Raw genomic sequence first — 119643 nt, 5'->3', positions numbered from 1 at the left:
AATCAGGACTCTCTGGATATTGATCAAAATGGAAATGGAAAAGAGGTTCCTTCAATTCAAATCATCATCTATGGACCAAGAGAACTTAGGAGCTAACACTGGGCTTGAGAAAGGACCTAAAATCATCTCTGCCCTTGAAGAAGATTCCTCTGCTGTATTCAAAGTACTAATCATGAATTAGTAAGGAAATTATCCACTTTTTGGTCTCCATTTCTGGATGGTCTGATCTCCAAACTGGTTATGGGTATTAAAATCGTTGAATGATTGTGGCTTGGGGAGTTGATCTTCGATTTGGAAAAAATTGCTTACATTCCAGTCAGAATTGGGAAAATAAACGGAGCAAATATTAACCTCAAATGATGTATATGTACAGCGACTACCTGATGATGTGTATTAAGATCAATTATCTGAGTAGCGCTTCTTTCATCAGACAGGTTTGTTACTCCTCTTGATCTTGTATTAGGTAATTGATCTGTCTGATATATATATATATATATATATAAAATACTATTACTAACAATTTATCTTGATGGATATGGGTATTCTATAAGCAGATGACAGTGCCTCCAGCCTTTCATTCAGGACCTTCGGATGATAGGCAGAGAAGCTACCATTTGCACCATGGAGGCTGGTGAGGTAGATACCTAAGTCTGTGAATACTGTTATTGACAAATTTTTCTGCTGACTTCTCAAATTTCTTCCAAATCGTTCTGAGTCTTTGCTTCTCTTTCATTCCGCTTCTGGCGAATCACATGGTTCTAAATGAGGGTGTTTACATGAACCTTCTGTCACTTCTAATTTTTGAGAAGTGTTTCTGCAAAAATGATCCCTTTGCAATAAGACTAGCTGGGCTAGTCTTATTGTACTACACCAGGGCTACCACTCCTTGAGGTATGATTCAGTATTCCAAAGGAACTGACATGAGTCATATATGGACTGAGAGCGGATATGCAGCCTCTGCACTGCCTGCAGGTTACTACTCACCGAAGCTTTCAGGGCCCCCATGTATGATCACCTCACTACATGCTTACCATCACCAGGAACATATGGACAACAAAAAGCTCTCTGTGACACCTGGTATCCCTTCGAACCAGATCGCCACATCACCAGCTCAAAAGGTATTGTATATCCGTATCCAAAAACGTTCTCAGGAAATATCTACAGATTAAGTGAAAATCCAGTCCATGTTTTGACCTGATGTTGGAAGGTTGGTCAATATCATTAAAACAAACACTACTACTTTTGAGAGGAAACTCATAGCTCCATTGGTTGTATGTATTGTACGTAAGTACAGCCATTACCACTCAGGACATGGAATGTAAATAGTATATTCTGGACACGGGGATAATATACCTCAAGGGATTGTCATTATTTTTTTTTGTGGATTGTATAGCCATTGATTTAGCCATTAGCCATTAGCACTCATCACATGTTAAAAATATGGAAAAATCACCAATAGGATTGTCAGATGAAAGGATGTCTGACGTTTAAATAAAGCACATCATTAAAAGACTTAAGTGATATACATAAATTTTAAGACAACAGCAAAAAGAAATGCTATGTTCAGGTTTAAAGGTCTTTCTCACAGGGGATCAGGGTTAAGCCTAACTCAAATTCTTATTTTGCCAATGGCTTACTACAATACAAATGCGCAAGTAATTTGATAGTATAAAGGAAACACCAACTATTGTTTCTTCTTTGCCATTTTTTCAAATCATTAAGCAATACCACTTCTTAATTGGTACCTCTTCTGATGATGTCATACGTGTATGTTTTTCAATAGATGCTTAACTGTAAATGGTTTGTCACATACAATACTCATTAGTTTTTGTTCGTTAACGTTTAAAAATGAGCTCTGCCAATAATAACTGGCCATATCTAGCAGACTTCAAGAATAAGCTTCACCATTAACGTTTATATCATATTCATCATCATATTCAGTTTTAGAACCATCAGTATAATTTATGATTTATTCTTCATCACTACTGAAGATTGATGAAAATTCCTGTTGGATGATCACTGCTGGTTTCTCTTTTATTTTTCCATAAGAGAGATCTAATTCTTTTGTCATATTTCACAAAAGCAATGGAGTTATTTCTTTTGCAGAAATTGTTAATATATCAGATAAAGAAATTTTGTGTTTAATTGCTAACTTACTGTATCATGTTCCAACTGGTCTAAAATAGGTAGCAAAATGTTCATATAAAGCAGCCAATGTATTATTTTTTTTAATTTATTATTTATATGGGTAAGATGGATGCATATTTTTGCTATACATCTTAACAGTACATCTCTATTCTATAACATTGCATGATGCCAGCTTTAGTCATTAGACTAGTCGCCAGACTTGTTTGGAAAGCACCTGAGGGATACTTAATTCAGTTATTGTGTATGAAGTCTAACAACTTTCTTAGAAATGACTTCCTAGTGTATGATAAGCAATACACCCACTCTTAATTGAACTTCGATTGAACCAATCTTTATTTAACCTCAGTAATATCTTTTATCTGAGACTTTTTTTTCTGTTTATCCTTCGGGAATCACCGTCAGGTATTACTTCAGATAATGAATGAGGATGATATGTATGAGTGATATGTACAAGTGTAGTCTTGTATAGTCTCAGGTTGACCATTCCTGAGATGTGTGGTTAATTGAAACCCAACCACCAAAGAACACCAGTATCCACGATCTAGTTTTCAAATCCATATAAAAATAACTGCCTTTACTATTTGAGACCTTATTGATATTTTATAAACGTTTAATAATATTGAGGATTTCTTGTATCAAATTCTGCATGGGCAATCCCTAAGTAAGGGATTTATCTAATTATATGCCTAAAATTCATACGTTATCTTTGCACTGAATCAAATAGGCATTAGTAGTCAAAACAGTACTAGGATTTGAGTTTCTCTTCCCGCAGAAGTGTACTTAGCAGTACACTTCTCTCTGAAATTTTGAATTAATTATTGTTTGCATCTTCACTGAGAGTGTTTATCGCTCATTGAAATTTAAACTTCATCATTTTTATATTGTTAATGAAAAATATGATTTAAGCTTACAGATCACTGTAACTGCTTTTGCTGATTTCTTCTGTAATGGCTAATATCAGTTAATTAATGGCGGTTGCGAACAAGGTACCACGTAACAACGAGTCTTGTGGTTTTATAAGGCTTTTTCAGATCATTTCAGTCCTTGTATGCAGAATGTAATTTTTAGAATAAGGTATATGTGTGCCAAAAACTATAACTGTAAGGTTTGAGAATGAAATGTGATAAATTCTTCTTTATATATAACCTTCAGATAATGACAACAATCTGCAAACTAATAATACAAATTTCAATAAATTCAATATAAGATATTTCGGAAATTGTAGGAAAGTGAATGCAAATTAAACTGATCGCAATTTGTTTCCAATTGAAACTGGGCAGATTTGAAACTATTTTTTCCAAAGGAGTTTTTATAAAAGTTATAAATGTGGGACTTAATAGTTTGCAAATTTCCAGTTTTAATGCTACGTTTAAGTTGAGTACAAAATCTTGCCACTGCCTAATGCATAAGTAACTATAAAACAATCTGGCTGTGGATGTTAATATAAACAGAGCTGGTCCTTTAGGTTAGGATAAACTGCGATTTATCTACGTATTTTACCGGGACTTGCAAGCGTGTTTGGTGGCTGACAATTTATTTTAGTTGATCAGAAGAATTACTTACAGCTTGAAAAAGAAATTAGATGATATTTGTGGTCTGTAATTATTTAAAATCCATATTCGTTGATTGTTTGAACTTGACTAGTACTAATATTCATATAAACAAGTTTTAGGTACAATATCGTCATGATGTGATATTATTTCAACATTTTCATTGGTGTTTATTATTAATTGTGCGCATTTGTTTCAATTTTCCGTGAAATAGGTATGTACGATGTTTTTCTAACATAATTATAAATATCTTAACTGTAACCTTTAATGAGAATTTTGAATTCACGATTCCATACGTGGATTTGTAAATGTAATTATAATGGCAGACTGATTTTGTAATGTTCATTCACATTATTTAAACAGAGATATTATGTTCCAGCAACTTAGGTACTTTCAAAGGAAAGTTCTGAAAGCGTAAATTAGGTTTTTTAAGAGAAAATTGTGTCTGTCATCAACGAAGTATAGCTTAGTAAGCATTCTTATTTTGCCATTCAATACTGGAATTACCGCTTTATTTTATAAAATTATTCTTGTATTAAACTGACAGGTGGAAAATAAAAGATTAATAAGACATCAATAATAACACATTTTACCCAGACAAATTTGTGGTGGAAATTTTTGAAACTAAAAACTGAACCAAATTTAATTATTAAATCTTTGTAGTAATTTGTTTTAGTGAATTTTCAGTTGCTCTCGTTCAGCCTTAAGTGACTGAATGTTCAAGTGTGTTAAGATGTAATATTTCTACGTGTCTTTTTTTTCTTGTCTTCAGTCATTTGACTGCTTTGATGCAGCTCTTCAAGATTCCCTATCTAGCGCTAGTCGTTTCATTTTGGTATATTCCCTACATTCTACATCCCTAAAAATTTGTTTTACATATTCCAAACGTGGCCTGCCTACACTATTTTTTCCTTCTACCTGCCCTTCCAATATTAAAGCAACTATTCCTGGATGCCTTAATATGTGGCCTATAAGTCTGTCTCTTCGTTTAGCTATATTTTCCAAATGCTTCTTTCTTCATCTATTTGTCGCAATACCTCTTCATTTGTCACTTTATCCACCCATCTGATTTTTAACATTCTCCTATAGCACCACATTTCAAAAGCTTCTAATCTTTTCTTCTCAGATACTCCGATTGTCCAAGTTTCACTTCCATATAAAGCGACACTACAAACATAATTTCAGAAATCTTTTCCTGATATTTAAATTAATTTTTGATGTAAACAAATTATATTTCTGACTGAAGGCTTGTTTCACCTGTGCTATTCTGCCTTTTATATCGCTCCTGCTTCGTCCATCTTTAGTAATTCTACTTCCCAAATAACAAAATTCATCTACCTCTATAATCTTTTCTCCTCATATTTTCACATTCAGTGGTCCATCTTTGTTATTTCTACTCCCAGCTAGAAGTACCATATCATCAGCAAATCGTAGCATATTTATCTTTTCACCTTGTACTGTTACTCTGAATTTAAATTGTTCTTTAAAATCATTAACTGCTAGTTCCACGTAAAGATTAAAAAGTAATGGGGATAGGGAACATCCTTGTCCGACTCCCTTTCTTATTACGGCTTCTTTCGTATGTTCTTCAATTATTACTGTTGCTGTTTGGTTCCTGTAAATGTTAGCAATTGTTTTATTTCTGTATTTGAATCCTAATTTTTTTTAAATGCTGAACATTTTATTCCAGTCTACGTTATCGAATGCCTTTTCTAGGTCTATAAATGCCAAGTATGTTGGTTTGTTTTTCTTTAATCTTCCTTCTACTATTAATCTGAGGCCTAAAATTGCTTCCCTTGTCCCTATACTTTTCCTGAAACCAAATTGGTCTTCTCCTAACACTTCTTCCACTCTCCTCTCAATTCTTCTGTATAGAATTCTGGTTAAGATTTTTGATGCATGACTAGTTAAACTAATTGTTCTGTATTCTTCACATTTATCTGCCCCTGCTTTCTTTGGTATCATGACTATAACACTTTTTTTGAAGTCTGACGGAACTTCCCTTTTTCATAAATATTACACACCAGTTTGTATAATCTATCAATCGCTTCCTCACCTGCACTGCGCAGTAATTCTACAGGTATTCCGTCTATTCCAGGAGCCTTTCTGCCATTTAAATCTTTTAATGCTCTCTTAAATTCAGATCTCAGTATTGTTTCTCCCATTTCATCCTATTCAACTTCCTCTTCTTCCTCTATAACACCATTTTCTAATTCATTTCCTCCGTATAACTCTTCGATATATTCCACCCATCTATCGACTTTACCTTTCGTATTTTAAATCGGTGTACCATCTTTGTTTAACACATTGTTAGATTTTAATTTATGTACCCCAAAATTTTCCTTAACTTTCCTGTATGCTCCGTCTATTTTACCAAGGTTCATTTCTCTTTCCACTTCTGAACACTTTTCTTTAGCTAGTTTGCACTTCCTGTTTATAGTATTTCTTAATTGTTGGTAGTTCCTTTTACTTTTTTCATCATTAGCATTCTTATATTTTCTACGTTCATCCATCATCTGCAATATATCGTCTCAAACCCAAGGTTTTCTACCAGTTCTCTTTTTTCCGCCTAAGTTCACTTCTGCTGATTTAAGAATTTCCTTTTTTACATTCTCCCATTCTTCTTCTACATTTTCTACCTTATCTTTTTTACTCAGACCTCTTGCGATGTCCTCCTCAAAAATCTTCTTTACCTCCTCTTCCTCAAGCTTCTCTAAATTCCACCGATTCATCTGACACCTTTTCTTCAGGTTTTTAAACCCCAATCTACATTTCATTATCACCAAATTATGGTCGCTATCAATGTCTGCTCCAGGGTAAGTTTTGCAGTCAACGAGTTATTTCTAAATCTTTGCTTAACCATGATATAATCTATCTGATACCTTGCAGTATCGCCTGGTTTTTTCCAAGTGTATATTCTTCTATTATGATTTTTAAATTGGGTGTTGGCAGTTACTAAATTATACTTCGTGCAAAACTCTATAAGACGGTCCCCTCTTTCATTCCTTTTGCACAGCCTGTATTCACCCACTATATTTTCTTCCTTGCCCTTTCCATTGCTTGCATTCCAATCTCCAACTATTATTAAATCTTCATCTCCCTTTATGTGTTTAATTGCTTCATCAATTTCTTTGTATACACAGTCTATCTCATCATCATCATCATCATGGGCGCTTGTAGGCATATAGACATTAACAATCATTAACAATTGTCGGTTTAGGTTTTGATTTTATCCTTATTACAATGATTCTATCGCTATGCATTTTGAAATACTCTACTCTCTTCCCTATCTTCTTATTCATTACAAAACCTACTCCTGCCTGCCCATTATTTGAAGCTGAGTTAATTATTCTAAAATCACCTGACCAAAAGTCTCCTTCCTCTTTCCACCAAACCTTACTAATTCCCACTACATCTACATTTATTAAGTAAGGAACTACCCACTACATCTACATTTTTAGTTCGTAAAAGGAAGTAATAGAAAAAATGCTTGAATTTACGTTCTTCTTGCTATTAAATGTCTTTTACATTTTGTTTTGACTTTTCATTTTATGGATTCATTGATAATGACTAAATTGGTGTACTTCATTTATTTTAGTTTTGATTACTTGATTATGAAAATAAAATTTTTATCAAAAAGAACATAAAGTTAAAATCAATCACATTTCTTTTATTTAGCATGGATCGTGGTAAGAGTGTTCAGGGGCGTGGTGGTAAAAGCAAAACACCTCAGTATCCTGCAGATATATTTGCACTTGGTTCGAAATCATCGGGGGAAGGAAAAAGGTCTGGAACAACAGTTCATGGAAAACCTGGAACATCTAGTCATTCTATTACAAGTGAGTTATAGTTATATAAAGCCATATGTATGAAGTTATAGTTATATAATTTTTTATGTTTTTTTAAAAATTTTTATTATGTTTCTTGCCCCTTGTTCATTTTCACCTAATCCCTGAGGTTTTTATTAGTTCTTTAAAATCTATATCAGTTTTTTCCATTGTAATCTTTTGTTGTTAATTTTTAATTATTTGTCTTAGCTTTAATCATACATTCATAAGATTGAAATTCATAAGGTGAAATTTACACCTCACCAGGAACTGCTCTTGGTAATTTTTATATAATAATTCACAAGCCCTCTCCATCTAATGATATTGAAATTGGTTACTATATTTTTAAAGTACCTTCTTTACTTTGAGAGCATTCATGTGCAAATTTTTTTTATCCTGTTATTAATCAGTTAATGTTTGAACACTGACAGAGTAGGCCGTGATCCTATATACTTCTTGTTGAATTGGTGTAATTTCCCAAACATGTAATGATACATAACTCTTTCTGTATACTGTTGTTATCAAATTTAACAAGTCCAACAAACTTTTACTTTTGAATCTCTGGAAAAGCTTATGGGTTGACTTAAAAGGTAGAAACTGAATTTAGGAAATTAAATATTATTTAATGTTAATTATAATTTAATTGTGTTATTATAATTTAATGTTAATTTTAATGATAAAATTAATGACCTAACCAAGTTATTTTATGATGAAGCAGGTTTAATGAAAAATCAGTGTCATAAAAGAGATTACATTCTCATAAATTATGCATGTGAAACAACAACATAGAATTTGTTAAACACTATGGAATTCTAGTAGAAATTAATAATCTACCTTGCAACAAATAAAATCTAAAGAAGCTCATTTTAATTATATTAAGACTCCTTTATCACTTAAAGCAATTTACTACTGCTATCTTATGACAGTTTTTTTTGCATTTATTAACTTAAAATTAAATTATGGTATTTTATTCTGGGGTACCTCTTTTAAATTTCATTACAGAAATTTGTGGTTCGTTAAATTATGGGTTAAGAAAACAAACCATTCCTTTAAATTTTTTACTGGTATGTTTATCCTTATGATAAATATTACATCTGATTATCATAGTATCCTTATGTTTATATAAAAAGCCCTTTTGCTGTTATATAAAGTGAATGGAAATTTTGGTTGTGTGATTATAATAATAAAATGATATATAGTACTAGATAGATGACTAATAATTTAAATAATCTATCCAAGTCCTTTAAGAATACTTTCCAGAAGACAGTTGTATTTCTTATCCCTATATTGTACTGTATGGTGGCTTTAAATTAAACAGTTAAAGTTGGTAAATATCTTCCAAAGTAATTTAAGAAAGTGGTTGCTCTCTTATCACCTTCTAAGTTAAATTATATATTTAATGTAAACTACTTGATAATGGTTGTGTGATTAAATTGCTGCTTTAAAGCAGCAATCACAAAGTTAGTTCACTGCTTAAAATAAAATTTTTATGGACTGTTGAAAAACATGAAATTATTTGTGAGTTTCTCTTGTGTTGTGTGTGCATGCGCACGCGGGTGTACATGAGCATGGACATGCTTGACTGCCAGTGTGAGGGTTCAACTCTCATTCTGTTTGTTTTGTATTCTTTCATGAAGAATCTTTTTCAAAAATTTAACTTTAAAAATTGTGCTAATCCTCTTATATTTAAGAAGTTCATACATCTTTGTATATAGTACTTTGTAGTTTTATTTGCCTAAATGTGATGAACATTGTATTGTAAACCTGTGTATTTAGAGTACATATGTAATTCTTGTTTGTGAATAAAATTAAAGAAATTCCAGAACCCTGGTTTTTTTCTGTGAGTGTTTTGAGCTTAGCAGTTCAGCTCATTTGACTGTTTTAAAGCGCATTAATTGTTTTAAAAAAAACTTTGAAATTATGAACAAAAAGATAGAATGAAAAATTTGTAATTATTAGGTGATAATTGGTTCTTCTGTAGTCTACACATTTTCAACACAAATTATGTTAGGTAATTGCAGAAGTGGTGAATATTAGTAATACTTTAGATGAAATCTTGCATTATGGGGCAAAAAAAGTTTGTTTTACCAGCACAAGTTGTATTCCATACTCGTGAATACCAATATTATACACTTATCCATAGGTTATAGTATCTGCAGACCATACCAGAAGATGAATTCTTATAGAAGCTTTTAATGTTATGCAATGGCTGAATGAAATGAAATGAGAAAATGGCTTTTAAAACTTAATTGGATGTAATTACAAATTTTGAGTTTTAATGGGTTAATTCAGCAGGTAAGTTTAAAGCTTTGTGTAGATTTATTTTGTAAAATACTATTTTGTGCAGAAAACTGGAATTATAGAACTTTCTGTTAAATATAACTGTTGAAATTTCATTTTACCATTTTAATTTATAAATATTATAAAACTCATTTTGCCATTTTGCTTTTTAATGATTTACTTCCTGTAACAACATTTTTTTCTAACAGTTATTAACATAATGGTGAAAATCATAACAGCTATTTTCCTGTTACTTTGTGATGACTGTTAAATTTTCAATTTCTAGGAAAGAAAAATGGAGACTAAAAGAGTAGAACAAATTACATCAGCAGGGTTATGTAACATTTGGCATTTGGCAACAGCAGTACTAGTTTGGATATATGTGGCTTATTATAGGTTGCACATATAGTAGTTGTGATCTTAAGTTCATGTTTCATGGTTTTTTAAACATAAATTAGATGGTCAAATAAATGGCAGGATGATTTATTTTCTCTATAATATATATTATTTGCAGTACACATATATAAGTATGTACCTTCTTAACAATTTACAATATTAATACTTATCTAACCAGATGATTAAGGTAAATATTTATTTGACTTGAAATTTCCTTTTTGAGCATTCGAATATAAAAAAATAAACAAAGAAATACATGGAACAGATAGTGAACACTTTTATATTTGCTAGTTTAAAATATCTAAAAACTAGGCAGTAAACTGTAGTTTACTTTCCATATCAGAATAAAATATCATAATATTTTCATTAAAATAAAACATGATGACAAAAGATATGTGAAGCTAAATATCTAGCTTCCAATCACATTGCTGATTGACTAGTAAGCATTATATTATTGTTCAATAACAATTACTAGTATCTTAAGTGTAAGATACAACTTAATCTGTATACATGTTTGCACATTTGAAATTATATGTCTTGAAATAATTTTGTTCCCCATTAAATTTTATGGTAACTTTTATAAAGAAATGATTGTGTAATTAAGTTCCATTGACTCAGGTTTAATGTTTCAAAAATTTTTGAGGCAGATTTTACATTGTAATAAAAATATTAATTCTAATTAGCATCTGTGCTCTCTTGATTACAACTGCTGATTTCCTGGTTAGCATTAAGTTTTAAGTCATGAACTTTGAAAATGATATTATTTTCATTTCTCAAGAAACCGATTCAAATCTTAAATTGTTTCATTGTATGTAACAAAATGATCTGTCTTATGAAGTTAATATTAAAATAAAATTTGTTTACTTAATTTTAAGTGCTACCTAGCTAATCGCTAAATTATTGTTATTTGTTTCCTAATGTGATTACTCTATAAATTAAAGTTTGTCAATATTGTATTTAATTTTTCCTGATCTGTTATTAAAAAAATAAAATAATATGTAAATTACATTAATATTAACGTGATTGTTAAATGTACTTTACGATTTCAACAAATTTGTTCTTTTATATAAAGTTTTAATTTATTCGCAGGTACAGATAGAAAAAGAGAGAATGTTTCTGCCCCTATTATACCTTCGAAAAAATCTAAATTATCTGCATCAGGTACTTCATCATCTTCTAGCTCATCAAGGAGTGTTACCAGTAGCAGCGCTGATGCATGGGAGACTTTAGCACTTGATGTTGAGCCCCCTGATCTTGTTCCATTTGTGTTAGATGCTAGTGATCTGGATGAAGCCGATAAAGTGGTGAGTTTATTTTAATAAAAGAATCAGATTAAGTACAATGGAGTAACAGTTGTACTGTATATTCTAGATTTTAATGTAGCTTTTTATTGATATATAAACAGTTGATCAATAAATTTTAACTTATTTTACATATAATACCTGCTTGCTCTATATCTAATCTAACAAGTTGTAAATAAACAAAAACATCTCTTCTTAAGTTAACAATTACATCATCAATAAGCTTCACTGAATGGATGATAAAATTTGGTGGTTTACAATTATCCTACTAAAGCATAGATAAATTAGATTTGATATCACATTAGGAGTCAGTGTTAGTTTGCTGGATACTTTAATTCTTATTTCTTCCCTTCAGAGTCATCTATCTTCAAAGAAATGGAATGTCTTTTTTGAACAAACTAAAACAATTAATATGCTTCTATTACAAAACTTCTAAAAAATAAATTAATGATGTTATTGCCCTCTCTTATAAATTGAATTAATGAATCTTTCAACAAGGATTATTTTCCAGGTTCCTCAAGTATGATGTACTTTCCTTAAGAAAGGTTGAGTTTTTTACAAAATATTAATTAGACCAGTTTTGATACTGACTGAATTTTCTAAAATATTTAAAAACAAATATTATAATATAGGCAATTACATTTATTAAAAAGCATAACATACTGTCAAACTTTCAGCATGGTTTTTAGAAAAAAATGGTCTAACAAAACAGCAATTTCCCAGTACTTGGATAATATTTGTAATGGCTAGATAACAAAAAGATTCTATTTTCAGTTTTTGTAATCTCAATAAAGTATTTGATGTAGTTAGACATTTCTTACTAATGAAGAAAATTAGTAGCTATATTACCAGAGGAGCTGCTTATAGTTGATTAAAGCCATATCTTACCAGTTGTAAAAAAATAATTGAAATTTCAGCTTTTGATAATAATATCCATGTAAAATTTAGATCCTCACTTCAAGAATTTAGAATGCAAAGTGCCACAGGGAAATGTTCTCAGATACTTATTTTTCTTATTGTTTATTAATGGCCTGCCTCAAACTCTTAAACTATTCATTGTTTTCATCACTGCAAATAAGAACTCTATCTATATCTGAAAATAATTATTTAAAAGGAATTAAAAATTCATTAGGCAGACTGTAACCATGTAACTTTAAATATGGATAAACTGTGCATCTCAGAAGGTATAGACATATCCACTGTTGTTCATATGGATAGAATTCATATTAATTATGAACAGCATCATTTCTGTTGCCCATAAAGCAAAATTTCTGGTTATTTTATTAAATGACAAATTCTCTTGGCATTATCAAAGTGATTCTGTTTGCAATGAAGTCAGATCTTGCTGGTTTGCTTTGATACGCTATAATAAATTGTTAAGCTTGTCATTATTATTAAATATTTATTATGCTTATGTATATTTCCATCTAAATTATAATATCATCTCTTGAAGCTCCCTCAAAAAATGAGGGAGTTTTCAAAGTAAAAAAATGGCCTGTCAGATCATTGTTTGGTGCCCATAAGAAACATAGATTTGGAAATTTAAAAATGTTAACTTAGCCTTGTGTTTACATTTATTAATGTACAATCTTTACTAAAACAAGTAGTTACTTATTCTTAAAAAAAATCTATATTCATATCTACTAAATCAGAAAAACTGAGGTTGTGTGGCTGAGCATAATATTTGTCTGTGAGAGAGGCCTTGTTTGGTATCTGGTTCTGTATTCAACTATACATTATTATTAATCAGGCAGTAACTTGGTCTGAGGAAAGTATTGAACTTTAATTGTGGATTTGCTATAATCTGAAATTTATGTCTGTTTTATCTTTATGTGATTTGTCTTTACGATAAATAATTTGTTAGTATTGTGTTTTAGTTAGCTGTTACTTTTAATTAGTTTACTTTATATACATACTTTAAAAAAAGAAAAATTGTGATAACTACTTACTTAGATAACTACATTTTTACATACATTTTCTTCCTCTGTTAGTAGTATAATATTGTTGATAAGAAGAAACATTAATTAGATGTATACAGCATATGCAGGTGATCCTAACATTATATACAAAACATTTCATTTATTTTACTGTTTTATGCAATATTAATTGAGTCAGTATTATTTTTTATTAACGTTTGCTTTTCTTTTTTTTATAGATAGGTTTATTATGTGGTGCTGTAAGAGCTCTAAAAGCACAAAAGTTGAAGCCTGATGCTGTTTTGTGCCAAGGTCTTCTATATTTAGCAAAAAGTCGTCCTTCATTATTTGCCACGGATTGTGTAGTAAGTGCTCTATGTTCTCTTCTTCGTAGAGAACCAGCTCATGCATTTAAAGTTAAAGGTGCAAGTACCTGTATTCTTGCTGCAAGTGTTCTGTATAAGGCATACCAAGATATAAAGAGGTGGCCAGAAGTATTTATAAAGGTAACCATTAATTTAATTTTAATTTTATGAACTCTTCTTAAGTTAGGTAAAGTAAATTTAAAAAAAATATATATATATATAAATAAAAATAAAATGATTGGAAAGTAAGGAAAAACATGTAAAGGGTCACAAAGTACTAAAAATCATTAAGCAAGTAACATTGGTAAATATGTGAAAGTTAAGAATATAAATCATGTGGAACTAAAAATGATTGAAAGGTTTTTATTAGGTTTTATTTAATTTAATTACTGATCTCTTTCAACATAATCTCCTCTGATATAATACCTTTGTCCTAACATTTTTTCCACTGCTGAAAAGTGAGTGGAAGTTTTCAGCTTTCATTTATGTAGTGGTTTCTTTTTCTAGTGGTATTTTATTGGTTTTATTTTTTTAGTGATTTTTTTATGGTTGTTAGCAAACTGAGTATTCCTTTCATGTGAGAAAAATAAAAAAGTTACAGTGTGAGGTTGGATGAATAAGAAGGATAAAGGAAACTTCTTTTTTTTTCTTTCTTTTTTTGCCTAAAATTGATACACTAAAGGTTGTCAGGATAAAAACATTGTGGTGAAGAATCCAGTCACCACATAATTGGTCATGTAATTTTTTTGACATGTCCAATTAAAATTGGTGTTAGAATTTGTTCATGTGGAACAAGTGTTCGGCATTAAAGAATTTTGTTAACCTAAAAACAACAAATAAATATGGTATCAACATAAGGTCACTCCTGTTTTTTTTTTTAATGAATTTAATGTTTTCTAAGAGCTTGATACTTGTTTTGTTGATAGGTCATAATCATAAAATTAAGCCTCCTCTTGGATAACTTTTGAAAGAACAATGAGCTGTTTCAAACGTTTCCTCAAATTTTGACAATCAAATGATTATTATTTTAATCTCTGTCAGAAAATAAGGAACAAACTTTGGAGGAGCGTATTTCACTTTCAAAATTTTCATGTTGATATGAACTCCAAGACAAACTACTCATCTCTCAGAAATCTCATCAGTGTTCCTATATCTTCATTTGCTGTGCTAAAATATTTTTAAAGTTTAGTCATTTTGTTAAGACCTTCAGTTTCATTTCATATGATATGTGAATAGCATGTCTGCATTGTCTCTTACTTAAGTTTCTTTAAAACCTTTTTGAAATATTAAAACAGTTTTAGCATTTATTTCTCTGAAAGAAAGCAAAACTCTACACTTAATCTTTGGTGTTTTCTTATCTATTCTTACAGAATTTACCTTCCTTGCAGACACATGAAAAACCCATAACATTTATATACAACCCATGCATGATGATGCTATATAGTCGACTACTGGAGATCTCTGTCATTTGGCAACACCTAGCAGTGTTTTACACAGCTATAATTATTTTGTTGCTATCAGTTATTTTTTTGAATTAGTATGTTTCTAATTATTTTTAGATTCAAATAATAGTTAGTTATTACTATAATAGTTACAATAATAGTTATTTACTATAGTGCTGTTTGTGTGTAAAGTTAATTGACATTGCACCGAATAATGAAAAGATTCTTATAAAAGATCTCACTAAATTAGTAGTTCTTGGAACTATTAGCATCTATTTTGTGAAAAAAAATTGACAATTAATTTTCAGTAATTAATAATCTGATATCATTTTGTCAGAACAAGTTTTACTATATTGTAGATTGTCCGTTAGTTTTGAATAATGACTGTTAACTTAATATTAAAAAATAACCATTGATTTAGTTAACAGTTGTTTTGTAAATTGTCAGTAATGGACTTAATATAAATAATTTTATTTTTATAACTTAATATACAAAGGACACTAGGAAAGTTTTGTATTACGACAGAACTGATCATCACAGGCAGTTACAAATTAGCACATGTTTAGACAGGTCTCAACCTACACTGTAACCACTCTAGTCACTATCTCAGTGTCATTTACTTTTTAACTATGTAAGTGAAAAGAGGTAGTGATTTAGGTTAGGTTGATCAGTGTTTAGAAGAAATGACTCTTGTGCTTGAAGAGGATTGTTCTCATTGCACAGTAACATTTAGATGGTACCAAGAGTTTAAAAGAGGAAATTTTGGGCTTGTGGATGCTCCAAGGTTAGGTCAACCATTTTTGTGTATGACTGAGGGAAACATTTCTGCAGTATGAAAAATGCTGAGACAAACAGGCATGTGACCTGCCACCAAATAGAGGTGTCCTAGGGCATTAATGCACATCCAGTTTGTGCTATTCTGCAATATCACCTTCAAGTTAAAAAGCTTTGTACCTCCTATAGGGTGCTGCACAACTTGATCAACTATGAAATTGTACATCATGTCTCATAGTGTTGTGAAATGCTGAAATAGTATGAAAATGGGATATCTCCCTACATCAACAATAATGTGACAGGTGATGAAACTTGGCTGTCTCTAATGAAACATGGCTGGGTTTCTTTGAAAACTGGTTTCAAAGGATGGAGAGGTGTAAATATTTTGCCAAAATGTGTATTGATAAAATGTAATTTTAAAAAATTATAAAAAATAAAGTTGTATTGTAAATTTTTCCTAGTGCCCTTTGTACGTATTGCATAAAGTTAAATTTCTAGCTGTCTGATCTGTTGCTTTAAGAGTTTATTTAGTCTTACAATCAGTAATAGTAATATATTCTTTTAAATTGATGTTTTTATTTTTGTGTTCTTGAGTTCCAGTGTTTAAATTAATTAAACATTCCTTAAAATTATTATTATTAACACATATTGTTCATAATATAACTTTTATAGTTATTAGTGGAGGATTCACTGGGAGAAAGATTGTGGGTAGACCATGAAGACTGTAAAGGATTTGTAGAAAATGTTTTATGTGGGGTGAATACCAAACCACCACCTTCTATTGAACCTGATGGACCAGCCCGATCAGAATCATCAACAACTGAAGAAGATCCATTACCTGTTCCAAGCCGTAGTAAAGAAAATACAGATTTAATAGTTTATCCTAGGTGTGTTTTTTTATAAATTAGATTTATATGATTTTATACAGTTGCAGATAAATTCACAACCCATCAAAAATTGTAAAATGTGTAATTAGTAATTTATTGTAAATCATTCTGTCAGTAGAGTAACATAACTCATCTTATTGTTTTTCAATTTTTTTGCTTGTGAGTGCTTTTGTAAAAATTGTTTATTAAAAATTATTACATTAAAAATTTAGGTAAAAAACATCTGTTTTCTTCCAGTCATTTAATAAAACTGATTATCTATTTACTACTAATATTGCAATTGCAGAAATTGAATTATTAATTTTGTTTTTATAAAAAAAATTAATTTAATAAAGTTCTTAGCAGTAAATAAAAATTATAATATAAATGTTAAAAATAAATAAATACATAATGTTAAAACTACCACTAAGTTAAAGTGAATCGTTTACACAAATGGGTTATGTATTATTGTGTATTACAATTAAATATATTGCATAATGTAATGATGTTATGATGACATATAACAGCATTGTGTTATATTAATGTAATGTGAATTAGAATAATATACAAGGGTTGTCTGAAAAGTTTTGAGCCTCAACATGAAGATGGCAGCACTTGTGAACGAAAACTTAGGGAATGCTTTCGCACATGCATTGAAAGGTACTCACTAAAATTTCAGCCATTTTGGATGCTCAGTTGTTGTTTAATAATTGTTTGAGTGTCATTATGAGTTTTTGTGAAAATGGAAAAATCAGATATTGTACCATGATTAAATACTTGCATTTGAAAGGCAGTACGCCTACACAAATTAAAACTGAGGTGGATGCTGTTTACGGGGACTCTGTCCCAGTGGAATTTAAACATGGTCATACCAAATTAGTTGATGATGAGCATTTGGGACAGCCAAAAACTGCAACCACCACCGATATCATCGAAAAAGTTCACCAAATGGTACTGGACGAATTAAGGTTAGAGAGATAGCAGAGGCTATGGGCATACTGAAAGAATGTGTTTGTCATATATTAACTGAAGAATTGCATATGTGTAAGCTATCCGCACATTGGGTGCTGCGTTTGCTCACTTTGGACCAAAAAGTCATTCGAATGAACATTTTCTAGGCCCTGCTGAAGCAGTTTAAGCAAAATGAGTCAGATTTTTTGCATCGATTCATAACTGCAGTTGAAACATGGATCCGCCACTACACTTCTGAGATGAAAAACAGTGAACTGCAAAGCTGAACCTCTCCAAAAAAAATGAAGATGGTTTCATCAGCCGGGAAGGTGATAGCAACTGTTTTTTTGGGATACTAATAGAATTTTGTTTATTCATTATCTTCAGAAATGTAAAGCAATAATGGGACAGTATTACGCATCGATAATTTATTGACTGATTTTAGGGTTAAGTTTGAAATCCTGGGGGAGTAAGACTTAAATTCTACGACTGAGTCAATTATTTTAAGATTGATTGCAAATCCTGTTCCGAACTCTGGGCAATTCTTCATCACACGTTTCCCGGGGATTCCTTTGTAAATTCTGTAACCCTGAGATTCAAACGGCTCTCGATCGGTGTTTCTCATTTCTTGAAGTCCTGCGATTAGGATTTTTTGTTTGTCCATTATGTCTGTTAGAGTTTTTAGTTTGCCGGGTTGAGTTAGAGAATTAATGTTGTGAGTGGCAATGTAGTTTATTTGCTTGTGTTTTATCCTCAATTTTGAAGTTGTGTTGTTTTTGGGTGTTTCCATACGCTCCGATTCATTGTTATCTTTTAAGCAGCTGCCCACCGGATCCGAGTGCAGCCTTCTCTGGTATTTACCAGACGGTGGATTTTTTCTTAAAAGACCTTCCATATTTGACTTTCAAAGGCAAGTCAGCCTTGGGTGGGAATAAATTCCCGAGTTATAACTCTGGATGTGACCCAGAGAGGTGATTCCGATTTAGTTCACCAGTGGAAATCTCCACATTTCTAACTGGTTATCCAGACGAACCAACGTGGAGGCGCAAACCGATTTTCTTAATTGAGATTTTAAGTATGGAGAAAGTTTAAATCTGTTCCGGAATCATTTCGTCCTATACATGCTTAATTAGGCTAGAAAATTTAAAAAGGGAAATGGATAGGGTGAATGTGGATATAGTAGGAATTAGTGAGGTTCGGTGGGAAGAGGAAGGCGACTTTTGGTCAGGTGATTTTAGAGTAATTAACTCAGCGTCAAATAATGGGCAGGCAGGAGTAGGTTTCGTGATGAACAAGAAGATAGGGAGGAGAGTGGAGTATTTCAAAACGCATAGCGATAGAATCATTGTAATAAGGATAAAATCAAAACCTAAACCGACAACGATTGTTAACGTTTATATGCCTACAAGCGCCCATGATGATGATGAGGTAGAGTGTGTATACGAAGAGATTGATGAAGCAATTAAACACGTAAAGGGAGATGAAAATTTAATAATAGTTGGAGATTGGAATGCAAGCATTGGAAAAGGCAAGGAAGGAAATATAGTGGGTGAATACGGGCTGGGCAAAAGGAATGAAAGAGGGGACCGACTTATAGAGTTTTGCACGAAGTATAATTTAGTAATTGCCAACACCCAATTTAAAAATCATAATAGAAGAATATACACTTGGAAAAAGCCAGGCGATACTGGAAGGTATCAGATAGATTATATCATGGTTAAGCAAAGATTTAGAAATCAACTCGTTGACTGCAAAACTTACCCTGGAGCAGACATTGATAGCGACCATAATTTGGTGATAATGAAATGTAGATTGGGGTTTAAAAACCTGAAGAAAAGTTGTCAGATGAATCGGTGGAATTTAGAGAAGCTTGAGGAAGAGGAGGTAAAGAAGATTTTTGAGGAGGACATCGCAAGAGGTCTGAGTAAAAAAGATATGGTAGAAAATGTAGAAGAAGAATGGGAGAATGTTAAAAAGGAAATTCTTAAATCAGCAGAAGCAAACTTAGGCGGAATAAAGAGAACTGGTAGAAAACCTTGGGTTTCAGACGATATATTGCAGCTGATGGATGAACGTAGAAAATATAAGAATGCTAATGATGAAGAAAGTAAAAGGAACTATCGGCAATTAAGAAATGCTATAAATAGGAAATGCAAACTGGCGAAAGAAGAGTGGATTAAAGAAAAGTGTTCAGAAGTGGAAAGAGAAATGAACATTGGTAAAATTGACGGAGCATACAGGAAAGTTAAGGAAAATTTTGGGGTACATAAATTAAAATCTAATAATGTGTTAAACAAAGATGGTACACCAATATATAATACGAAAGGTAAAGTCGATAGATGGGTGGAATATATTGAAGAGTTATACGGAGGAAATGAATTAGAAAATGGTGTTATAGAGGAAGAAGAGGAAGTTGAGGAGGATGAAATGGGAGAAACAATACTGAGATCTGAATTTAAGAGAGCATTAAAAGATTTAAATGGCAGAAAGGCTCCTGGAATAGACGGAATACCTGTAGAATTACTGCGCAGTGCAGGTGAGGAAGCGATTGATAGATTATACAAACTGGTGTGTAATATTTATGAAAAAGGGGAATTTCCGTCAGACTTCAAAAAAAGTGTTATAGTTATGATACCAAAGAAAGCAGGGGCAGATAAATGTGAAGAATACAGAACAATTAGTTTAACTAGTCATGCATCAAAAATCTTAACTAGAATTTTATACAGAAGAATTGAGAGGAGAGTGGAAGAAGTGTTAGGAGAAGACCAATTTGGTTTCAGGAAAAGTATAGGGACAAGGGAAGCAATTTTAGGCCTCAGATTAATAGTAGAAGGAAGATTAAAGAAAAACAAACCAACATACTTGGCGTTTATAGACCTAGAAAAGGCTTTCGATAACGTAGATTGGAATAAAATGTTCAGCATTTTAAAAAAATTAGGGTTCAAATACAGAGATAGAAGAACAATTGCTAACATGTACAGGAACCAAACAGCAACAATAACAATTGAAGAACATAAGAAAGAAGCCCTAATAAGAAAGGGAGTCCGACAAGGATGTTCCCTATCTCCGTTACTTTTTAATCTTTACATGGAACTAGCAGTTAATGATGTTAAAGAACAATTTAGATTCGGAGTAACAGTACAAGGTGAAAAGATAAAGATGCTACGATTTGCTGATGATATAGTAATTCTAGCCGAGAGTAAAAAGGATTTAGAAGAAACAATGAACGGCATAGATGAAGTCCTACGCAAGAACTATCGCATGAAAATAAACAAGAACAAAACAAAAGTAATGAAATGTAGTAGAAATAACAAAGATGGACCACTGAATGTGAAAATAGGAGGAGAAAAGATTATGGAGGTAGAAGAATTTTGTTATTTGGGAAGTAAAATTACTAAAGATGGACGAAGCAGGAGCGATATAAAATGCCGAATAGCACAAGCTAAACGAGCCTTCAGTAAGAAATATAATTTGTTTACATCAAAAATTAATTTAAATCTCAGGAAAAGATTTTTGAAAGTGTATGTTTGGAGTGTCGCTTTATATGGAAGTGAAACTTGGACAATCGGAGTATCTGAGAAGAAAAGATTAGAAGCTTTTGAAATGTGGTGCTATAGGAGAATGTTAAAAATCAGATGGGTGGATAAAGTGACAAATGAAGAGGTATTGCGGCAAATAGATGAAGAAAGAAGCATTTGGAAGAATATAGTTAAAAGAAGAGACAGACTTATAGGCCACATACTAAGGCATCCTGGAATAGTCGCTTTAATATTGGAAGGACAGGTAGAAGGGAAAAATTGTGTAGGCAGGCCACGTTTGGAGTATGTAAAACAAATTGTTGGGGATGTAGGATGTAGAGGGTATACTGAAATGAAACGACTAGCACTAGATAGGGAATCTTGGAGAGCTGCATCAAACCAGTCAAATGACTGAAGACAAAAAAAAAAAACATGCTTAATATTACTATTTTGTAGAATAATAATAATAATTTATGTATGTTGAAAACATTACACATTTTGTTTATCCAAGTGTCTGTCCACTTTACATTTTTGAACTTATGATGAATATTTAGATTTTGAATAAGTCATAGCATGCTAACTGAATTTTCTACAAAAATATGAAGCTGATTTGATGTGTGGATTGTAGTTATTCCTATTTCTTAAAGATAAATAAAAAAAACTTATCTTGGTGTGAATCCTTCATTCTAGTTATGTTTTAAACATAGCTTAAAATATAGTTTATGATTTTTTCAAGCAAAATATTTGTTTAAGATAATTTATCATATTAAAAATCTGATCATCAAAAAATGTTGCTATAATAGATAAAATAAGTCTCTATTGGCCAAAATGAATAGCAGAAAATTATTATTGTTATGAAATTAAATTATTAAAACAAGATCTTTATATTCTGCTATTTAATCAAGATATGTTTGACATCTTGTTTTATAACTTTTTCAAAACAGTACCTCCTACTTATGTGCTATTGTCTTTACCTTTAATGTCTTGATTTCTCTCCATAAGAGTTTTGAGTAATTGTTCAAATCCCCTCATTAATGGCAGCTACCAAATCTAAACCAGATTTGAATTTTGTCTCAAAACATGCTCTTTCCAAAAAAAGTTACTTAAAAGTTAAGTCTGGTCATTAGATTATAAAAGTATAAAACCTGTATAAAAGTAAAAGTATAAAACTTTGGTGGAGTGGATGCTTGGGAAGTTTTAAACATTATTTTGGAGGTAAAGAATACTTTTGGCATCTTTGTCTTTGTCTTTTTCTTTTGGTTATTTCATGAAGCTTGGTGAACAGTTTGCATTGTATAATTTTATTTTTGTATGACATTTTTCTTGGTATTTTGTTCCTGTGATCCATATCCGAAAGTATCCTTCCAACAAACAGACCATACAAACTTTCTTGGTAGTAGGGGAAATCATTGTTTTTTTAGGGTGGGCTTTACTTTTTTCCTGAAATCAAAGTGGTTGTCTCAAGTTTCAGTTTTAGTCAGAATCCAGAGCTCTTTTGCATTCTCATTAGGATTTTTCTAACAGCAACTCCTTATACCATGATTCTTATGTAGATCATCTCAGGGTGTCTTTTCCTTATGTTTGGATCATACCCTTATGAATCTACAACAGCCGATGCCTGTGATGAATAATGTGTATGATTCCTCTACCTAATTTTTGTTTATTTTTCTCCTTCTGATACTTAGAACACTTACTTAAAAAGTAAAATTAAATTGCTTTGGCTGAGATTTTACAGAAATATAGAAACAGTGTATTCTAAATACCACTATTTTTAAGTCTGAATCTAGCCCACAAGTGGTTGAGAATGTGAACTTTTTGCATCACCTTCTCCACTCCTACACAAGGTAAGATGTTAAGCTATTCTGAAACAAACAAAAATGTAGTCTTTGTAGTCACTTAATCCTAGTGTGAGACTGAAAATTAATATTTATTTAATTTATTTTTTTCAGTCAGTACGAATTATTTTTTTTGTTTAAAAAATAAAATAAATTTTTTTCAGTTAAAAGTAATAATAACAAAATGAATATAAAATTCAGGATCTTTGCATTAAAAGGCAGCATTTCTACGACTACTTGAAAACATAAATGTGCCTGGCCAGCCACACAATAGGTGCGAGGTGCTTCTTACACTTCAGCAGTGCAATGGAGAACTTACAAACTGAATGATTGATTCCTTCTTGGTTGAATTTATGTAGACTCAATTTTATATTGTTTAATATGTGTACTGTTGTAATGATACAATAATTAACATACAGTAATACAGAATTCATGTCTCTTTAGTGAATTTATGCATTTCAGAATATATAGTATTTTAAATGTAATATCTTATTCTAACAGAATTATAATCCAAAGAAATATGTAAATAATGATTTATTAAAATTGGTAAAGTTAATTTTTTTTTTTAAATTAATTTTATTAAATTAAAAAAAATGATTGTAATTAAAATAAACACAAAAAATTATTGTTACTAAAATAATAAATAAAGATAAATTAAAAACAAAATAGAGAAAAGTTAGTAAATCAAGCTATTAGTTGCACTGTTGAACTTTGTTTAATCCATAATTACAAGAATCTCAGCCAAAAGACACATTTTCAGTAATTAAAAACTACTACTTATAAATGAGATATATAGAAAATGTGTTCGATTAAATATGCTCATTTAATCGAACACATCGATTAAAATCTCAATGTGTGATTAAAATGAGCATACTGTGTGCTCACATTAAATGAGCAAATTTAATGTACTCATTTAAATCACATTAAAATGAGCATAGTTTTCCCTAACTAAAATTAGGGTTGTATTACAAAGTTAAAAATTTACCTTATAAAGTTTTACAATTTTGGAATTTTTGGCATTTTTGAAGGTGTATTTTTTCTTAATCTTTTTATACAGGTATTCTTCTACTATGGAAACTGTTGAGGCAACTATACTGGATTCTGTGAAGGAACAACTGAATAGGCGAACAAGTCTTGATAATATTACTAGGAATTTTTTGAAGTTCTTATCATCTACTTGTGGCCTTGTTGAGGTGGGTGTTATTCTTCTATTTTAATTTAAAATCTATTTAACATTTCTTTCAATCCAAAATTAATTTATTGAACAGGTGCAATACATTGATATTGTCTCCTATAAATCCACTGGAACCTCAGATATTGTAACAAAGAAACTTATAATAGTTATTTAGCACATCTGCTGGTTATTTATATTTTCTTGTAAAAAGTAAATTATTAAACAAAAAAATTGTTCACAAAAGTTGATATTAGACATTGTTGTTAATTTAGCAAGAAAATATCAAGAAAGTATTTTGAAAACTAGGAAAATATTGAACACAAATATTCCGATTCTGTTTTTCTTGAAAACTTTTGAGTTTGGTGTGCCAGGAGTTAAAATTATTTGATATGCCTATATTTTAAGATCCCTTTCTGCAAGTGGGAAAAGATAAATAATGGTTAAAAATAATTTTACAAAGTGTTCTGTATGTGTTTTTTTAAATTTATATATTTTAATAATGTTATTATTCTACTTTAATTTTAAATTGATGGTCAGCCTCTATAGCTAAATTTATGGTGATGCTGACTTGTTACCATATTTGATTCTTAGTGTACCTTTGAAATTAATTTTTTACAACTTTTCTGGAAAAATTGCTCATACCAGTTCTTTGGAATTTTTGTCTTTAAAACAAATAAGTATTTATTTCATGTTGCTTTCATAAACATTCTTGCAGCTAAAAATATTTTTATACAAGTTCTCAGTTATATAGGTATTATTTCTCTCCAAAGCTTAACAAATATTTTTATCTTGATTTCAGATAAGAGTTATTGTAGCACCAAGGTTGGAGGTTTGGCTACAGAATCCTAAATTAATGAAACCAGCACAAGAGTTATTGATGTCTCTCTGTGTTAATTGTACTGGCCATACTCAACGTGATGTTGAGGTTATGAGTGCTTTGGTGAAGATAAGACTTAAAACAAAAAATCTTATTAATTATTATCTTGCATGTATACGGTAAGTTGTGATTGTTAATTTAATTGCTTTATTTTTATAAATATATATTTTTTCATATGTTTTAAAAATAGATTAGTTTTATCATTTTATTGTCATATTTAATTAATGTATTTTATTTTATTTCATCCTACCTATAATTTTTTTCCTTGATTAAAATTTCTCATTATATATTAATATAAAACATTCTTCAATGATTACCAAGTGTATTTATTCATCTCATTTCATTTCTGAGTTGTGGAAATCGTAATAATTGATATTCTAATTGATCTTGGAGAATGATGAGTTCATTGAATTTTATATTAGCCAGTCTCATGTTGATCAATTTACACTTTACAGTTAATTGAATTCTAACAAGTTAAGTGCAATGCAATGGTGTTATGGGTGTACCATTTAAGTTAAAAAAAAGGAATCACTTTTATTTTTTAGCATTACAACTGTACTTGTTCTTGAAGGAGGTTGACTTGATTTATTCTTTGTTTTCATTTGCATCTCTTGCAGAATTTCTTGACATTTATTAATCTCAATCTTAACAAGTAATAATGTTTTTTAACTGTTTCACTTTTTTCCAAATTGGCCATTTCTGGGCCGTGTGAACAAACTTTATTTTTTCCTTTGAGGCTTTAATCTTTTGCATCTTTCATTTATCATCTTTCTTAGTCTTTCTGTGTGTTCTTCTGTGATTCTCTTGTTGTTTCCTTTTTCATCTTGAGCTACTTTAAATCTTAAACTAATAAACTTTTTTCTTCAGAATTTCCCTGTCTTCAGAAAAATTTTTTTCCTTTCTATTAATATCTTGAAGACCCTTTTCTACCTCTAGAAGCCAATTGCTTTTACTTTTGATATTATCAAATAACTTGAAAAACTATCTTCTCAACCTTTGTTATTCATTCATTCTCTATAAATGGCCATAAAACATTTTTACATTAGATTTTTAATTGTGTCGATTATGTTTTCACATTTTCTATAAACTTCATCGTTTAATCTTAAAACATTTTTTATTATTTTCACACATCATTATATAATTTAATTATTTCATTTAAGTTATTTAAATTGTTTTTAATTTAATTCATTCTATTGATGATGCAACCTTTTGTAGGTGATGTTCCCTGTAAAGGTGAATGTTAAAACTAATTTTTGAGACTCTTTTTTGATGTTTTAATTCTTCTCATTTTGGCATTTTTTTTAGTCTTTTTCACCATGCATATTACATTAATTTGTTCGATTAATACACTGCAATTACATTATTGCTTATAATGTTTTATTAAAAGTAATTGAAATAAATTATATTACAATTAGCTTATTCGTAATAGCTTTATTAAAAATATCTGTTTTTATTTTTTAGTGAATTAATATCTGCACATTCTGATAATTTGGCTACTGTTTTAAAACACACTATCTACAATGAATTATCAACATCACGAAATCCAAATAACATGCCGATGCTTGGTGTTATGTTCCAGTATAATCCTGATCAATCTGCAGCTCTGCTTGCTGATATTTTTCAGGTATAAATGTTTTTTGTACTCATCATTTTAAAAAAAAATAATCGGTTGATTTTTTTCTCTGTAAGAGTATGGATTGTTTTGAGAAAAACTCAGGAGGGGTAACGGTGAAACTGGTTGAGCTGTCTCTTGGTATGTTCATGTTATTGTTACTGATGAATTTTATTTAATTAATATACCTATGTGGTTATAATTTTTATTTCTGTGGTAAGATTCATTAGCCTAATTATATCAAAATGTATAAGGCTTCTATTTTATAGGATTTTCCCTCCACTTTTAGGCTTCTCAGTATTAGGCTTTTATTTAATTGTATCTTGTCATTTTATCTTTTGTTGCTTAATTGAGAGTTATTTGTGAATTTTTCTTTTATTTTCTAGGAATTATTATTGAATCGTGATGATTATCTTCGACCCTTAAGAGCACTGCTTAGAGAAATATGGAGAGTTCTAAGAGCTGAATTAAATCTTTCTGCATTATGTCGTGGATTAATGAGTCAGACAGAACCTTTACCACGTGATTGTGAAAATAATCATCGAGCTTTTTCTGCTATAACAGATCTTATAACATTATGTATATTTTTGGCTGTCGCTCATCATGCTCGACAAGATAAGAAAGATCCTACTCAGGTAAAAGAATATGAAATATTGAAGCTTTATAATTGATTTATAAATTTTTTTTTTTTTAAGTAATACAGATAATCCTGCTTGCCGAGTTATCCTGTTATTAAACAAATTGGTTTAATAAGAAGTGATAGTATGGTTTGCTGTAATGTGATCAAGGTTTGCTAATTTCTTCATTGATGTACCTGAATTTAAAGGTTTTATTTAGAAGTTTCATTGACTTTTTTAAAAAATGATTAATCTTGTTCTTATCTTATTCATGTACCATAGAATGATAATGTAATGCTTAGATTCAAAAGAGGTAAAATATGTTTATCCTTAATTTGTTAGGCAGCTTTGTTTTGTTAGGGAATTTACCCAGAAGTAGATTTATTTAATACTAATACTTATTTAGGCTGCTTATTTAGAAGGTTTAACTCCTGTTTATGAACAAATTTACTGTAATTTAATTTGTTTAGTTGCTGTTTTCTTTTAAAAACATAATTTTAAACTTTTACAGTTCATTTAGTTTAAAACTGTATTTGGGTGTATGTTTAGTGGAATTTTGAAAAAAATCAGTCTGAATTGAACTGCAGCAATGGTAAGTACATTGCATAGTAGACCTTGAAATTTAATACATTTTTGTAAATATTGTACAAGTGTTATCTTAAATTATGCATGCACTATTTATATTTAATATCATTTACATAATTTTTTGAAAAAAAAATTGAATCAGTGAAATTCAAATTGAATCGGTAAAATTATTAATAAAAAAAAGGTGTGTATGTACATGTGCGGGCACGCATGTGTGTTTAAAAATATATTAAAACTACACTAAATCCTAAAAAAGATCTTTTACAGTCGTTAAAATAATGTAGATCTTGCATAATTAAAAATAAAAGGGTAGCTCATATTATTGACTGAGACTTTGCTTTGTTTTTCCCAATTTCTGTGTGCATTCATTTAAGTTTTTCTTTTAATATTTTTTGAACTATTTATAATGATGAGGATGTATGCTATTATTTTTGTGTGTGTGCTAGAAATAATTTCTCTTATTTAAAAGCAACTTGTTGATTATTTAATAATTTTAAAACTATTATTTTCCGTATTAACAAATAATAGATTATTTTTTGTTAATATTTTTTAAGTGCTCTATAATGCCTTTTGTGTGTGAATTCATTGTTTTTAAGACTCTAGTTTTTGTGATTATGTTTAGTTGTGTTTTTGTTGTGTATAAGACAAATATAAGATCAAATCAAGTTTTGATAAAAATCATACTTTTCAAGAATTCAAAACTGTTTTAACAATTTTTATATAAACCGTGTATGGAAAGTGAAATGCATAATAGAAGAAAAATTACAAAAATTAGGCTTTTCTTGAATTTATAAGGTAGATCTATAAAATTATTTTTAAATATGTTCATTATTTAATGTTTCATAATCTTTTTCATAGTGTTGGAAATAATAAATTAATTCACTTATTTCAGACAAAATTTTATAACAAAAAATGATGTACAATACAAGACTACTTTTAGTATTGTATTATATAACTCAGTTTTTAGTATGCAAAATATGACTTTAATTATAAATAAAACATTTTCTTACAACTTGATTTTCCTGCAACACCTCAAATGAGGATATCTCAAGTTACTTTTGAAAATTTTTCAGGAGTGCATGCTGTAAACTTTTACTGAATATTAATGACTATTGTGAACAATTCATTCACAAAAACTCAAAAAAATATTCACTTATCCAAAATATCCAATATTTAAGCAAAAGTATATGTATATTTTAGTACATGATGGTTGACTGTGAAAAACTATAAACTTTCATAATGACTAACAGAACCAAATTTTATAAATATATAATTTTTAATAACTTAGTTGTTTTCAGTCTTCGATGTGACCATCTTCGTTGACTATCTCATCCTAGTGTCTGCTAGTTTTGTTGTTGATGGGGTTTTTTTTTTTGGTGAGGCAGATATGTGTAACATGTAGTCACAACATATTCCAAATGTGGTCATAAGTGTGTTGATTTAAATTGTGTTGATACATTTTATATGTCTTTATTGAGTGTTTGTGAGTTTTCTAATGTTGAAATAATTGTTGAGTTTTATAATAATGAACATAATGTTGAAGTATGTTAAGATCAGTTTGAGTGTATGTAGAATATTTAGGTTGCTGTAATTATTGGAGGATTTGTAATTTGTGTCCAGTGGACACATTTATGCCTATGTTAACTATGTTGTTATGGAGAGCTTTTATAATATTCTTATATCTTTGAAGCCTGCTAACCTCTTTGTCTCTTCATTGTCATCCTCATCTCATTGGGCCGTAGGGTGGGTTGCTTATTAATCACTAGTTGAACAGATTGCAAAATACACTAAAAAAATAAATAAATATTATGTTTTAATTTTTAGGCTGAAAAGATGCAAATGACAATTGCTGGAATTCAAAGTGATGCTGTGTGGTGGCTTCAAGAAACAGCTCTTCGGGTCTACAGGCCTAATCCATCTGATTTTGTACATGCTCTTCATAAGGTCTGTTTATATTAAATTTCTCACATTTTTTTTTTATGAGCATATTGTTTCACAGTAATGCAACTTTTAGCGTGTGCTAAAAATATATGTAAGTTTGTTTTTTATATATATATAAAATATGTATATATTTGTTTCACTGCATACATATTGTGGGTTTCTGCAAAATAATATTTTTATTTTTATGTAAGTTTTTTTTGTTTTAGTCATGTTTTGTAGCATTATTGAATTTATTATCCATTAAACATTTAAGTATTGTACTATCAATTTCTAAATATTTCTTGGGGGCTAGTAAATCTAGTACTGTGACTGACACCTTTACTTCACTGATGGATGTATTCCAAATGGATTTTTTCCAAATTAAGTCTGGCATTGTTAAACTAACTATGCATTGTTACCACATATATGCCTAATTTAATTTCAGTGGGCAAAAATGGTAGCAACGATGTGAGCAGACGCACAGTATATAGACACGTTCATATAAGCATTACTCCCACCACGCACTTCTCTCACCATAGTGGCACTGTAGCCCCACCACTGTCTGGCTCCTATAAAATAGCGTGCACAAGAATGAATTGGCAATATATCGTCGACCATCACCTGAACAAGAAGTTGGAAGAAGAAGAAGTCGCCTGGCTGGCTCAACGTGGGACCTGCTGGCAGATGCCAATATTCCTGCCGAAGCAGCAGGCCTGGCCGACTCACCGAGGGAACCGCTGTCGCAGACGCTACCTTTTCGCTCCAGTTCCAGCTCACCGGGCTTCAATCGCCCTGGCCATGGTGGACTCAACAACAGGAGCTGGCCCAGCGTGGAGAACCACGCGGAGAACCAGGTGGTTCTTAGGGAGAACCACCTTGGTCGTGCCGGTGAAGGACGACCGACGTTGACCTGACCCTGCCACGCTCTGTAGAGGAGACCCAGCTGCCCGTTGTAGTGGGGAAAGCTCGGTCAGACTTAAATGGATGAGCTGCAACTCCCCGACTTCACCGGAGACCAGCTTGACCCAACAACTCTTCTCAGAGCTAACACAAAAAACAGCCCATTTCAGGGCCACCACGAGGTTTATGAATTACGTGCCGTCAAAGCCATTCGATGACAGCATATAGACTTGATTAATCTGCAATATTTAAATTGTTAGATCCATCTGGAATTGTGTACGTAAATTTATATTTTGATTTTTGTTAATAGATATTTTCTAACTTAGAAATTTCTGTTAGTGCCCTTCATAAAATTATACAAATACTTAATATTTAATATTAAATAATTATTTTATATTTTAATATTAAGTACATTAATATGGCTTTTATTTTATTGCTTTATAGCTATATACTATTATTTTTAATACAGACTTTTAATATTTTAATTTATTCTGTGCTAACATATCATATTCTAGCTGTTACATTTCTACATTTGGTAGTATCCATTGCATTTTTGTAATTTTCTTCATCCCTTTTAATGAAGTTAAAGGTGAAGTTGGATCTTCAAATGAGGATCTGGTGTCTAAAGATGATGAAAATTGTAAGATGACTGGTGTTTTTAAACATAGAATTTAAGATGTTTACGGTATTTATGATTTTAAGATTACCATCGTAATTTTAGTGTAATTCTTATAGAGTAAAAAGTATTATAGAAGAAAGAAAAGATGATAATGCTAGATTTACTTTGCATTTTTTTTTTGTAAGAAATATCTTTAAATCTGTACCTGTTTTTTTTCTCTCTCCTTCAATTGTAAATGCAAGTGTATCAGTGATGTTCAAATAATTTATATCAGATGACAGATTTAGATTTTGGGAGGAAAAGAGAATCAATTCTACATAGAAATCTTACTTCAAGAAGTTTGGCTTCTTGTGTAGCTACTGGATACGAAAGATTCCTTATAGATTGTTTAGCTTACATTGTAGCCATATTGTAGAATCTTAACAAAGAAGTGAAGCATTGTGTACTAATTTAAAAAAGGTGCATTTGGTGTCAGTATGGTACCATGGATGAAGACTGGATGGTGGTCATGCAATTTCTATAATAAATCTCATCAAGAAGAGATAAAATGAAGAAAAGCTGGTATTAGAGGAGGGAACAGTCTACCTGCAGAGCCTTGATTCAGAAAGACTGCCTGCAGTTGTGTAAATCATTTTTATATGCTTCATAATGATTGATTTAGTTGCATAGTTTTTAGTATATAAATAATTTATTATTTTAACATCTATATTTATTAAACTAATGATTTATTTTTATTGCAGGTATTATTGATGGAACCAGCAGAACAATATTATAAAACTGACATGTGGCCTCAAGAGCAAGATAGAGCATTGTTTTTGAGACTGGCATCTGAAGTACCTCTTGAACAGACAACACTTCTTAGAGTGCTTCTTATAGGTCTATCAAAAGAGCATCCTCTTACAGCTCCTGATGCTCTTGAACTTGCTGACCAGTTAGTAAAGAGAGCTGCCGCTATTCCACCTAATGAAAATCTTCCAGTTCTCAGAGGTATGATTGCAATTGAAATTGCTATGGTTTTTATTCTTTAATGTTATAGCCTTAATGATAAATTTTTTTTATTTTCACTTTGGCATCAAGTTTGTGCAATACTGCCACACTTATTATCTGCTTCCAAATAGTTTTCTGTTTGGGAGATTGTAAAATATTATAATTAATTTTTCTTCATTTCATTCTTTTTATTAGTCTTACTTTCAACTGTGAAAGTAAAGTACATATGAATCTGTTAACAATTAAAAATTATTATAAAAAAAGGATATGAAAAATCCATATCTCTCTCCAGGAAAAGCATTCCGTTTTTGATAAAATAGAAAATTGTATATTTTAATTAGATAAGACTTGTAGAATTAGAATACCTTCATATTGGAATGATAAGACTTAGTCAATTGGTACTGTGATTTAGTTTATCTTTAAAATATAGGTGTTAACAGTAAAATCTATTGTTGATATATATGATACACAAGTGTGGTGCTTCATAGAAGAGAGAATTGTTGCTTGCTTTATTAGTTTTGATTGAATTGTTGCTTGCTTTATTAGTTTTGATTGAATATATTGTACAGATTGTTTTGAATACAAATAAATTTGGGTATGAAATTATTGGGTGTTAAGAATTTAGAATCTTCCACAGACATTTAGTTTGTAATTAATTGCCATTAATTTAAACTCTCACTGGCGTTGTTAAATAACTAAGGATACCTATATGTAACCAAGTAAGTTATAATGTGAGAGTAGTCAATCCTCAATTAATTTTTAAATTTGGCTAAGTTTCTGTATAAACTTATTTGACTGATATAATAAAATTCATACAATTGAGAATTCTAAAATATAGGAAACATTTTCATGAATTTTGTATTCCTGTCATAAAATTACATATTAGGGAAACACACATGGATTTTTGCAAGGATGAAAACACAGTACTAAATCAAAACTTCACTTTGTTAAAAAAATGAAAAAAAAAATTTTTTTTCTAATATAGAATACTGTTCAGCAGACTAGTGACATATGAACTGAAGTAAAAAAAATAAAACAAAAAAACACTGTGTGTAATATTCACATTTTGTTGACACATAACTTCCAAAATAATTTAAATTTCATGCGTGAACTTAATTTCTTTAGCATTATTCATGATTTTAAGCTTTCTGTACTTAATTTCATGCATATTTGGTTAAATAAATGTTCTGATAATTATATTTATGTACTAAATTTTCAGTATAATCTTTATGAATCACATTGTCATTTATGAATCATTTGCTACTTAATTTGTTTCCTCTATCTTAACAGTTAGCGTAATATAAAATAGTAATTCTTAAAAATTTCATTCTTCATAAATAAGCTTTTCCATATTGCTTATTTTCATTCATTAATCTGTTGAGATGTTTGAGGTTAGCATTTGGGTTGTATTTATTTTTATCATCATTATTGAGATTCTTTTCGTTGAGATATGGCACTACTTTGCAATTTATCCCTCTTCATTGTCTTCTATTTCCTGCTAAATTCTTGAGAATTTTGTAGTTACCATTTCTTCTGAAGTTTTCTATAATTTTTAATCTTTTACAAATTTTCTTCTTTTTCCCTTGTAATTCTGTTTTAATTATTTTTTTCTCTCATATTTTCCAGTAAGTTAGCTTTTTTATTCTATTTTACTCTTCTATTCTCTTTATATTCTGTATATATATATATATATATTCTTTTTTATTTTAATCTTGTTCATGCCCTCATTCTATTGTTATTTTTCATCTTGACTTTTTATCTTCTCCAATCTTATATCCATGCCCAAATTTCAAATGCCTCCAACCTTTCTTTTTCCCTTTTCATAGTATCTAAATCTAACTCCTTTCATGCTTCTTAATCTGTTTATGTAAGCTACATAATCTGTTTCTTTCTATTAAAAGCTCTTTAACCATTGTTGTTCTTTCTTTTTTTAATTTAATTTTCATGTGCACAATTTTACTGTTTAACTTTGTAGAAATTTGTTCACTTACTATCTTTTACCCTCATTGCTTTGGTTTTCATTCCACTGACTATCACATTGCCTTTTAATTCTGAAATCATTTGTTAAACATATTTTCCTTCATTTACACTGGATCGTCCCATCCCCTCTTCCTCTTCTACATCATTTTTGGGATGTATATTGAACAAAGTTGTGAGTAAGGAACACCCTTGCTTTACTCCTCTTTATAGGTCAAACTATTCAATTTGTACATCCTATTTTCGTAACTGCTTTCTGATGAATATAATTCCTAAATTAATTAACTTTTATCTCTCTGTTCTTCTCATTGGATTTTCTAATATTTTTATTAGTTTATCTCTTTGACAGTCGAATGATTTTTTTTGTTTTTGTTTTATTAAACATTCACTTACTTCTTAACCTCTTTCTGTGTCTCTTAATATTTTTTTACAGTGTAATAACATCGTTTGTGAAACTTCCTATTCATGACTCCATATAAGGGATATTTACGAAGATCCCTTCATCAATCTCCCGTCTCTTGGTCCATCTTTTTACTATAGTCTTCTGTTCAGAATTCTAATTCAGAATATTTAAAATAAAAAAAATTTGTTTTTTGTCACCAAACCTTTCTTTTTAGATTAGATATGGTGAAAACTACAGGAGATACAGTTCTAGGATCTGTTTTATTAATTTTTTTCAGGTCAAAAAACATAACATAATATAAAATAGAGTAAAATCAAGTTTACTCTTTATATAATGTCTTTAAAATTTCAGTACTGAAATTTGGGTGAAATTTTTTGCTAGCTGTAATTCGATACAAAGCGTTTTCAGACATTTATTTGTATAAACGTTTTTCTCTATTCGAGCTCTAGAATCAGTTCCAAAATTATTTCCCTTTTCACCTGAATCACTCTGTATTATTTTTTACGTATCATAAAAAAAAACTGTTTGGATTAATTAGGATGAAAAGTATTTATTAGTAGCTCAAGCCCAAAATTATTAAATTTTCATAATTTTTTCTGTAAATACGAGGGCAGAAAGTGCTTGAATTTAAATGGCAACTGTGTTGAAAAATAGTTAAAAGCTCTAGCATTAATTTTTATATAATAAAATAATTTTATCTATGCAGGATTTTTATTTTTAGTCAAACGAAGAACCGCCCTCATATATACTCTAAGCTTTTGAAATATTTTCCTCTTTGAAATTGTTCATTCAGTATGTTCTAAGTTAACTTAAAGTGTACATTGTTTGAAAACAAATATGATATGATTAATATATATATATATATATATATATATATATATATATATATATATATATATATATATATATATATATATAATTATTTATGGATAAACTTCATGTTGATAGTAAATTTTAATAAAAATTTTTATAAATTGTCTTGTATAAAACAACTGTAAGTTGCCCAGATTGCATTGATTGTCAGTGTAGACTAAACTGGATGTATGTTAACACTTCTGTCAATTTTTATTGTTTAAAGTGATAAAGTAAAATTCTATCCAGTTAATGTTTTTTTTATTTCCAATTTAATATCAGAGGCATTTACCTTACCTTAATAAGTGCTAATTAGTTTGTTGGCTTTACCATTTATTTTCATTTCACTAAATGCTGTATTATTTTTTTTTTTGCAAATCATTTCTGCTCAAATTCTAAAATATACTTAAAAAAGTAACAATTTTTTTTTAATACTCCAACTTAACAGAATTGTATATTAGTAAATTTATTTATTTACATATTAGGTTCACATATTTTCTTGCCCTGTTAAAGTAAAATAATTTATTATTACTGTAAAATTGGTTAATTCTTTAAACAAGCACAAGTTGAATGAAATTTTTTGTTCAATAATTGTTAAATAAATTTTCAGTTGAAAAATACAATTACTTTTTGGTTTGTTTTACAGTTGATAAATTAGACTTGATGGATTTGGTCTTTAATCTTTGTGCCTATCATCATCCTGAAAACATCGATCTACCGCAGGGTTATACACCTCCTACTTTGGCTATTACAAATTTATACTGGAAAGGATGGACACTACTTTTAATTCTTGCTGCTCATAATCCTTCAACATTTGGTGCTGTTGCTTGGGAAAAATATCCAACACTTCGTGTCCTTATGGAGATGTGCATTACTAATCATTTCATTTTTCCACCTACAGCTGATGATCTTCAGTTAGTTGCTTTGGAAAAGGAAGCTATTTTGCAGTTTGAATCACATTTAGCTGCTGCTTCCACAAAAGTGAGTTTTCTTTTTTGGATAACACTATCTAGGAGGGAACCATTTTTTGAATGTCAATTAAATCTCTGTGTTTACAGCAATAACTTAATGCTTTAGTTTGTCCATAACTTTGAAGCAGCACTGTGTCTAAGTAGTATAGATTAATTTTTTGTTTTAATTTTATGAAAGCATACACCAGTAGCCAGTTTTAAGGATATTGAACCTTAACGTATATGTTTGGTCTATCTGGTATTAAGAGTGTTTTTACTGCTGAACTATATGCTATAATATATAACATTATATCATTAACCCTAAATACTCTCATATCCTTATTTTTAGCGACTCGTGTAGTGCTCACCAAGCCTTGGAAACGTTTTATTCCAGACATCCTATCGTCACCGAAATCTACAATACAATAACCGAGTTGAACCATCGCAACACACAAAAGAGTTTCTGCTAGATCCCTAATCATGTGGGGATTCCAGGTAATAAACATGCAGATTCCGGTGCTAAAGACCATCCTTCATTACCCGTGTTACTATATCCAACTCTTAACTATGTAACACTCACACTTCGCGCGAGGTGGCAAGATGACTGGATTGTCACAGTAAATAGCAAACTTTGACATGTCAAAGATACTGTGTTGCCATGGGATTCCTACCACAGGAAAATTTGCCGAGAGGAAGTGGTCCTCTACTGACTGTGAATAGGACATATATGAGCTATTCATGGGTACCTGATGTCAGCAGAAAGTGCACCTATATGTATACGATACAACTCCCGCTTGACTATGCGCCACATCCTCATGGATTGCATATGTTATGTGGCCTTGCGTCTTAAATTGAAATTGCAGAGGAATTTTTCTCAAATCCTGGGCAATAATATAGAAGTTTTGGACCAGTGTTTTTATTTCTCTGAAGTGTTAGTATTTTACATACTTTTTTATAGTGTTGTTAAATTTTTTTTTTGTACAGTAGTTGTATGTTTTATGTTTACATTTTAGTTTGTTTTAATTTTATGTTTAAATTTCTATTTTAAGTTTTTATTTTGTTTTAATTTTTGTTGTTTTATTATATTTTATATTTTTTTGTTTTCCGAGCAATAAAAAAAATGTCCCCTCTCCCAAAAAAAAAAAAAGAAAAAATGTTTTAAGGAACTTCTTTATAAGGAGTACCAGAGGAGCTTTCTTTAAAAATATTTATGTATCATTGACTTTTTACCCTTTACTTCTGAAACTGGTGATCCAGTTTAGCTGTACTTGAATTATACTCTAAAAAATTACAACTGCTTTTAACCAGTTTCAAGGAAACTCTACTGCGACTGGTAAATTAGTCAAATCAGGTAGGCAGGAGTTGTGTTTCTTGGATATTCCTTGGGATTTTGTGCTAGTTCATGAAAATCTAAATTTTTTCCAAATTTCTTACTACATGAAAAATGTCTTTTGATGTTAATCTATGTGAATGAGGTCTGCACGTTCATCTTGTTTAAAGGGAGTCGTACCCAAAAAAAATTATTTTTTTCTTGCACAATCTTGTTATTCATATTTTTCTGGTTACTTTGATATAATATTTATTCTTGTATGATAATTATAAATACGTTTAATAAAATATAGAAAATTATTAAAAGTAAAAGTTTTGAAAATAAATGTGCTTCATAATTTGTGTTTGACATAGTTTTGAAATGTTGGGTTAGCATTACGATCTACAGCTGGTCATTTTGTAGAGAAAAGAGCTGTTTTGTTGTATCTTTATTCGGTGCTGTGATAATTTAGTGAGTTGTTTGCTGTTTTGTGTGTGTGTGTGTGTGTATGTGTGCGCGCGCGCACCTTGTATTTACTTTGTTACTGTTTTGATAATAATTTCAAACATGCTTAGGTGACAAAATGTTTTTAAAAAGTGTAAAACACAACATAATTTCTGTACAAAAAAATTATCAAAACATAACCTCAACTAGTGAAAAGGGAAATATATCAACTCCTCTTCAATCTGATGAAAGTAAAAGTTTCAGTAGAAGCTCTTCAAATAAAAAAATTTCAGAATCTCTGCACAAGTATAATGAATTCATGAATGTAGATGATAGAAAAATAATTATTTCATTATCATTACTTTAAAATATGTTTAAAATATGTTATCAGAAGTAGGGTCATGCCAGGGTTGTGGTGGTAATTTGAAAGTAAATTTATCCAAAAGAATTGGTCTTGCATCATTGATAAGTGTTTCCTGTGATAACTGTAATGCTGATAAAAGCTTTTTCTCCTCATCTTCTATTAAAATCAATTGTGATGATAAAGATCATACTTTATATGATATAAATGTGAGGCTTGTTTATGGACTTCATGTGATGGGTAGATGATGTACTTCTGCTCTTACATTGAGTGGGATTTTAAATCTTCCTAAACCCCCTCAATTCAATATATAAATTGAAATTATTAAACATGCTGTTCAATCAATTTTGAAGATGTAATGTTGGAAGCTGTAGATGAAGCAGTTCAAGTGAATGAAGGGCATACAGATTTAAGTATAGTGCTTAACAGTACATGGCAGTAACGTGGTTTCACATTGCTCAGTGGTATCATTACAGCCACAAGCATGGACACAAGTAAAGTGATTGATATGGCCATCATGACCAAACACTATAGGTGCAAAAATAGACTGACCAATGAACACACAATTTCTTGTCAGGTGAACTACAGCTGTGTGAGTGGGGGGATGGAGACCAATGGAGCAAAGGAGACCTATGAGCAGTCACTTACCTGAAATGTGCGATACATGAACTGTCTATGAGATAGGTATTCAAAAGCTTTTTCATGTGTAGAGGAAATGAAACTGTATGGAGATGATTGGAGAATAAAGAAGTTGGAATGCATAGGCCATGTGCAAAAAGTATTCAAAATGTGAAATTAAAGTACAGAGGGATGAAATTAAGTGATGGCAGTTTTGTGAGTGGACATTATCGGCTGATAATAGACACAGTTATAATTAATATTCAAAATTATTATGAATTAACCAATAGGAGAAATACTGAAAGTTGATATTCTATGTACAAAGCAGTGTGGGCTGAGTTTTTCCATTTGAGTTCAACCCAAAAAACCTCAACATAGAGTATGTCCTCCTGGTGCTGATAGCTAGTGTGTAAGTTTCAAAAAGCCAAGGCAGAAAGTAAACTATACACTCAAAGCACTTTCATTTACTTGCTGTTGTCAAGAGTGAAATAAAAGGAATTTTTAGAGACCTATCAGCTATCTGATTAAGACCTATCTTTTGATAAGATGAATAAAAAGTAAAACACAGGACCCTAATAAATCACTCAATAGCGTAATTTGGGCACGACTGTCAAAACCAGTCTTTGTTGGGTTTCAAACACTTCAGTTTGGTGTGTATGAATCCATAAGTACTTTTAATAAAGGGAATATTATCAAATGCTTAGTTTTGAAAAGACCAGCAATCACTCCCAGTGTCAATTGTGCCCAGGTGATGTCATTTGATTCAGGAAGGAACGCTAGAGCTGATCTGAACTGAATGAACTAACAAAAAAGGTTTCAAAAGAAATAAACCACGACTTAAAAGCGTGTTAGAAGAAGAGGATCAAGCTGTAGGCCCATTATATCCTTCAGGAGTGTACTGACAGGTAAAAAACTATGTATTTAAAATTAAGCTTTGTTTTCCGATAACTTCATTTGTCTTGCTCTATGTATCTTTTTCTCAACTTCTAAGTAAGATACAGGAATGATTTTTTTTGTGTATTCTCACTTACATACATATTGTTTAAGGAAAGCAGAATTAAAAGTAATCATGTAAAAAAAAATTAAAAATTGAAAATCATGTTTCTTTTAGCATTTTTTAGCCTTTTTCTAAAAAATTATAACTTCACTCTATACAAAATTTCAAAAAAACATTTCCCTCAAATTGTTCCAAAAACCATGATATATAAGCTGAATAAATTTCAAATCAGTTGAATTACAGGATGCTGAGAAAAAGGAACATAAAATCTAATTTAACATTACAGGGATAGGGCTGTATGACGATCTCCTAGAAAGATGCAGTGTAGCAACACTGAACACTAGGATCTATACTTTTAGGAAAGCTGAAGTTGGCACAGATGATGTAAAAATGAAACAAGTAACATTATTTCGAGATTCATCCTCTTATGCATTATTTGGTAACAGAATGACATAAAATTGGCAGTTGAATGTGGACTCACTCTTATCACATTAATTTTTAATAACTTTAAAAGACTGACTGACAAGAAATAAGTATTTAGTTATTATTAAATAAGTATTATTTTAATGATTATTTCATCTAAGTTTAAATTTGGTATAAGAATTTGCTGGAACATTTTATTTATTTAAACAAGTTAATAACGTAACATAATTAGATCTATTTAATATTTCATTCTATTCTAATATGTATTTTTATTTTATTTTTAATTTCTAGGTTGCCATCACACAGCAAACAAGCCTTCTTTTGTCACAGTTGATGAGTATGGAACCAGCAGGAGCTGCAAGACATCCTTCTCAAGCAGTATTAGATCAGTTACAGACACTTAATTCTAATTTACGTCTTGGCCATTTATTATGTCGTTCTCGTCGACCTGATTTCCTTCTTGATATTATTCAGAGACAAGGGGCTTCTCAGTCTATGCCTTGGCTTGCTGATCTAGTTCATAGTTCAGATGGTTCTTTAAGGTTTGTTTTGATTTATTGTATAAATTACTGTGTGCATTATAATAAGAAGTGTGGCCGTATAAATATTTAATTTTGAGATTTAATGGGAATCCTAAATAAAAAATGGTGATTAAAAGAGTGGGTATGTGTATCTGTTTGTCTCTTCAGGCTTTGGCTACAACTGGTTGATTTGAACAAATTATGTGTATTCTGGTGAGATAACCTCCCTTTTACTTATTTACTTACTTATCCTGGTTCTATAGACCTTGAAGAGTTCTGGCCTCCTGCATAGGATTCCCAATGAATGTGCATTTTTTGAAGTTAGGATTTAACCTTATGCTCAGCCCACAAACTGGAGGACCGGGACGGTTCTGTTGGGGGTTCCCATACTCTAACTGAGAAACCCAGAATTAATGCACCTTGTGCTTGCCTCCGCCCTCCCTTTATTGGGATAATAATATGCTGGTCGCTAGATAAATCTGAATCAACTAAAGCATTGCTTGGCATTTAATGGAATCACCTATTTGATATCAGTGCCCTTACCAAGATTCAGAAACAATAGTAAAGAGGGTGAATGACTATTCACCCTCCTTATATGTTGTGATTGTCCTTTGCTTGTCCTACATCTGTGTAATATATTGATCTTACAGTTCTAGATCAATCCCTACATTGCTAGTCTTAATAATGATTGCAATTTTCAATAAAAACTAGTTTTCAATTAAAAAAAAAAGAAGCTAAGTTCACTTTAGCTTGTTTAAATTCTTTATACTGTTAAAACAGTAAAAATTCTGCGCTTAATACAGTAGTTAATATTTCTGGAGAAATTCAATGGAGTAATCATTGTGTAATTTTTGTTATGTTTTATCAACTCGTAATTACAGAAAACTTGAAATAAATACGCAATTCAAAGTGAAAGTTATCCTTTTAAAAATGTTTTACTTAAATTTGCAGTTAAAAATAACTGATCAGTTCTTGGTAATCTCTACTATTAGACAAAGAGGAAGAGGGTTCTTGTTTGTTCAGGATAAACAAAAAACTACCCAGTTAATTGCAACCAAATTTTTACCTGTGTTTCTTGACGTAACTAAGAAGGTTTTTCAACTAAAAAAATATTGAATAAAAAAAAAAAAAGGAAAATATATATATATATATATATATATATATATATATGTTTAATAGTGGAGATTTGCCGATTAAAGCACAAACTTTAATGAAATGAATTAATGAACTGTGAATAGGATTTGAACTGACTGGAATCAATCGAATGAATAATATTACATAAAAATAGAATTAAATTTATATTAAAGTAATATATAAAGAGGGTTTTTGTTTGTTCAGGATAAACAAAAAAAAAACCATCTGATCTATCGCAGCCAAATTTTTACTCATGTTTCTTGGAATAACTGGGAAGGTTTTTGGATGTTTTTCAACTCAAACAATCTCTAAAATACACACACACACACACACACACATATATATATATATATATATATATATATATATTTACGAGATTTTATATATATATATATATATATATATATATATATATATATATACATACATATAGTAGTGGAGATTTACCAGTTGAAGCACAAACTTTAATGAATTGTGAACTATGAGTGTCTTATCAGTGTGTGAGCTGGGTTTGAATTGAATGAATGATTATGAATTATTTAAAAACTAATATTAAATTTTTGAAATTCCGAGTTTGAAGGGTTAAAATGGATTTTTGATTTTTTTTTGAAACCCTGTAATTTTCTTAATTTTTCAATAACGAATGAAGAAATCAAGCTGATTTTTGGTGAGTGTAATCATCATGTCAATAAACCAATTTCTAGAGTTTTGAAATTCGACTTTGAAAAGGGATGAAGAAAGGTAAAAAAAAAAGTTGAACAATGATTATAAATTTTCCCCATCCTGATGATAGTAAACAAGATATTAAGTGTATTTGGGGTTGCAAATACTTTTCAAATAAATATTTAAAAACCATTTTTGAGTTTTTTAATTCTGATTTTTTTAAGGGGTGCGAAGGTATATGATACTGTGGCTCAGTCAACATAGCCAGGGCCACTGTTACTATATGTGTGACTGGCTGCACCTGTCTCTGGTTATTTGACTAAAAAACATAAAATAAAATGATTGACTGCTACAGGAAGCACAAGTAACCTTATAGCATGGGTGAAGCTGTGATGGGGAGCTAGTATAATATTTCATGTTTTCACTTGCTAGTATATAATGTTATTTATATAGTTTTATACAAAACAAGTACTTTTGAACTTTTAGTTGTAAATTCAGTTGGTTTTGGTAAACACTTTTTTTTTATTTATTAAACATCATCTCTTAGAATTATAGGTGGAAAATTTGAACTTTCAAAGTGTTAGTTAATGAAACTTCTTGTTTCATATATCAAGCTTATTAATAAAATAATACAAGATTAATCCAAAAAGTTTTATTATATATAATAAATGTGGCTCTAATAAAGTTTGTGCAAGAAGGCTTTCAAAACACTCTAGTGTTGCATAAAAAAAAATGTGCACTTGAATATCTGAAAGAAAGGTTTTGATGCTATAATAACAAAGATGTCACCTTGTTAGTTAGAAATCTATAGTTCTGAAACATGGGTGCACTGAACTAAAAGGTACATGTTTAAGCTTAGGCATAACATTAATCAGCAGAATATGGAGTGGAAACACCCACAATCAACTACCAAGAAAAGAATGAACACCCACCATCACCATAATAATTGATGTCTACAGTTTAATCTTTAAATCAAAAAGCACAATAGAATGAAATGGAAATATTTATGTATCATTATCAGGAGGGAAGTTCAACAATAAATAGTGCTTGTTATAGTGAGGTACTTATACTTGACAGATATAAATTCCTACAATTTAAAGCAATTACTATGTATGATTGTTGAAAGGTGTTGTGTGTGATTGCCCATCTGAAATATTCCAGATTATTATGAAAACAATTATATTTATTAAGAAACACTCCAGATTAAGTTATTGACTCATTCTCAATTTAATCTTTATCTTTTCCATTCAAACTGTTATTTATTTAGTCCATACAGTGAGACATAAGTGATCATTGATTCGCCTTGGATCAATAAACTGAAAGATGTGTACACATGACTTCCTGTTTAGCCTTAAATTCATTTCTGAGACTACAAACGAATTTGTGTAGTAATGGTTCAGGCATATTGAATAACAAGGAGACTGTTGAAATGTGATGTTATTGTTAAGTCTATTTTGTTTTTTTTTACATAAAGCTTGTTGTTAATATAATTTTTTACTTACACTCATAAATGATTCTTCTTTTTATATAATGCAGCTTGAAACCCACGTTATATTTATTTATTAAAGTAATAACAGGCTGATGCCTAGTTATAATAGTGATAAAGTTTATTTATAGCTATTAAAAAGTGCTTAGACAGTTTGGGAATTGAACCCACCTTGAGACATACAGATATACTGCCTCTGCTTTTCAATGGATGTTGAAAATAATGAAAGTTAATGGTTGCATGTTTATTACTTTAACAGAATGTTTACTCATAAACTGATTTATTAAGGTTTATCCAATCCAAGTTTTGTATTTTTTTTCATACAGCCACTTGCCAGTACAGTGTTTATGCGAGTTTCTTCTAAGTTCAAATGCAATATCCAAGCAACAGCAGAAATATCAGCAGCTGTTATCTCATCTGCAAGGTATTCTTAGTGATGCTGAACAAGATCCTGGTGTTGTGTGTGAAATACTTGATTACTTTCTTCGTAGACTTTCATCTTCAAATAACAGGACACAAGCTATTACTGTAAGTTTGTTTTTCATCTCTCTTTTTACTTCCTTGTACAAAGTAAAGGAAGTATTCTGACCACGAAACATTTCTGTTTTCATATTTCTAGGGAAATATCCATTTTGATCATAACTGAACCCATTTTGATTAGTTTTGATGTGGCTTCTATATATATGTATGTATATATGTGCATATGTATCTCGCATAACTAAACACAGTTAGCCATAGGATGTTGAAATTTTGGATTTAGTGCTGTTGTAACAGTCAAGCACCTCCCTTTTTGATTGCAATTAAAATAAAAATTTCAATTAATGATTTATTTGGATCTTAAAGAGAATCAGTTCGAATCAGACTTCATCTTCTTTTGATTTTTTTTTAACTTTTTTTTTTTTTTATAATTTTAAGTATATTAATTTAATAATTATTATAACCCTGTGATTTAAAAAAAAAAAAAAACATTTTTACAATAAATAATAATTCATTGATAATAAAAAAAAAACAAAATGAAAAAAATTATTAGTGAAATAAAATTAGAAGTAAAATTAAATAAAAATAATAGATTTGGTGAAACATCTGATTATGTAATATTAATATATGATAATTTAGAATCCAATTATTTTTAGATTTTCTTAGCAAATTCTTATAAAAATTGAATATTTGTTTTTTTTAAATAATTTTTTTAAAATTATTTGACAGAAAAATAAAATAAATTTTTGAATTGTATTCAATTTAAAGGGATTGTTGAAAATTTTTTTTCAGTTCTGCGTAATATGTAATATGCACAAAATTTCTATTACGTATTTCAGATTTCTGGTGTGTCATATAAATAAAAGATAATAATAATTAAACTATTTTGTTTAATGAACTCATGTATACTGGCTACAAATATTAATTTTGACCCACGGTGTAGAATAATCAGTTTTTATTATTTGATTATTTGGTAAACAATTTATTTAAAGAGTAATCAAGGGACTTTTACTCTGACCTAATATTTCAGGTGAGATTGTTGGAATTAATAATTGTATAAATATTTGATGTTAATAAAAACTAATATTTAGGCAGTTGTTTAACTGTCCACTTTTGTTGAAGAACTGGAGAATCATATCTCACTTTCAGATGAAATAAGTTTAAATGAAGTGCAGAAAAAAATGTGTGTATGTAATTTAATAGACGTACAAGTAAGTCATGTGGTATTCACATCAGATTTTTTTGATCATTTTAGAATGACAGCCCAGTATAACTGTGTAAATTTTGTGACATCCCTTGCATCTTTAATTTTTACTTATTTTAAATGGGATTATTATTTATTACCATAAATATTAAGAGTATCTACATCCAGTTTGGCTAATTTGATTTGTTTAGTTGAGCATCATAACACATCCAGTTGGACAGTTGAAAGCTTTCTTAGTATCTTCTAAATAACTGATCTTATCATGTGATAAATTATCAATAATGATAATTTTTTTGTGTTGATAGAATAAACAATAAACATTAATTATAACTACTTTTCCAGTAATTATTATTGTCACAAATAAGTGATTAATTATGATTTATTTATATTAGGTATATTTTGTCACACATATATCATATGATATACTTCCCCCTTTCTTCCAAACAGAATGAAATTTATGATAAAAAGGTATGCTTTGTTTTTGGTTCATTTTTGAATGTCATAAGCATTATAGAATAAATATGAATCACATTCCACTTATGTTCCAGAGTTTTTATCATTCATATAGCATTTTTCTGATGTAAAATAAATGATTTGTAAATAGGGTACTTAAAAAATCTTATTCAAAACATCTCAGTACATTGTGTATGTTTAAACATATTCATTTTTCATACTTTTATTTTCACTCTCCGAAGTATTTTCCAATATATCATATTCTAAGTTGTAACTTGAAAATATGAGGAAGAAACACAATAAGCATAATACTGATGTTAAGTAAAATGTTAACAACAGTACTTTATTCAGCTATTGATTATTTTGTTATAATGAACTTTCTCTATGTTTTAAAATATGTGACTAAAATGTCATATTTTCATCACATACTCTAAGAGATTACATATTATAAGGTAAGAGTTGTGTAAAGAACAGTTACAATTTAAGTTTATTACACTTGCTATAAATTGATAAATATATGCCATTGTTTTTTATTCATGCTGTATTTTTGTACTATAAGAAATTCTTATTTTTTCTCAAAAAAAAAAAAAAAATGTAATAATAGTAAGAAGTTTGAATGACATTTATTATTGTTATTTGTTACTTTAATATTATTTTTTTATATATTTGTTATTAATACTGTGACATTAAGATATAAATATCCATGCTCTAAAAATTACAATGATTGCTCAGTCTGTGTTATTTACTTTTTGTGATAAAAGACAAAAGTATTTTGGTGTAGTGTTAGTCTAAAATAATTGTCTATTCTATATATTTATTTAAAAGGAATTATACAGAGTAAACTTATTATTATTCTAAAAGAAGTATTAGCTCTAAGACAGTAAGTGACAGATATTTGTCAGTGTAAATGACAGTGAATTTGTGCTGAAGCTAATCAATGTGCTGCATTAAAACAAATAACAGATTAGTAGAGCTCTTCTCTTAAAAACCATGAAAGGAGATATAGATTAAAATGAGTAACTACAGTTTTCTAGAAAAAGGATTACAGAATTGCAATTTGTTATTTGTTTACTGACATGCAAATGAAAACACTGAATCACTTACATGAAAATGGAAGTGTAAAATTTATCAAATATATCTAGTGGAAATGAAGAATGGGGTTAATTGTATATATTTTTTAAAACTTTGAATTTTAAAGTATTTTTAATGTTATTCTTTTTTAAATTTTAGTAACCTATGCATGTATGTTTATCACAGTTCAAAATAGTGATGTAATTTAAATAACATTAAAGGGTATTTATTATTAAAAAAGTTAAAACTAGACGTCATTCTTTAGCAGCAACTTGAAATTCAAGTTAACCACATTTTTCTTGTAATATTTCCATCATACACAATATTTATTTTTAAATAATTTTTTTTCTAAATAGTTATTTTTACCATTTTTTAAAGGTATTCTATACTTTTATTAGTGCTATTTTAAAAAAAAAAATTTCTTTAAAATGCTCTTTGTTAAAAGTATGAATCTTATTGCAGATAAAGATTATGTAAAACATTTATGACAATTGGAATAATAAAATTAAATTTTCTTTTAAAGTTTGATTTTTTCTATGAATAATATACGTTATCTGTTTTACATTAAAGAACTTAAAAAGTATAATAAAAAATGCTTATTGCAGTCCATTGTGTTAATAAGCAATTGAGGGAAATGATGTTATGGACAGAGTAATATTTTGTGACCTTCTGTTGATACTTTTAATTACAATCTATTCTTCAGATAAATTATAATTATTAAGTTCTTGAAGGAAGATACATTAAAAGTAATGTTACTTGTTCATAATGGTGGAAGTTAACCCATTTTATTTTTATTTTTTTTTTAATATATGATTGCTTTTAATTTAGATTTTTTTTCAACTCTTGAGCTTTGGTGTGAGAGTTAGTATTTATGTTTGGCTTAGTATTTGTAATTATAATTTGCTGACTTTTTCTAAAAAATATGACCATCATCAAAAGTAAATATGTTAAGCGATATGTTTAGCTATTACTATTTTATAGAACAGTGTAAATGCAATTGTGTTTATTATTATTATTATACTTTTTTGCATTTGAAGGGTTTAGGAAGTTTTAAATAAATAATCAGCAGTAATATTTAATGAAGTGATAAATAAGTGTCGTTTTCTTGTAAAGTTTTTATTTTTTCCCTGACTTTCGATCAGTAAAAATTGAAGTCCACTTTTACATTAGTTATATTTTACATAATTTATTAACATCTTGAATCCATTTAATTAAAAGATTTCTTTTTAAGCAGTTCTGACTATCATTATATAAAAAAAATAAATACAAATTACTTTACAAAAGTGTAGAAAAAAAGAAGTTTTATCTGTCTCTTCCGAAATGATAAGGTTAATGCGTTTTCGGAATATGATTTTTTTATTTTGAATTTAAATTGCAGTTTTTAATCACTTACTTAACCCTCCCCTCATATGATGTTCTTTTAATTCATTTGTAGTGTCACCGGAAAATGAATGACGTTAATCATATTTATTTATCAAAAACTAATTATTTTTGTTTTAAAGCAAAACAAAGTAACAACTCTTTTGCTAGTAAGTGTGTTCTTATCCTTTTCAGTATAGGTTCTTATCCAACGTCCTTCATTTTTTCTTTCAAAATTCTCATTAAAAGGTTTTATTCTTTGTTTTTCATATTACTTTATTCATATATTTGATCAGTTGATCAGTTATGTTATTGTAATGAAATTAAGACCATATTGTTTGTGAATGTTTTACCATTCAAATGCAAGTGATTTTTCAGGGTAGGGGTGGACGTCATTTTACTAGTGTTAAAGTAAAACATAATAAATAAAAGAGATTGATGAAGAAATACTGCTGATAAAAAAAAACAAAAAAAAAAAACAGCAAAATCAACTGGAAAATTAAGCAAAAATGAGTGAAACAATCTTAAAATGCACCATTAAAAAATAAAATTATCCATAAAAAAATTATAAAACATGATTCATCAACTCCTTTACTTCTTCCATAACTAGCCCATGTATATTGAAATTTATGAAACTTAACAAAACTTCATTAAATCTTGGAGATTTTTTCATCAGAATCTGAACTTTTAAATTTATTAATCAGAATCTCTCATAATGCTGCAGTCATTTAGTTGGTACAGTTTATTGTATTCATTACATCTTTCTGTGAAACATATGCATTATGAAAGTTTGAAAAAAGTGATTGCAAAATTACTTAATATTAATTAAAAATTATTACCATTCCTGCCAAGATAACTGCCTTGAATTTAGTCTTAATAGGTTTCTCAACAATTGAAATAGTCCAGGGAACCATATTCTACTATCAGTGATAATAAAAAAAAAAAAAAATGTGAGAAAATATTGATACTATATTAAACTACGTTTAATAGACTGGTTCCTATTCATCAAAGGAATTAAATAACTCTGAATGGATTTTTTAATGATATTTTAATTTTTTTTAATGAGAGAGTTTAGTGTATATTTTTGACTTTTGGATAATGATGACAGCAATCAGTGTCACTTAAAAATCATTGTTAAGTTTATAAAGCAATCTTAAAATACATCGTGAAAAACAAAAATTATCCATAAAAAAAAATTATTTAACATGATTTATCAACTCCTTTACTACTTTACTTCTTTCATAGTTAGTTCATGTATTGAAATTTATGAAACTTAACAAAACTTCATTAAATCTAATACTCAAATTGCATTACAGATGAAAAGATAGAGCAGAAGTACGATGCTTAATAGCAGTCACGATAGCAGTAGCCTGGCTTAATGAAAATGTTGAATGTGTGGGCACAAGAATTTTCTCAAAAAAAAAAGGTGTTGCTTTAATTACTCGATTTGTCTGTGTTAAGCTTAGTAGAATACAGTACCTGCAGGTATCAGATTACATTAATAAAATTGAATGCAGATGATTCTAAACAGTATAAATTTCTCAACAGTTTTTGTTATAGGTCATTTTTATAAACTAAAAAAATAATTATTCTTATTTATTTTATCCATTCTTTTTCAGGGTTTAAAACTTGTTTTAAGTTCAGTAAATGACGAAGAATCAATGGATGCTGATAGAGCTTTGGAACAAAAAGATGATTCATCATGGTTATTAAAACAGCTGCCATTGTTACCACACTTTAAAGTTGCTAAACCACAGGTATAAAAGAATTTCCTCTTTTTTTAATGATTTCAATTTCATAATGAGATTTTTTATGGCTATTTCTGATTAATTAATTTCAGAATTTAGTTTCAATTAGTAAGCTTCACCTTTTGGTTTACATATGAAGTAATCTAATTGTGAAAACCATATTAAATTTTGCTGGAAGGTTTAGGATAAATGTTCCAGTATTATATTTAAGAATGGGAACTTCCTTCAATCCTACACCATCAAGGATGATTTAGATTAAGGTTCAAGAAAAGACATGTTAAGCTATATTCATATTCTCATTATTTCTTTATTAATTTGAGCATGCAGTTGAACAGTTATAAAGTTGTGGGAAATAGGTAAACTTGATTTCTTGAAGACTGAGATCTCTGTAACTCCTACATCATCTTAAGGATAGTCTACTAGGAAATAAAAGGATGTTAATAGGGAATTTCTAATTTTTATTTGTTAAAATTTTTATGAGAAAATACTCAAAGTATTTAATGTTACTGATAAAAAGAATGCTAAAAAAAGTTTAAAACAAAACAATATGAGTGATTATGAACTGCCCCACACATGAAACAAAAAACAGAAAATGGTTACAAAAAGCTGTTTATTCAGTGCTTGAAAAATAAAAAATAAATGTTGCAATTATTGAAGATTTAAGTTAAAAGGTAATATAAATTTATATTAAGTTAATCAAACATAATACTGATGGTAACAAAGGATTGGAAGAGCGGAATGGAAATAAATAGAAGGATGCAAAGGAAGCCTTCAGTAAGAAGAGGGAGTTACCATATGCTAAAAGTCTGGGCTTAGAGTTAAAAGTGTCGTGTAGAAGTGAAGTAAGGATGATGAGGGAGAGGGAGAGAAACTGGATTGAGGCTTTAGAGATGTGGGCAAAGAGAAAGTAAGATGGTCAAATATGTGAGGAATGAAGAAAGCAATGAACAGGATTAAAGAAAAAAGTGCACTTATGTGGGAAGTACATAAAAAAAAAAATTTAGGACATATAATTAGAGGAAGTGGAATTTGACAACTCCATTGGAACGGTCAGTAGAAGGAGAAAGGAAGCGAAGCAGAAGGATGAAGTTAATAGATGAGAAGAATTTTGGAAACTAAAAGGGACACAGGAGAAAGCATGAGACAGAAATGGAAGGAGGCAGCAGTGGCATAAGGGATCTGCTGTCAGGCAGAACACCAGGTCATGATGATGATTTTAGTGACAGAAATCACCATTGGAATAACTTCTTTTGATCCTTTAACCATCTTAACTCTTGATTGTTTAATAACATATTATGTAATAAACATAAATTGTTAGTAGCTTCTACCATTTTACTGGTAGATTATGTTTTACTTCACATGACAGGATGGATGCCCTCTGGCATCAAATTTTACTTGATGGAAGAACGATTAAGGCAAATATTAGGAAAAAAATCTCTTCTTTGCCACTATTTTCAGCCGCACAAGCCTAGCACATGTAAAGGTTTAATTTCCTGTTGTTTAGACTATGTTCAGACTCAGTTTCATTGCATGTTATTAAACATTTATTTAAGGACTTAAAAATTTAAAGGTCTTTCGTCAGTTCACAGAGCATCCTTTTGGATGCACTCAGCTCTTGTCAGCTGCACTCAGTTCTGAACGCTCACACAGCTCCTGATGATTCACATGGCTTCGATGTACACAGTTCCTGATGATTCATTCGGCTCCGATGCACACAGCTCCTGTGGCAGTTAACTCAGCTCTGTACACACTATATAAGCCGGCTCCACACTACATTCAGTTAGTCTTCTTCCAATAGCCTTCATGGACTCAACATAACGTACAGTTCAATCATATTACATATTCAAATAAAAATATTTCAAAATAAATTACAAAGGCTATTTATTAATGAACCAGCACTAATAATGGATTAGAATAATTATATTTAATCAAGGTATTACACCAAGACGACAATTATTCTACAGGCTATATGAATCATTAATCAGTTGGTGCTTTGAACAACTACACTGAAAAGTATACTACCCCCTTATAGGTTTCAGTTGTTAGTTTCTCCACAGTTACTCGCATCTTATTCAGATATCCATTATGAAGGTAGGATTTAGGTAGCTAGCATCTTGGACACACTAACTTTCACCAATCCTTGACTGAGAGAGTCTAAGATTCTGTTGTGATTCGTAGAGACGGAGGAGTCATATATATATATATATAATATAATAAAGAATGTTATATGTGATCTTAATTTGTAATGTCTTTGTATCAGCTCAATTTACATGGCCTGGCTTAAAGCTTAAACAGCTATTACAAACGCTATGATCTTTTACCAAATTTGTAATAAAAAGTGTAAAGTTTTTTCATTATTTACACATACAATGCATATTACTTATCACACGGATAAAAATAAAATACAAACTGGTTAAAAGTTAGATAACAAAAATGGAACTTTTACCATAAAATGTTAATTTTGTTTTTTAATCAGTTTGCAGTAGTGTGATTTTTAGAGTGTATTTAACAGTATCAGTAAATAAATCATGTAAATTATACCTTATATAAAACATTCTCCAAAATAAGAACAAATTGCTTGATGCTACTATTGTTAAAGCTTTGAATTGTTATTAGGTAGATACTCTCCTAGCTTGAGTAAAAGAGAATTTTATTTATTTTTTTAAAATTATACTATTTGATTATCCTTTAATACATGAAATTGTCAATTTCTCTTTACAGTTTGTGAATGTTGGCTTTCTGTCTTAATTTTCTTATTTTTTGCATTATTTTATGTCATTACCTATGCAACAATTTCCTCACATCACTTGTTTTTATACACAAGATTGGACAAATTTTGTCTAATATTGTCTAAAAAAATATTGTCAAATATTTTTTTTTTTTCAAAATTGACTAAATCTATTTAAATAATAATGAAGTCCATAATAATCTGTTTTTTTTTGTGTGTTATTTTAGGTTGTTCTGGCACTAAGAAGTGCTTGCCAGGTTGAAAATGATCCAGCATTGGTTACTGCTTATCTTTGTTTTCTTGCACGTCATGCCTCAACTGATATCAATGAAATGACTGACCTCGTTGTTGATATGGCACAACTTATTGTTGAACGTAGTACAATTATGGCTGCTATATTACCATTACAAAATGAACCAAATATTGGCCTTGATGCATTTATATCTATTTTTTATAACTATTTAAATAAGGTATAAAGTTTAGAATTTATAATGCTCTTTAAACATAATTTTTTATGATTGTAAGAAAGATCTGTAAATGTATTAGAGAAGCTCTGTTAAATCTACTGTGAGTAGAGAACTTACTGATGTTAACATTTTTTTTTTTTTGTATTTAGACAAAAAATACTATATTTCATTATTTATGATAAATCTCTTTAACTGCAACTTGTTGAGATTAGATGATAATGAAAACATGCTAATGACATCAATATGATATAGTAAGCCTTTGATTTACAGCAACTATTTTCTGGTGGTCTTGTTGGTTCATAAAAAATAGATGATTTAAGAAAAAAGATATTTATTGCCGTCTATTTACATCCCCATATAGTAGTACTACAATAATATTTTTCAGTCAATCTTATCTCTGTAAAAGTACTGAAGAGTCTAGGACTTATGGTCCTGGAATGTGGTATTTCCCTTAATGAAGGGAAATACCTGATACTCACTTTTATGTGGTAAAGTGGGGGCAATGTTTGTTAGTTAAACAACTAACAAGTGCAGGGACCAAGTCTCCCAGGATAAGGGAATCCCCTCCATCAAGTGCCAACGACTTCAAATGAGGGCGAATGAGCCCTCATTTGGAAGGTGAGAGCACTCCCTTGCCCTTTAGATGGGAAACCATCTCAAAAACCGATGAAACGAAGGTTCAATGGTATAGGATGGAGAAGGAAACGGGAAACTACTCCATTAAAGGTTTGCAAGGACATCCCAAGCATCAGCAGTTGATATTATGGCAGAGCATGCTTTAGTAAAGGTTTCAAAGTAATGGCTCCAATTGAATCTTCAGGAGAGAACTGCTAAAGATAAGTTCTAACAAAGTAGAAACCTGAAAAACAGACAATAAACAGTAGACTTGTTACATGGAATGTCCATACTACTGTAATGTGGGAAGCTTGAAAACCTAAAACTAGAAATGAGTAAGTTGAAACTGGATCTTCTTGGAATTACAGAAATGAGATTTTCTACTAAAAGATATTTCTGAAGTGGGGAGTACAAAGTGATCCACATGGTAACAATAGAGGACAGTAAAGGCAGGGAGGAGCAGGGGTGATTTTGAAGAGAGGACGGCCAGAAAGTTAAAAAATGTACAATACCTATATGCCAACTTATCCTACATATTATGAGTACATATTATGAAGAAACAGAAATTGTTTATGATGAGTTGGATGAGAGCATTAAGCTTGTAAAGAGCTATTTGAATCTCATCATTACAGTAAACTTTAATGCTGTTGTGGAAGAGGGCATGGACAGAGGGATAGTTGGACCATTTGGGCATGGGAAGAGCAATGAGCCTGAAAAGCTTTTGGTGGATTTCTCTTCAAGATACAAACTGGTATTAGCTAACTTTATTTCTGTATCATCCACGTAGACATTACACTTTGAAAATTCCTGGAGACCTAAGGTGATACCAAATAGATTATATTTTAGGCAGAAGTAGATTTAAGAATCAGGTCAAAGACTGTAGAGCATATCCAGGTCTAAATATAAACCATGATCACAACATGGTTTTAATTGAATTTTGTCTAAAATTTAAGAGACTAATGATATGCAAGAAAAAGGGCAACTGGAATCTTAGGGCTCTGTGGAATTCATCTATAAAGAGAGAATTTGAAAAGAAGACAAATGAAAGGAAAGTAAATTATCATGAAGGCATTATAGAAAAGAAATGGATGCAATCAAAAAGGGTTTATCAGAAGCAGCAGAGGAAGTGTTTGGGAAACCGAAATGCATGATTTGAAGAGAATGGATGACAGAAGAACTGATCCAAATGATTGACTATAGATGGGAACTAAGATGGGCAGAAACAAAGGAAGCTAGAAGGGAATATAGGAAAACAAAAAATGCTTTCCTAAGTAAAAATTGCTTTCCTGTTAATAGGAAAGCAAAGGAAGCCAGAGAGAAATTTCTACAGGATTGATGCAAAGAGGTTGATGGACTAATTAAAGCTAACAACCTGGAAACACTTTATAGAATAGTAGAACACTTATTTGTTGATAGGAAAATTGCATGCAGTGGAATTTTAAAAGAAGACAACTCTATAGCTTACAAACAGGAAAAGATGGCTAAAAGATGGAAATAATACTTTGAGAAATTATATGATGAACCAGACATGAAAGATGTGGTGGAGGAAGAAGAGAATATGAACTTAGAGGAATAGGGCGATAGTATAATGAGAAGTCAGTTTGACCTAATAGTTTGAACTCTAAAAGACAGTAAAGCATCCAAAGTTGATGAATTACCAGCAGAACTAATAAAATCAGCTGGAAAAAAAGAATGCAATGTATGAATTAATCTGTAAAATTTATGAAATTGGTGTATTGCCTGTTGATTCAAAAAGTGTACATCATCCCAATACCAGAAATACTTTTAGAAAAGAAATGCTGACAGTACTGTACAATAAGCCTGATTTCCGATGCATCAGATTTTCTCACAACAATAATCTTACAAAGGCCAGTAGGGAAAGTTGGGCCAGTAGGGATCTATTATCTTCTGAGTATACTTTCAGAAGATAAGTTTGGCTTCTGAGAGGGAAGAGATATGCGAAAAGTTATCCTTGCTTTAAGACAGATAATAGCAGACAGATAGAAGCAAATAAGGAAGAATAAGAACATATTCATTGCATTTATTGATTTTGAAAAAGCGTTTGATAAAGTAGAATGGGACATTTTATTTAATATAATTTGAATGATAGGAGTTAATTATTAGCTCCGTAGGGGGTACGGGAAAGTATACAAGGATGAGGTAGTAATTGTGAGATGTGGAGACCACCAACAGGAAGCAAAGGTAAAGAGAGATGTTGAGGCAAGGCATTGTTTGATATGTTGTTCAATGCATATTCACAATTAGGGATGGATGAATTTAGAGAGAGTTAGGAGATAGTAGTGGAGTAAGGATACGTGGAGAGAAAGTAGATGTATTATATTTTGCTGATGATGTAGCTGTTCTCATCTAATGTGAAACTGAAGGAGGTGGGAAGCATGCGCACTGTATTATCCAAATATGACATGTAAATAAAGACAGAGAAAACAAAGATAAATACAGAGGTCATGGTAGTGAGCAGGCACAATATGAAAGCTGATTGACATAAATTAGAGTGTGTGAAGGCCTATCTTGGAAGCAGAATTATGTTAGACAGGTGAAGCTTGAAGAACATTATTAGAATGAAACAGGCAAAATTAGCATTCAATAAGAAAATTAAGATTTTTGCCTCAAACAGTGAAATGAAAAAATTGAGAAAGCAATTGATAAAGACATTCATATAGAGTGTTTTCCTATATGGCAGTGAAGCAAGCAAAAGGGGCAAAAGGGGAAAGGAGAATAGATGTGTTTGAGTATTGGTGCTACCAACTGATGTTGAAGATTACATGGAAGGAGAAAATGATTAATGAAGAGGTGTTACAAAGGGTTGATGAAGTTCCATGTCTATGGAGCTTATTAAAGAAGCGGCAAGACATGTGGTTAGGACATGTAAGACAGCATAACAGTTTGTTGCACACCATAATAAAGGGTAGAGTTGAAGGAAACAATGCAAGAGAAAGACAAGTCTAGGGTATATTGAACAGGCCATACAGGATGTTAGATGTAACACACACATGGGAACAAAGAGATTAGCACACAATAGAACTGCCTCGAGGAGGAAGACTTCTGCATACAAATCCTAAAGGTTGATTACTACAAGAAGAAAATGTTATTGATCTGAAACTCCTTGCTCCTTCCTTCTAAATAAATTAATCTTTCAAAAATATTTTAACCATTTTATTTTCACAATATTTTGTCATAATATAATATTTTCACATGAGCATAATTTATATAGTATAGTATTTGTACAGTGGGAATTGAAGATTTTTGGAAAGTCTGTTTACCTAACTTTTGTAATAACATTTTCTATCTTAATATTCTAATCAAGCATTTTTGTTACCAAGTTTTTGTGTTGTGTTCTATAGTCTGTCTACATTATTTGTTATATTTCTCATTAAACTGATTTATAGTATATTTAGAAAAATTAATGCATATAATTTTTAATAATAAAGTGGTAGAAAAAATAAATAATTTTTTAACAAAAAAAAAATCTGATGTGAAATTAAATGAAATATTTGCAAAATGTAAATGATTTGATTTAACTGTAAGTAGTATTATAGAAACACATTAATAAAATAGAAGTGCCAAACCAATGCTGTCAAAGAAAATTACTAACAAATTTGCATTATTAAAAGTAAAGCCAAATTTTAATGCAATTGATAAAATATTAAACATTGCTCACATGTTTCTTAACCAGTCCACTGTTTTTGGAAAGACAGTTTCATTATTTCAGGAGTTAAAAAACAGCAAAAGTAAAACTGAGGAACCATTCTGTGTTAGTGAAGAGGGTTTAAATCAATTTATTTAGAAAAGATGTGGGATTATATATTTCAATACTAGATTAAGTGCCAGTATTGTTTTTAAAGTCTATTGTATAATGTTAGCAAAGTGATGTCGAAAAGTGAATACTTGGCCTTATACACAGTATGTCTGAAAAGTTTGTGAACTAAATTAAATAAAAATACAGATTTAAAGATAATCAAATTTACTCTCTACATAAACCCCTTCTCTAGTTATATACTCATTGCACTGCCAGTAGAGCCCATCAAATGCTCTGGAGAAATCTTTTTGTGGGATCACCTTCAACTGTTCAGTTCAAGCCCTTTGGATGGCCAGAATGTCGTAAAAAAAGCGGCCTTTTGTCATTAACTTGAGTTTCATGAACAGAAAACAGTGCTGGAGCCAAGTCGGGTGAATAGGGCAGGTTGGATAAGATGGTGATTTGATTTGTGGCGTAATAATGTGTTAAAACTGTTGCCATGTGTGCCGGTGCATTGATGTGCAAGAGAGTTCAATTGCCTGGATCCCGGTACTTGGGCCAGATTCAACAATGAATGTGGCTCATTAGGCATTTCATTACTTCCAGATAGAATTTAGAATTCACGGTTTGATCAGTTGAGACAAATTCATGATGAATCAGGCCTTTTATTCATGATGAGTTGAAGAATACAATTAACATCGTTTTCACTCCTGATTTTTGCTGCCGGACTTTTGCCGGTCTTTGTGCTCCAGGACTCAACCAAGCAACAGATTAATGCTTTCTTTGCAGTTCATACAAGAAGCACCAGCTTTCATCCCCAGGTACAGTTGTTTGCAAAAATTTGGGTTGCTATCTGCAGTCTAAATGAAGTCTTGAGCACAAGAAGATGCACCTCTTTTTGTTCTTTGGTCAACAAGTATGGAACAAAATGAGAGCACACCTTTCAGCAGTTCATATTTCTGTTAGAATTGTACGTAACATGTCTTTACCGATGTTTAGCTCTTCTGCTATGGCTTGAAGAGTAAGATGAGGTTGTTTGAGCAGGAGTGTGCACACTTTCACATTGTTTTCATAATGAACAGCTGTTGACAGCCTCGTTCGTACTTTGTTTGTTGTCATCCAATGACTCTCTACCGTCTTTAAACCACTTCCACCAGGTGTATGTTGTACGAGATGCGGCTTCATCACCGAATGCTTGTTGTACTATAGAGTAAGTTTCAATGGAAGATTTTTGAAATCAAACAAAATTTTATTGCGCTTCTCTATTCCACGTCACGAGCTCGCACAAGGTCACATGAACACAACATATGTAGCTAAATATAACAATGGAGTGACAAAATGTGATGAAGTTTTGGACACACACTCGTCAGACATACTACATAGTTCCTTGATTGTCTGAGAGATGGCGCTACTTGTATTGACTACAGAAATTTAGTTTAGGAACTTTTCAGACCTACTGTGTTTGATATTCAGTGTTGATGAAACAGGCTTCTACTAAAACTACTCAACATTTATAACTGGCTATTAGACATATGTAGCCAAAGACAAAAAAAGTTCACACTTTTTTTACTATGGTTGCCTTTGGACATGATTTTACATGCATATTAACAAAGATTATTAGTTGATTGAAGTGATAGATGAAGGAACCAACTAGACTCTTGCTAGGAATCAATCAATAATCAGCTAAACTGCTATGGTTGTTCCATATTAAAGGTTTGGTTTTTGCTTCTAGGAACTAATTTGGTTATTGTTTAAAGATGTAATTATACAGCTACATTTATGCACATATATGCATACATGTCCTCACTCAAACACATTCATACATTACATCTATTTGTCTTGACATTATTACTTATAAAACACCAACTATATCTACTAATTTCTATACATTCCAAAAATTTGGGTTCAATTGAAGAGTGCAGGTGATTTTTGGTAAAAAAATAGATTCCTTACTAATTTGATTATTTATCAAGGGTTTGCAAATCAGAAAATATAAGGATTCAGAATAAAAATAAATTACTGGCAGCTGAGATTATTTACAATAAACAGGAGCCTATTGATCAATGAAGTAGAGTAATTATAGTTGTTTTTTTAACGGTTTGCTACATATATTGGCAATTGGAGCTAATGGGTGTAGTGGTATCAAATACTCGCTAGTATCATATATTGTAGTGGAAGAGTATGTGTTTAAATATTTAGTAACACACATTTGACATTCTCAGTTTTTCACCAATCAGAAGATGAATAGTCAAATAAAGATGCTATTTTTTAAAATTGTATTTTGTGTTTAATTAAATTAGAAAATGTTTGTCAGTTAAAGAAAAACGCTTAAGAGTAATGTGTTTAACAGTATTTTAAAGGCAAGAAAGTAGTATTATATAAAAAAAAAAGATTTTACTAATAATGTTTTTTTAATAGGTAGTGAGCTGTTATTTTTAGCATTTTTACTCTAGTTCTTTTTCATTTGGAATTTAATAATGCTTTTAGATGTTATTAGAAAAATATTTGTGTTCATTTATATTTTAAATATTTATTCTATATTAATTTTAGGCCAGAGAGCCAAGACGGGAAGCTTACACTTGGTCTGAAAGTCAGGATCAAATCTTGGTATCTTGGCCTTCAGGAGAGGATTGCACTCTTCATATATTAGTTGTGCATGCGATGGTAATTTTATTAACATATGGGCCACTAGCTGTAACACGTCATAATGAATATAATTATCTTCTGGATGCCTGGTTTCCTACTGACAGAGAGACTGCACCAAAGGTTTGTTAATGCTACACAAATGATTATTTATTTACTGATTTATTTATTTTAGTTTGATTTTAAAAATTGTCACATAATGCATTTTTAGATCGTGTAATAATGTGTAATGAAATCTGGATTCATAATTTTGATCAGATTCTTAACATTAGAGTACGGAATATAAACATCCAAGTTTGTCCACCAGGAAAAAATTCAAAACCTTTCCTGTCAGCCAGTAAAGTGATGCTAACAGTGTTTGAGACTATAAAGGCCAAATTTATTGCAATTATTTGGAAAAACTTCATACAATTAATAGTATGTACTATTGTGTATTAATTGTGTGTACTATATGCTTAGGTTTCACTGTCAGTAATTGTTCTACAATCTCAAACAAATTACTGAACAAACCATCATATTTCATAAGAAATTCCAAAGTATTCTTTTCGTTTCAGATATAAATTTTTCAAAAGTACACCTAAATGTGTGGATTATTTTGTCACTTTCACAACTACATATAAAATAGGTCACAAGTGGTCTATTTTATAGTTTATTTTATAGTCTGTTTGCTTTATAATCTTGTGATTATAAAGCAAACAGACAAGATTTGTCTGTTTATAAAGATTATAAAGCAAACAGACTAAACACTTGTGACAAACCTAACATCCAAGGAGTTTTATAGAAATCAACTGTGAGATTAAAAATTAATTTGTGTTTGCACTCAACACTACAACCAACAAATAAATACATATTCAGATATAGGTATAGAGAACATATAGTACCACTGTACGATAGTAGAATCAACTTTTGTAAATTACTTCATAGAGATAGACAACTTACAGACATTAACTACACATAATACGTAAGAACTCACCATAGGTGAACAATATGAAGTTTACAAACACATTAAATTTGACAAAGAGTAAAAACATGTTAAATACATGTAGATTAAATAATCATGTTAAATACAAACATAGAAACTGCATATTTAAGGGAATTTTTAACTTTTGATGAAGATGAGCAGCATTAACAACAGTATCACTGATAATACTATGGCAAGATGATTAACACCACTAGCTATTAATTATTTCCAAACATTTTCATCCATGTCATTTAAAAGTGAGTTGTTTATAATTAATTTGTTTATAATTATAAGTGTGATATTGCTACTTAATAGATTTTATGATCTTTTTTAGGCCTTTCTAGTTGATACATCTGAAGAAGCATTATTGATTCCTGATTGGTTAAAACTTCGTATGATTAGATCACAGGTCCCTAGACTAGTTGAAGCTGCTTTAACAGATTTGGAACCTCCACAGTTGATATTATTCATACAGTCATTTGGAATTCCTGTCGCTTCTATGAGGTGTGCTAGCTTTTTAATATTTTCCTATATTTTACAGAAAAATATCTTGTTGTACATATTGTTTCATTAAACTTGAATAGCGTATATAATTTATCTATCCAAGTTAATTAACTATCATGAAAATAAATAGATTTTTCATGTTTACATCTGAACTAATCGGTCTCAGGTAATTTTATTGTACTTAACTGATTTTACTTGCCATCAGATTTGTTTATAATATAATTTAAATATCAAGAATAGTTACAAAATTTAGCTACATTGAATTGTTGTCTACAATTAAATAAGGAATATGTTTTACGATTTACTAAAATAAAATTTTCATTTTTAAAAAATTATAACCTGAATTATGGAAAACAGAAATTTGACTAATTTAATCAGTATTACATTATTTTGCTTATTTTTAGATTTTATGTGCTCTGAAAATATATAACAGTCTCTGCACATTTAGGCATGTGAAAGTAGAATTTTTTTTTCTATTTATCTTAAATTAATATTCATGGATTATCTAAAGTTACCTTCTGAATTAATCTGACTTACATCATTTAAAACACCTGAGTTGGGTAGGAAGTCTCTTTACACTGTAATAAATCCAGCTTAATCAGGCTCTACTGCTGCCTGTTCTCACTCGCTTTTGGTGAAAAAGATGGGGAGGATAAGCCGTGATGGGGACTGTCTGGTGTGTTCATATGTGGTGGGATAACCCAGCCTTAGTTGAGTGTGGAAAACTGGTGGATACAGGTGCGTTCATGTTGAAGAGCATTTGTTAGCTTGTATGTGGGTCCACGAACGTTCACATACTGGTAAAACATTAAGAACATTATGAATAACTTCTTTGTGCATTTTGAAAAATTGTCAACATCATGACAAATGTTACTGACATGGGAGAAGAAGGCTTTTGAAAAGTGAAGTGTTCTTGGTACACTATGCAATGGGAAGCGAAGCATTCAAGCAAAGCATTCAAGCGAAGACATGTGCTGCGGTGGAGGCATCGATTCAACTATCACCTATGAATTCATCAAACTTTCAGATATGGTACAGGTCCTTAGCAATATCAATTGGAGTGTCGATCAGTCATGTTTTCCTTACTATTACTTATCATTCTTTACTATTCCTTAGTTTGTTACCGTTTAGATTATGGTTGTGTCACCTACCTTCAGCATGCAATAATGTGCTTAAAATGCTGTGGATGCTTTCCTTCAGCTTGCTGCAGGTGCCTTTAAATCAAGCCCTGTCATAAACATCCTTGTTAACTACGATGAGCCATCACTTTGGAATAGACAGGACCAGGTTTTAGCATCTTATTTTACCTGTCTTAAAGAACAGCCAAATCACCCGGCATTTGACACAGTCCTTGGAAATCCTTATTTTTGAAGATACGAGGACCATCCACTTTATACTGCACCTGTAGGTAGATATTCATACCCAGCGTTTACTACACCTTATAAATGTTGAAGCACCTTCCATTTTTCCGATTTATCCGTGTTCATATCCTTTGTTGAGATTCAACCTTATTAGTTTTATGTTTGACCTCACAAAGAATCAAGACCACCTATTTTCTTTCAACAAATGTTTCACCATATTCTCTCCAAGACAAACCTAGATTCAGTACTATACTCAGATGGATCAAAATAGTATGATAACGTTGGATGTGCATTTATTGTTAATGACCAAATCTACATGTTTGGTCTACCTGGTCTTATGAGTCTTTACTGCTGAACTATACATTACACATAAGGCTTTGAATATCGTTAACCCTAAGCACTGTCATATCCTTATTTGTAGCGGCTCGTGTAGTTCTCTCCAAGCCTTAGAAAATTTTTATTAGACATCTTATCGTCACCAACATCTACAATGTAATCGCCGAGTTGAACCATCGCAACACAAGTGAGTTTCTGCCGGATCCCTAGTCACATGGGTATTCCGGTTAATGAACGTGCAGATTCCACTGCTAAAAGCACATGTCAATCATCCTTCACTACCCATGTTAATATATCCAGCTTTATTAACCATGTCAAACACACACTTCGCGCAAGGTGACAAGACGACTGGATTGCCACAGTCGACAATGAAATTCACTATATCAAAGATACTGTGTTACCATGGGATTCCTCCCACAGGAAAATTCACCGAGAGGAAGTGGTCCTCAGCCAATTGCAGATAGGACATACAAGAGCTGCTCACGGGCACCTGATGTCAGCAGAAAATGCACCGATATCCGTACAATGCAAGTGCTGCTTGACTCTGCACCACAGCCTTGTGGATTGCATATATTATGCAGACTTGCATCATAAATTTACATTGCCTAGTAAATTTCGTCAAATTCTGGGCCAGTAATAAAGAAGTTTTGGACTGGTTATTTTTATTTCTCCAAAGTATTAGTATATTACATAATTTTAATAATGCACTTAAAATGCATGTATTTTAATAATGCACTTAAAATTTTATTTATTGTATGGTAGTTGTATATTTTTGTTTTTAAAATTTTAGTTCCAGTTTTTTATTTTGTCTTTGTTTTTACTATTTTGAGTTTAATTTTTTTTTTAATTTCTACTGAAGTTTCTTTTTTTTTTTTTTTTTTTTTTTGTCTTCAGTCATTTGACTGGTTTGATGCAGCTCTCCAAGATTCCCTATCTAGTGCTAGTCGTTTCATTTCAGTATACCCTCTACACCCTACATCCCTAACAATTTGTTTTACATACTCCAAAAGTGGCCTGCCTACACAATTTTTCCCTTCTACCTGTCCTTCCAAAATTAAAGCGACTATTCCAGGATGCCTTAGTATGTGGCCTATAAGTCTGTCTCTTCTTTTAACTATATTTTTCCAAATGCTTCTTTCTTCATCTATTTGCCGCAATACCTCCTCATTTGTCAGTTTATCCACCCATATGATTTTTAACATTCTCCTATAGCACCACATTTCAAAAGCTTCTAACCTTTTCTTCTCAGATACTCCGATTGTCCAAGTTTCACTTCCATATAAAGCGACACTCCAAACATACACTTTCAAAAATCTTTTCCTGACATTTAAATTAATTTTTGATGTAAACAACTTATATTTCTTACTGAAGGCTTGTTTAGCTTGTGCTATTCGGCATTTTATATCGCTCCTGCTTCGTCCATCTTTAGTAATTCTACTTCCCAAATAACAAAATTCTTCTACCTCCATAATCTTTTCTCCTCCTATTTTCACATTCAGTGGTCCATCTTTGTTATTTCTACTACATTTCATTACTTTTGTTTTGTTCTTGTTTATTTTCATGCGATAGTTCTTGCGTAGGACTTCATCTATGCCGTTCATTGTTTCTTCTAAATCCTTTTTATTCTCGGCTAGAATTACTATATCATCAGCAAATCGTAGCATCTTTATCTTTTCACCTTGTACTGTTACTCCGAATCTAAATTGTTCTGTAACATCATTAACTGCTAGTTCCATGTAAAGATTAAAAAGTAACGGAGATAGAGAACATCCTTGTCGGACTCCCTTTCTTATTATGGCTTCTTTCTTATGTTCTTCAATTGCTACTGTTGCTGTTTGGTTCCTGTACATGTTAGCAATTGTTCTTCTATCTCTGTATTTGAACCCTAATTTTTTTAAAATGCTGAACATTTTATTCCAGTCTACGTTATCGAATGCCTTTTCTAGGTCTATAAACGCCAAGTATGTTGGTTTGTTTTTCTTTAATCTTCCTTCTACTATTAATCTGAGGCCTAAAATTGCTTCCCTTGTCCCTATACTTTTCCTGAAACCAAATTGGTCTTCTCCTAACACTTCCTCCACTCTCCTCTCAATTCTTCTGTATAGAATTCTAGTTAAGATTTTTGATGCATGACTAGTTAAACTAATTGTTCTGTATTCTTCACATTTATCTGCCCCTGCTTTCTTTGGTATCATTACTATAACACTTTTTTTGAAGTCTGATGGAAATTCCCCTTTTTCATAAATATTACACACCAGTTTGTATAATCTATCAATCGCCTCCTCCCCTGCACTGCGCAGTAATTCTACAGGTATTCCGTCTATTCCAGGAGCCTTTCTGCCATTTAAATCTTTTAATGCTCTCTTAAATTCAGATCTCAGTATTGTTTCTCCCATTTCATCCTCCTCAACTTCCTCTATAAAACCATTTTCTAATTCATTTCCTCCGTATAACTCTTCAATATATTCCACCCATCTATCGACTTTACCTTTCGTATTATATATAGGTGTACCATCTTTGTTTAGCACATTATTACATTTTAATTTATGTACCCCAAAATTTTCCTTAACTTTCCTGTATGCTCCGTCTATTTTACCAATGTTCATTTCTCTTTCCACTTCTGAACACTTTTCTTTAATCCACTCTTCTTTCGCCAGTTTGCACTTCCTGTTTATAGCATTTCTTAATTGCCGATAGTTCCTTTTACTTTCTTCATCACTAGCATTCTTATATTTTCTACGTTCATCCATCAGCTGCAATATATCGTCTGAAACCCAAGGTTTTCTACCAGTTCTCTTTATTCCGCCTAAGTTTGCTTCTGCTGATTTAAGAATTTCCTTTTTAACATTCTCCCATTCTTCTTCTACATTTTCTATCTTATCTTTTTTACTCAGACCTCTTGCGATGTCCTCCTCAAAAATCTTCTTTACCTCCTCTTCCTCAAGCTTCTCTAAATTCCACCGATTCATCTGACACCTTTTCTTCAGGTTTTTAAACCCCAATCTACATTTCATTATCACCAAATTATGGTCGCTATTAATGTCTGCTCCAGGGTAAGTTTTGCAGTCCACGAGTTGATTTCTAAATCTTTGCTTAACCATGATATAATCTATCTGATACCTTGCAGTATCGCCTGGCTTTTTCCAAGTGTATATTCTTCTATTATGATTTTTAAATTGGGTGTTGGCAATTACTAAATTATAGTTCGTGCAAAACTCTATAAGTCGGTCCCCTCTTTCATTCCTTTTGCCCAGCCCGTATTCACCCACTATATTTCCTTCCTTGCCTTTTCCAATGCTTGCATTCCAATCTCCAACTATTATTAAATTTTCATCTCCTTTTACGTGTTTAATTGCTTCATCAATCTCTTCGTATACACATTCTACCTCATCATCATCATGGGCGCTTGTAGGCATATAGACGTTAACAATCGTTGTCGGTTTAGGTTTTGAATTTATCCTTATTACAATGACTCTATCGCTATGTGTCTTGAAATACTCCACTCTCTTCCCTATTTTCTTGTTCATCACGAAACCTACTCCTGCCTGCCCGTTATTTGACGCTGACTCTAAAGTTACCCGACCAAAAGTCGCCTTCCTCTTCCCACCGAACCTCACTAATTCCTACTATATCCAGGTTTACCCTATCCATTTCCCTTTTTAAATTCTCTAGCCTACCAACCTTTTTTAAGCTTCTAACATTCCACGCTCCGACTCGTAGAATGTTATTTTTTACTTTTCTGGTGACCCCTTCCTTAGTAGTCCCCACCCGGAGATCCGAACGGGGGACTATTTTACCTCCGGAATATTTTACCAAGGAAGGCGCCTCCATTATTGGTTTTGAAAATGCAGAGCCACATTTTCTTGGAAAAAAAAACAGCTGTAGTTTTCCATTGCTTTCAGCTGCGCAGTACTCAGAGGACTGAGTGATGTTGATATGGCCGTTTAAGTCATTGTGATTTACGCCCCTAACAACTACTGAAAGAGCTGCTGCCCTCTTTCAGGAATCATTCCTTAGTCTGGCTCTCAACAGATACCTCTCCGATATGGTTGCACCTTCGGTCCAGCTACTCTGTATCCCTGAGCACTCAAGCCCCCTCACCAACGGCAAGGTCTCATGATTCATAGAGGAGGACTGAAGTTTCTATTTTGTTTTAATTTTGTTGTTTTCTTATTAGATTTTATATTTTATTTTTATATTTCTAATTTTTGTTTTCCGGATGATAATAACACGAAACTGTTTTTGCTCAGAAAAAAAGATGAAATCAATAGGCAAATGTTCTGCAGAGTTAGACAGTTAAAGATCGACATGTGAGACCATATGAGAAAGGACTTGAAAGTTAAATGTTTTCATTCAACCACAGTTAATCAGTTGAGTGACAGTGATCTTGATCAACATGTTTACACATTTCAGTTATACTTGAATGCTTTCCAAGAGCAAACAATAAAAAGAACATCATGAGTGACAGTGATCTTGATCGACATGTTTACGCACGTCATTTATGCTTGAACGCTTTCGAAGAGTAAACAACAAAAAGAACATCATATTCTCAAACGAGTGTGTGATTTATCGAATCTCTCGTAACCAAAATGTTTTTTTTCTGGGCAAAAGATAATACTTACTTTTTTTTTTTGAGGAAATCAGTCACCATTCGCCTCATGTTTGATTTCGGCTTGGATGACAGCTGAACATATCCTTGTTCCTTACTTTTTTGATGGCACAGTTAATCAACACATTTATCTGAGAGTGATCGATGGATGAGTGGTTGTTTCAAGAATTAATGGCAAAAGGGATCGCTGACATCATTACATTTCAGCAAGACTGTGCTCCAGCAAATTTTGCTTTGAATGTGTGCACACACCTCAATGAGATTTTTCCAAATCACTGAATTGGACGTGGGTCAGAATAGTTAACGGCTCCATTGCCTTGGTCAGCAAGAAGCCCTGATCCCACCACACTTGACAATACAATCTGGGGTTTTGTAAAAGAAGAGATCCGAAAATGCAGATACATTAATAACAAGCACCTCTAAGACATTGTCATAACTAGCGTAAAGGAACTTTATGCCCACCATGTAGCTGTTGTTGTTGTTAATATACTGTGCTGTTTTTATGGTTCATATAAAAAAAAATTGACTTAATATTAAGCTTGTTTATTTTCTCTTCCGTACTTTCTTACTTACTTAGTGCCACCATCCAATTATTTGGATTTAGCAGCCATTATTAAATGTAATGGTAGGTCTTTTAGACATATTGAAACACTTTAATCCGTTTCTATCTAGTGTGAGTTTTTTGAAAGTTTTTTTTTTTAATGAATGTCTTTTACTCACAACTTCACCTCCAAGGGGGGATAGGGCCTCAATCCATGGCCTTAACTTTTCCTGGGATAACACAAATATATCCTGAAAATTTGAAAGCATTGGTTAGTTGGTTCTTATATGGTGCTCTTGTAATCAAACAATCAGACAAACTTTTGCATTTATATATAAGGTGACATTTACTTACATCATTCTTAGTAGTTAAGCTTTTGTAACATAACTGTTTTATTGTAAGTATTATAAATTTATATTATTTTTATTACTGTGTCAGTATATTATGTTTTTTTTTCCCCAGCAAATTATTAGAAACGCTAGATAGAGCAGTTGTGGAAGACAAAGATGCTGTGGGGGATGCAGTTATGGACAAAGCTTATATGGTACAGTTAGTTGATGTACAACATAGAAGAGGTGCTACTGGTGGTAAAACATTTGCTAGGGTACTAGGTCTGCAGGAACCACCTCGTCCTCCTGATATCCAAGTAACCAGTCTCCCTGTTTGCCCAGGTAATTTTTTCAAATACATTTGGAAACATAAATAAATATAGTAATTTAAAATTCCAAAGTTGAAGAAAAATTGAGGTATCAGAGTCTAAACTTGATACAACAGTGTGGCTATAGCAACTATTTCAGCTGATCAGTATAAAATTGCTGATCATTAATGTTCTGCTCATGTCCTCGGTACATGTTCTTTACACTATCACTAAAGAGCATAATATCCTACCCTGAATACAATCTCCTATGGAGGATAGGTGCTCACTGCCTAAGAAAAGCCTTGAAAGTGTGGGGGTTTTCCTTATGCTCTTACACTTTATGGAGAACTTGTACAGTTGATGAATTTTGGTGAAAATCTATGGGAGACTATCTTTAAATGGATCCAGGAGTATTTCTGTAGTACTCCAACAGCGTAATGGCTGAAGTGCCTACAGATGAGCAGCAAAGAGTTTTTCCAATATCCCATGAAATATTCTACATATGTGTAATATGTCGTATAAACTTCAGTGCTGACTAACGTGGCAACAATCTCTTGTGATATAAATTTTGAATCTTTCAGAAGAAAGCAGAGAACCTTTTTAAATTATTTTTTGGGCTACAGGTTGTTGATTTTTCTGCTCTAGGTATGATAATGAAAGCAACAAAATTAATTTTTTTCTCTGCTAAATGTGTTCTTCAATTCATAGTACGTCTCTTATTTTGAGACACTTTTATCACAAACATGAAAATATTGTGACTGCAAACACTAATTGAAAAATTTAAGTTGTAAATAAAAGTAATAAGTCATTAATTACCCCAGTCTTATTTTTAACTGTATAGTCAGCCTTTGCAAACGTTTCTGAAGTTACTACAGAAGATTACCAAAAGTAGTTAAAGAAACTAATCATTTTACAAATGTTGTAGAATAATTTGTATTCACTTCAAACTACAAATTTCACTGCAAACTAATTTTATTATTTTATCTTAAAGCATAATAAAATGCTGCATCTGGATTAATTAAAACATAAAATAGATACTTGTGTTTTCTTTATTGGTTTTTAAATAGTTTAATGTCATCCCTTTTTCAATCCTCTAAATTTGTTTTAACAAATTTTAGCATGATTACAAATAAACAATGTCTGCTCTGTATGAAATATATTGTTACTTTACCCAATACAAAGGTAAAATTTGTTTGAAAGATCTTTATTACACAGGAATTACATTGTTCAATTACTTCTATTCTATGCTGCTTCTATTATCAACAGAATTCTAAAAATCCTTACTGAATTAATAAATCAAAATTAACTTTTAGTGCATTTGAATTTTTGCCGCAGTACAAAGGCATTCTATTACTGCATTTGGTGTAGATTTTGTTTATTGTTGTTCACAGTTTTCAATTTATTTAATTAAGTTATATTTGTAAAGTTAAACAAAATAAGTTCTATAATAAATATTGATTCCAATCAAAGTTTTATGAAATTTTAAGTAGCTGAAAGGATGAACCAACATAAAAGCAATGTTTGGAAAAATACAGTGCCTCTGTATATGTTTCTGAATCTAAAAATATGTGCTTTACTGAAGTGGAAATTAGATAATAAAAGAATATTGTTTACTTTAAATATTTGAAAACTGCTTAGTTAAGCTAAAATACTTACTTCAAAATAAATTTGATCATTTTTTGTAATTATTAAAATTTTCATACTTGTATATAAATTGTGTGTATGAAGTGTAGTCTTGTACAGTTTCAGGTTGACCATTCCTGAGATGTATGGTTAATGAATTCCTGAGATGTTTTCTTTGTTAATGAAGTATTACAGTATTTTTTGCTGATAAAGTTGATAATTTTTTTTTTTTTTTAATAGATCTGAAGCCTTTAATATGCCCAAAACCTAGTTCGTTGTCGGATAATGAGGCTGTTGCTGCTTTGGAACAAATATTTCTTTCTTCTGAAGAAGATGAAGAGGATAAACTAAGTAGTCGAGATTTATTCCAATCTCTTCAGCGTGTAAGTAAATTAACTTTTCCAATAATTATTATTTCTTAAAAACTACTATTCCAAGTTTTTTTTGTTTTTTTTTTAGTTTTATTTAATTGTTTTGTGTGAATTTTGGTATACTTATTTTAATTACAGACCTTGGCATTTGAATTGAGTAAGAAGAGAAGTTCAACTTCAGGAAACAAAGTTTGTAGAGCTGTTCTTATATTTTTACTAAAGAAGACAACATCTGACAAGGTGTTTGTCAGATCACTGGCTGCACGGAGCCATCATTCATGTCCACTTTTCAGACTCTTAACTACAGTTCACTCAAAGGATCTAGTAACCACATTAACAGTTATTAGTACAGCAATTCTTCGGGAAGTTAACAATCGCTCTGTCCTTCTCATACCAATTTTGAAGAATTTTATCAAGAAAAATGAACGTAAAGAAATAAAAATGATTGACCCTATCACTACACAAGATCCTGTTCAAGGTTTGTGCAGTTTTTATTTATTTATTTTTTTTTGGTAATTTATTTGAATTTGCTTTTTTTATATAATTGGTGGTTAATAAATAATTAAGTTAATCGGTGAATTAGTTGAAAAATGATAAGGAGGTGGTGAATAATTAATTCCTTTTTTTTAATTGCATGTAATACATCCATACTCAAAATAATTTTAATAAAAACTGTTGAAAAAATTTATTGTCAGAAAAATATTTCTTATATATGAAATATTACACTAATAGTATATCTCTCTATTAATATAAAGAAATTTATGTAATATTTCACTTATCATCTAAAAATAAATAAATAAAAATATGTTTTATTGTGCAGTTTTTAACTAAATCATTTCATCTGTCAGGTATGTAACATTTGTAAAATATGTCAATCTCAATATTGTGTACTAGGTAATTTATTAATAGAATTAAAAATATAATTTAAGAGAGGAATAATATGAATCTTAAAAAGATTAATTTCAGTAAAATAATATATATAAAAAAAAGCAGAACTAGCTAATTAATTTTGTTGTGTTTTAAAAGTTTTGATTAATAACTTCTTGACGATCACCATCAACAGCTTTACATTAAATAAATAATTGAAATTTGATGATCTTGCTCAGTTAATTTCATCTGTTAATTGTAATTGAGAGTGTCAGGTGTATCTAACCTGTGTGCTGAACAGAAATTTTAACTACCTCTCCTTCTTTCATTGTTATGAAGCGAGAGGAAAATTGAAAACCAACATGCCAGCCTACATTGCAAACCTTCAACCTCGTGTTGCAACTTTATTCATTTGAAATGTATAATTTAAATTCACAACACATGCAATTTTGAAATTCATTGTAATTTAAGAAAGGAAGTTCTGATAGATATATCTAAAGAGATCTTGTTCGTTTAAAAAATACATAATAAATTAAAAAATATTTTCTTTGTATTTTAGTGCTTAAACATATATTTTTTTTATTTGGGTAATCTTTATATAAAGTATTTGCATTCATTATAAATATGTTTTAACATACTGTAAGGAAGATTCCTTTTCACAGTATTGATGAACAAGTAAAAATTTTATCTTTGTTGTTCCAAGCAGTTGTAATGTAGCTTCAAGGGTTTGTTGTGGCTTTCAGTTATTAGTTGCGATTAGCTTCAAGGGTGTGTTGCAGCTCTCAGTTACATACATAATATTTTATGTTCAATAATGTAACCATATTGATTAATTAATGTCCATTCATCTCCAGTCATTCACATTCATTAGAATTTGTTTATTTGTCTATAAAAGCAGAATTACTATTATCATAACAGCTTCTAAATGTTAAAATGAGTTTATTCACTGTAAGGAAAACTAGTAATTACCAATAAGTGCTGATAAAAAAAGATTTTCAAAAATATAAAAATATTCTTCATATTTTAATTGCAGGGTAACCTTATATTGTATTGATTATCACAAACTGCAGGGCTTGTCAGAGGATTGTTTGGCCCTGTGAGTGTACGACAAGTTGTAAACACAAGTTGTATATATTTGAAATTGTATATATTTCAGGTTGTTTATATTTGCAAGTTTGTTTTCTGTCTACAATTATTAGAATTTTTGGATTCGGAATTGATGTAATATAATCATTACAGAATTATAATATTATTAAAAATAAAATTAGACCAGCAGTCTTACTGACTAATGTTCAAGATAGATGGTAGTTGTAGTGATAGTTAAATTCTGGATTTAATTTTGCTTGTTGGAATTAAAACTTAAAATTAATTATATGTTCAGTTATTTAAATGAATAGATGCCTAAAATTTCTCACATGATTATTTATTTATTCTTCAGTTTTGGGAACTAGTCCAGTATCACGTCTAGAACACAGAGGAAGAAAAATTCTTGATGTGCAAAGTAATAAGACTCTTATGGTTGGAGCTCTTGGTACATTACTTACTAAGGAATTGCAACCCAAATTAAGCCAAAGTCACGCCACTGGTTTACTTATAGACTGGCTAATTCAAATCGAACCTGAGATTATTGGATCATCAACTGATTTACAGGTGTGATGTTTTATTCATTGTTAAACAGATAACATAAATAACTTAATAAATTAGATTATTAAACAGCTTCTAATAATTGATATTTATTAGCTGAGATAAAATTAATAGATGGCCTTGTTATTCAATACAGTTTTCTATTATAACTACTTATAAAAAGTAGATAGATAGACATTTTGTACAACATTATATTTATTTTCAGCATAGAAGATCAAGAAATAGTTTATGAATTATTGAATTTGGTTTAAGACAATAAAAGACTGCTAAAACAATACTAATTAAATGATAAACAATAGATGGGTTTAAACTGTTAAGGGAATTAGTGTGAGATGTTACTTTAACCTTATTTTAATTTATATGTCTAATTAGTACTACCAGAATATCTTGAGAAAAGGATTGGAGATAAAAAAGCAAATTCTATTTGTCATAGTAAAATGATGTTCATTACAGATTAAGTAATTGAATTGGGAAAAATATTTAAAATTGGAAATAATTGGTGAGGAGATAACATCAAAAGCTATAATTCAGGCTTCAAGGAGGATAAGTACATAATTGCTATGTGCTAAATAATAACCGGATGGCCAAAGGAGGCATTCAAACTGCAGCAAATACTATTCCATGGTAAAATTATTGAGTATTTTAAGGAAAAGATTAGCTAGTATTGGTAAGGAGAATATCGCAAGGGTGAAAATGATCTATATTAAAGAATGAGATTACCTTCCTTGTAGTGAAGGTTTTTGTAACTCTTATCATGTGAAAAGATTTGAAATAAAATACACTTATGAAAGGGGTGGAAGTGAATTGAAGAAAGTAGAATTTTGTTAGCAAGAGAAAAACATCCATTCATTTTTATAATGAATCCTTGTTTATACCATCTATGAAAACAAACATAATGAAAGAAGTTTTTGAGGGTGACCTGAAAGAAGAATCAAAGTAAAAATTAGGTGAGGAGAAGAAAAGAAATTATGAGGAATTAAAAGACATAGGACAAATAAAGTAAAAGTTTGCTGTTATAAGAGTCTGCTACAAAATTTTGCATCATCATCATCAGCCTCTTTCTCCATCCAGTTGTGTCATAGGAGTCAGACTGTAGATTATAGATCTCCACTTTTATCAGCTCTTCCACCATTCCCCTTCAAAGACGTACAACATATGTTTGTTTTCTTCTTCAGTTAGGTATTTTTCAAGAAGATCTCTATATTCTTTAGAAATGAAAGAGTTGATAATATTTTTCTGTATTTAGTATTATTGTAACCAAGTTACATTTCTGTCGGTAACAGAGTGATGCCCGTTTAAAAAAATTGCAATCGGGATGTGGTATGATTGCAGATTATCCACATCATTTATGCACTGCAGTTAATACTCCAAACTGCCCCACACAATTATTGTATAACTTTATCCTACAAGATAATCACGTCTTGTGATGATTTTCCTTTAATGAACTGTTGTAATATTATGTTTTTTTTAAAAAAAAGATAAAATACTGATATTACTGAAAAATATTTTTACTCTTTTGTAATAGTTTAATTACTTCAAAACCTTCTGAAGATTTAGGTTTAATTTGTAATCTCCAGTTTGATTTGTTGTTTAAAAAGAAAACTGGGGGATTATACATTTTTAAGTATTTGTTAGTTTTCAGATATCTTGTATTGTTTCTATTATCTCTGTATCTTTGGATACATATTTGTCATCATTTCTGATTACTAACTACTTTCAGAAAATAGTTGGCTTACAATAAAGAGGGATTCATAAAAATCCACACTTGTTTAACATTCTTCAAAATCACTGAATGTGGTGTGCTGCTTCCCTAAAATCTTTGCTCATAATTATTGAATGCAGTGTATTAAATGCATACTTTAATCACAGAAAGGTCACAACACCTCAGTATCAACTGAGTTGTTGTGACCTTCCTGCATAAAAAAATAATGAGGAAATTTGTTCAGTATTATGTTAATGTTAAACTTTTGAAAATCTAATTTTTTGTATGTTAGAATTAACTGTAAAAATTCCATCTGCTTTTGACTGGCTGCTTTTACTTTAATTAAGGTAAGTAAAAAGAAGAGGAATACTGGATAAGAAAATAAAATCAGAGTGAAAAACAATGTTGAAGACTAATTTGCCAAGTAAAAATAAGTTTAAACTTATTTTTACTTGGCAAGTTAGAAATCTTATTCAAATAAATCTTTTTTTTTTTTCAAAAGCAAGCAAATAAGTCACACCATTGTTAGATTAAACAGCTTTATATTATTTTGTATTATTTTCTGTACTACCTTTTTCAGACAAGAATGTTGTTTTCAAGAGAAGAGGATAAAGGCTTGGCTGCAGTACAAACTTGTCGACCATACCTTCTAACTTTGTTGACACACCAAGCTAGTTGGGCTACTTTATATCGTTGTACTTCATTACTACTTAATCAAATATCAATTTTAAAGTAAGTTTTAAAAATAATAATTCTATTGATAAATATTAAAAACAATTAAAGCAGTGTTACCTGCAGTGGTCACTAGCCAGTGCAAGTAAGAATATCTTAGAACAATTCTAACAGATAAGCAAGTAGTTACTAAGTGTTGGCTGCTAACCAATTAACACTGATTATTCTTTAAACATTCCCATAGTACTGAGACATTATTATTTTATATGTGAATGAGTATACTTTCTACAGTACATAAGAACACAGCTTTTGTATCATTAGTTTAACCTTAGTTTCATTCTCATTTTCTCAAGTAAATAACATTTTTAATCACCAAAGTTATAATAATTTTTAATTTTATAATTAAATATTTATAACAACCAGTTGAATAATTATTTATAGATTTATTAATTAAGGATCCAATGTTCTTTGTGTGTTATAGTAGACGTGTGACAGTAATTTGTAATCATAAATGTAATTGAGGTTTAACAATATATAATAGCTCAAATTCTATTACTATAAACAAAGGAATTATTACTAATTGTTTTGTTGAGAAATGCTCTTTCCAAGATATGGAAAAGTATACTTTCACATTTTAGAGTTGTTCTTTGATGGTTTCAGTTTATTAGATACAATACTAACAACATACAGTGAGATTGCATCTACCGTTGCTTAATTTCAGCAATTTGTGGGAACCAATTTGTAAAACTTGGCTTTGGATGTTATTTTCTTAATTTAATCCATTAGTTTTCACGACAACCCCCAAAAATATCCTAGATATTGTAGAAGAACAGTCAGATTGTAAAGTTTACTTCTTACCTAAAATGCAATCTTACGCTATAGATTAGTTTTCCAATCTTATTTTTTAAGATTGGGGCCATTAACATCAACACTACTGGTAACTTCAGTGAATAATAAAGTGTTCCTAATTAGCTTCGAAAGAATTCTGGGAAGTAATTTTGAATGTGAACTGTTTAATATTTAATCATTTTAAAGAGTTAAAATATTTTCAATCAGTTGATAGTCAGCTCCTCCATGAGATACCATGGATGCATTGAATCTGAGGTTTCAGAATGGAAACCCTAATAGGATAAGACTTGCACCTAAAGAAGTGATAACAGAGAAAAGGTACGAGGATAAAGAGAAAAGGTAAGTGGTGAGAAAAGACTCATCGGATTATATCTATAAAATTTATCATCTTGCTCAGAATAAAGTTACTTATAAAAATAATCTTATGATTCCTGTCTACTTCAGTAATTTATAATTTGCATTTTCTCTCAGTCCACATACCATTATTTCTTCTGCAATGTCCTCTTTTTTGTCACCTCCTGTTGACCTGTCTAATATTAATTTCATTAAAATTTCTTTTGTAAATGACTTTTCTCCTCAAAATTGTACCTGCCATATTTTTCTCTCAAATCCTCTTACCAGAATTACTTCATTTTCTTTTTTTATCTGACTTTAATCTATTTTCTTTACTTATTTACAAACTTACATTTCAGATATTTGCCAATTATTCATTTGTTTCCATGATTTCATAAATCCTTATACATGAGTTATAATTTGAAATATAATTAAAAAATAAGAAACCTTTTTCTACCTAGAATGCTTAAATTGAAGTTCTAGTTTTTCTTGTTACAATTGGATTACTGAGTTTATAATTAAGAAAGAACACAGTAGTGGAGTATTTCAGTAATAACAAAACTTTGTTCATATGAGATGTTATTATATCTAAAGTGAGTATCATTAGCAACTATTATTTATATTTTTTTATTGCAGCTCCTTTACAAGTATAACTCTTAGTAGAAAGGTGCAAATATAGTAAACCAACAAATGCATGAATCCATTCAGCATGTTTCTACTCAGAAGAACATAATTTATTTATTTATACATAATTTATTTTCATTTATTTTATTTACTTTTTTTTAGATATGATCCTACAGCAGTATTAGATTTTCTTTGTGCATTGACATGCAATCCAAAATTATGGCAAGGGAGAGATAAGTATACCCCAAAACACAGAAAGCCAGAAGATATTCTGGGTCTCTCATTATCAGAGGTAATTTTTCTAAAAATTTATTTTGTTGGTAATATTTTGAACCTTATAATTTTTATTATTTTCTCTTCCTTTTAGTAACTGCCTAGAAAATAGTGTTGAAAATGGGATTTAATGTTAATAATGAGTAAACTTACACAGTTTTATTTACATTAACTTAATATATTGAACTTAACTGTAATCTGGCATTATTAAATAAGCATTGTCTATTAAAGCAGTAATTAATCTCACATTTAATTCCAGCTTTTGATGTTCAATAAGGATAAACTTATCAGTTTTTCTGTATATTATAAATCAGTGCTATTTTGTTATTTGGACAACTTAAATTTTTCCTATCTAAACATACAAGTGATTTGTTGTTTATAAATGATCTATCAGTTTCTTAAAATATCACTAAGTATGAAAATGTAATATGCAAAATAATTTTTCATTGTTATTATTTTATGGGTTTATTGCTTTCTCCAGTAAGTTAGTGATAAAGAATTTCTCATATGGGTCATTCCATGTCAAGTGGTCCAGTTTTGAAAATCATTCCCAGTTGACCATCTCCACATATCATCAAATGTTTGGTGAAGATTCCCTATAGTCTGAAATACCATTTTACTAAATTACAGCTCTTTATCTGCTATGGCTGATTTTTTTTGGCCTCTTGAAAAAGAGGTACTTACTTAGTTTGTGGACACATGTAAAAATTGTTATCTTTGATTAATAATTTTAATGACAATAATAAAGATACAGATTCAAATTTTGGTACTGTTGGCTGTTAACTTTTTATTCTACATTCAAGTATGTTTCTTACTATGTCACAAGTTTCTTTTGGAACCTGGTTTTGAGATATAGCAGCTGAAATTTAGCCAAAAATTTGCCGCAACATTTCGGAAGTAAAAGTTTGAGCTTATATTTTCCTTATCCAATTTAATCAAAATGAGACTTTGTAATTTGGAAAAGGGAATAATTATGTGTAGGATCCTGAAGTTTCAAAGCAATTGGAATCTTGTCAGGAGAAATCCATCACCAAATTTGATCAAATATTTTTTATTATGATTTTTGGCCCATCTTTGAAGACTTAAATCTCAGGTGTACCTTTTCAGAATTTGTTAGTTTTGTAATAGGTGGAAAGGGCAGCTTTTAATTAACATAATCCATGTATTTTGTTTTTTAGCGTGTTTATTATAATAGATAAGAAAGCTTTTCAAAGTTAATCTTTTGCATGTGACAATTTTTAATCTGTGAACATTTCTAGTTAATTAAAACAGCTGAAGATAGAAAAACATTCAATCCTTCAGAATATTATTAAGATTTTTTAAAGGATTTTCTAAAATTTACAATATCTTGAAAAAATTTAGAGTGTTCCAGAAATTGTTGGACTATTTGTAGAACTTTATAGGCTGATTTGAAAAAATCCAATTTCTAAAATGTTCTAGAAATTTGTAGAATATTCTGCAAAACTTCATTCTGCAGAACATTACAAAGTTCTGGAAAATTCTATTCTGTAAAATATTCCTGAAATTTCTGGAATATTCCATTTGTTCTAGAGCTTTCTAGAATTTTCTTTATTTTGAAGATAAGCATCAACTTTTTGTGAATTAGCATAGATTTTAGTGAATAACTTGTATAGTTGTGACATTTATTGTTATCTCCAACTGTGTTTTGAATTGTTTTAAAATGAGTGAAGTTCTTGGCCCTTGCCATTTTGGCAAGCTTGATGGCTCTAAATGCCACAAGTCTTTAACGTTTAATTGTGGAAAAGCTTAATTGTTGCCTGTGAAAGAACTATCAGTAATGAACAAAAAACTTATACAGCTCCAATCTGGAATTAGCTTTAATGAAGATGCTGACATATGTTCCTATCATAAAGCTGTTTTGCTGACGAAGTTTGAATTCCTACAGAAGGACTACTGCAATCCATTTGGAAAAAGAGTTGCACAAAGCCAGAAAAGAATTGTGGGCTATTGATATTGATTCTGCTGACCGGTTAAAACCTTTAACAAATTATGACTTCAAGCCAGGTCAGAAGTTATGCCTACGATGTTAAGACGCAGAATATTTAAATGAGAACTTTAAATTCTTTTAATTTTTAAAAGTCCTTCAGACAGCTGCACTCTGCTCTGTATGTCTCACACAGCTCCTGACAGCTCACTCAGCTCCGTCCACGCTATAAAAGCTGGCTCTGCCCTAGAATAGAGCAGTCTAGTTCCATCATCCAAAGACTTAACTTGTGTTTGTTGCAAATTTATAATTGTTAAATATAATAATGCTTTATCTATATGATTTACAAGTTCAAGATTATAATAACAATAATTTATATTATATTCGAAGTCAAGACTTTTATTTATTTGTATGAACCAGCGAACAACAATATTTAGAATAATTTAAACTCAACCAAGATATTAAACCAATGCGCCAAATTATCCGACACACAATGTAGGCAAGAATTAGCTCAAAGAGAGATTCAGCCAAAGGGTGATCAACCAGAATCAGAATCTAGTGATGTGGAAATTCTAGAGGCTTCTGGAAGAACGGATGTCTCACTGTTATCACTTGAAATTTCTCCTTCGAAGCTTAAATATGTCAGCAAATGGAATTCAAATGGCTACCTGAAGCAGAAGGTAAAAAGAGCACAAGATGCTATTGCTACTACAGCAGCAGCTGCTACTGGTTTGTGTTACTGATATAATGCAAACATTGAAGAGTAAGCAGTGTCAAGGATGTAAAGATCTAGATATTCTGATTGAAGAGTTCAAAGCCAAACTTTTGATCTCTGCTTACCCACAAGTTCAGATGTTGACATTGGCACCCAGTAGCTGGAGTATTGAGAAAACATGATAAAAAAAAGGAAGAAAAAGATTGAAAGATGATATTAGACGAGTCCTCAAATTTTTTGAAGATGATGAATTTTCCCAAATCTGTTCAGGAAAGAAAGATTTTTGTTTCAGTTAGGATCAGTGGTGAAAAAGTCCACATGCAGAAAATGTCTACTTCTGTGCAATTTAAAAAAGATGTTCATAGCTTACTGTTGCACATTTTGGCCGTGAAATTGGCTTCTCAAAATTATGTGAACTTAGGATAAAGTGTTGCATTACAGTTGATGCTGCTGGCACACATTCAATTTGTGTTTATACCATTCATCAAAATGTTAAACTCCAATATCGGATAGCTCCAATATCCATATCCAATATCGGATATTGGATAGCTCCAATATCCATCAAGGATGACTACAAGGTATTGATTGAGAAAACTGTCTGCAGTTTAGAATCTAAGGATTGCATGCCACAACATTGTGAATAGTGTCCTGGAAGAAATGGATTGGAGTCCAACTTATTAGATGAGCTTAAAGATTATGACTTGGAGGAACTAATAGAATATAAGCAGTGGATTCATATAGACAGAGACACAACAGGCGACTATGAAAAATTTTATTGAAGAGCTTTCCTTAAAAGTTTTTTCTGATTAGCCATCATTTTGTTTCAAAACATCAAAGTTGATATTTAAAACATCTGAAGGAAAATTTAAATAATAATCATACCATTATCCTGATGGATTTTGCTGAGAACTATTAGTTTGTTGTGCAAGATGCTATACAGGGATTCCACTGCGAAAACAGCCAAACTATACTGCATCCTTTCATGGTTTATTACAATAAAAACGAGCTTCAGAATCTTAGCATTTGCGTAGTTAGTGATTGTCTTCGCCATGGTATTATTGCTGTTAATATATTTTTGACTGAACTGATCAAATACTTGAAGACAGTGACCAAAATAAAGCATTTGCACTACTGCAGTGATGGTTCAGCTGCTTAATACAAGAATTTTATCAACTTGTGCTACCAGGAAGAAGTCTTTGGGATCACTGAAACTGATAAACTACTCAAGACATATCACTTATCGGCTTGCAACCAGGCTAATATGTTTCTTGCATGTATGACAGTACTTGGTGGATTGGAAATATATGTGATATATCTTTTGAAGAACATGATACCCTCATTAGTTTTATGCACCCTTATGGTGCAGCTCATTCTTATCATTGGCCCCCTAGAAAGGACACTTTCTGGATTCCAGGACAGCACATTTTTGCTACTCTTGAAGCACAATCAATGACATCATCAGGACAACAATATATGTGTCCAGAATACATCCAGTCTATGATTGAGAATCTATTTAAGCTGAAAGTGGAATTAAAAGTATTATGCTAAAATATTTTTTACTACTTTAGATATTTTTATTTTATTTTGAAACGACTGCGTTCTATAATAGTGTAATACTTTACTGCATTCTGTTATTACTACTATAATTATATTTCATTTTGTTAATGATTTTAGTATTTTTGTGGACCTGTAATAAATATTTTAAAAAATTGTGCTTGTCGTAACAGATATAATTAGTTGAAACTGTCTCCTCTGCATTCAGTGAGACAAGGTACATCTAATATAGTTAACATCTTTATATTAACAGGCAGCATTTTACTTAATAAAAAATTACTTTATACTAGAGAGTATTCATTTAATCCTTAAACATTACACAAAACTTGCCCCCTGTGGAAAGATGTATTATGAAAGTTAATGCATCTTTCATAGGTGCATTATCTTTCAACTGTTTTTTCTGGCACTTATAAACTATGGGTCAAAAAACAACCTGCATGGATTTTGCAGTTTAAAAGTTGCTCTTTTTAACTATTATAAAACTAACAAAATCTAAGAAGGTATACCAGAGATACAAGCTTTCAAATGTAGGTCAAAAATTTTGCGCTAATTTGATGATGAATATCTCTTTACATAAGCTTCCAGTTGCTTTGAAACTTTATGATGTTACACACTGTTATGCCCTTTTTCATGTTACCTAGTCTTGTTCTGATTAAAGTACTAGATAAGGAATTATATAAATTCAAACTTTGACTTGCAAAATGTTGCAACAACTTTTTAGCTGCTATATCTCAACACCAGGTGCTAAAAGAAACTTGTGAATAACATATTTGAATTCAGTATAAAATGTTAACCGTAAGTATTAAAACTCAAACCTATAGCTTTATTATTACCTTCAAAATTACAAGTCAAAATTAGAATTTTTTTGTATGTATGCACAAATTAACAGTAAGTACCCTTTTTTCAAGAGATCACAGAAAATCAGTAATAGCAGATATAGAGCTACAGTTTGGTAAAATGGCATGTAAGACAACAGCAAATATCCAAGCAAAGTTTGGAGATGGTCAGTGGGGGATCCCTGGTCCACTTGACATGGAATGACCCATATCTATCTCATAATTTTATAATTCAAGTTTGCTGAATATGGTGTTCATATTTTTAAGTTATTTACCAGGTAAGCAATTACTCATATTTTATAGAGTCAACTATGGATTGACACTTCTCTAATTATAGTAGTCCCAATTTACAATTAATAGAAATAACCCCACTATTTACCTCTGAAAAGCATTGTTTTGATTGTTACTGGTATCCTACATACTTTTTTTTGGGTGGAAAGAACAGTCCACTTCTTTATTCAAATATTGTCTTGGACAATAGTATGAACCATATCATTTTATCTAAATTTCAGTCGACAAAATATTCTCAGACCATAAATCACTGATAAGCAAATTGATAAGAACCTATCAGTGTCCGATGTTGATGGAACTACCAACTACTATTAATAATACAGCCTGCTGCAGTATTATTGTAAATCTGAAATGTGTTGTATTGTTGAATAATAAACTTTAAATTATGATCCGTAGCTATTATGTACCTTGATAAAAGTAAATTGAAATGACATGATTCATTTGCAGCAATAAATGGGGAAACATTAAAATGGCTGTATTCATGAGTAATGCAATTGTAGTAAAATATAACACTTCAACTCATGTTAAGGATCGGAGTACCCTTAATATAGGTATAGTATAGTATATTTAAGGGTTATGGAGAACTGAGACAGAACTGAAAAAATTAAGATGAATAGATTAAAATTCATTTAAATAGTTTTCATAAAAAGATTAAAGATTATCACACTGCATTACCCACTAAAAATTAGAAGTTATTAAAGAAATAAAATTCTGACTTCTTGCAAAACAAATGGTCTCTAGTATAATTTCTTCCTCTTGCATGGTTCAGTTAGAAACATCTGTTCTTGACAGTTGCTAGTTTCTTTTAAAATCTTGATGATCATATTGCATCTTCTTATAATTAAAACATGAATTTTATTGAGAACAATGATAGAATCAATATTAAAATTTGTAGCAGTTGCTGAGTTTTTGTTGGATACAGTTCAAGTCATGTATAGTAGTCTGTACAGTCCTCAGACAGGAAACAGTTTCTAAGTTATTGGCTACGAGCAATCCCTTGCAAATACCAAGGATTCACTAGCTCTTCAGGTCATGATATTCTCAGGATGGACAACATTTTAGGTTGACACCTCACCCACCTAACCAATAATAGAAAGGATCAAGGATAAAAAATGGGATGGCTGATGATGAGAGTTATTCATCAGGGTAGATTAGGACTGTCTTGCCCAGGACCCAACACTTATTCTAGAAATCGTTTTCCGTTTAAAAACAGTAGGTAAATATATAATGCCCATCCAACTTCTCTGTAATTAGTGGTTAATATTTTAAAGATTTATTATTCAGTATGTTGTTTTGAGAAAAAACTGCTTAATAACTCACTCAACAAAATACATTTTATATATATATACTCTGTTTTAATGAAAAGTACTAAAACGTTCAGCAATAGCTTTAACTGATAGGAAAAAGGCCATTTGCAGGCCCTATGAGTTTTCAAATTATTTTGTTTTGAAAATAGGTGCTCTGTGTTGCTGACTACATAGTTGAGGAAGCTTTGGATATGGGTGAGCTGAAGGATGCTATTGACAGAATGAACAATAGAATACTACTGTTATCTCAGTGTATTGCAGATGATGAACTTCGATTTACTACAGCATTAGTTCGCCACCTCAATGAAATAGCAGATTTGAGTACAGGGTAAAGTAATTTAACATTATTAATAATATTTAATAATGTTTATGTTGAATTGTGCTAAATTAAGGGAATGTTTATTTTTATGACTAAAAGTTAGGACCAAATTTTAAAAAAAATATCATTTTCTTTTGCATTGTTCTATGTATTTCATGATGCTATCAGTTTGTCATTTTGCTAAATATTTAGCTCCCAGTTTCACCAGTCGCTTATCATCTCATCTATCTGTTCTACCTTTCTTATTCTTCTTTTTATTGATATTTTTTAAATCATCTTCATTTAACCCCTTTTTCTCATTTTCCACATTAATGCTTTTTCCATTGCTAGTCAAAATATACTGAAGTATACTTATATTGTGTTTGCTGACGATAGTAAAACATTTTTGTTAGATTCGTATTATTTCTTTATGACAACTATTTGTTTTATTTTACTCATGATAAGTTTGTATATAAGTAATTTTTCTCCATATCATAAAAATTACATTTTCTTCTTTAGATTCAGAAATGACCATTTCTGTCTATTGGATCGTAAAAAAAAATAATATATATTATAATACATCTAGTTTTTTTACTTGCTGGTATGAATGAATATTCTTCATAAATAGTAAAGGTAATCTACCATCTAATTTTGTTTACATTTTACAAAAAAGATAAACAAAATTACAGATAAATATTGTTCAAATATTTTATTTTATATTATACATTAAATCAAATATTTTATTTTATATTGTTCATTATTATTTTTGATAGTGAGGATAAGTTACAACTTGCAATTTATATCCTAAAGCAAACAAGTAAGCAATTCGGTATGAAAATCTCACCTGTGAAATCAAAGATTATGGCTTTTAAAGGTAAATGGGCCAGTACACTCGAAAAAAATGTTGGAAGGGCAGGTCTTGAAACAAGTACAAGTTTTTAATTATCTTGGTTGTGATCTATCATACAACAGAAATACAGATGTCAATAAAAAGCTGAGTCGATTTGGGGGAGTCTGTGATTTAATACACAGAATGTTAAGGAAACTGACAGGAGACTCAGTTAAGATTCTAAAAAACAATGGCCATGCCTATTCTTACTTACGATAGTGAATTATGGCTTTTGCAGAGTTGGGATGAGTCATGTATTCAGGCTGCTGAGATGAGGTTTTTAGAGCGGTCAAAGGATCAAAGAGGAGATAGAAGACAGCTAAGTGTGATGCCACTATTGGGTACATAAAGAAATATCGTAAAATATGGAGTGATCATTTGATGCATATGTTATTTTGTAGACTTCCTTTTCAAGTATAGAGATGCAAACTTAGGGAAAGAAGAGAAATAGGATGCCCAAGAAAGCAATGGATGCCGGAACAGGCCAATGACTCTTATTCATGACGGATGATGATGATGATATTGTTCAGATATTCTGAATCTTTATTACTTACCATGCTATTGTAACTTTTTAGAAGTACTAATAAATTTTATTAGTTTTATTATTTTTTTACTTTAATAACATCTTTTTATTATTACATTTAGGAAGAAGCATGAGATGTGCAAACAGTTATTAGTACAACTCTATCTACGTGTGCCTAGTCTTATCAGTCAGGTTACTGATGTCGACCTTGATAAATATTTGGATGGATCTCTAGTTTCAGGTATTTATTAAAAAAAAAAAAAAAATATATATATATATATATATATATATATATATATATATATATAAGTGCAAGTACAGGAATAAAGAGTGTATTTTTACACACATGCATTCAGTACACCTGCTCTATAAAAAATAAGCCATATATGTTACATCAAGGATCCTTGGCAATATTTATCAATACTTGTTTTCCTCACTGCCCAAGTAAAATCTAAGTGAATAATAAACATTAATCACAAGCAAGACAAAACACCTCAGGTACATCACATGCAGAATTACTTATTCAATAGCAAGCATGTAGTAGGGGTTATTTATAACTCAGACATTTCAAATTGTTAAAAATGCTTTGGTTTATAAAAAAAGTATGATAGAATAAATGTGTCCATAGTGTTATCAGTAAGCAGGGGAATGTAAAAAATTGCATTATCAAGGTAATAAATCATCAAACCTAGCATATGTTTATGGTAGGTTGATATATTAATAGTTGATATAGTATATATTTATGGTTTGATTATATAAAAACATGTTTTATATATATATATATATATATATATATATATATATACTGTATATATACATATATGAAATATGTTTTTGGGTTTTAACGTAAGAAAACTTTGTTAAATGGTTAATAAAGTTGTATTTTTTTTTTCAATTAAAAATGTAGAAATTTAATTTTGAAAAGATTCTTGTAAATGATTTAAGAAAAAATGTATTACAGGATATTGAAATTTAACTTTATTAAAAAACAAAACAAACTGAATTGTCAAAAAAAGTTTAACAGCATGAAGTCGAATTTTATTCATAGGTTGGAAATAACAGCTGATCATTTATTTACTGCTTCTTTATCAGAATGAATTAATTTATTTTCATAGGTTGGCAATACCAGGTGATCAACAATTACATTTTTGAAATACTGTTTTTATAATTTTGATGGTTAGTTTTGGTTAGTTTGGTTTGTTTTCTTACATTAAAACCAAAAAACTGTTATTTTTTATTTCCAATTTTTGTGTTTTACATTAGATTTTTTTTAAACTCATGGAGGTACAGTTCTGGGACCCATCTTTTAAAATATTTTCAGGTCAAAAACCATAAGAAACAACTAAATTTGTCCCTTAATTTACCTTCCCAGAATTTCAGGAAGTATTCATTTTCCAGGGGGAACCGAAATCCAAGTGAAATCTTTTGCCAGCTGTAACTCACTAATGAAGCATTTTCAGGCCTGTGTTTATATGTGTGTGTGTTTATATGGTTTAAATGTGTGTGTATATATATATATATATACACACACATTTAAACCACGAAAACACAGTAAATAGATAAGTTAAACTTATCATATTAATTACAAGAATCGATTTTCACAAGATCCTCCGTCTTTTGTTGTTATTAAATTCTATAATTACATCAAAATATAATTTATTTACGATTTGTTAATTTGTCAAAATTTTTTTTCAACTTTATACATATTAACTTAAATTAATTTATTTTTTTCTTGATTGGATAGAATTAAATATAATAACAACATGAAATTTTCTGGATGATTATTATTTATTAATAGATCTTCTGTTTTTTGTTTATATATTCTGGTCTATTTATACAATTTACAAAGGACATTGAGGTTAACAATAGTATAAACTTTTTGGATTTAACAATAATTCATTCCTCTTCCTCTCTAAATATCTTTCTCCAACTTTTCCCTGTCTTCGTTTCTTTCCTTAATTAATTGTTCATTCTTTTTTTTCTAATATAGCTCACGGTAACCTACGTTTTCTATGAGCATTGATGTTAACTGTATAGCTAATTCTTATGATGCATTGTGATGAATGTTTACTGGAACTGTATGTCACGTGCATTAAAATTGGCTTGGCATGCTGATTTGCAACAGTACATTTATAGTTCAGTGAAGAAAGCATAAAAAAGCTACTTTTTTTGGAAGCCTAGCAAGGGTTGATTGTTATTCTTGAGCATGATACATCATTTTTGGAGTCACTATGTAAAGTCTGCTATTGTTTATGATACCTAACAGAAATATATATATATGTTTTGTACAAGTGGTCATTTCTTTAACTGCTTTTTATAAATTTTGTTACATGTGACTTCTATATACAGGATAGAGAAGAAATGAAAAATTTTATATGATAATTATGATTTTTGTTACTCCTGCAGTAGAGTTGTTATAGTAAAAATTACAGTTTTTGTAACATATAAATAGTAGTTTGCCAGTAAATTACTTATACCCAACATGTCACAAGTATCTTCAGTTAGTGGTGTGTCACTGTTTGCTACATCCTGTGAATACATTACAAGGATAAATGCTCTTCCATAACCTATGAAATGTTACTGCTCTGAAATTGTTGTAATTTCAGAGTTTATTTAAAAACAAGATAATGTGAAATAATTTGGCAGTAAAGAATTAATTTGTCAAAAGCGCTTCTTTTGCCTCTCCTAACTGTATTTAATGATTTTGATGTTTATATGAGATATATTTGTAAGAAGTTATTGCTATTATTTTGTACAGATGATACCACAGAATTATAATGTGTGAAGGGATGAATTCACTTATTCTAATTTTTTTTCTCTGAAAGTTTCTCTTAGTCTTCAAATTATAGACAAAACATGTTTTGCCTATAATGTTTAAAAATTGAAAGTATCATAATTTGTTTTATATTTGCTTATAGTGAGTGTAAACAGCGTACTGGACAGAATATCTCATACAGTATTAACAGCTCTAGCTGCAACTCCCCATGCAAAAGATTGGGCAAGACGATCTCAAGAACTTGAACTGGCAGCTCGTAAAATGGCTGATACTCATCCATTGCTTGTTCTAAGGTATCTTTTTTTAAATTTGTAGGATTTTTTTCACATTGATGCTGGATGGAATTTGTTTTTGCTTGTAATCAGATTTTAAACATTTTGTGTGATATATTAAAATTAAAAAGCTGTATGTATATTATAAATATATAATTATAATCTGGTGTTCTGCTTGGCAGCAGGTCCCTTACATCACTGCTGCATCCATTCATTTTTGACCCCAGCCTTCATCCTCTTGAAGTTTCCTATCTTTCCCTCTTCTATTAAGAAGTTTCCTTCTTCTATTAAGAAGGAGAACCTCTTCTTCTATGCTTCCTTTCTCCTTCTACTGAGCTTTCCAATGCAGTTGTCAAGATTATACTTCCCATAATCAATGTCCTAACCAGTTTCCTTTTTTTTGTGTACTTCCGACATAAGTGCTATTTCTTCTTTAGTCCTGTTCATTTCTTCCTCATTCCTCACTTTATCTATCCATCTTTCTTTCTCCTTCCCTCTCCATATCAGGATTTCAAAAGTCAACCTAGTCCCTCTCACTGTTCCATGCTTCATTTCCATACAAGACCATTTCCATACATAGGATTTGGTTAGCCTCTTTCTTAACTCATAAGTCCTGACTTTTACAACAGAGTAATTTCATCTTCCTATGAAAGCTTCTCTTTCTTTTAGTATTTTCCTTCAAATCCAATGCAAATGTTACACTGTTTACCATTCTTGTCTAACACTTTGAACTAGACCCACCCGTCAGTCATAATCTTACTTACTGTCATTGCTGCTGTTTGCCTCATGGAAAATTTTAATTAACCTTCCTTCTTTTCATTCTACTTATTTGAATTTAAGGATATCCATTATTTTCTTCTATTTTACTCTGTCAAATGCCTTTTCTAATACTATGAAACATGAACTCATTCCTCTTCCTCTCTAAATATCTTTCTCCAACCTTTCCCTATCTTTGTTTTTCTCCTTAACTAATTGTTTAATTTGCAATACATCTCTTACATTTTTTCATCTTATTCATGTACACTCTTCTTTTTTCCAGTTGCATTAACATTTCTGTTGTTACTCAAAGTTTCTTGGCTTTTTTCCCTCATATTAGCCTACTCCTTCCTCGGCTATTTTTACTACGAAATTTTTTTTATTATCAGCCAGGTCTCATCATTGTTCTCATTTTCCTTTTGTGCTTTCTTTAGCTAGTTTACTCATCCAATTTCTTTAACTTTTCTAATTTCCATTTCTTAACTATTTTCATTTTCTCTACCTTCTTTAAAGATATTTTTACTTCCATTATAAGTAGCTCATGATTACTATTGATATCTGCATTTAGTATTATATTGGCTTTCTTAACAACATTCCTATATCTTTTACCTATTAACATTTGTTTTATTTTATAGAAAGCTTTGGATACAGGGGATACCCATCTATATCTTCTCCTTTTATAGTTTTTGAACCAAGTGTTGGTAAAAAATAATTTTTCTCTTATACTTACACTTCCCTCTTCACCTTCTCTGATTGTAGAATCCAGACTTCCATTAGAATTTTACAGCTGTTCTTTTCCAGTTCTATTATACCATCAATAATCTCATATACCTCTTCAGTATCTTCTTCATAATTTATATCAGGATTTTTCCTTCACCAAATCTCTGACCTTAAAGACATTCCCTCTTTCCTTTAAAGAAAATGTATATACTAATATATTAATTTACCGAAATTAATCTTTTTGAGATTCATTTTATTCCTCTACATTGATAAATTATGTTTAAATCCTATTAATAAACCACCTAGGATAGAATATTGAGATAGACATATCTTACTATAACTTTTCATGAAAGTACTTTCGCAGGATCCTGCATCCTCAGTCATGATTAAATAATTCTGTTATTGCATAATAAAAAAAAATTTAATAAAAATACTAAAAAAAAAGAAGAATTTTGTATATTAATTTACATGAGTAAGTTATATACCAGGAGGCGGTTTTTATAAGACTGCCTCCCTCAAACACTGTCTGATGGTTTATCAAATTGAAATTTTGTTTGTATTTATACACTTAATATTTTTGAAAGAAATATTATTGTTTACAAATATTCTTAACAGTATTATTAATTAACAATATTATTATAATACAACAGTATTATATATTAACAATGTTGTTATTATTTATAACAAATTTTCTGTTTGGAAAGAAACAGAGACATGGTGATAACATTTGTAAATTTCAAGAAACTCTATGACTGTATCCACAGAAAGTCCCTATTATTCTAAGACACCTCGGACTACGTACCAAATTAATGAACATGATAAAACTGACCCTCACAAACACTAAGTTGAAGGTAAAATTCAGAGGCAAGCTCTTTGAACCGTTTGATATTAAAACAGGTCTGTGCCAAGGCGATGGGCTCTCACCACCATTATTCAACTCCACTCTAGAAATAGAATGAGGGAGTGGCTCAAATAATGCCCCCAAAACAAACTGTCTTTGTTTTGCTGACAATTTGGCACTGCTAGCAAACTAATGAAGGAAGCTAAATCACAGATATTAGAAATTCAAAACACTGCAAATAAAATTGGCCTCAAGATATCATTAAAAGACATAAATTATGCGCCAAAAACCAACATGATTTAAAAGAAGTAAACATATGTGGTAATAAAATCAAAATAGTAACCCAATTTAAATATCTCGGAGAAATAATAACAAACAAACTAAATGAAAAAACCTCAATTTAAATAAGAAGAAAGAAACTAGGTAAAGCTCCAAACTTAATATGTACACTTAACAATAAAAAATACCTATCAATAAATGCAAAAATAAGATACAACACAGTTATAAAACCACTTATACAGCAGAAACTTTCTTCCACGAAAGATCAAAAATGAACAATTAAAGACAGACTCCAGAAATATCAAAAGAAGAACTGGAAGAACCTGCATCAATAAAAAGTACTAGAAAGATGGGCAGTGGTGGATTGTGCCCAACAAAGTCATGTACAAAGAGTTAGAATCCATCACAAATACCAAGCGTAAGAGGAGACTAGGATTCTTAGGATGTATCATGAGGATGCAAGATTCAAGACTTCTGAAACAGCTAGAACAGTACAGTCAATAAAGTGATTCTATGCAGTCATAAAAGATAATAATAATGTAATATTTTTCTAATATATTTAATTTCTTTTTATATTTATTAATTTTAATATTTCTAAATTTGTGTTAATATCAGAAATAGAATGTTTATTGTTTATTAGATGGTCTGCTAAATTAGATAAACCCAATTTATTGTTTTAGTAATTTCTATAATGTTCAAGAGATCCAGTTTTAAAGGATCTGTTTTTTTTTCTCTATATAAACACAATCACAATCATTACATTTAATTTTATGAATTTCTTATAAATTTATTTTTTATGAGTTTATTAGGTTTGTATGCTGGTTTAAATATTTATTTACTGTAAGTTTTAGTAATATTTTCAATTATATTATTAGTGTATAAATACTTTATGCATATTTTTTCATTCTTTTGTCTTATTATGGGTTGATTTTAAAGTAGTTATTTTGTTACTTATTTTTTTTTTTAATAAATATTATTAATTAAACTAGTATCATATCCATTGTTTGAAATTTTAAAACTTTATATCAAATTTGATCCAATAAATGCAGTTACTTTATTCCTTTCCTTTAAATTTTGATGGAGTTCTATATTTTTTTCTACAATTCATAATATTATTACTGTTGTTTTCAGTAAATATTTTTTCGTAACATTCTTCTGCATATTGTCTTTACCACCATGTTTTAAGTCATATTTTTAAAAAGTCGTTTTTTGTGTTTGATTTACCAAAATTATTGCATGCGAAGATTGCAAACAAATGACTCAGCTAGTCCATTGCATTGCATATTTTTGTCAGTAGTTTCAGCTAATCATTCTTGTAATATTATATCCAGATGTCAAATTTTTCTTATATTTTAAGTTGTTTTTGCTCTATGTATGTTTGTGTTCGTTTTATTTTTCTCATGCTCATCTTTTCTACGTGGGATAGTTTATTTTTCTACAAAAATGTTAGTGTAGTGCTAATTGGAGAGAAAGCTCAGAAGTTAAATTATTTTTGTTTATATTGTTGGTTTTATTGCACAAAAAAAAAACATATTCCTTTATTTGATTACCAACAGATATAGTGTAGTTTAATTGGCTAGTTTGTTTAATAAATTACTGCAAATGTTTATTAAATACATTTTTACATCACAAGTAACTTTGAATAGTGCAGGAAGCAATACTTGACATTTTGGTTTATTATTTCTTTTAGTACATAATTGAACTGTACAATATGTTGATATAATTTCTGGTATAAAGTTTTTAGACAATGTTTACAACCGTTGTTCACAAGTGTATCAGAAAAATTGTTTATACCTCAGAATTGCATACTGATAACATTTAAGAAGTTTTCCTTAATTAATTTGACAAAAAAAATTGACATAAAAAAAATAAAGTCCGAGGGAATATCCTTTTTTAGCAAAACTTTGAAAATAATCATGGAGCAAATAATTTTTTTTAAGTTTGATTAAAATTTTTTTTTATCTTTGTCTTGTAATTTTTAACAGGCAGTTGAAAATGTTAGGAGCATCATTACATGGTCGTGTTCATTTGGAATTTGGAGTTTTTAGATCACGTAGTCATCTTGCTCTCTTCCAACATGTTTTGGGTCTTCTTGAACTTCTACAACCTCATCTCTTTAAAGAAGAATATACAGAATCATTCCACAATATATTAAATTCATATTTCTCATTATTCAAGGTAACATTTTACAGGGTCTGTTCAATAATCTAATTTTTTTTTCTTTTGTGCTTATATAGATATTTTGAGACTTGTGGTTGGCATTACTCCAAAGCCTAAAAACAAACCAACAAATCTTCCACCGCTGACTACACTGTCTACGATGATTAAATTTTGCAGTGATTGACTTACACATGCAAACAATTGGAGTGAAATTTTGTATTACATTAAGCTTGGCAAAAATTGTACCAAAACATACAAAATGATTCAAAAGGAGTCTCACTTATTATTATGAATAGGTTAAGATATTTTAAAAATAGTAGAGAATCTGCTAAAGATAATGGTCATTCAGGAGGAGGATCATTGACAACAATGGACTTGTCCCACATTGCCCTAGTGAACAGTTTGATGAGATTAAATCAGTGTTTAATAGTACATGAGATAGCAGAAGAAACTGGGATTTCAGTGGGTTCATGTTTTGAAATCCTTACCAAAAAATTATGAATGTACCATCGCCAAGTTCATTCTAAAAGTTTTGACATAAAAACTGAAAGACAATCATGAAGCAATCTGTCAGGAACTTTTGAATTATGCAAATTATGATAAAACCTTATGAACAATCATAACCAATGATAAGACACTGGTATGTGAAAACAAACTCTGTGCTCATAATGCATTGAAAAATCATCATAGAAACTGAAAACACATCCAAAAGGGAAAAGTTGTTCAAACATAAAGGTGATGTTGACAGTCTTTTTGATATCAAAGATATTGTTCATTATGAGTTTCTACCTACAAAGCAGAGAGTCAACCATAATTATTATCTACAAACATTAGACTTCTCCACGAAAATGTGAGGAAAAAGAAACGTGAACTTTGCATGGCAACTCATGGTTCCTCACCACGTCAAATCACCAGCCCACACATCACTGCTAATTCACAAGTTCTGTACAAAAAACTTTCTCAGTGTCATCCTTTACCTATGACACTCACTTATCTAAACCTCTGCTGACTTTTTTGTAATATTAAGATTACCATTAAAAATGTTCATTTCAAAGCTGGTTCTTGAAGTAGAATGGATTGAAAAAAGTATGTAAAACAAGAATGACTTCGTGTGATGAAAGAACTTTGAAATACATTGAGTAATGCTGTAAATAAAAAAAAAGATGCAGTTATTTTTTTGAACAGACTTCATATTTCAGTTGGTTTATTACAAGGGTCATTCAAATATAAACCAGAATTTGTTTACATAGCTTTATTAATTATAGATAAAATTACAAATAAATAAATATTTTTCAGCTTCATGATCCCCTCATCAAAAACATATATGATGGCTACCCCAACCACCAATTGCACACATAATGCTCTGCTCGACTGCAGCATTATCTTCAAGTCTTTCCCTTTCTAAACCTTCTTTCAGCAAACCAAACATGTGAAAATCATATGGTGACAAGTCTGGATTGTATGGTAGGGGTTCAAGAGGTGACCAATAGATTTAACAAGTCATCGCAAGTCTGAGCTGCTTTATGTAGCTGTGCATTATCGTGAAGAAGGAAGACATTGTGAATCAGTTAGCGGTGTTGCGGCCCTGGCGTCATCCAACAACTTATCATGTTTTTTGAGTCCCAAAACACAGTTACCAGAATTTTTCCAGCTAAAAAGCATTTCTTGGCCTTAATTGGTGCCCCTTCTCACCTTTTCACCACTTTGTACTTGCTGACATCTTGCTGTATCCAAGAGTGTCTGACAATATTGTATGCACACCCAGCACTTATGCCCACCTATAATGCAATTTCAGCAGTGGTTACGCAGCGGTCACCTTCCACAAGGTCACAAACAGCCTTTCTTTTTCTTTTTCCTGTTTAGCCTCCGGTAACTACTGTTTAGATAATTCTTCAGAGGATGATATGTATGAGTGTAAATGAAGTGTAGTCTTGTACATTCTCAGTTCGACCATTCCTGAGATGTGTGGTTAATTGAAACCCAACCACTAAAGAACACCGGTATCCACGATCTAGTATTCAAATCCTAGTAAAAATAACTGGCTTTACTAGGACTTGAACGCTGTAACTCTCGACTTCCAAATCAGCTGATTTGGGAAGACGCGTTAACGACTAGACCAACCCGGTGGGTTCACAAACAGCCGAAGGTTCTCCACTAACACTGACTGGTTCATGGATGACATTGATAACCCTGATTTAACGGGGTTACCAGTCCTTGCCAAAAAAGGATTTAACACTTTTGTTGGCAAGAAATCGGATTATAGTTCGTTGTAACAGATGATGGCACCTCCTGCTCATTCTTCTGCTGATATGGAAACATGACCTACGGGCATGGCTAGCCAGTTGCTTCCCTACATACATATCCAACTAACTACTCACAGCTCCCCACCACATTCACTGCTCTTCCTCAGTCTGCGCAGTAAAATTCCAGTTTATATTTGAATGGCCCTCATATAATAATTATTATATTAATCTACACTTATTAAAATATTCTTTACTATTATTCTTAAATTATTTAAACATTAAATATTAAATTCTTAAGGCAACTGCTCTTATCAAAAATACAACTACTTCCTATAAAAATAAAAAAGTTGCATTACTCTATTTAATGATAATAAAAAACATAATACAACGCTGATGTAATTAAAAGAAAGTATTAAAATAAAGAATAAGTATGTAGTTAGCATAAATTATTAATAGCAACATTTCACAAGGTGGCAATGAAGTTCAGCAACTTTTGTTTTCGGGCTGTCAGCTGTTATTTTTTACAACCATAGGAATTCATAATGCCCTCACTATTTTGCACTCAGAAGAACTCTGATTTTCAGAGTTCAACACACTACATACATTCAATTAATGATAGACTCTACACACAAGAACACATTTAAACTCGTTCATTTCTGTGATTAACTGCACAAGCGCATATGAAAAATACACAAACTAAGGTCTTTTGTTGACCTTAAATTGGGCATAACTGAAGAACAACTCAACCAATATTCATCAAATTATCACATGCACAACTTCAGATACTCTACTACAGCTTACCTAAATTTCAATGAAATTGATTCTGTAGTTTTCAAGCCATAAGATTTTATACATGAGTGGTATTTTCATAATCCTCATATCTCAAAATGTAAAGAAAGTTCAATTCCACTTCCCATTTCCTCCATGCGACCAAAAGTAATACTGTATTTTTCTTCAAAAAGTCTGTGAAACACCTCGGCCTAAATATAAATATACCTGTAAATTTCTAATTTTCAGCTGATGATATTCTTTCATTCAGCATTTAAATAAATCAGCTGGTCTTATGAAGGGTTTTGTTTGATTCTTATAATTTTTTTATTAAAAATTTTAAACTGTATAAAACTATTGTATTTATTCATTCTACTTTTTTCTTTCTTTTTAATATGATTGTCAGCAAACTTGAAAGTTTATAAAATACTGGATATTATTTAACTACAATATTATATTAAAAACATACTTAAAATATGGTATCCGTATGTTTAATTTAAAAAAGTGATTTGTATGTGATTAAAAAAAGCCAAGTTGAGCCATATTTACTATTAACAATTTATTGTAGTGAGAGCTAATTACTTGTTAATACATCATATTGAATTCTCCCAAGGGATTGATGAGTGTTAAATGTTTATGATATTTTATATTGCTATTATTCAAGCTCAGGCGGCTGGTATATTTATGTTGCACTCAGAAGAACTCTGATTTTCAGAGTTCAACACACTATGTACGTTCAATTAATGATAGACTCTACATATAAGAACACATTTAAACTCGCTCATCACTGTGATTAAACTGCAATATTATATAGCCGCCAGTTACTCAGGCGGCTGGTTACTTTATGTTCCCCCGTCATTTGGAAAGGTTTTTTGAATGCTATTAAAGTAGTGTGTGATGTCTCACCCCAGTAATTTTTAACTTTTATTTTTCAAAATGTTCATTTCTTCCTCACAGTTTTCTTATTTCTTTTGATTATTTAAAGTTCATTTTTGTTTATATTATATAAAAAAAAAAAATAATAATTATATATATAATTATTACTTTGATCATGCCGATAAGATGATGAATTGAAAAAAAATAATTACAAAATGAAAAGAGGTCAGGTATAAATAGAAGACAAGTCTAGTATTAATTTTTTTTTTATTTTGCTGTATTTATTGTTTTCATAATAAACATTTTGCTTTAAACAAACATAAAATAAACTAGTATATAAATTAAAAATTATAGTAGACGTAAACTGTGACAAGGGATAGTTCATCGAAGTGGGTTTCTCGTTATGGACAAGTGGCTCAGGATTAGTGAATACACTTATTTTCTCACTGCACTGAACATGCTAATTATGTTTTTATTCATTAGTTACCCAATGTATAAATTGATATTTTTAATAACAACCATTTTTATAAATGATTTGTATTTTAAAATGACATGACTACATCAAATTATCTAGTTCTTCAGGGAAAAAGTTGGACATGTTGGTTTATCTTATACTTTTTTGAGATAAAGTTAAAAGCAAAAGATCTGAAAAAATGCACTTGATTGCCATTTGAAAATAAATCAATTTCCACAATTTTTGTACTTGGTAAATTTTGTTACAATTTTTCAGAATTTAATCAGGTGTTTTAATAAAGTAAAATTTTATTTCAATAGCATAGACCTTACTTTCTGTATTACTTTATTTTTTAAGTTAGATTCTATTTATTAATTAATTTTTTAGATTCATGGACATGTCAAAGAGGTTACTCAGCTGTTGAACAGGATGGTTGTCCTGTTACAGAACTACATAAGTTTTGATGCAAATCGTGCATTAACTTATCTTCAGAACCAGTCCAGTCTTATAAGGTAACTTAATTATTTATTAAAATTTTAATAAGCCATATAGAAATAAATTTGTATAATTTATTGATTAAAACTAGGCAGAGTTAGGATTCTCATGTAACTTGTTAATTGAACAGCAATGATTTTTATTGTAACATACAATGTTTTCCTTCATTGATTTAATCAATTATATTTTATATTGTCATTTATTTTATTTATAGCCTTACTTCTCTTGTATGCTATATTATTTTGAATTTAGATTTTATATATTAAATTTTTTTTAAAGTATCATTTACATCAGCCACTTAATTCATCTGATGCATCTGACACCATTTTTTAATAGATGGTTGAAATTTCTATTTGTACATCCATTTAATTGTAATTTTCTCAGTCAGAGCTAAAACTAATGTTTTACTCAGATATGTATTCATTTGATAATTGCTATTGTAGGAATATTCTCTTCTCTTAAAGATAATAGAAGTATTTCTGTAGTTTGAAATTTTTGGGAGTCATTATAAATTATAAAATCCTATGTAATGATCAGATTTATTGCAAAAGACCAAACACATTTGAGCTGTGGTGATACAGGTAATTCTTAAATATTTTCTGGATAAAATAACAATAGATAAAGAGGAATTAAAAAAGATAAGGGAAAAGGGCAGCTCTGTGGAGATATTTACATTGTATGAAAGTATATAATTGTTAATCTTTATAAATTTTATGTATTATGTGTGAAAAGTAAATGACACATGATGACAGGTTTCCCCAATGACCTTTGGAGGAATAGTTACAATTTTAGAGGTAGGCCAAGAAAAGGGAATATATACTAGGTAATAGCTGATTTAATATGTCTCCCTTATGAATTAAAGTGACTGATAATGAAAAGAGAAACATGGAAGGCAACTACTGTGACCATCTAGTCTGCTAATTGACTGCTTAAGAAAAAGATTGTGTCCACAAATTCTGTAATATAAATTACATCTTGGAGCTCATAAAAAATCAGATAGGATTCAGAATTGGTATACCAGAGAGATGTTTGGCAACTGTAAATACTAATCATTAAATATACAACCAGTAAATAAACATTTTTAATTTCTATGCATTTATTTTTTATGAATGTAATGAGGGGTACCTTTACAAAAAATTTGTTATTTATTCTTAAAATAGTGTAAATTTTGATGAAAAAAGACAACAGGATATTTTTGTAACACAACCTAATATTTAGGTTTACAAGAAAATATCTCATTGTTCTTACATTGCAATATTACTCAGTTGATGAATTTTTCAATAATAATCATAGTAAAAGTTTGTTTAGATTTTCTTTATTCTTGTTTAATATTACAAATAATATATACTCATTTTTCAATTTTTTTATTATATACTCATTTTTCTATTTTTCAATTAATGCTTTTAAAATTTATTTTATTTGTATCATATTTATTTATAATTTTCACATACTTGTAAAAATTTTTTTTGGGTATTTCTGTTTATTATTGCTTTTTATTAGTATGGACTTTACTCACTTCTCCTTCTAGTTATTATTCTGTTTATTATAATGTAGTTTTGATCAAGTTTTTACCACAGTTTTCCTTGTTCATTTCAGGCAGTTTTTAGCTTAAAAAGAAATTATTAATTGAATAAATTTCATAATTTATTCTTACAAATCTATAATTTAAAAAAATACAGACATATGGTGTTAGGTTGTATTTAGCCTATAAGTATTGTGATTCTTTCCTATAAGCTTATCATGATAGTTTTTTCTTTAAATTTGTAAATGATGAATATACCATGAAACTGCCATGACATATGAACATGTAAAATTTCATTAAGGATTAACATCATATATTGCTTATAATTTTATTTATTTGTGTGCATATCTATAGGGGCTTACAGAAACTTCAAAAAGAGTTACATTTACAAACAAAGCAAAAAGATAAAATTTGAAAATCAATCTGCCTGATCCACACTATATGTTGTGAACACTTAACCTTCATTTAAAAATGGATCTAAATCTTCAATTATTTTATCAGACATGCATAACATACACGTAAAAAAGGAATTATTGAAATACACTGCCCTTAATGTGAGACTTAAAAAACAAATTAGTACAAAATTTACTATAAAGACCTTGAAATTTATTTGACTAAATACTGCAGGAACGTTGATCAAATTATTAAAAATCTTAAAAATTATTATCAAGTAAAAGACCTCCCTCCTAATCACAACAAATCGATGGAGAATATATTCCTCAACCACTTTGTTGAATAGCCCAGAGGACAAAGGTAGACAAAAGTTTTTAAAGTACAGATACCTTAAAAAATTATTTAGACCAATCTCAATTTCATGAATATGTTTCTCATGGTGAGTACTCCTTCTGACTGTCCATATTCTAGTGTACCACTGACTTGCATTGTATAATTTTTTTTAACGCCATAAAGGGAGAAAATTTTTGTATTTCTCTCATAAGACCAACATTTCTTTCTCGTAATTATATGTTTCTTCTCTTCTAAGACAGGTATCAAGGCACTACTTTGAGATCTTTATCTCTGAAACTACTTCAAGTTATTTATTATGTGCTTGTAATTATTATATTGCAGTTTATAAACAAAAAGTAATATTTTTATTTACTTATAATTATGAAGTACTATGGTAAATGTATCTTATGTAGAATTTATTCTATAGTTTTTTATAGTAATTTAAAATTGATTGTACATTTTACAATCTTCATAAATTGATGTATTGAATTTTTAGGTATTTTAATTTAATAAATTTTATCAATATCTATATATTTTAAATGTTTATATATGTATTGTAGGTTTACTTGTTATGTATTCCATTATTACAACCTGCAGTGGTTAACAGAAATTAAATATGCCTTTGTTTTTCATCTTCACAGAAAATTACTTTTTATAATCTCTCCTCTATTACTTTATTTTCAGTGAACTTCAGTCACAACATGCAAACCTTGGTAGTTTGTGTATAATGATGTCTGGTGTCCAAGGAAGTGGTGAAGTTGTTGTGGCCATGCCTCCAAGTCAACAGAATGTAACACCTCAGTATGACATTGCCAGTCTTTTACAGGGAGAAGGTAAGTTAAACTTTATTTTTGATTCAACAGAAGTATTATTATTATTAAAAGACTGCATGAAGTTTTAAAGGATTGTACTCCTGACTGATTTGTTTGAATTTCAGTTACCTAAAATAAAATAATTATTTTTCATATTTTTTTATAAATTTCAAAATTTGTTTTTATCCTGTGAAAAATATTGTCGTGCATAAAAAAAAATATTTTTTCAAATTTATATTTGTGCTGTCACATATTTAACAACTACATAAAAAACTAATTAAATTTACTTTTTCTCCATATGAAACCAAAAACCATTTAAATTATATTCATTTTAGTTAATTTAATTTGTAATCGTGTAACATATTTTCTTTGGTTATAAAATATTAGATAACAAAATGGAATCTAAATTTAGAAATAATAATCCTAAAGTTACTTAAATTTTATTGGACTACCAAAATAAATATAAAAAAGATATTCCTATAAGGCCTCTACATATACACATGCATCACTTGTAGAATTTATTTACTTTTATATTTAAAAGTAATAAAATTATTACTTTGAACTGTAGTTGTCAAAAATATTAAACATTGAAAAGGAGGCAAAAAATGAACGCGCTAGCATTTCAGTTAAAAAAAAAAACTGTTAAATATAATAAAAAAACAAATTTAAAATAAAATAATGATAAGGAGAAACATCTCATCCAAGAGTAGAGACACATCCAAAGTGTTGAATATTACTTTATCATAGTTCACTTGCATTTCTAATTTTTTTAACACTAAAAGTAGTGTAAAAAAAAAGTATTGTTGAACAAAAAAGAGATCATTTTCAGGCATAAAATAACAATGGCTACTCTTTTTTTAGCACATCAACAAATAAATTTAAATATTTTGTTTGTTTCTTAATTTAATTTAATTATTATTTGTATTTTTTTATTTATAGTATAATTTAAGTATGTGTTGCATCTTAAGAGAATATAAAAATACTTTGTTGTAATATAAAATTTTAAGAACTTAATTTTAAAGTTGTGTTGAAAAATGCTAATTCTATTATTAAAGGATTTTAAAGAAATGGAGTGTTTTTGTTTAAAGATGCACTGTCTGCGCTTCAAGATCTTGATACCCAATCTGTTCGTCGTCCTGCTATATTGGAACCAGCCTTAGGATCACTGTGCCGATTACTGGCTTCAAGAAGTTCAGCTGTGCGAGGATTAGCACATGGTTTATTAGCACGTTATTTACGTTATGCTCCTCATGCAGCTCGTTATGCATTGCCGGCTTATCTATCTTGTTTAGATTCTCCTCACACGGAGGTTATTTCAACAGCTCTTGATCGATTACCTGAAATGGCAGTTTGCTCTCAAGGTTTGTATTAAGTCATATGTTTAAAAAAATTAGTGTAGGATAATTTTACCAGTGTCTAATGGATAGATCTTCTCTGCTTTCTTTCTGGTAAACTAATTTACAGAAGCTTAGGATCCTTAATGAAATATTTCCAGAACCTGCATGGCAAATGTAGAAAAACCTCATACTGAAGAAATTAGATATTTCTTTGAAAACTTTTTTTATTTTTTTAGTATACTAGACATTCCTAGCACTCTAGTTCAACCTTCATATTGTATTCTGCCATGATCCTTTTCCCTCCTTTAGCTGATGTAACATTTTTGGCTTTCCATAAAGTTTACTTTAGGATTTACATACGGCTATTACTATATTTATAGAACCTTTATATAAAAATCTTGCATGATTGCTACTTTTTAAGCCACAAGAAGAAGGTTGTAAATAATATCTGTGCATAATTATGGTAAAGAACAATAAAAGGTATAATCTTCTCTATCTAGGCTTGACCTACTGTAAAATTTGTAGATTTAGATTGATATTTAGAGTGGTGCAGATTGGAAAAAATCAAATTATGCGTAATTGTATATGGGCATTTTTTTTTCACACAGTATTTAAACAGACGACCTCCTACCATTATTAACCCTTTAGTGCCGGAGGATTTAAATGTCCTGACCACAGTTCACAAACAGAGGAGATTTAAATACTTTCAGTACAAAATGCACATCTTTGTTAAAACTTCTATAATACAGTCAAAAAAAGTTTAATTTTTACAAAATTTTCACATTTATGCACAGAAAATTACATAGAAGATTAACAAGGAAAGAATAATATATAATGATGGTCTCTGGGATTTTACATCTTAGTTTATGTTAACAATAATGATGTAATACTGTAAATAAAAATGATGTTAATGGGGTTACTGACATATGAAACCGAAGTCCATTACGTCAGCTGTAATGCTACACAATCAGTTTCTCTCTTACTTCAACCTTGAGGACATGTGGGCAGTGCAAAGTACATCATGCATTAGACTGTATTTCTTGCGGAGGTTGGCGGCATAACACAAAAGTTGAGTCCGTACAAAATACCAAAGTCGGCTGGCATCAACAGGTTAAACTTTATACTTGCATATTTCCCTTAGTTATTAAATAGCCTGAGCCAAGTTTCATGAATGAATCCTACTAGTTGTAAAATCCAAAGTAAGATCACTTTTAAAAGAAGGAGAAGTTCAACTTGCAAATTTATGGGCAAATAAGGAAAATGTTCGGTGTTGAAGGAATGAAAATTGATGGATAAAAGAGTCAATATTATTGATTTTTTTTTAATAATAGTAATGTATTTTTAAAACAATTATTAATCGTCATCAAACATGCATTTGTAAACTAACAGTACATTCATTAAATGATACTGATAAATTCAAAAATGGTTGTGATGCATTGACATAAAAAATTTCTTTCATTTCAGCATCAGTCATTATTGATAAAACAAAATATCAAAAATTTACAATTCACGCAAATTTTTTTTTTTGTCTTCAGTCATTTGACTGGTTTGATGCAGCTCTCCAAGATTCCCTATCTAGTGCTAGTCGTTTCATTTCAGTATACCCTCTACATCCTACATCCCTAACAATTTGTTTCACATATTCCAAACGTGGCCTGCCTACACAATTTTTTTCTTCTACCTGTCCTACCAATATTAAAGCGACTATTCCAGGATCCCTTAGTATGTGGCCTATAAGTCTGTCTCTTCTTTTAACTATATTTTTCCAAATGCTTCTTTCTTCATCTATTTGCCGCAATACCTCTTCATTTGTCACTTTATCCACCCATCTGATTTTTAACATTCTCCTATAGCACCACATTTCAAAAGCTTCTAATCTTTTCTTCTCAGATACTCCGATTGTGCAAGTTTCACTTCCATATAAAGCGACACTCCAAACATATACTTTCAAAAATCTTTTTCTGACATTTAAATTAATTTTTGATGTAAACAAATTATATTTCTTACTGAAGGCTCGTTTCGCTTGTGCTTCGCCCATCTTTAGTAATTCTACTTCCCAAATAACAAAATTCTTCTACCTCCATAATCTTTTCTCCTCCTATTTTCACATTCAGTGGTCCATCTTTGTTATTTCTACTACATTTCATTACTTTTGTTTTGTTCTTGTTTATTTTCATGCGATAGTTCTTGCGTAGGACTTCATCTATGCCGTTCATTGTTTCTTCTAAATCCTTTTTATTCTTGGCTAGAATTACTATATCATCAGCAAATCGTAGCATCTTTATCTTTTCACCGTGTACTGTTACTCCGAATCTAAATTGTTCTTTAACATCATTAACTGCTAGTTCCATGTAAAGATTAAAAAGTAACGGAGATAGGGAACATCCTTGTCGGGCTCCCTTTCTTATTACGGCTTCTTTCTTATGTTCTTCAATTATTACTGTTAAAATAAAATAAAATGCTAAACATTTTATTCCAGTCTACGTTATTGAATGCCTTTTCTAGGTCTATAAACGCCAAGTATGTTGGTTTGTTTTTCTTTAATCTTCCTTCTACTATTAATCTGAGGCCTAAAATTCTTCCCTTGTCCCTATACTTTTCCTGAAACCAAATTGGTCTTCTCCTAACACTTCTTCCACTCTCCTCTCAATTCTTCTGTATAGAATTCAAGTTAAGATTTTTGATGCATGACTATTTAAACTAATTGTTCTGTATTCTTCACATTTATCTGCCCCTGCTTTCTTGGGTATCATGACTATAACACTTTTTTTTAAGTCTGATGGAAATTCCCCTTTTTCATAAATATTACACACCAGTTTGTATAATCTATCAATCGCTTCCTTACCTGCACTGCGCAGTAATTCCACAGGTATTCCGTCTGTTCCAGGAGCCTTTCTGCCATTTAAATCTTTTAATGCTCTCTTAAATTCAGATCTCAGTATTGTTTCTCCCATTTCATCCTCCTCAACTTCCTCTTCTTCCTCTAAAACACCATTTTGTAATTAATTTCGTCCGTATAACTCTTCAATACATTCCACCCATCTATCGACTTTACCTTTCGTATTATATATAGGTGTACCATCTTTGTTTAACACATTATTAGATTTTAATTTATGTACCCCAAAATTTTCCTTAACTTTCCTGTATGCTCCGTCTATTTTACCAATGTTCATTTCTCTTTCCACTTCTGAACACCTTTCTTTTATCCACTCTTCTTTCGCCAGTTTGCACCTCCTGTTTATAGCATTTCTTAATTGCTGATAGTTCCTTATATTTTCATGCTGATAGCATTCTTATATTTTCTACGTTCATCCATCAGCTGCAATATATCGTCTGAAACCCAAGGTTTTCTACCAGTTCTCTTTATTCCGCCTAAGTTCGCTTCTGCTGATTTAAGAATTTCCTTTTTAACATTCTCCCATTCTACTTCTACATTTTCTACCTTATCTTTTTTACTCAGACCTCTTGCGATGTCCTCCTCAAAAATCTTCTTTACCTCCTCTTCCTCAAGCTTCTCTAAATTCCACCGATTCATTTGACACCTTTTCTTCGGGTTTTTAAACCCCAATCTACATTTCATTATCACCAAATTATGGTCGCTATCAATGTCTGCTCCAGGGTAAGTTTTGCAGTCAACGAGTTGATTTCTAAATCTTTGCTTAACCATGATATAATCTATCTGATACCTTGCAGTATCGCCTGGCTTTTTGCAAGTATATATTCTTCTATTATGATTTTTAAATTGGGTGTTGACAATTACTAAATTATACTTCGTGCAAAACTCTATAAGTCGGTCCCCTCTTTCATTCCTTTTGCCCAGCCCGTATTCACCCACTATATTTCCTTCCTTGCCTTTTCCAATGCTGCATTCCAATTTCCAACTATTATTAAATTTTCATCTCCTTTTATGTGTTTAATTGCTTCATCAATCTCTTTGTATACACACTCTACCTCATCATCATCATGGGCGCTTGTAGGCATATAGACGTTAACAATCGTCGGTTTAGGTTTTGATTTTATCCTTATTACAATGATTCTATCCGTTTATGCGTTTTAAAAAATACTCTACTCTCTTCCCTTTCTTCTTGTTCATTATGATACCTACTCCTGCCTTCCCATTATTTGAAGCTGAGTTAATTATTCTAAAATCACCTGACCAAAAGTCGCCTTCCTCTTCCCACTGAACCTCACTAATTCCTACTACATCCACATTTATCTTATCCATTTCCCTTTTTAAATTTTCTAGCCTACCAACCTTTTTTAAACTTCTAACATTCCACGCTCCAACTCGTAGAATGTTATTTTTTAATTTTCTGGTGACCCCTTCCTTAATAGTCCCCACCCAGAGATCCGAACAGGAGACTAGTTTACCTCCGGAATATTTTGCCAAGGAAGGCGCCTCCATCATTGCTATATGAAAATGCAGAGAGCCACATTTTCTTGGAAAAAAGCAGCTGTAGTTTTCCATTGCTTTCAGCTGTGCAGTACTCAGAGGACTGAGTGATGTTGATATGGCCGTTTAAATAATTCTGACTCACGCCCCTAACAACTACTGAAAGAGCTGCTGCCCTCTTTCAGGAATCATTCTTTAGTCTGGCTCTCAACAGATACCTCTCCGATATGGTTGCACCTCTGGTCCAGCTACTCTGTATCCCTGAGCACTCAAGCCCCCTCACCAACGGCAAGGTCTCATGATTCATAGAGGAGGATTCACGCAAAATATAATGACAAATTTTTCTTAATCACTCACTGAAAATAATTATTAAGTATGATTAATTAAATATGCTTAAATATTAATATGATTAATTAAAATAATTATTAAGTAATAATTATTAACACTATGAAATTTATTATCGTCATCCACTTATTGCTAAACTGTAATTTAATTGAACCTCTTAAAAAATAAATAATCATCAAAGATTCTAGGTTGCTGAATATTTAATGAAAATTAATTTTACCTCTAGTAATGTAACTAAACGTGCTCCGGAACCTCCGATACATTCAGACATGCTGTTCGTCTGCGAGGTGTGAGGCGGGATCTGGTTCCCAGATCCGGACAAGTATCCAGTACGCGATCATGCGGTAGTGGGGTGGTGAGCTGTGTGCGGTATATAAGACCGCACTTCTCGACCGTCGACCAGTCTGTTGTATGAATTTCCCCGGTCACAATTACCTCGGCCCTGGCAACCCAATCGATAACGGGCCCCCGGTGGACATCGATGATCAGATCGCGCTTGAACACGACCGTAGATACGAATCGGCCACAGAACATCATCATATACGTGCAGCTGATAGATCTGCGATCGGGGATTTTGCTGGCGATTTCGCTAGGACTGGGAATTGGCACAGCCTTGTGGGCGCCGCTGGTCTTTCAATCAAATACGGAGTGGAATCCGTTACCGGCGTATTATATCCACGAATGTCAGGCAGTCGTACAGCGGATACAGCTATGGCTGACGAACCTCCTGCAAAGGTAGCTAAAATGGATGGCGCTGCCGCCACGGCCCGCAACTCTGCGACCGGAGGTACAGACTTCATCCACATGCCGGTCTCCAACTTCAAGACCGGCCGTCTGCGGTTCAATCATCACCGCTTCATGTGGACGTGCGGCTACCAGTTTAAACATCTCTCCGGCAAGACGCAATGGACGGAGGGCCGGGCGGCGGCCGCTAAACAGCCCGCCGTAGCGCCTACCTACAAGAGCGTCGGGTACGTGACCACGCCGCTCGCCTACATTCCTGTGGACATCATACCGTGGTATCTGTCTCCGGCCGAATTCAACAACCTGCCTATAACGTCCGAAGTGAAACGTGTGCAGTGCAGTGTTAAACCGGTAGGCTTTCGTCTACCGTTCATTACAAACAGTGCGCAGTTAAGCAACGCTAACAGCGTACAATTTATGTTAGTCGGCGCCGCATACGGGCTTTGCAACAAGTATCAGGGCGTAAACTGTAAGTATACATACGCTTCCGACAATCCTATGGTACCCACAGACCTACATCTGCACAATCCGTGCGATGAGGTTACCAATTGGTATGGCGGTACAGCCACCGGCTCGGCCATAGATTATTCTTCAATTCCATGCTCGTTTGGCAATCAGATACCTCTGCAGCAGTACTATGTACAGCATTATTATAATGAAACAGGGGCCGATACATTACCTGAAATTATGAAAGATATGCAGGTCTTTCCGATAACCAATTCCGCTACAGCGGAACCGTTATTGTATGAATACAGACCGCAGGTATGTGTACTTAAACCTATGAAACCTTACCCTCCGCTAAAATCTTATAATACTAAATTAGGATACGGGATTAAAAATTTCTGTATTTCTGAACTTTTATTTGACGCCGGTGTGAAAACCGGTATTAAATTGCAAAGCGTACGGCCGGCGCATGCCGGTAACATAGAGGTTCCGTACGAATCGTACGTAGAACAGGGCGGCTTTATGTCGCACGGCCTGTATCAGTATAACGGCGGTCTTTTGCCGCCTACTATGCATGTTGGCGTGTTGCCAAATAATTCTTATATTAACACTATGAACGACTCGCATATACAGTCGTCCGTATGTATTTGGAAAATAGATACGGAAATAGAAATAGAATACAGTTTTGATTTACTGTACAATAACGAGACGTACGGCCGACCTCAGGGCCAATGTCTCGGCGATAAATCGTTTATTACAACGTCGGCCGATATAGCCAATGCGTTTGGATATCGTTCAAAATTGGACGGCGACAATTTAATTACAGAAGATTATAAGCTGACATGACTAGAACGTGAACACGTGTCGCCGTCAACGTCAGATACTGTTGTACATTTTTATACTTTCACATATTAAGTATTTTATAAATATAATTATTGAATTAAAGTTATATAATCCTTTAATAGCAATTACATTATTCTTGTTAGAATATCTTATAAATAAATACGTGTGCTTTTTAATATTAATGAAATCTGAATAGCCCATTTTTGCAAAAAGAAAATCCTTTTTAAATATTTGGTTGGCATACTACAAAATTCTGTATTTAAGTAAGAATAGAATTCATTATATAAATTTATGTTTCAGTATTTGTAGTGATTTTAGAAGTCCACATGTGATCTTTTGAAGAAATAAGAAATTACCCCAAAAAGATGTATGAACATCAGTTTATCTTGATAATTTAATGAAAAACTTGTTGTTTTTGTTATTGTTCCCACAGTTTGTTGAAATTTACTCAGAAATTGTATTAGATTGATTTATTTCAAGTTCATTAAGAGACATAATTAACTGTTTCACTGAATCAGTTAATAACTATATCACTAAATCAACTAATGTACATGTAGTCTCAGCTTAGCAAGGTAGCATAATCAACAATGTCAGTATTTGGCAATTTGACAATTTATTTTGACTTATGAAATTCATGTAAATTATAAAAAGAATCAAATGAGGTACATTGTAAAAAACCTTTTACTGATCATATATTTACAAGGCATTCATCCCTGAATATCATTTGATTTTTCATATTTGATTTTAAAACTATAGGTAGAGCATCAAGGTTGTTATAGCAGTTAAACGAATAGATTGTTGGAGATCGATAAATCTAAATAATTCACTACAACCTTTTGCTTTTTACCCAGCTAAGTGAATAGTTAATGGTAGAAAGTTGCAAAGGACCTATACAGTTGACCAATCCTTTCTGAAATTAAATTGCACATTACCAAGAAAACTGCTGCTTTTAAAAATTATAGATAATACTCTATAATTTAGATATCTGAACAAAGAAAATTTTTTTCTGTGTTAATAACATTTATTTTATAATCTTAAACACTATACTTAAAATATTATTAGAAAGCATAAAGTAATGAAAGAGTATTGCATCAAATTATTCAAACACACTATTTAAAATTTGGAATGTTTGCATTATTGGAAAACAAAAGAAGAATAGGGATACCTTATGTGCATTATTTTCTGTAATTCTTACAACTTTTTTCAAGTAGATTGAAACTTTCAACAGTATGTGGAGAAAACAAGGTCTAATATGTTAAAAATCCAATTCTTTACTGCAGTTGGTTTGTAAACATAGCTGTTCGAAAGTAAATATTTTCTTTCATGGCAAAAGTACAGTAACTTTAGGATGTATTTAGAAAGAACCTTTACATATCACTATTTTGTCTCTTCCTGCTAATACCGTTACACTGTTCTAAGAATTGACTCCTTGTTTTTTTAGACTAGTCCTGCCAGTAATCATCACATGTTACAAATATTTTATTAAGCAATTGATGGTGAGGTTTATCTCTAATTTTAGCTATGTTAGGAAATAAACCTCCAGTTTAATGAAACGTTGAAAAACAAAAAAGAAAAAATAATGTAACAAGATAACTGTTGGGTAAAGTTAACAAAAAACACACAGCTAGTATTTGCCAAAAGAAATTGGACTTTATTGAAAGAGTACCAAATGAATTTATGTTATAATTATAATCTTAAAACATAACAGGAAATTATGAAATTAGCATGACTTAATACTACTTAATATATCAGCTGAATTAACAAATGAATAATGCTATTAAATACAAAAATACATGAATAAACCTTTATAAATACACAGTGTAACAGAGCCGGAAAATAAGAGAGTTGTTTACAATAATTTCAGTATAGAAGGCGTTAAATCACAATATAATCACATTAAAATAAATAATAGTATAAATAGAATTTATTCTAATAGTAAGTTTTCTTGAAAGTATATTAAGTTACAAAGAAGCACAAAAACATAACTTCATATCCGGAGTAATTTTCTTTAGATTAATTTAAGAGAATATGAATTCAGTGCATGAATAGATAAGAATTAATCTCGGCGATTAACAAGTTAAATTAGATTAAATGATAGAGTTGATTGCACTAAACCTTTCAAGTAAAGGTAATTTGCTCTGAGTAACTGACGTTTGAACACGGACTTTTGATGAACAACACGAAATATAATAATAGTTATCAATAATAATATATGAAATATATCGCACATAAGTTTTATAATAATGAAGTAGTGTTTAAATTAAAAGTAGATTTGATAAGAACGATAGTTTGCATTTAATAACCCATAAAATGGGCTACACATGAACAAGGATAACATAAACGTTTAATATGAATAATAATGAATAATTTGCACTTGCCTGTATCACACACAAATATTAGCAAGAGATGAACTCGTAAAAGCAAGTACAGATGAATACATATGTAATCCTGGGCGTAGTCCGCACGGGTGTATCAGGAATACAGAGGTGTGATGTGGTTTGGTGGTAGAATGATGCGTAGAACCTCAGATGTGTAGTGACGAGTTTTGAGATTCTGCTTGAATGAGAATGTTACCACAAAGTTTGCAGGAGAGTATGGCCATAGGCGACTGCACTGGTGAGATGTTCGATCTACTCTGCCGAAAAGATGGCGAAAGAAAAAGGGGGAAACCAGATCCAGGTAGTGGACAGGAGAGAGTGTGTGTAAAAGACAAGAGATGTGTGCATGTATTAGTAAGGGGACGAAAAAATAACGGGTGTATGAAAGGGGTAGTCAAAAATAATTCGATAGAAGAATAGACGCGGTCACTAAGGATGACGGAGGAAGGGTCGAACACAAGAACAAATAATAGAAACAGGTAGATTTGACAAACACAAAAATTCGGAACAAAGGGAAGTTTAACATTCCTGTAATAAGACAACGAGACCCACCCTAGCTTGGAATTCGTAGAAAATAACGGAAACTTTATGCTAGAATGGCGTAAACAATAACTGATTTTGATGAAAAGTTGTTTAATTTGATAAATATTATTAATTTTCCTTTTGACAAATAGTGATTGGTAGAGCATAATGCTTATACATAGATATTTATTTCTCAACTGAGGACATCAGTTCATCTCATGTAATGCAACTGTTGCAACAATAATAACCTGAAATGCATTTATTAAATCCTTGGACTGAATAATAATCAGATTTAACTAAGTTAAATTAATGTTATTTTTTACTGTTGCTGTTTAAGGAAGATTGTTTTTAATTTGTTAATTAAGCTCAGCTTCTTTTGTTTTTACAGAACTTGCATTACCATTATTGAAGAAGGTGTTTGCTGTTGGCTTAAGTTTAAATATAAACACAACACTCTGCATTACCAAAACTATTACATTGTTGAATCTTCAGTCAGGATGTTAAGAATTGTGAATCAAGTTGCAATTTTATCAGTTTTAATTTTTATCATAATTAATTTCTCTGTTGGTATTTCATGTTTTTATTATTTTTAATTTAGACAGTTACTGCTATAAAGTATGAAAATAAAGGTATATGTATTTATAATTCACTGTCTAAGTGTGATTATATTAGTATAAGTATTTATTTTGATTTAGATGTAAATATTTAAAACAGACATTTGTCTACATTTGTATTGTTATTATTTTGTAATAGAGTAAGAGAAAACAATAATTGTGAAAGGTTGGTGATTTTTAGCTTGTTTTACTTTTTTTATTTCAGATGTGTAGGCTACCCTTCCTTTTTCCTGTTTAACCTCCAGTAATTACCATTCAGGTATTTCTTCAGAGGATGATATATATGTATTGAGTGTAAATGAAGTGTACTCTTGTACAGTTTCAGTTTGACCATTCTGAGATGTGTGGTTAATTGAAACCCAAACACAAGAACACCAGTATCCACAATCTAGTATTCAAATCCGTATAAAAGTAACTCCCTTTACTAGGATTTGAACACTGGAACTCTCAACTTCCAAATCAGCTGTTTTGGGAAGACACGTTCACCACTAGACCAACCTAGTGGGTTAAGTATAGGCTACCCGGTTAAATACAACCCTAATACCTTCTAATAGTTATAAGGGGAATATTGCCTCAAGAGAGATGTTTACTCTGCATGTATGAGTTGAGATTTTTTACTTGTCCTTGTAGATAAAATACAGTTTGAAGTAGAACACTTCAAAAATTACGGTAAGTACAGGTTAGGTGGTGTAATGACCATAGAAGTTGACATTACTTTAAACGAAAATAGATTTTATTAGTACAAAGAGTATATAAGTTCCACCTTGTCAACCCAATGAAAAACTTAATTTTAGGAAATTATATTTCAAGCAAATTATACCCTAAGGACTACAAACAACTACAAAAAGGGTAAAAAATTTGAAATAGAATTCAGAATTACCAAAATCTAATATATTAGTACTTGACTGCTGCTGTTACAACTGCTGAATAATAGCATAATTTAAAGTTTATTAATGTAGAAATATCTGCTTTTGTGAGGAAAATAGTTCATTGTGAAATATGAAATGATATGAATTAAATCATCTGTAATTATCTTTTGATTTCTGTTAATAATTTTTTTTAAATCTGTATAAAGAGAATTTTTATATTAATTCAGACCTCTTATTTGATGAAATTTTAAGTAACTTTATGTTACTTAATGCCCTTATTTATGTTATTTTCATTGTTTTTCCTGCATTTCATTCTAAAAATTTCAAATATATACACAGATATGGGATAATATTTTAAGAATTACATGTACTAACACAATTAGTACATCTACTAACACAGTTAGTACATGTAATTAATTAGATATAGAAAGGCAAACCTCATTATAAAATAAAGAGAGAAATGGATATAGACTCTCCCCACTGTTTCTTAAGTCTTATACAAAAAAAATGTTTAGTACAAAAACTGAAAGAAACATAGAAATTATATAAAGACAAAATTAAATTGTTAAGATTAGTTTTTTGTTGTCAAAATAAAAATATAATGAACGTGAATTAATACAGTAAGAATTAAATAAATAAATAAATAATAGTAAGACAAATGTAATGAAACACTACAGAAGAATAAATAATATTTATTTACAATTGCAGCTAAAGGCTAACAATCAATTACAACCATCTTACTGTTTTTTTTTTTTTGGGAGATAGAAAATTTTTGTAGCAAGTAAAAAATGTTGAGCCTGAAAGGCAGAGTTGTTCAGAATCTTGAAAAAAGCAGTGAATTATTACAGTGGGAAGGCTCTTATAAAAAAAGTCCCTGGACCAGAAGGTTTGTTAATTCTTTTTTATTACAAGGAAATTTACAGAATAAAACTATTGGGGGAAAATAAAAATTAGAATAAATGAAGTAAATAAAGAGGTTTTAGGATAAAGTAAAATATTTTGAGATTAATAAAGAGGAAAAAGAAAGACAGATTATAGAGCAGATTTATTAGCATCAAACTAGTCAAATTATTGATTACATAGAAGTGTTTGTGTTGTGTGTATGTGCACTTGAATGTGTGTGTTTGTGCACGTGTGTGTGAGAGGATCAATGATTCAATTCTGTATTATAAACTTGTATTACCTGGTATAAATATGAATTTGCAGATTAATTTGTGAACTTGTTGTCTGTTAACCATTTTAATTATATTCCTGATAATTTAAATCTCCTTAACTACTTTAATCAATTTTTCTATCAGAAATATCTTCAATAATTCCATTATCAGTATGAATGAAGGTCTGCAAATTTAGTTTTACCATATCATTAATTATATATTTTATAGTTATTGTCAGGCCTTTTCGAAAAAAAAGTCTTATTTAAATATTAAATTTATTGAATAGAAGAATATGTACTCTCAGGTCATTTTATTTTATTATTACTTAATGCATATATTTTTCTTGTAGAATTGATTCAATTTATCATTTATTTGCATTTATAAAATTAAAGTTAGGTAAGTACTATGTTCAGAGTACATATTTTTGGCACATTACTATAATACATCTGTTTGTAACAACTGTGGTCATACTGAATTTTTAGAATGTTTAATTAAATAAGTGGCAGAATTAGTGATTTTTGATTTGAAAAATTGAATAAAATAGGTCCCACAACTGTATCTGCAGTAGTTTTTGAGATATATGAAGTGAAAATCAATAAATTGAGCTAAAAACCCTGTTTTTTACGTACAATAACTTTGGTACTAAACATGTAAAACTTTTTTTGTCTTTAGTCATAATTTTACTGGTTTAATGCAGCTCTCCAAGATTCCCTATCTAGTGCTAGCAGTTCATTTTGGTATATCCCCTACATCCTATATCTCTAACAATTTGTTTTACATATTATTAACGTTGCCTGCCTCCACAATTTTTTCCTTCTACCTGCCCTCCAATATTAAAGCAACTACTCCAGGATGCCTTAATATGTGGCCTATAAGTCTGTCTCTTCTTTTAACTACATCTTTCCCAATACTTCTAACTTCATCAATTGCCACAACACGTCTTCATTTGTCACTTTATCCATCCATCTGATTTTTAACATTCACCTATAGCACCACATTTCAAAAGCTTCTAATATTTTCTTCTCAGGTACTCCGATTGTCCAAGTTTCACTTCCATATAAAGCTACACTCCAAACATATAGTTTCAAAAATGTTTCCATGACATTTTTAATGTAAAAAAATTATATTTCTGACTGAAGGCTCATTTTGCCCGTGCTATTCGGCATTTTATATCGCTACTGCTTCACCCATATTTAGTAATTCTACTTCCCAAATAACAAAATTCTTCTACCTACATAATCTTTTCTCTTCCTACTTTTACATTCAGTGATCCATCTTCATTCTTTCTACTACATTTCATTACTTTTATTTTGTCCTTGTTTATTTTCGATGCAGTAGTTTTTTGCATAGGACTTCAACCATGTCATTCATTGTTTCTTCTAAATCTTATTTACTATCAGCTAGAATTACTATACAATCAGAAAATCATAGCATCTATATCTTTTCATCTTGCACTGTTACTCTGAATCTAAATTGTTCTTTAACATCATTAACTGCAAATTAATAATAATTAACTATAGTCAGACTCTTTTTTTTGTTAGGACTTCTTTCATATGTTCTTCAATTATTACTTGTTTGGTTCCTGTAAATTTTAGCAATTCTTCTATCTCTCTATTTCAACCCTAATTTTTTTTAAATTATGCACTTTTTATTCCAGTTTACGTTATTGAATGCCTCTTCTAGACCTATAAATGCCAATTATGTTGGTTTGTTTTTCTTTAATCTTCCTTCTACTATTAATCTTAGCCCTAAAATTGCTTCCCATGTCTCTATACTTTTCCCGGAAACAAATTGTTCTTCTCCTAACACTTCTTCCACTCTCCTCTCAATACTTCTGTACATAATTCTAGATAATATTTTTGGTGCATGACTAGTTGAGCCAATTGTTCTGTATTCTTCACATTTATCTGCTCCTGCTTTATTTTGTAACATGACTATAACACTCTTTTTGAATTCAGAAAGAACTTTTCTTTTTCGTAAATTATACACAAGTTTCTATAATCTATCTATCATTTCCTCACTTGCACTACGCAGTAATTCTGGAGGTATTCTGCCATTCAAAACTTTTAATAATGCTCTCTTAAATTCAGATCTCAGTATTGTTTCTCCCCTTTCATCCTCTAATCCTCTATAACACCATTTTCTAATTCATTAACTCCGTAAAACTCATCAATATATTCCACCCACCTATCGACCTTTCCTTCGTATTATAAATTGGTATACCATCTTTGTTAGATGGTATACCAATTTATTCCTTAACTTTCCTGTATGCTCAGTCTATTTTACCAATGTTCATTTCTCTTTCCACTTCTTAACACTTTTCTTTAATCCACTCTTCTTTTGCTAGTTTTCACTTACTGTCTACAGTATTTCATAATTGTTGATAGTTTCTTTTACTTTCTTCATCACTAGCATTCTTATATTTTCTGTGTTCATCCATCTGCTGCAATATATCCTCTGACATCCAAGGTTTTCTACCAGTTCTCATTTTTCTGCCTGAGTTTACTTCTATTGATTCAATAATTTCCTTTCAAACATTTTTCCATTCTTCTTTTATATTTTCTACCTTATCTTTTTCACTCAGACATCTTGCGATGTTCTTCTCTAAATTCTTCTTTACCTCCTCTTCCTCAAGCTTCTCTAAATTTCATTGTCACTAGATTATGGTCACTATCAATATTTGCTCCAGGGAAAGCTTTGCAGTCGACAAGTTGATTTATAAATCTTTGCTTAACCATGATGTAATCTATCTAATACCTTCCAGTGTCACCTGGCTTTATCCATGTGTATATTCTTCTATTATGATTTTTAAACTGGGTATTGCAATTACTAAATTATACTTCGTGCAAAACTTATAAGTCGGTCTCCTCTTTCATTCCTTTTCCTCAGCCCATATTCACCCACAATATTTCCTT

At 30.6% G+C, this 119643-nt stretch overlaps 1 protein-coding gene across 1 annotated transcript; it reads left to right on the top strand.

Annotated features, from left to right (window-relative positions):
* The first annotated feature begins 3595 nt into the window (after positions 1-3595).
* Positions 3596-114885, top strand: IntS1 (integrator complex subunit 1). Its single transcript, XM_075356183.1, has 32 exons — positions 3596-3912; positions 7377-7537; positions 11291-11505; positions 13658-13924; positions 16672-16886; positions 24227-24362; positions 25143-25339; positions 26682-26844; positions 27219-27467; positions 29859-29978; positions 32214-32460; positions 36339-36673; positions 41086-41336; positions 44925-45126; positions 50782-50919; positions 53866-54108; positions 61028-61243; positions 62416-62585; positions 69895-70103; positions 71933-72075; positions 72202-72541; positions 74369-74580; positions 76857-77008; positions 78917-79046; positions 85825-86003; positions 87508-87626; positions 90304-90454; positions 95015-95207; positions 99918-100042; positions 102958-103106; positions 104174-104446; positions 114480-114885. Exons 2-32 carry the CDS (start codon positions 7378-7380, stop codon positions 114593-114595), a joined length of 6015 nt encoding a protein of 2004 aa, XP_075212298.1. The 5' UTR covers positions 3596-3912; position 7377; the 3' UTR covers positions 114596-114885.
* Positions 114886-119643: the final 4758 nt, after the last annotated feature.

The sequence above is a fragment of the Lycorma delicatula genome, chromosome 2 (genome assembly GCF_047948215.1).
Source record: "Lycorma delicatula isolate Av1 chromosome 2, ASM4794821v1, whole genome shotgun sequence".
In the NCBI taxonomy this organism is placed as follows: Eukaryota; Metazoa; Arthropoda; class Insecta; order Hemiptera; family Fulgoridae; genus Lycorma; species Lycorma delicatula.
This window is presented reverse-complemented; position numbering and strand designations above follow the sequence as displayed.

Excerpts from the sequence above, each read along its gene's own strand:
- IntS1 (XM_075356183.1), top strand. The coding sequence starts at position 7,378 with ATGGATCGTGGTAAGAGTGTTCAGGGGCGTGGTGGTAAAAGCAAAACA. Across the intron at positions 7,538-11,290 it reads ATCTAGTCATTCTATTACAA|GTACAGATAGAAAAAGAGAG; the intron begins GTGAGTTATAGT and ends ATTTATTCGCAG. Across the intron at positions 26,845-27,218 it reads TGCTTGCTGATATTTTTCAG|GAATTATTATTGAATCGTGA; the intron begins GTATAAATGTTT and ends TTTATTTTCTAG.